Source organism: Clarias gariepinus, chromosome 11, assembly GCF_024256425.1.
Source record: "Clarias gariepinus isolate MV-2021 ecotype Netherlands chromosome 11, CGAR_prim_01v2, whole genome shotgun sequence".
Classification (NCBI taxonomy): domain Eukaryota; kingdom Metazoa; phylum Chordata; class Actinopteri; order Siluriformes; family Clariidae; genus Clarias; species Clarias gariepinus.
Window position 1 is genome coordinate 8,496,331 of NC_071110.1, and position 121,896 is coordinate 8,618,226.

The 121,896-nt window shown below is 36.8% G+C and overlaps 4 protein-coding genes across 7 annotated transcripts; 1 reads left to right on the top strand and 3 right to left on the bottom strand.

Annotated features, from left to right (window-relative positions):
* Positions 1-909: 909 nt before the first annotated feature.
* On the bottom strand, positions 910-1,875 carry LOC128533291 (olfactory receptor 52B2-like). Its single transcript, XM_053507532.1, has one exon. The coding sequence runs from the start codon at positions 1,873-1,875 to the stop codon at positions 910-912; it is 966 nt and encodes a 321-aa protein (XP_053363507.1).
* Positions 1,876-20,127: 18,252 nt separating this feature from the next.
* Positions 20,128-46,080, bottom strand: zbtb32 (zinc finger and BTB domain containing 32). 3 transcript variants are annotated; one of them, XM_053506738.1, is made up of 6 exons: positions 45,966-46,074; positions 38,152-38,240; positions 32,017-33,048; positions 28,744-28,841; positions 22,335-22,508; positions 20,128-21,373 (listed from the first exon to the last, which is right to left on the bottom strand). In XM_053506738.1, the coding sequence occupies exons 3-6, from the start codon at positions 32,949-32,951 to the stop codon at positions 21,144-21,146; spliced, it is 1,437 nt and encodes a 478-aa protein (XP_053362713.1). In that variant the 5' UTR covers positions 32,952-33,048; positions 38,152-38,240; positions 45,966-46,074; the 3' UTR covers positions 20,128-21,143. The 3 variants fall into 3 exon arrangements, with proteins under 3 accessions (XP_053362713.1, XP_053362714.1, XP_053362715.1); XM_053506739.1 differs by lacking the exon at positions 45,966-46,074 and adding an exon at positions 37,671-38,025 and having other exon boundaries at positions 38,152-38,259; XM_053506740.1 differs by lacking the exon at positions 38,152-38,240 and having other exon boundaries at positions 45,966-46,080.
* Positions 46,081-64,928: 18,848 nt separating this feature from the next.
* si:dkey-262k9.2 (uncharacterized) lies at positions 64,929-88,593 on the top strand. 2 transcript variants are annotated; one of them, XM_053507442.1, is made up of 8 exons: positions 64,929-65,125; positions 77,920-77,971; positions 79,418-79,465; positions 79,687-79,713; positions 81,001-81,072; positions 81,266-81,334; positions 83,428-83,470; positions 87,045-88,593. In XM_053507442.1, exons 1-8 carry the CDS (start codon positions 64,967-64,969, stop codon positions 87,085-87,087), a joined length of 513 nt encoding a protein of 170 aa, XP_053363417.1. In that variant the 5' UTR covers positions 64,929-64,966; the 3' UTR covers positions 87,088-88,593. The 2 variants fall into 2 exon arrangements, with proteins under 2 accessions (XP_053363417.1, XP_053363418.1); XM_053507443.1 differs by lacking the exon at positions 64,929-65,125 and adding an exon at positions 68,065-68,199.
* Positions 88,594-90,556: 1,963 nt separating this feature from the next.
* Positions 90,557-116,239, bottom strand: fxyd5 (FXYD domain containing ion transport regulator 5). Its single transcript, XM_053508048.1, has 11 exons — positions 116,102-116,239; positions 109,012-109,060; positions 107,051-107,140; positions 105,994-106,032; positions 105,287-105,349; positions 104,900-104,962; positions 103,055-103,141; positions 102,438-102,464; positions 101,429-101,503; positions 94,363-94,408; positions 90,557-91,229 (listed from the first exon to the last, which is right to left on the bottom strand). Exons 1-11 carry the CDS (start codon positions 116,129-116,131, stop codon positions 91,205-91,207), a joined length of 594 nt encoding a protein of 197 aa, XP_053364023.1. The 5' UTR covers positions 116,132-116,239; the 3' UTR covers positions 90,557-91,204.
* Between the last annotated feature and the right edge of the window lie 5,657 nt (positions 116,240-121,896).

The following is a 121,896-nucleotide window of genomic DNA, read 5'->3' on the forward strand; positions in this document are numbered from 1 at the left end:
ATATCATTTTAAACAGTTCTACAGAAGTTAAAGTTATTGGGATGCGTAGCCACCTTTTCAAGGTCTGGAAGAACAGACTGGCACCCATTAGCTGAAAGAAAATTGGAACAGCCTAGGAACCACTAAGGCAGAGGCATGAAATGGCCTGGAAGCAGCTACAGTACAATGTCGAGAAAGTCAAATGAATTTTACATTGCTAAGACTAATTAGCTAAAATAAAAAAAGAGTTCTTGCTCTAAAATCAATACCTTTAATCTTGACTAAAGTTTTCAGCTGATCACATAAACAAAGGAAAACAGTTCTGAACATTTATCCTAAATAGGACTGTAAAATTTGTTAAGCATGCTGGTAGTAACATGCCTTGCGGATGATTTGCTGCCAGTGGTGCATAGCAAACTACATTAGAATTCCTGAGCAAGACCTCAAATCATCACATAGTTGGTTGATAATGTAAGATTGTGAAATAAACAAAGCAAGCCAACTTCAAGCTTTAGGAGACTATTATTAATAATAATAGCAGTGATAATTATAATTATAATAGTAATAATAAAACTAATAATAATAATAATAATAATAATAATAATAATAATTACAAACTCAATAATGACATCCCATTCATGTTTATGATTAATGTATGATACCTTCTAAATGCAACAGTGTAACTTTACATACATAACCCATATGATAATTACAATTGTGTATAATAATACAATTTTAAGATAAATTAAAAAAAAAAAAATTTTAAGAGGCCTCTTTTGCTAGAGCATACTAACCCATGCTAAACTGCAATTCTTGATGGTTCAAGAAAAGCAAAATGTATATTTAATGTAACAAATTGTGTATTTAACAAACAAAATAACAGGATATTAAAGTTTTGACTGTTTGTAAATTGTTGTACATATTCATACATTATATGCGTGATAGTTGTGTTACAACCTCATGTTTTTTATTTATCAGTGAGAAAAATGCTTTTCTTATGTCTCTTGTTTTAATTCCATAGATTATTGGATTAACAACTGGAAGAACTGTGAAAGTCAACATACCACATATTTTTTGTGTATTAGATGGTACATTTTGAAAACGATATGAAAGTATTGTAACATTAGAAACTATTTCATAAAGGCCAAATGTAATTAACTGTGCTAAACATGTGTTTACAGCCTTACTTCTAGCATCAGTTTGTGTGTGGGAAATGCAGACTTTAAGAATTTGTACATAGGAGAATAATTGAACAGTCACACTTATTCCCTGCATGACTCCAGTTATGGATAATCCATAGATGTTGTTCACAATAAAATCACCACCACATGACAGTTGGAGCAAAGAAATATTATCACAATACACATTAGAAATAAAAGTCTTGCATTTTACAAATCTTGCTTGAAGGGCAAATAATACAACAACCATAGCTATATCAAGTCCCCAAGCCAGAGCTATGACACCACCAACCATGTATGGACCCATTATAGAGTTATATCTGAGTGGCTGGCATATAGCTATATAACGATCAAATGACATTGCAGCAAGAATAAAAAGTACACCACCTCCATACAAATGAAGCAAAAAGCCCTGCAGAACACATGTTGGATAGTAGACCATATTTTTTTCAGTTAGAATATCAACAAGCACTCTGGGAAGAGCACAGGTGATTCCTATTAAATCTGCCAGAGGAAGGCTGAACAAAATGTAAAACATTGGTTTGTGAAGACTTTGCTGGGTAACAATTAATGCTAAAATTGTTACGTTAAAGAAAACTGCACACAAATAACACAAAGTCCCAGCGATAAAAACAGGATAAACAGCTTCTGGCAAGACATCAAATCTTGCAATTTGGAGGTTGAAGGTAAATGTGTTGTTTGTGAACTGAAGTGCCATTTAAAACCTGTGTAAGAAATGGATATAGGATAGGCAGATACAGATATGTTAGTGTGTGTTTTCAATTTTGTAGGACAATTGAATGATTATAATTCCTGATTTAAATAATAAAAAAAAAACATTAAGCAATTTATCATTTACTTATGACACACTTACATGACAAAAGATGCAGGCATTTCAGTTAGGTCAAAAGAAGACCATGGAATTGGAAATTTATATTTGATTGGTATGTCCTCCAAAGACCATGTTAATGATGCATATGTGCCACTAGAGTATGGCAGGAACCTATAATTAAAACACATTCAAAGGTAATTCCATTAGCATCATATATAACACTGAAAGCTGAATATGACCCACAGTAATATTGAAAATAAATATATATTTTCTTTCAATTATTAGAAAAAAGAAACCTACAATTACATATAGGCCTACAAATTTGTGCAATCAATAAAAATACATTGATTACCTTTGTGTGTGTGTGTGTGTGTGTGTGTGTGTGTGTACTCATGCTTCTAGTGTGCTTTGTTCAATTCAACTGCTTATAGGTCATTATTATTATATATACTATTATGTGTTTGGTGTTTACATTCATGCATTTGGCAGACGCTCTTATCCAGAGTGACTTACAAAAAGTGCTTTAAAGTCACTGGATAGATACCTACTCTTATTAGTCTTCACTAAGACTCTACTGAACGAACATCTAGAGGAAGTCCACCACCTAGGTGCCAGAACAGAAAAGAGTCTGAGCCTGATAGATGGTGGGATGAGGCGAGCAGTGCTGGAGGATCGTAGAAAACGTGGTGCAGTGCGTGGTGTGATTAGAGCAGAGAGGTAAGTGGGTGCTGGGCCAGTTTTAGCTTTGTAGGCAAGCAAAAGGTTTTTGAATTTGATGTGGGCAGCTACAGGAAGCCAATGGAAGAAGTGGAGAAGTGGGGTGGTATGTGCGAACTTGGGACGGTTGAAAACGAAACATACTGCTCCATCCTTGCAGAGGATGAATCGTGGATAGGGGCAGACGTGCCAGGAGTGAGTTGCAGTAGTCCAGTCTTTAAATTACAAGGGACTGAACAAGCACCTGAGTAGTCTGTGAAGAAAGAAATGGGTGGATTCTTCTGATGTTGTAAAGAAGAAATCGACAAGAGCGAGTAAGGCTAGCGATGTGTGGGCAAAATGACAGATGATTGTCCATGGCTACCCCAAGATTGCAGGCAGTGGCTGAAGGAGTAATCTGATTGTTGTCCAGAGATATCACAAGGTCTAGACCTGGGGATAAGTCACCAGGGATGAACATCAGTTCGGTTTTACTCAGCTTAAGCTTCAGCTGATGAGCTGCCATCCAGGTGTCTTTATATTAGAGCCTTTTTATGCCCAGTTGATCTGCTACAAGATGAATAAAATACAACTGGAAATAGCGACGCAGAGGATTTTGTACAGGGAGCAGGTACAGTACATGTGTCTCCCAATAAGAAACCTTCCAATGAGACATGAGGTCCAACTGTTGATTAGAGCCAGGGATGTAGCATTTAAATCCAGGGACCGGACAGCATCTACAATAGAACTGCCAGGACTGCACTTAGGATGGGCATAAAATCGGCCAAAACACAATATAAACGGTGAATTGAGGCTAATTTTAACAAGTCCACCAACTTCCGGCAGGTGTGGGAGGGAATTAGAGTCTTAACAAACTTTAAGAGAACAACACCTCTCTGGCATTTATGTGCCACCATTGTGACTGTGAAGGTTGAAATATTGTATACTTTGTGGCCCAACCTATTTCTAAATTCTTTGCGAGCCAGGGAAGAGACCAAAGAGATGGTGGCAGACACAGGACCAGAAGATTATTAAAAATAAACACAAATAAAAAAATCCCTGGGATACGTTTTCATAAAATATGGTTATTAATGTGTGTACGGGCATGTTATTCAACAAGTTCTGACACGTATCTTTCTTATTGAACTGAATTACTTACGACTCGGACGTCCATGAATTCTTTGTCTCATCGTTTAACCTCAAACGTTCAACATTTCTTACAGTTTTCTTGCATAAATCCACTATGGTTACAACAACTTATTTGCTGTATCTTATTACGGTTTTTTGATTACGGTCTTAGATTACGGTCAAAAGCTTGTGTTCTCCACTTCCGTATCCTAACTAACTTTTACCGTGCGTAATAGACATGGGCAACTGCGCAATTATGGAATGGCGTCACAGAACAACTTACGATTATCATAAATGAATGCTTAACTAATAAACTTTAAATGAACACAACAACAGAATCCTAAAAAGGAAATATGGTTCTTACATTTCCAGCCTCTAATTGACAGGCAGGGAGACTGACAATTACATTTTTTTTTGTATACTATTTGCCTTAGAGTGTTCATACGTTTGCGTACCAAAGAAAAAGTCATAACTAATTATGACATAACTAACAGTCCGTTTCACATATGAGGCACAACTTGTCAATGGGTCTTTCCAGTGTATTGGTCTTAGTCTTAATCAGGACACGTCTCACAACTCCCTTTTTATCAGGGAACACTTTCGTGATTCGTCCGATGACCCATGAATTTCTTGGAGAAGACTCATCAATTATTAGAACTACATCTCCAATCGAAAGGTTTTTTTCTTGCTTGAAACCATTTTTGATGCTCCTGAAGCAAGGGCAAATATTCATGCACCCATCGCTTCCAGAATAATTCAGCAAGGTACTGAATTTGCTTCCACTTGCAATATGCATAAATGTCCTCTTTTTTGAAAAGACCGGGAGGCAGGTTTGGCTGTCTTTTCATCAACAGCAGGTGGTTGGGTGTCAGGGGGGTTCCAGATCTGTGGGATAGTCCGTAACAGTGGTAAGGGGTAGGTCATTCATTATTGCTTCCACCTCTCACAGGAATGAATGCAAGCTCTCATTATTTATTCTGTCACATGGAAGTTCTGACATCTTTTGTTCACCAGTCTTTGCACAAGGGAGTTAGCAGTCGTAATCCAGTATTTCTGCTGCAATTTTGAGAGCATATAATTCCTTCCACAATGTCCAACCTTTTCATGAATGTCTCTTAAGATTAAAGTTGTGATATGTGAATCTTTAGGTATAATGTCTGGGTGCTTTATGTGCTCAGGCATTGCAGACCTACCAAGACGTCCTCCAACTCTCAGCACTCCATCCTGCAGTACTGGATCTAGTTTGGAGAGGCAACTGTTCCTTTTTACAGATGCATCACCCCTTCGCAACTTGGAAATTTCTTCTTTGAATTTTTGGTTTTGAATTGACTTGATGACTTCGTTTTCTGCTCTTGTTAGGTCCTGAATTGTCAGAGACTTGTGGTTTTCTGTCATTGGGTCATCCACACGTCTTTTAACCTTTTTTTGTTCTCTGTGTAAGCATGTCCTTGATATAAAGAATCCAGGCAACGGATCTTTTCAACTTGTACCAGTCAGAGTGTTAATTGATCAGTTTGCTCACGGCCTCTGTGCTCTTTGGAGTACTCACGAGATTTACTGAAGCTGAATGTTTGATCTCGTTATCGTCCTCCTTTATCGTGAATGTTCTCAGCCCATCCACACTCTGGTTCTTTGAGAAAAGAGGGACCATGGATCCAATTGACATTTTTCATGAATTTTTCACTCCCCTGGATGCAGAATCAGCTGGGTTTTTTAAAATATTAACTTACCTCCACTGCTGTGGCTTGGTTGACTCTCTTATAATGGCAATTCTTTTAGCAACAAAAGTTTTGAAACTAAGTTTTTCGTTGTCAATACTGTATATCTCAAAACAGTTGTACTGTCAGTTCAAAATATAGAGTCCACTGAACTCAGACAATTGATGCAACTTTTGTAGCCAGGCCTTCCATCTTTTTGCAAAATGTTCAGGAATGTTGTCATAACATGGGAGTTTTTCTTTGCACGACTGCTGCATTAAGATCTTGGCTGGCAGTATGACAGGTGCAAGGAAGCCCAAGGGGTCGTAAATTGAACTAGTAATTGACAAGATTTCTCTTCTGTTCACAGGCTGCTCTTTTAAACTAATCTTAAACTTGAACGTGTCTGAATTGATGCACCACAACACCCCTAGAGCTCTCTCGACGGGAAGTGCATCTTTACTTAAATCCAAGTCCCCCATGTCTTTGATTCTTTCACTCTCAGGAATAGAAGTCAGTAAGGCACGACTATTACTACCCACTTGGTGAGGTGGAACCCTCCACTTGCACAAAGGTTGGTGAGATATATAGTTAAATAACGCAACTGCTTGACCATTGCTGGAAACAGACTTCAAACAGTCGTCTACATAAAAGTTTCTAAGTACTGTGTTGACTGCCTCAGCAGATGCAGTGCTGCAGTTTTCTTCTGCTGTTTTCCTAAGGGAGAAGTTAGCAACACTTGAAGATGATTTTGCACCAAACAGATGAACGATGAAACAGATGATCTTGTACTCGACCAAATCTTGATTTACATCTCCATTCGGCCACCATAGGAAGCACAGCAAATCTGTGTCTTTTTTTTCCCCGGAACTCTCACCTGATAATACATGGCTTCCACATCTGCCATTATGGCAACTTTCTCTTGTCTAAAGCATGTAAGCACTCCAATGAGTGAATTTGTCATGTCTGGTCCCTGTAGGAGCGCTTTATTCAATGATACTCCCTGGTAGCTGGCAGCACAGTCAAAGACCACCCTTAGCTTTTTCCTTAAATGGAAGACCAATATAGAAGTGATTGTCGGTAAACTGCAGAGAGTTAGACACAGAGTCTAAAAACTGATAATCCTCTTGTGACAACTCGTCCCTATCATCACAATTCTGTTTAGGAAAATCATGGTTGTACTGTTGTATCAGCATTTGTTCCACGCTTTCGATGGAAATTCTGTTGGCTGTAACACTCGCCACATGCTTTCCTCTACCGAATCTCGAAGAGGTCCATTTAGAGTCCATCCAAGAGCAGTCTTTACTGCATATGGCCCTTTGTGCTTGGTTCTAGGAGCTTATACTATTTGTTGCCTATGAGAATTTCAACTCCAGCATCAATCTAAGGCAATTTCACTTCACTTAGGTATGGCCACTTCTTCTTGTGCAGTCTTTGCTTAAATATCCTTTTACTAAACATGCAAAGCAAAATCCATTCTTTCTCAAAAAGGCCAATTTGTCTTTATATGTCCTAGTGTGGAACTGGTAGCATTCATCTAAGGTATGACTTTTTTCACAGAATATGAAATATGAGCCATGAAGGGATAATGTTCAATGTTGTTAGTGGTTATGCCCCACAGGTAGGATGTGAGTTAAAAGAGAAGGAGAAATTCTGGAGTGAGTTAGATGAAGTGATGCAGAGCATACCCAGAGGTGAGAGAGTGGTGATTGGTGCAGACTTCAATGGACATGTTGGGGAAGGGAACAGAGGTGATGAAAATGTGATGGGCAGGTTTGGTTTTCAGGACAGGAATGTAGAAGGACAGATGGTGGTGGACTTTGCAAAGAGGATGGAAATGGCAGTGGTAAATACTTTCTTCCAGAAGAGGCAGGAACATAGGGTGACATATAAGAGTGGAGGCAGAAGCACTCAGGTCGACTACATCTTGTGTCGACGTTGTAACCTGAAAGAGATCAGTGACTGCAAAGTGTTGGTAGGGGAGAGTGTAGCCAGACAACACAGAATGGTTGTGTGTAAAATAACCCTGGTGGTGAGGAAGGCGAAGAGGACAAAGGCAGAGCAGAGGACAAAGTGGTGGAAGCTGAGAAAGGAAGAATGTTGTGTAGTCTTCAGGGAGGAGTTGAGACAGGCCATGGGTGGTCAGGAGGTGCTTTCAGTTGACTGGACAACTACAGCCAATGTGATCAGGGAGACAGGTAGGAGGGTACTTGGTGTATCATCAGGTAAGGGGAAAGTGGACAAGGAGACTTGGTGGTGGAATGAGGAAGTCCAGGAGTGTATACAGGGAAAGAGGCTAGCTAAGAAGAAGTGGGACACTGAGAGGACTGAAGAGAGTAGACAGGAGTACAGGGAGATGCAGAGTAAGGTGAAGGTAGAGGTGGCAAAGGCCAAACAAAGAGCATATGAGGACTTGTATGCTAGGCTAGACAGTAAGGAGGGAGAGGGGGATCTGTACAGGTTGGCAAGGCAGAGAGATAGAGATGGGAAGGATGTGCAGCAGGTTAGAGTGATTAAAGATAGAGATGGAAATGTACTGACAGATGCCAGGAGGGTGATGGGAAGATGGAAGGAGTATTTTAAGGAGTTGATGAATGAGGAAAACGAAAGAGAACAGAGAGTAGAAGAGGTGACTGTTGTGGAACAGGAAGTAGCAAATATTGGTAGAAGTGAGGTGAGAAGGGCGTTGAAGAGGATGAAGAGTGGAAAGGCTGTTGGTCCTGATGACATACCTGTGGAGGTATGGAAGTGCTTAGGAGAGGTGGCAGTAGAGTTTTTGACAAGTTTGTTTAACAAGATCTTGGAGAGTGAGAGGATTCCAGAGGAATGGAGGAGAAGTGTATTAGTGCCAATTTTTAAGAACAAGGGAGATGTGCAAAGCTGTGGCAATTATAGAGGTATAAAGCTAATGAGCCAGACAATGAAGCTGTGGGAAAGAGTAGTGGAAGCTAGGTTAAGGGCAGAGGTGAACATTTGTGAGCAGCAATATGGTTTTATGCCTAGAAAGAGTACATCAGATGCAGTATTTGCTTTGAGGATGCTGGCGGAGAAGTACAGAGAAGGTAACAGGGAGTTGCATTGTGTCTTTTTAGATTTAGAGAAAGCGTATGACAGGGTGCCAAGAGAGGAGCTGTGGTATTGTATGAGGAAGTCTGGAGTGGCAGAGAAGTATGTTAGAGTGGTGCAGGACATGTATGAGAGCTGTAAGACAGTGGTAAGATGTGCTGTAGGTGTGACAGAAGAGTTTAAGGTGGAGGTGGGTCTGCATCAAGGATCAGCTCTAAGCCCCTGTTTGTTTGCTCTGGTGATGGACAGGATGACAGATGAGGTAAGACAGGAGTCCCCATGGACTATGATGTTTGCAGATGACATTGTGCTCTGTAGCGAGAGCAGGGAACAGGTGGAGGAAAATTTGGAGAGGTGGAGGTATGCTCTGGAAAGCAGAGGAATGAAGGTTAGCCGCAGCAAGACAGAATACATGTGTGTAAATGAGAGGGACTCAGGAGGATCGGTGAGGCTACAGGGAGCAGAGGTAAAGAAGGTGCAGGATTTTAAGTACTTGGGGTCAACGGTCCAGAGCAACGGAGAGTGTGGAAAGGAGGTGAAGAGGCGGGTACAGGCAGGTTGGAATGGGTGGAGAAAAGTGTCAGGTGTGTTGTGCGATAAAAGAGTATCAGCGAGAATGAAAGGAAAGGTGTACAGGACAGTGGTGAGACCAGCGATGCTCTACGGCTTAGAGACAGTGGCACTGAAGAAAAGACAGCAGGAAGAGTTGGAGGTAGCAGAGCTGAAGATGTTGAGGTTCTCTTTGGGAGTGACAAGGATGGATAGGATTAAGAATGAGTTTATCAGAGGGACAACCCACGTTAGATGTTTTGGAGATAAAGTCAGAGAGGCCAGATTGAGGTGGTTTGGGCATGTTCAGAGGAGAGATGGTGAATATATCGGTAGAAGGATGCTGAGGTTGGAACTGCCAGGCAGGAGGTCTAGAGGAAGACCAAAGAGGAGATTTATGGATGCAGTAAGAGAGGACATGAAGTTAGTTGGTGTGAGAGAAGAGGATGCAGAGGATAGGGTTAGATGGAGGCAGATGATTCGCTGTGGCGACCCCTGAAAGGGAACAGCCGAAAGACAAAGAAGAAGATGAAATATGAGCCATATGTGGAGCATTGTTACATGATGTTATCCAACGTATGTAACACAACATTTTTTTTAATTTATTTTAAACCATAACCATTTAGATTTTATAGATAATTTATAGTTCATATTATGTTGCTGGACTCTAAGGGAACAGTTAGTAACTCACTTAGATAGTCCTCAGTATACCAGAATGTCTCTTTTCAGGTTGTCTGATTGTCTTTTTTGTCAATATTGTAGTGTTTCATATAAGGAGACAAGATGAGAATTCATGAGTAAAAAGATATTTAACTGCAAGGAATCAGTGACTCATAATTAACATTCTTTTTTATATCTTGAATACATTTAAAGTAGCCACTTCACCTGATTGTATGTTTTTTTGACAATGAAGGGAAACTAAAGAACAGAGAGAAATTTACAATGACATGGAAAGAATGTGTTTTACTGGACAAACAGTAACCTGAGCTTAGAAGCCCTGGAGCTGTGAGGCCCAAATATTACTGTATGCATCATTCTCCAGCACTAATTCAGATTTACTAATTTTTAATAACTAATTTATCCTGGTAGAGTTATTGTTTACGGTACATGGAGCCTATCCAGGGTAACACTGAGCCTGAGGCCGAAAATATTATGCATGAGATGCCAGTCCATAACAGGTCACCCTGCACATTCATCCACTTAAACAATAAAAAATACAAATATATTTTAAATACTTAAACATAATCATGTCAATTTGATGCACCAGATATCAAAAACACCTATTTACATTTCAAAATACCAAAGTTGTCTCCAACAACGTAATGTCACAAATGTTGCTTTTCTTGTCTTCTGGGACATTTTAGGAAGATTTTACATTATCATAATAACACAAGCTTTCCATTAATGAGACAAATTGGGAATTCTGTTAATTAGGTCCTAATAACATGGGTAAATAGTAATTGACCTTTCGGGACTTGTTCCGAGTCTCCTAGGTTGTATTTTGTACATGGATTTTCCACTAAAAAACAATGTTGCTAATAATTCCATTGGGATGCTGTACCTTGAGATTGAGTTTACACAAGTTGTTTTATAATTTGAGATGCGTTTATTAATCGATAAGGTGTAAATTGCAGGTTAAGTGTGTTTTTTATTGTAATACTTTCTGCAAATATATGAAATTAATGTACAATATTATGAAATGAAAATTAATATGTGAACTTTTTATGGGGCCCTTGTAGGTTGTTTTTTTAATTAACAGTTTGGATAACTAGTTGTTTAAAAATCGTTAAAAGGTATAACATGTAATGGGGTCACTGCATTACACAAGTAAGCAAAGGTCGTTTGTTTCATCTAATTGTAATTATAAAATTTGAACTTCATATCTATTTTTATTTATTTATTATTATTATTTATTCAGTGACAGCTAAATTATGCTCAGGGTTGTGATGAATCCAAAGTTTATCACAGTAACACAGTTCAAGGCCACAGAAGTCACCCTAGATGTGACAAAAACCATTACAATGCACTATCTGCATACAGTACATTCATATATTTATTTACATCGAGATGCAATTTTTACTTTTGACAATCACTCTAGTTGTACTTTAAAGTCAAGACAGCGAATAATGTAATAAAAAATAATTAGATTAAACTTTGTGAATGATTGTTTACACTTCAACTTTAAATTCCAGTCACCTTTGACTTGACATATTAAATTTCAAGCATTAAAATATCGATTTGAGAAAGCATGTTATAGATTGGAATCTAGCAAATAGTTTTGGGAGGCATGTGTTACTTAGTAAAAAGTCTTTTTTACTTTCTTTCTTTTTTTCCTGCAGTTGTTGGCATTTACATCACATTGGCCTTCTGGGATTAAGGGGGCAATGTTTCTTTAATTAGTTAGCAGTGACTTGGTCAATAATTACCGGAGAGGATTATTTAATTATGGTTATTTAATTATGCTATGGTCACTTCTATATGCACAGAGCATAGGGTATTAAACTTTAGCCACATGTGAATAGAAAGGATCTAATAAAATGTGTCTTTTGAAAATTACCATGATTTTCCCTGAGGCCCTTCAACCAAATGTTTAAAGTGGTCTACAAACATACTGATCATCGGCATTGGCAAACCATACTCTAACAAGTATATTAGGCTGTTTGTTTTGTAAATATTTTTCTTTTGGTCAGTTTACTTATAGTTGTGTCGAATGTACACCCATTTGTGCTACAGTAATTCAGGAAACATTTCAGGGCTGTAAAAAAACCCAAAAACAATTCTAAAACCATTTTACATACTTTTTAAACCTTAACCAATATCAACTGATGTATAATCAACACAAATTAATACCCATAATGTTTATTTACTTGTTCTCACTGGGTTGATCTGATTTGCAGCATTTGAACTTAGCTGAGTGACTCACAGTTTATTTCATTATACATTGCTCAGGGTTTTCAGGAGTGGCAACTTTACGCTGCTGGGATTTAACCCTAGATCCTTTAGATTATTAGGCCATTGCCTTAACCACTAAGGTACTTCTGTCCCCACATGACCCTTATTGTGTTTTGTTGATGTTTCTAAACATGTTGTTACTAGAGCAGCAGCAAGAGTAATGCAGTTAATTTTAAAACTGTTATTACTATTAAAAATAGCATTAATAGGTAAAACAATATATATTTTAAAGATTATTAGTATCATGTTTATATGAAAAAAGTGCAGAAAATGTTACATTTCTGTCAGAGACAAAAAGTTGCATATGCAATTACAAGTAAAACAGAACTTTGAAAGTTTAGAAATAATAATAAAAAAATAACCTGGTTATGGTTAAGCAATTATTCTGCCACTCTTTCTTTATATTTAACTGTAAGCAATTTATCATCTGGATTCTTTGGACCACATTACCTTTTTACATCGCTCCACAGTCCAGCTTTATGCTGCCTTAAAAAAAAGCCTTTTTCACGATTAGCTATACAGTACTAACATGTGGTGTTCTTATGGCCAGATAGCTCTTTAGTCCCAAGAGTTCATGTACAAATGCACTTACTTACACCATTAAGCATAGCTGTGAAATTCACTATTGAGATTTGTTTGTGATTTTATATTAAAGCCATTTATTACTGTATGGAATTAGTAATTAGATAAACTTGTAAGCTAAGAATTGAAGCCCATTGCAGTCATATGTGTAGGCAGCATTGTGTTTTATTAGTAGGAGCCTAAAGTGTAGAACTGATGATTGTATTACTTTTAAAGTGATTGTTGCTTTCCTGCATTTATTAATATGTATCCAAAATACTATATACTATACTCTATATAAAGTATGTATCTATGCTACTATACTGCATAAAACTGGCATAGAATTGCCTTTATAAATTGTCCAATCTAATCAATTTCGAACATTTACATTTAGGCATTTGGCAGACGCTCTTATCCAGAGCGACTTACAAAAAGTGCTTTAACGTTTACATAATTGGATACATACTTACACTGGGTTAACTAGGTTAATAACTAAGTGCCATTAGTCCAACACAACTAAGAAGAGTTTTTTTTTTTTAGTTTAGTCCAAGTACTGGAGAAACAGATGAGTCTTGAGTCGTCGTTTAAAGATAGTCAAAGTATCTGATGTACGGACATCTAGAGGAAGTTCATTCCACCACCTAGGTGCCAGAACAGAAAAGAGCCTGGATGAATGCCGCCCTCGATCCCTGAGAGATGGTGGAATGAGGCGAGCAGTGCTGGAGGATCGGAGGGAACGTGGTGCAGTGCATGTTGTGTAATTAGCGCAGAGAGGTAAGTGGGTGCTGGGCCATTTTTAGCTTTGTAGGCAAGCATCAGTGTTTTGAATTTGATGCGGGCAGCTACAGGAAGCCAGTGCAGGGAGCGGAGGAGTGGGGTGGTGTGGGAGAATTTGGGGAGGTTAAAAACAAGACGTGCTGCTGCATTCTGGATCAGTTGCAGAGGACGAATCGTGGACAGAGGCAGGCCTGCCAGGAGTGAGTTGCAGTAGTCCAGTCTTGAAATAACAAGGGACTGAACAAGCACCTGAGTAGCCTGTGAAGAAAGAAATGGGCGAATTCTTCTGATATTGTAAAGAAGAAATCGACAAGAGCGAGTAAGGTTAGCGATGTGTGGGGAAAATGACAAATGATTGTCCACGGTTACCCCAAGATTGCGGGCGGTGGCTGAAGGAGTGATTTGGTTGTTGTCCATGGATATCACAAGGTCTTGACCTGGAGATGAGTCACAAGGGATAAACAACAGTTCTGTATTACTGAGGTTGAGCTTCAGCTGATGAGCAGCCATCCAAAATGAGATGTCTGCCAGACATGCTGAGATCCGGGTGGAAACCTGAGTGTCAGAGGGAGGAAAGGAGAGAACAAGTTGGGTGTCGTCTGCATAACAGTGGTATGAGAATCCATGCGATGATATGACCTTACCAAGAGACCGGGTATAGAGGGAGAACAGAAGAGGACCAAGTACTGAGCCCTGCGGGACACCAGTAGAGAGTCTACGTGGGGCAGATGTAGATCCCCTCCATGTTACCTTATATGACCTATCTTTTAGGTAAGAAGCAAACCATTGCCACGCTGTTCCACCAATTCCAAGGCTTGTAAGAATAGATAATAGAATCTTGTGGTTCACCGTGTCAAATGCAGCTGACAGGTCCAGGAGGATGAGGACAGATGACAGTTTAGCAGATCTAGCAGCATGGAGCTTCTCAGTGACTGACAGAAGGGCAGTCTCTGTGGAATGTGCCACTTTAAATCCAGATTGGTTTGGGTCATTAAGGTTGTTCTGTGAGAGATAAAGAGACATTTGATTATAAATGGCTCTTTCAAGAATTTTGGAAATAAAAGAGAGTAGTGATACCGGGCGATAGTTGTTAACTTCTGATGGGTCCAGGCAGGGTTTCTTGAGGATGGGAATAACCCTCGCCTTCTTAAAAGCGGCAGGAACATGACCAGATGATATGGATTGGTTGATGATGGCTGTGGTGAAGGGAAGGAGGTCCCGTGAGATGGCCTGGAGCATTGTGGAAGGGATTGGGTCTAATGAACAGGTGGTGGGGTTAGATGACGAGATGATCTGTTGAATCTCATCAGATGACAGGTTGGAAAATTCTGCTAAAGGAGGGAAGGAAAGGTCCTGAGGTTCTGCCGTAGGAGCTTGGTTGAGAGCGAAGGACTGGCGGATTGCTGCAATCTTCCCATCGTAGAATGTGGCAAAATCGTCAGCAGTCAGAGAGGAAGGGGCAGGAGGAGTCGGTGGGTTGAGTAGTGAGGAGAAGATGTTGTGGAGTTGGCCAGGATCATGTGCAGAGGCTTCCAACTTTTGTCTGAAGAAGGTAGTTTTGGCAGAAGTCACATCACATGAGAATTTGGAAAGAAGAGTCTGGTAAGAGATGAGATCTGCATCAAGTTGCGATTTCTTCCATCTTCTCTCCGCAGTTCTTAATTCTCTCCTGTTGTTGCGCAGTACATCAGATAGCCAAGGAGCAGGACAAGACGTCTTCCTTGGTTTAGATGACAGCGGGCAAAGGAGATCTATGGATGAGGAGAGAGAGGAGAGGAAAGTTTCAGTCGCAGTCTCTAGTGGTAAAGAGGAGAAGGAGTCTGGGTCTGGGAGGAATGATAGGGTATATGAAGACACAGAGGAAGGCGAGACAGAGTGAAGGTTTTTGCGGGTAAAAGAGACATTTTGGTGGTTAGGTTTAAATAGAATGGGAAGGGTTATGGTGAAGGATACCAGGTAATGATCAGATTTATGAAGAGGAATAGTAGTGATATCTGTGACTGGGGAAGGGCGGCAGAAAACAAGGTCGAGAGAATTTCCTGCCTTGTGTGTAGAAGGGCAGCTGTTTAGAGTTAAAGAGAAGGAGTTAAGGAGAGGGAGAAGGAAAGAGGATTGGAGTTTATCAGATGGAAGGTTGAAATCTCCTAGAACAGTGAGAGGAGTGTTAGCAGAAGGAAAAAGACTAAGAAGTATGTCTATTTCATCTAGAAAGTTTCCAAGAGAGCCAGGAGGATGGTAAATAACTAAGATGTGGAGGTTAATTGGAGTGGTTACCTTAACTGCATGCAATTCAAATGATGAAAAACTGAGATGAGACAGGGTGATAGGCGAGAAGGACCATCTCTTGGACAACAGGAGACCCGTACCACCACCTCTGCCAGTTTCTCGTGGAGTGTGAGAGAATACATAGGCAGAGGATAGGGCAGCCGGTGTAGCTGAGTTCTCAGGAGATATCCAGGTCTCAGTTAGTGCTAGAAAGTCAAAAGAGTAATGGGTAGCTAGAGCTGAGATAAAGTCTGCTTTCTTTACAGCAGATTGGCAGTTCCAGAGCCCACCTACCACCAGTGCAGGACAATGAGACAGTACTGGAGGGTAGATGAGGTTTCTGGGAGATCTGCCTCTGCTGTGTGAGTAAAAGCATCTTGGTCTGTGAGAACTGACAGAGATAGGTTGAAGACACATGCTAGACTGAGGTAACTGTCTATAAAAACTTGTAACTTCTTGGTAAACAAGAGTTTGAGTCAATTTTCTGTGCACTACCTTTGTTGCAGGATATTCTTATTAACCTTCAATATATGTAGCTAAGCCCTGCCCACAATTCACACCTTAAGGAAGCCTGAAACTACTCTTGATTAATTACCTGAGAACAAATTGCTTTAGATCTATTTCAATCACACTGCAATCAACACTACCAAACAGCAAAAACTAGGTACAGTATACAGTATGAACTAATTGTGTTTTCAAAAACAGTACAAAAGTTAAAAACCTACCTTACCAGTGGAGAAGAATCCAATTTAGAAAACTAAAGCACACTTTAGAACGTCTAATCAATGTACCATCTAGTCAATACAGTACATAAAAATGATATCATTATCACACTATTAACATAGCAGATAATATATACTGATCAGCCATAACCTTAAAACCCAAAATATTAAGCCCATTATTGTGTAGGTTTCCCTTTTTTCCAAGAGGCCAAGTCTAGCCCATTGGGGAATTACTACACAAGGCCTCTGGGGGTGTGCTGTGAGATCAGACCAGACTCAGACAAGACAAGAGTAGCCTTGGGGACCCATGATCCTGTCATCTCTTTACTGGTATATTATTGATAACAATATTATTTGGTTAATCTATAAGTGATATTGATGTTGTGGCTGATCAGCGTATATATATAAATAATTCTTTTAAAATGCTCCGAATAGCAATCAAGATCATCAAACAAGTGTGATTGACTTATTAAGCCTCATTAATCTACTCCTCAAAGTACATGTTCATTGACCATCCAGCTTGTCATCACTTCCTCATAATGCTAGAGAGGCCGAACTAAACACAGAGCTGGTCTGGGAGCAGTTACAAGTGTTGATATTGTTTATGCTTAGACTGTGACAGAATTGTGTTAATACTTCCTACGGTTTGTCGTCTTGGGATTCTCTAGGTCAAGTGAGGGTCAAGCGCTCATGCTCTTTCATTTAGTAACAGATGGACGTGAAACGTATAGTTTGTATAATGTACACTCAGGAAATGGCTTAATACGTATATACTTCTTGACATGGAAATGGAAACATGTCATAGCTCACAAAAAAGCTATGCATAGTGTATATATATTTGGCACGGTGGCTTAGTGGTCAGCACTGTTGAGTTACCCATCCAGGGTTAATATTTGTCCTGGGTTCAATTCCTGTTTTAGGTCTGTGTGCATGAGCTTGCACATTTTCTTTGTTCTTGGTGGGTTTCCTTTGGTGTCTTGTGTTTTCTCTCACAGTCCAAAGTCATGTTGAGTAGGTTAATTGGCATTCCCAAATTGCCTGTAATGTAAATGTGCAGGTAAACATTGACCAAAGGTCCATCAGTGATCCACCAACCATTTCACTTGCTTAAACAGTCTCTCATGCACACTTCAAAATTAACAAAATCATCCCTTGCTGTGTTAAATTCCACTTTCATAAAACGAGGCCAAAAAAGATCTGTACAAGAATTTATCCTGTAACCCAATTATTCACACACTGTTTTCTTAAAATTACCCTACACTTTTATTACCAAGATAATAATAATAATAATAATAATAATAATAATAACCCCAATTACTATTATTTTGTTTACTATGGTTCAAAAAAGGTATTTTTTCTTTAAATGGTCGAAGGAAAAAAAAGCCAGTGACCACAACATCAAGAAAGCAAAGCAAAAAAGCAATGCCTCACATTGAAGTTAAATATAACATTTAATCATTAAATAATAATAATTATTTATTTTTTTTTTAAACAAGGGACAACAATTTAAGACTATGGTCCTTGCTTTAAGTAATATTTAAGTTCTATAAGTAATACATTTAAATATAAATTATTTTTGCCGTACTTTTCTTAACTGATCCTAAAAAAAAAAAATAACCTATGGCTAAAAACCCAATCAAATCTGATGATAGAATCTAAACCATACATTTTGGGAAAATATCTTAGTAAATATCTTTGAGCTGCAGATTGTCTGGTCAAGACAAAGTGCGTAACCATACCATAGCTTGTTCACTGTGTAAACTAACTGGATTGAGATTGAACTTTCTATCATTATTTTAACATTTCTTGACTGTTTCATCTAATATTTATAACATGGAGTTTGCACGACATCCAAGTCACATAATGTCATATTTTCTGTCATAAATGTCAGAATTAATGAAGAATTTTAGTCAGGTTTCAGGCCCCATCATAGTACAGAAACTGCACTAGTTAAGATTGCAAACGACTTGTTTTTAGCATCTCAATACTAGTCTTACTTGATCTTAGTGCAGCATTCGACACTATAGATCATAATATTCTCATAGATTGCCTACAAAATCATATAGGTATTCAGGGGCAGGCATTAAAATGGTTTAGATGATACCTGTCTGATCAATACCATTTTGTAGATCTAAATGGAAATCCGTCTGGTGTAATATGGGGTCCCACAAGGGTCAGTTTTAGGACCTCTGCTGTTCTCAATATACATGGTTCCCTTGGGTAACATCATTAGAAGACATGGGAATAGTTTCCATTGTTATGCTGATTGTACCCAATTATATGTCTCAACAAAACCAGACGAAATACCCAAATTGTCTAGATTAACTGAGTGCGTCCAGGACATAAAAGATTAGATGACCAATAACTTTCTTTTACTAAATTCAGATAAGACGGAGATATTACTTATCGGCTCAAAAACCAGCACGCAACAGATTTCACAACAAAGCCTGCGTTTAGAAGGATGTACTGTTACTACTAGCTCAACAGTAAAAGACCTGGGCGTAATATTAGACAGTAACTTGTCCATTGAAAATCATGTTTCCAATATCACAAAAACAGCCTTTTTCCATCTTAGAAATATTGCCAAACTTAGGAGCATCTTATCCGTATCTGATGCAGAAAAGCTAGTTCATGCATTCATGACCTCCAGACTGGACTATTGTAATGCATTACTACAGTAGGTGGTTGTCCTGCATCCTCAATAAACAAGCTTCAGTTAGTCCAAAATGCAGCTGCCAGGGTTCTCACTAGATCCACCATGCTCCTTAAGATTACAAAACCCCGGACTTCTGGTAGTTCCCAAAATTTTAAAATCCACAAAAGGGGGGACGACATTTATATTTAGCTCCAAAGCTTTGGAATAGCCTTCCAGACAGTGTTCGGGGAGCAGACACGGTTTCCCAATTCAAAAGTAGACTCAAGACGCATCTCTTTAATCTGGCATACACGTAACTCATCCCATAACCTCATACTCCAGTACACCTATCCTGAATGGCAACTACGCTAATTCTCTCCATCTGTTCTGTATTTTTCTACCCATCCTGAGGCATCGGGAGATTGTGCCAGCTTCACTAGACAAAGGCCAGTCCTGAGAGGTTTCTGAAGCATCCAGAGCAGGACCAGTTCTAGCTGGATTCTGCTTTATGATGGTTGGAGCTACTGTACGCATCCTGTGCTTCCAGTGATCCAGACCCCATCTGCCCTCTGCACCTACTGACTCCCTGTGCTGAACTGGACTTTATATTAATTTAAATAACTTCTGTTATATTGAATCTTTACCTGCACAACACACTTGATGTTATTTCTATCTGTTATCACCCAGATGAGGATGGGTTCCCTGATTAAGTCTGGTTCCTCTCAAGGTTTCTTTCTATTGCCATTTCAGGGAGTTTTTCCTTGCCACTGTCGCCATCACTCTTGGCTTGCTCATCAGAGACATTTCATTCATCATTTATTCATCTCATTATTATCTAGACACATTTTTCTCACACATACACACTTCCAAATATTTTCTTTTCTAAATTTTTTTTAAATTTTTGTGAAGCTGCTTTGAGACAATGACCATTGTTAAAAGTGCTACAGTATATAAATAAAATTGAATTGAATTGAATAGAATGTCATTGATTTTTAATCATAAACTGTATATGGCTATTTAATCTCAAATTCTCATTCACATAATTGAAAGAAAGTTTTTTAAAAAGTAAGTTTTACTTTTTGTAAGTCGCTTTGGATAAGAGCATCTGCCAAAAGTAAATGTAAAGTACAATAGAGGACAATACTTAAATACTTAAATAAATTACATAATGATTTACTAATGATGTCTTCTTAATGACACATCCAGTATAACTTAGTATTTAACACATTATACATACAGTATTTCTACCTAATTTTGTATTGATGAACATAAAGATGAACTTAATTGTGAACCAGATTTAACACAAATACAAGTTTAGTTAAGAATTATAATGCTTTAATTTGGTAATTATAAAAGCCATGAATATGTTTCATGCATGACCTGAGTGCTAAGAAAAAGCAACAGTTGGATAGAGAAAAATCTTTCTGTCGCTGCTGTGAAATGTAAAGAAATAAAGGAAATTTGTCTCATGAAGACTAATAATCTAACCTGATGGTTTTGAGCTACTGCATATAAATTGCATGAGAAAAATTTTAAAGCAGCAAAATTGATAACATACATTTCATAAAGAATGTAACTATTCAATACAGTTACTATATATAGCTTTCAAAAGTGCTTTGTCTGCACAGCTGCAGCCGATGAAGAACTCTTATCCACAAATCCACAATGTTTAATTTCTTAAGAAACTTTGTGTGATACTATGTGAAAAATTGCAACAGTCTTTCTTTTTCTGTCTTTCTTATTTTGCTGTATATACAGTGTATTTATATTGATGTTTTTTATTTAATTTATCAAATAATGTCATACATAGACTGTACTAAGATACTTCAGCAAATACTTATGTTAGATAAAGCCATTCACTTTATGTACATATAAACTGAGAACAGTGAACTCATTTAACATAGCATTCTATGTACATTTTTTTTCTTGAAGTCCTGCAATTTACTACCGTGAAATGTTTATATTTGTTATGGGTAGTTCATTCATAATGTTGGTAGTAATATTTGCTGAATAAAACTACTACATTGGTTGTATGTTCTTATTTGTCTAACCCGGTATCTATGATCCTGAACACAGAGAGTTTGGCTGGTCAGTATACATTGGCTCTTATGCATGGCAGCTGTAGAGGTAGGTGCTGCTCAGGCTCCAGTTAGGGGGAAAGTCCTGACTTGGATGACCCTTTAGGTGCTTCTGCATGGTCACCAGGCTACTGCAGAACTCCAAACACAATGTGCACTGATATGGTGTGGCGCCCCCATGAGTACGCAGGTGCTTGATCATAGCAGAGTAATCACGTGACCGTTGACCACAAAGACGACACTCAAATGGCTTTTCACCTGAAAAAGAAATTACTGCAATTCATTACCTTTGTGAGAAAGGAAAAAAAGTGACTGGTGTGAATGACGGTTTATAGTTTCAAAATGTGTGTGAAAACAGGAACTTTTTTTTCCTCTTTAAATGGATACACCATTCTTTTTTAAATAGATTGTTCTTTGGGATATAGTCTTATAGGAAAGCATTCAACTGTTTTTTTTTTTTTTTTTTGGGGGGGAGTCTTTCAAATGATGTTAAATCATAGTTTACAGCAGCACAGTTGACATATACAACACATGCCATTGTATATGTTTAAATCTGCACCTTAATGGTACACTACACATCTTACTGTTACTTCTCCCTCACTCTCTCTCTCTCTCTATATATATATATATATATATATATATATGTATATAATTTAATTGATTGACTGGGTTACCTTTAATTATTTTTGTGCCCACTAGAGGAGGCCAAAACACATACTTCTTTCTTTTAAGAAACTTGAATTAATTGTATGACAGAGCATCTGATCACGGTAAATGTTCTGTTGCAGGGGCTCTCAAGCATTTTGTACCCACTGAATAAATTTACCAGAGGTTTATCTCAGGAAATAAATTTTAAAAGGTACAATGATATTTTGTCTATTGATTAGAGCCATAGTGCAATTTGTCCTGAAATTGTTCATAAGTAGAATATATATATATTCATTAAATGCTACTTGTTTTTTATCTTAAAGTTATTTAGAATTTGCTAAAACCTGTTAATTAATCAACTAAGCTACACATTACATTAACCAAATAATAAACATGACATCTGTGTTTTTTTTTTTTTTTTTTTTACAAATGTCAATAATAATAATAATAATAATAATAATAATAATAATAATATGTTTAGCTAAACATCAGGTTAATGAGAGAAGTGAAATAAATTTTGGGGACATACAGTAACTAGAACAATGAAGTAATTTCTGCCCACTTGTTGTACCTGTATGAACCCTAAGGTGTGTATCTAGCTGGTGCTTTAGACTGAATCTCTTGTTGCAGTTTTTGCACTGGTAGGGTTTCTCTCCTCCATGGCCCCTTCTTAGTGAGCGCAGTGAACGCTTCTCTCTCATACTCCTTTGACAGAATTTACATTCTGGAAGAAGCTCTTCTAAATCTGAGAATAAGGGGGAGAGATCATGATCAGTGAAGAGACACAATCATGCTTGTAAAAACTTTTTTTTTTTCTTTATAATAGAAACTTTTGAACTTTTCCTTTTGAAGGCATGTTTTCTAGTTTCAAGAACAGACTGCAATGTAAAGTGACAAGAAAAAAATAATAAAGTAGAAAATAATATGTGTGTAGCCATTAATTATTAGGACTGATTGAATGTATGTGATAAATAGTGCAACTTGAGTCTGAATTTAATAAATTGTGGGAGCATCAAACTTAAATCTTTCATGCATGGTAGTATCACTGCAATAATAAGATTTATTTTTCTATGCATAGTCAAATAGGTGCACTGTGGAATGTGTGCAGAAGTAGTTTTGTAGATTGTAGTTGTGCATGAGAATTTAAAAAGTATGTGTTTATAAGTCATTTCCAAATTTAGGGTGTAATGATGAGTGAAAGTGTAATAATAATCTATCATCATGCTTAGGTATTATGCATTTTTCTAATTTGTCTGCTCACTCATATTAACATATAAGATTATTATTATTATTTTTTTTTTTTGTGAAGCTGCTTTGAGACAATGACCATTGTTAAAATCGCTATATACATAAAATTTAATTTAATTCAAAAAGATTTGACAAGAAGCTTGTGATTTAAGTAATTAATGTGTGACAATATCTTAACCTCTTTTACCCATATTAATTGCTTATATATCCTTTGGTATATTTTTTTAGACATTGATTACATCCATACTTATGAGGTGCTATACACATAATAGTAGAGTTTAGGTTTCAGGATTTAAAAATATAAGTACATTTAAAAAAAATAGAAAAAAAAAACGTGGATCGATACTGAACTATGTACTCACTAGCCTTAATATTGTCATTTGTGTATACACTCCTTATAGGGCAAATATTAATATGCAGTCAAATTATATATGATTAAAATAACTGCACTATAAATGCACCATAAGTGCCTGTGGGTTAAAAGTCTTGTCTAAATTTGCGTGACATCATGTTACAACTTGTATATAGTCTGTTTCTACGCACTAAAAGCTACACAGGTACAAAAAATAATATTCCCCGAAAAACAGGTATGTACCTTTTCAATAAATGTACCCTGAATGGCACGGAAAAGAACTCTAATGATACAATTATTACCTTTCAAGTACCACCTGTATTGTAGGTACATTTTTTTTCTTCAAAAAACATGTACATTTTTTACTAATTAGCTTAAATATTAGTACAGTAACCTGACCTGACCTGATAGATTACTCCCTTTGTATTACATGTGTAGATAGCATACACTCTATAAACAAAACATAGATTTTCACATCAAAATATGAAGCAACATTCACATTTCTAATAATTAGATTAAATATTAACAGTTAAATAAAAACCCACTGCAAAAAATATTATGTAAAACTAAAACATTGTGATATTTGTAAAAACAAATAAATAGCTTTTTAATAAATGTTTTCGTATGATAATAAATGCATTAGGTCAACTACCTATAGGTTGTAGCTATCCATGCAATATGAAATAATACTCTACACTATTGCATAAGGCCAACCAAAATTACTGTTTCATGAATGATTGGTTGCTGTGTTATTTATTAGGCATAGCAACAAAGCACTGATTGGTCGAAATAGCCGCAGGAATTTTCAGTCAGAACGTAGTGGGAACGAGAGTGGGAAGCAGGCCACAAATTACTAAGTACGGCTTGGATTTTATTGTCAGGATATAACTTGACATTAAAATTTGTATTATCAAACTAGAAGACTGCATAATTTTAATGTGAGTTTTATAAGTTTTTGATTATTTATGGCTATATTCAGTTTGCAAGTCAAAAATAAAAGAATCGTTTTATCTACACATCCTGAAAAAAGCAAATATAAGACTTTTAGCCACCCAGTCTAAAAATTATCTTATTTAGCTTTGCGTTCAATTATGTTGGCCCTTTGCACACGTTTAAATCTATTTAAAAGCAATTAACTAATATAATAAATATAGTGTGCATGTAGCGTTTACTATCCGCAGTCCATGCTACCCTTTAGCTAGGAGCAGCCACAGCTGTGGTTTGCCGACTTCACTGAAGTTGTTAAAAAGTTTTCTGTCAGAATAGAGAGCGGGAAGCAGATTGAGACCACAACAACCACCATGACTTTATCCTTGTTGTCATCTAAGGAACTGCTAATACCATTAACAGGCTGTACTGGAATTATCTGATTAAGAGAAGGGGAGATTCAAAGTCACTGGGTTTGTGGACATCATGTTTAAAGTGATTTTGATGCTTTTCATTTCATTTTTTGATCTGAAATAGTGATGGGTAATGCAATGGTATTATGTGAAAAGTGTGTAAAAATGAATTAAAAAGTTTAAAGTGTATTGTGAACAGTTTGCGAAAGTTACATTGTAGATAAGAAATTATTTTATATACTGTTCTATTTTATTGTGATTTTGTATTTTGCAAAAAGTGTTTTAAAATATTTGTTTATTGTATATCTGAAAGCATAGTGTACTGTAATCTAAGTCAGTTTTCAAACATATGCATTTAATATATTTTTCATTTTCATATTTTCCTATGTTGCTGATAATAAATTGATTGAATTTCTTATCCAATAGGAAAATGACTTTTTTTTTTTTTTTTTTAGTTTTTGGTTGCCTGTGGTACAAATAATATCCTAAATGGTTCAAACAGAAGTGGTACAATTATTTCATTTATATTAAGGTACAAGTCTGTGCACTTGAAGTGTACTGCCCCAGTGAAAATGGTTTAATTCTTAATTAGTACAAAACAGTACCTTTATTTCCGAGAGTGTAGTTTGCAAACTACCACACCACAAAACTGCTCTACTTATTCAACGCCTTGATGTGCAATAAGAAAATGACATTATAAGTATTTGCAACCAATACTTATTTGATCAGCCTCTCATGGCTAGTTTGATAACCACAAGCCCAACACGCCCAAACAGAGGTGAGTGTTTAAACACGTACTGGTCACCTCATGACTATAGCTTGCCATTTCCCCTACAAACACGAGCCTGTTAATGTTTCCAAGCCCAACGAGCTGCCTTGGTGCTTTGATGTGGAAATAACATCATTCCTGTGAGCTGGCCGCATATGAGATAAAGGTGTGTATGTGTGTGTGCATGTGTAAATGTGTATATCTCAGGTCAAAACTGCAGTTGTTATGATAATAGATCTTGAAATGAAATAACCTCTCCATCAAGTGATAAAACTTATTTACAGAAACCAATAAAATGTTGTGCTCTGCTTATAGCAGAATATTGTCCTATGCACTGTGCATGCATACTATTATTTTCCAGTGTAATTTCAGACCATGAAAATACTCTTTTTTGCATGTACATGCGAAAAGATAAGCAGGTCATTGTGGTCAATTCACTGACAGACACAAATGACAACAATTTCCACCCTGAAACAACCTATTTCTTTATTCGAAACAGGTTAGGTCTGTTTGTCTATCTGTCTATCCATCTATCTATTGGTCCATTTACTCATCCATCTGTATATTTTGCTATCCCTATCTGTATATCAGTCTACAGGTATATACCTTTACAATTAGTTTTTTTATTGTTAAAGGTAGAGCCTGCGGCCCTAGCAGTTTCTCATGTAAGCAAAGTTTTTAAGAATTCATTAACAATAGAATGTCAAATATGCTTAACCATTGTAGTTACAAATTTACAGTATGTGAACCTGTAACGTAACTGACCTATTGCGTTAGTACCTTCTAGGTGATAAACATCTATATTTCAACCGAAGTTTCTTTGCTTTTTAAATTTAACATGAGCTATAATACTACTGTACTGCTAAACCAAGACAACTTTCTTTTTCATTAAAACGTCACATCTGACCACTCCCTCACATCTACAAGCTGCATAACTGACCGCTTGTTTGCTTAAACCTCCAGCTAAAATAACCTTTTTGTTGCAGTTATTGCACCTTTTTGCACACCTCTATTCTCGCCCAGACACCCTGTGAGGCGCAGCGCTTATTTGTTTTGTATTTGTATCAGTTTACAGCACATTGAACATATTGATTATATAATCAACATACAGAATTTTCACGACATAAAACATATGTATCTTGTATGTATAGATAAAAGTATAGGTAATATTGTAAGTATAGGTAAAAGTACACATTGTACTGTATGAATTATTTTTTGTTGTGTCTGTAGGTTACGCATTATAGACTGTACAAGAATTATAGTAAAGTTAGACTTTAAATGTTAACAGTAGATCTGAGTATGTACAAAAGCGAGTTCACCTTAGTTCTCATTTGCTTGTTCTTACAGATTAGCAAAATATCATGATGATGGTGATTTCTAGGTCACTCTAGTATATAAGGTTAAATATGAGATGTGATCAAAACTAGGAAGTGACATTCCTAAGTTGCCAAACTGTTCTAAGGGGCCCATTTTTAGATAAGCACATCCTGTGGCAGCTTTCAGTTTGCAACCTTGTGTACTGCTCCATGTGTCCACACACACATGCGCGCACACACACACACACACACACCACATCCTCTCTCATACAAGTCAAATGATGAAGAAAAAAAGGTGGTTAACACTTTTGTCTTTGTTTAGTCACCAAGACATTTTCTGAGAACTAAGAACATATGGATGAATGCGGTGTAAGTTTGTACTATGGCAAGAATGACATAAAACATTTTAGTGGCTTATCACCTATTTTTAAACTCTCCTCCTTTTTTTCTTGTATGCACAAGAACACGCACACACGCTCATACACTCATGCACACACGAACACACGCACATACACAGGATGTTGTACAGAGAAAGAAAAAAAAGAAAGAAAGAAAGGAAGCGATGAAAGCAAAAACATTAAAGTTCCCCGAGCGTGAAAGTACCATTGCACTTCGAATGTTTGTTGCAAACATAAAAGTTTATATACTGTACAGTTTAATTTATACGTTCATACACGCACAGAGCTGAGAGTAAGTTGAGGGTGAAAGGTGATGTCTGTGATGTTTCCATGCAGTGTGCATTGCGTGTATGTGGAAAGTATCGTACAGTGTCTACAGTCAGACAACCGCAGCAGTGCACCAACGTACCACAAGAGAGAGCCACAACATTTTATCTTTCTCTCTCTTTCTATCTCTCTATCTATCTATTTATCTATCTATCTTAGTCTTCCTGTTTTCCTGAATTCTCCTTAAATAAGGAATATGTTGGGTGTGGTGTTGTTATAAAATAATCAGGGCCATGGTGGTGTGATGCATGAAGCGTAGCTCCTGCTACCACCCTAATGTTTATTCTGTTCCTAATACAAAAAAACTTTAAAGTATTTATTCATTTATACATTTTTCATATATCCACAGCAATTTGCCGACAATTTTATTCATTCGAATTTAAGAACACACCATACTTCTTATTCCATCATACTTATGTTTAACGCTGTGGAACTTCCACACAAGTTATCACTTGTGTAATAGCACCTAAAAACATGCATTCTCTCACTATCACCCATGCCCATCCCACCTTCGCTTAAGTATGATTAAAAAAAAAAATTCAGCTGGTCACGTCAGAAAGCACTAAAAATAGAGACCCCATCCAAAAACGCTCAACATCTCCTTGCAGAAATCTTATCTATATAAAGATTATGTAGATAGTATGCAGCAATAGGTCTTTTTGTGATTTGTTACTACCGAAACATTAACATACATAAATAAATAGTATTCATGAATAAATAGTATCCATTTATTATAAAACTTTATTGTGGTTTGTAGCTGCACTACCATCCAAACTGCTGTTATAAAACAATCAAAACCTTCTGAACAAACATAATATTGAATTCAACAGTGTTGTGGTATGATGTAGAATAATATTAAGCTTTTACTACTGTTTCAAAGCGTTGTGTCTAGAGTTAGCTGCATATCAGAGTATGAGCATATACTGCTAATATCTTGTTCAGTTTCAACTTTCAATATTCTTCATACAACTATCATATACTTCTATCTTACATTTCTAATCTGGTAATGAAACTCGGAGGAGCCGTATTTTTAGCTCCACTAACTCCTTTGCGTTTTAATTGTAATAAGCCATTTTAGATAAAAACTCAGATTAAAAAAAGTTGCACTATGTATTTGCACTTAAACACTTTAGTATACAATAAGTTGCCTTCAATATTGCCCCATGTGTTTATCTATTTGCCTGAGAAATCCATGTGTGAATTCAATGTGCACATGTGTGTATCATGTACCTGCTGATGCTGACCTCATGCTCTGTCTCCAGGAGTTTTCGATCGGCCTTCTACAGTGTTTACAATGGGTCTCCTTATCTGACTGCACCTTTGACTTCCTGTGTAGAGTGGAAAAAAAAAAAAAAAAACCTTTGTAGAGACTTCTATAATTTGTAGAAAATGTAATTGTACAGAACACAGTCATGCCGAAAAGTAGTAGGATAATTAGCCATAGTCATATAAATACAATTATAAATCTTGTTGAAGTAGATGTGTGCTTCTCTGAATCATGTTTAGTTTGTCATTATTGTTATCAATATTACATTTAGGCATTTGGCAGGTGTTCTTATAAAGAGAGACTTACAAAAGTGCTTAAGTTTCCGTCATTGGATAGATCCTTACATTAGGTTACTAGGTTAGTAACTACGTACCATCAGTACTATTTCCTCTGTCACAGAAAAAAAAAAAAAATCCATAATGACTCAACACACAAAGAGTTAAATTAATACTATACAATGTTTATATGGGTGCAGTTGGACTCGTGTTAACTCTAAAAGTGTTAAATCGACACTGGATATTTTACAGAAGAGTTCTGAAAACTCCAGTTTCCCTAAGGTATAATAGATTTTTTCTTATGCATGCCAGAAGTAAAGTTTTAATATATGTAATGGATTTTGACTTAATCAATTAGACTTATGCCAAAGTTGCTATGACACAGCGCTCTAACGCTTTAGGCACATCATGGTGGTATTAATTACTTCCTTACATGATGCACCGCTTCCCGGGAAAACACCCTTGACAAAATTAAAAATAAGTTCTGTGAAAAATATAATTATGGTTTACATTGGTATATATGGTACATATGGTATACATAAGTTTTAAATTTTTCATATTTTGAAAACCAGAACCTGAACTTCAGTTACATATTTAGATTCACTTTAAGGGAGGCCTGGAGTCTATCTCAGGGGACTCGAGGGATGAGGCAGGGTATACGCTGGATGAGGTGTCAATCCATTGCAGGACACATACAGTAAGCACATTCTCACTCACTCATACACTCTCACACAACGGGCAATTTAGAAACGTAAAAACCAAGTAGCCTACCCTGTATGTATTTGCCATTTTGATTTATAATATTTCAAATATAGTGTTGGGGACATTACTTTTTAAAGTAACTAATTGCATTACAAAATTACTGTCTTTAAAAGTAGTCAGTTCCTGTACATTACAGCGTTACTTTTTGATGAAAGTAACTAGAGTACTTTTCCATTGCAGAAAATAAAAACTCCCTTGTGATTCCTTGTCCATGTTGTTTTTAGTCAAGACCTTTATAATTATTTTACCATCATCACTCAGCGAAGTCTGTTTACTAATACCCCATCTACGCAGTTTCGCATGGTGGCTGTAAGTACGGTTCATCATGATTCACCGTGAGTTTTGGCGCTGTGATTAGGTTTCCATCTTTTCACGCATCGGTACTCGCATAGGCACACCACATAGGTGAGATAATGGTATAACAGCAGGAATAACAGAGGGGGCTGGTTATCAGGGGCTGGGAATCACTGCTGTCTGGCTCACAGATTACATAAATTGTCTGTATAACGGATTAAATTTTTGAAAAAATTACTAAATAACTGAGTACTTGAATTGCGGACCTAACGCGTTACATCAAAAAAGGAATCCAAGTACTCTAACACGTTACTTTGTAATGCGTTACGCCAAACATACGTCAAATATCTCATTACCAAATTGTTTGATTGATTGATTGTTCCTGGTGACACAAGACACTAACTTTTAAATTATTTATATAAATAAATTGCATAAACAAATAAATCAGAACTTGCTCAACACTAATAGCTTAATTGCCAAGCTATTTATAGACATTTAAATTTTGACTTACTATCTCATTTCACAACACAGGCGCTGTAGTCCATTTTCTGTGTTTGTTTCAGGTAGTGTGTGTTTATTTGGTCTGATCATGAATTGATATGAAAGAAAACAAATTTATGAATGTGGGCATGTAAGAAACAAACAATGGCTAAAAATGAGACTGAAACAGTACATAGTGCTGTGATGGAGATGAAAGGAGACTTTCATATTTGCCATTTGGGTAATCGGGGGGAATAAAGGGATCTCCCCTCAGTTTCTCCATCTTGATAGTAATAACACTTTTTGCTCCATAACACTTCACACAAAGGAACTGAGTGGGCAGTACAGTGCAAGGGTTCACACACTGACGTACAGTGTCTGTATGAGGTTTGGGCAAGTAGTGTGTAGGAGAGCTGCTTTGCATACATTTTGCAGATGTTTAGAATCAAGTAATCACATAATATGTTCATGATCAAAGTAATAATCCAGTGTTATAATGTATGAGAGAACCATTGCTGTCTATAATTATAGCGGCATTTGAGATTAACTGTGTGTAGGTGGCAGGGTAGTTAAGGAAAATGTGTCTATTGGAAAGACAGTGTCAGTAAATTCATATTCATACGTTAAAATAAGTTGTGGTGAATTGTCACCCACAACTTTAAAAAAATATCACATTAGCATATTTTTTTTTTTGCTTGATAAATTTTTATATGGCACACACATATTAATTATATTAATAATTGTATAATATATCAATATTAAATAATATTAATAATATTATAAGGCATCATTATTGATAAGGCATCAATAATAAAGTGTTACCTTTTAAATATTACCTTTTTATAATTACAACTAGTCTAATTAACTGCTAACTACTAAAAATTATTTACTATTCAGTATTAGTTACAAAGCTCATACAGTGCAGCGCTTGAACTTAACAAAGACAGAGACATTTATTACAATTGCAGAGCTACTGTAGAATATGCAATTTCATAATTAATTTTAAAAATGTAATTAAAATTTAAAAAATTTGAATTTAAAAAAGTTACATATTCCAGCTCATCAATTATTAGCCTTTATGGTTGAAACAAGATGGTTGTTTCAACCATAAAGAGAAATGGTTAAAAACAAGGAATCATTACCAAATTATAAAGTTACCAAATTAATATAATATATATTTTTTATTATTTATTCATTTAAGTATTCAGTCTAGATTTATTTATATAAAGCAATGATCATTGTCGCAAAACATACATATATATATATATATATATATATATATATATATATATATATATATATATATATATATAGATTGTTAAATGTACTAACTTTATTTTATTTACTCAAAAAAATCACATTTTCCATTTTTACTTATGTAAGTAGGTACTATACAGACTTATTCTTTTCTTTCTTTGACAATACCTTTCTCTTTCCTGTGTTGCTGCCCCTGGCGCAACTGCACTGATGAGGTCAGTCTTTTGTTTGATCTCCTGGGCAAATGGACCATCAAGAGTTAGAGGCTTAGGACGCAGAATGTGTTGATGGGGATGAAGCAGGCCTGTGTAGCCCACTAGAGATGAAGGCATCTGGAGCTGGAGAGAGCGCTGTAAGAACGGGTACATTGTTGTGGGATATGAACATGCCACCATGTGCTGGAATGCCATGAAGTCAGTATAAGTAAGGACCATATGACGTGATGGGTTAACTGGGGGCCAGTGAAGTGAAGGGCTCTGGGCCAGTGAGGGAGAGGAGGAAATAGGTTCCCTGGAGTGTGTGGGAGAGGCTATGCTAATGGACAAGGGGGGTTTCTGTGGTGGGGTTGATAGATTAGTGACATGCTGTGACTTTTCATGGTCAAAGTGTGTCAGAGAAGGAGATTCTAAAGAAGAACTGAGAGACACTTCATCAGAAGAGGGGATTTTTTTTCTTGAATCACATTCTCCTACGTCAATGTCGGGGGAGGACCTCTCTTCTTCTCTACCATTAACACTGCCTTGGATCCCCAATTGCAACTCACACTGCTCCATAAGTGACTGCATCTCCAGATGTTGAGCACCCCTAAGCAAATCTGGAAGGTCCCCTTTTGGAACTTCTACGTAAGCACTGTACACGTAGTCAAGGATTTGCTTAACAGTTTGTGGGGAAACACCATCAACAGTGCAGCAGTAGCCTTTAGCTGGATTCTGGTTGATCAGCTGACGTTCAAGGGTCTTGCTGGCCCAGGATAGTACCAATGCATGGGCTTTGAAAGTGTAACCCTCCACAGTGAGGATGGTGTCACACAGTGTACCTGCCCTCAGAAACATTTCAGTCTGATGCAAAAAAGGCAGAGGGTGGGGGTTGTGGATTCGAATCATCTTAGCACAAGCAGACAAGTGGATTTCTTGAGAATGGAAGAAGATTGCTGGGAAAAGTAATTACAGGGTATGATGAGCTGGGTAATCTCCATTCAACCTAATGAAAACAAACAAAAACAAGAAGAGACAAAAAACATTTATGTATTATAACACACACTTACAATTTACATATATTTTCGATATGTACACCCATTATTTACTTCGTTGTCTTTTCATAATTTGTATTGTACAGCTTGTATAGTGCTTGTTCTGTATATCGACAGAATCTATACATGCCACATCACAGTGGATATAAAATTAAACGATTATGATGTGTAAACTTTCACTTTAAGGGGTATAACAAGAATGTTGCATGAACCATTTAGGAATAAATGCAATTTTTTCATAGTTCCTCTATTTTTTTAAATTAATATTACAATTATCTTACCTGGACACAAAAACATTGCAGTTGAGGTCAATGACTGCCAGATGTCTGAAATCTATGGGCATTACCAAATGTTAAGTTTCCTCAATTGAGCTGTCTTGCCAGGCCTGTACTGCAGCTGCCTTCAGTTGCTTCTTATTACTTGTTTTTTATGACTTTAGTTTTGTTTTTAGTAAGTGAAAAGCATGTTCAGTTAGGTTAATGACTGACAAATGACTGACACCTTTTTAAGAACCTTTCATTTCTATGCTTGAGTTGTTTTTACAGTAGGTTTTGGGCTATTTTCCATCTATAATGTGAAGCAATTCCCTACAAGTTTTGCAGCATTTTATCAAATATGACTAAAAAGTATAGTTTTATACAATTTAGGATTCCTCCTGCTCCTTTTATTTCACATTATCAAAAACCACCAGTCACCCAGTTCTAGTGGCCCACACTATACAGTGCTTTGACCATCTTTGACAAATGATGTGGTTTGCTTACAAACATGGGCCCTTCCTTTTTTTTGTCCTTATTATTCCTTCTCCAAGTTATTCTTGTAAGAGAAGTGGGCATGCTTTTATTTATTTATTAATTTTTGATGTAATTTTATTTTAAGCAAAGTCTAATTTAGCCTTTCTTTTATGATGTTTGCAACGTGACATAAACCAGCTGACGTAAAACTCACATTAAAGCTACCAAGTGAATGATGTGCAAATTAACAGCTGCAAAATTAATAATTAACTCCAGTCTCCATTTATTTGTTATAAACCACAACTAGCCACAAAACTGCCCATCAGTCAGTTGTTGCATTATTTTGGAGGGAGGAACTATGCAAAAATGGCTGTAATTCCTAAACAATTTTAGTAATTTTGTTTGACTGAACACCCAAACTTTAATCACATCTTGACTGGTTCAATTAAAATTGATTTTGCTGATGTACAGAGGGAATATTGTGAAAATTGTTTTAAATTTAAACTGGATACAAATAAATTCACGGCTGTTTGTTATATAGTTTGCAATGACGTTGCCTGGTGGTGGCATTGTGTTGCCAGGTTGCCCATGCGTTCATCTATAATCAATAATCTGATCACTGAGATTCTTGCTAGCACAATATTCTGAGAATAAGTAATTAAATCTTTGTCAGATTTAAATGGAATTATTATTGCAACCAACAGATTAATCCGATAAGGTTTTAAAATTGATCAGAACAGGATCAAAGCTACAGCAATGACAATTATCTGAAAATTTCATCTGTACGTTCTTTCTTTTTGGGGTGTAATCAAAGAGTATTTAAGCCGTACAAATTAGTACAGACTAGACTTGTCGGAGATGATTTGATGAAAACTTCTTACTAACAATATTTTACAATAATCATTTAGGTAGTGTGTTTATTATATCTAGTGGTATAATAGAGGAAATAATGTAGAAAAGGATTGTTAGGTCTTAGGTTCTTGGCTAAAACTTATCTAACACTATTCTCTTGAATCATATGATCCAAAGACAGAAAATGACAGATTCTATTTTACGACTCCTAAAATTTTATTAAATGTTTGTTAGGTGGTATATTTTATCTGGTACCCAAACAGGTGCTGATTTTTTTTTTTTTTTAAGGATCTTAAACGTTTATGCAGATAGGATTGGCTTAGCTACAGATAGACATAGTTCTACAGCTTTACACAAAAGAGTTGTCCAGGAACAATAATGACAGCATGACAGTTTGTTAGTCTTGCCTTTGTTTAAATGTAACTCACACCCAACATTCTGACACATCATCAGATTAAAACAGACTGTAGGTGGTGTTTGTCTATAAGTCTAGCCATGTCACAGTCGGAGAACACCACTCACATTTTGCATCATCTTTGAAATTTCACTCTAAAACTCGGACGAAAGCCACAGACCTCCTCAGAATGTGAAACTGTGACTAATGCCTGTACGCAGCTTCTCATAAAACAAAGCGATGAGTTTTGTTTGATCAACAAAAATGGTGGTACAGTACAGTTGGTTAAGATATACATCTACTGTAGTATCAGCGTAATGAGGCAAGTAATACATAGTTTTAACTAGCATTCTGCTAATGCAAACCTGGAGCAGTATAAGATCAACTCAAGTCAAGTTCATGGTTTAATTAAAGTTATATATAATGCACTGGGAAGGACCAGGAAATAAATAACGCATATGTATTTTAACAACTATAATGATAAAAATTAAACTATTGGACACAATGTTATCAAAACATTTGACAACGGCAATCGGCCATGTATGCGCTAAAGATTTGTAAAAAAAAATCAAACAAAGTAACAATACTTTGTTGCTGATGCCTGTCAGGAAATATCCAATTGATTTACCAAAATTTATATTTAACATTGAATTTCTATTGTCTTACCGAAAATATTCTATATCAACTGACTACCACCGTGTTCAGTATATTCAAGACATTGCTAAACATGCGTGCAAAAACATATGCAAGAGATACAATCACTCCCCCTCAGTTTGTTCTTGATGATGATAATGGATTAGGTGGAAAGTAGATGTGGTAACGAGATACCTTATTTTCCAGATAATTTTAATACTAAGCTCTCCTTTTATTTTATGTATATACTGACAGTTTGCACATATTGTTAGAAACCTTAATTAGATAAACATGGGCAAACAAAGATGATGACAGCTTAAACAACAATCATGGTCAAAAAACAAATGGGTTGCTGTGACTCCATGGTTGCGCACGGTGGTACTGTATTAGTGTTGTGGTCATTATTTTGTTCTGAAAAAGTTTTACAACAATTAATGTCTCAAAATTTTTGTAATAAAAGATTCACTGTTTGTTTTGTTTTTTTGTATTTTGTAAGCATTGTCGCTCCATTTTGACCAATTATATCTGCGGGATATGTCAAAATAGCAAAATAGAGGTTGAAGTAACAAAAATACCTAATAACTGATAATAAATGAATAAGGTGAATATGGGAAATTATTATGTGGACAGACCAAAAAGCTTGTTTAAATTATATAGATAACAACAATGACGCAACAAAATGGTATAATTATTCACTAATGGTATCTGAAATGAACGGTAGAGCAGATTGGTGCTTCTTTTTCGCCATTTTGAAATTGACACCAATTTTTGTTTATGACGTCCTGAAGTATTTTAATATTCATAGTTATTTATATTGTTTTATTTAGGTATGTTAAAGAACATTATTATTATTATTATTATTATTATTATTATTATTATTATTATTATTATTATTATTATCATTATAGTATGCCTGGACATTTTCTGATTCCATTGAGTCCTAGGTGCTTTCTAGAAAATAGATTTCATGCAAATAGGCCAGCATCTTTGGTGCATTCAAATGAATGAAATAAAGCATGAAAAGATTCACGCTAGGAAAAATGCTAGGAAAACTAACTGCTGACTGAAACTCTGTTGCAGTAATATTTGTGCCGTGATGCAATGTTTTTTTTTTGTTTTTTTTTTACTCTAAAAAGCATTGACATTCTTGGCTACGTAGACCGACTGAAAAATTATGATTTTTTTTTTAACCCCAGAAACAAAAGGAATTCAAATGTATGTACTTAACTGTAGCAAAGACATACAGTATCATAGAAATACATATTATAATACACATCGATTACTTTCTGAATACAACATTCCACCAGATATGGATAGTGAAAAAATGTATGTGCTTTCATTTTATATACATTCACATTTTGAAAATATACTGTACAATCTATAAACAGGATGCTGAAGAAAAAACAATGCCTGATTCTTCAGAAATATATTATGCAGACCTGGAATTTACAAAAGTAGTATATACTAATAAGACATTTATTAAACAAACATGCCTTTAATATATGCTTGAAAGACAAAAACGTGAATTCTCTTCACTAATAACATGAACTGTCTGCAGAAAATGAAATTAGATTGTGAAATTGCACTGCATCATAATGGTTTCAAAAAGAAAAAACATTACTATAAAAACTAGTCATAATAATAAAAACCATGAAGATGTATAATTATGCATATCTCAGATCTTCTTTGCAATCATACTGAAGCTGTATGAACAAAATTGTATGTGTTTATCTGTATGCTAAAATACATACATGCTTTCTACAATAACAAGTAATTCTACAGGTATTTGCTAAGTCAAATCTGTATGCTTAGTTTACGTTTAGTTTATATTAGAAACAATAGGTAAAAAATACATTGGTTTGTATCGCTTGTAAAAAAAAAAGCAAACAGTTGTTACGAATAGATTTGCTACGTTTGATAGCTACAAATAAAAATACTATTTAGAAACTGGTTGACAACTTACCTGTTATGTATTTCCTACTGTATGTAACAACAAGGCTACTACAAAAATAAAATAGTCCAATGCTGACTACGGACATATAATTATCACTAAACATATACCGATGTTCATAATGATAACCGCTACATAGACTATAGTGCATGCTTGCCATCCTACAATGACTAACAAAGTCTACACACTGTGTTCTTATTAGAAGTCATGGCAAGTTGACGAATTTTTACAGAAAACCAAACTTGCAATAAGTTTAGGTCCAGACAGTAAGATATAGATAAATAGAGAGAGACAGACAGAGAGAGAGGCCCACAAGTTAAAAGGGGAAAACCTCTGAGCAATGACACATCCTCTCCAGGCCTGCAAACTAACTCCACACACACACACACACACATACACACACATATTTACAATCAGAGTGACACTTCTGCGGAAGCTTTTAAGCTGGTGTTTTTCATTTAACAAGTAAATGATAGAGAGAAGAGAGACCTACCCATGCATTCGAGGTTCAGACTACGTCCTGAAGTGGGTGACAATACAGATACACACCAACACGCGTTGTGGCTTTACCCAGAAATTAGCCTGGTGGAGGATTAAATGTAGGTGAGTTACAGCATAGCCACCTCTGGCCAACCCCTCCCCTCACTCATCAGCTGCCTCTGATTGGCCCATTTGATGCACATCTGTATAAACTTGAACAATTAATTTCCTAGCTAAAGATAGAGTGTGGAGGCAGTGTTAATGTTGCTAAAGGAAGTAAACCTTATCTGCAAACACATACGGTAGTTATAGTGGTTATTAAAACAAACAGAACAGGAAGCAATTTAGATATTGTATGATGAATAATAATTAATTGTACTGTATTAGAATGAACAATGGATGCTTGAGTCATACGAGCTTGACACAAAAGTGTTTTCTGTTATAAAAAGTAAAAGTGAAATGTAGTTGATCTTCCAAATAGTTACGTAGGAAGTAAAAATATTGTTAAATAAAAAAGGTAGATAAAAAAGTAAATAGCAAGAGTTTTTTTGGGGTTTTTTTTTTAGACAAAAACTGCATAGTAATTTTTTATTTCATTGACTTATCTCTTGTTGATCTGCTTTTGTTATTTTTTTTGTATCGTCATAGGATTTGATTATTTACCATGAGTCATGTTGTATTAACTGTGACATTTTTATAAATTCCAAGTTATTAATTTCTTGTCATGAGACATTTTTGTTACTTTCAATTTATCATTTGCTATAGGTTTATCATTTGAAAATAAAAATAAATAAATTAAATTAATGAAAGCACGTGTGCTGACTTGTCTTGACCAACCTTGACCGTGCTATAAAGTTAGAAGTAAAATAAAAAGTATTTACATCACTCAGAATTTATGTTTTTTGTCAACCTTCCCTTAAATACCAATCATTAAATTATTCCTTACACCTTTTTTTTTCTTTACTTTTTTCAGCTGCCCACTTAAGCTCGATGAACAATCCACAATTTGAAAATGTCAAGAGATGGAAAATAGTCAATAAAAGGAAAACTGTGAAACGACTTACTGCTGAGGCTCAAATGAAACCTACTGAGATTCTCAAACAGTCCACACTCTGTCACAGAGGCATCTAAAATCCCCCTGTTCATCTAAAAACAGCCCAGTCCTGAAGTGTGTAAGATCTTATCAGCTAGTTCTATATGTGCAAGCACAACAGGATATACAACATATCCTCTACATCTAGATCCAGTTCAATGATTAAGATCTAAAATTGATACATTAGGCTAAACTTTTAACTAGCAGCAGAAGAAAAAAATGTGCGTTTGATAGCACACTTAATATTTATGTTGCATTAGTAATAAAATGATCAGAGAGGTGGGTTTTAACTTAAATGATAAAGTGGACTAAAGTTATGTAAAGAATAATATTTGTAAAAAAAAAAAAAAGGGCAGCCTGGCATGTACTATATACCCCTGCAGTACATATACACATGAAATACATGTTTGTGTAAAGTGTGTATTGCATGTGTATTATGTATGCATATTGCAGCTAGACATAATGAATATTTAAATCTGAGAATAGTCTTCCCGCAAAATTGCCCCCTCTCTTTCTTTAGAATTATGACTTTTTTTTTTGTTCACACCTCCAGTCTAATCAGCAACAGTAACTGCAGAGCATGCATTGCATTGTCCTGATTAAGTGTTAAAAAATGGTTTTATCGAACCGATTATTACTCAGTTGTTCCTCAATTATTACTTATTCTGTAACTTTATTAATAAATATAGTACTGATATAAAATTGTTTTATACTACTACTACTACTACTACTACTACTACTAATAATAATAATAATAATAATAATAAGGCATTTGTAGCTTCAGAAAACATAAAATGTTATTTCCCCTTAGGTTACTTTCTTGTTTTTGCATGTGTCTAAAGCTTTGCTAGCTATGGGAATTGTGTGAAATGCTTACACAGTGAGTTGTTTATAAGTTACTGTATTTGTCACAGTGAAATGGATATAAACCTGTTCAATTCAGTTTGAAATCTGATGACTGCCTAAGATGCCCCTGCACAATCATGCCAGCATTAAAACTCCGAATGGCGCTAATAACATTCCTACAGATGACAATGAATATCATTAAAAAAAAAAAAAAAAAGACTTAAATGACCTAATAAAAGTAGAATACATGCAAGACTGAATTAATCAGATATTATCTTTCTCAGACAAGTGAAATATTAAATAAAATGATAAGGTTCAGTTTTAAATGCCATGAGTGACCAAAAGATGCTGACGCTGAGACTGATGTGGATTATGCTAATAATCTAAATGAGAACACATTTCTCATTGGTAAGAAGAACATCAGCATTTGCACTACTGTGTTTTATTCCAGTGGCGTCATCGTCTTCATTCACAGATTTCTCCTGGTCCTTCTGGGAACATTGGGTGCAAGTTAGCAATACATGCTTGAAGGGCCACTTTATTGTGCACACATGCATGCACACATGCACTCACAAATATGCGTGCACACACACACAAACACACAGAGGTAGTACTCTGAAATACTTTTGAAATATATATTTTTTTTATTAAATGTATAAAAAAAAGGAAAACTACATATATTTAAATAAATTGCAAAAATGACTCATTTCTCAGAAATGCAAACTTGTCCAAACAGCCTATTTTATAAAGGTGAGATATCTTATGTGACCACTTTCCATTTGTTCATCAGCTGTTTGTACACATGTGGTGTGTGATAGTGTGATGGTGAGAAAGACCTGATAAGGCTGTAGCTTACAGGAAATGGCATCTTTTAGACTATGACCATCAAATACCAGTTTCCTTTACTCTTTAAAAGAAGGCGGGAACTATTTTAACTTCTTACGTATTAAAATAGACTACTACAATTTAACAAGATATGACCTTGCACTTACGTATACAGATAAGATAAAAGATAATCAGAACAGGAACAGCTTTTGAAAACATCTCTATCATCTCTATTTTATACAGTCTATTAGAGTATGTTGATTCAACTGACTCTAACTATGGTTGTTCACAACCGTTCTGTTTACAGATCAGTTAGTCTCTTTAAATTTAAGTAGGAGTTGTCATAATTTGTAGAAGTGAGATGCATTACAATCGACCACATGATTTGTAAAATGTTTCCTGATTTGAATGCTCCAGCGATTTTTCAGACTACTCCCCTCACCCCAAATCCCCCCCCCCCCAAATCCCCCCCCTTAGCATTTTAGAGGAAAGGCTTTGCATACTGTACTCAACGGCTTTTGTGGCCACATGATAAACTGTGAAACTGTACTATCAGTACCAGTGGCAAACTGAGAGATTCTGGGCCCTGTTAGAAAATTTGCACTCACACTGAATGAAATGAATCACAACTTTCCTAATTTATCCCTATGGCATACTCTTCTATACAGTAGGTAGGACTTTTGATAAGGTCTTCTATTAAGTACAACAAAAAGGAGGAAAGGTCATCACTGAAAACAGCAACTGTATAAATTGTTATGAATAATACTGAAGAGGACATATAGACTGAAATGTCACATAAAAAGCAACAGACCACCAGCATGGGTTTGAGGTCATGGGTTTCACACTAATCTCAAAAGCCATGCTTTACAACCTCATTTGCAGTATAAACTGCAACCTACTGGCAGTTTAGCATTTACGGCTCTGTAACCCAACCTGTAGTTGAGTCACTGTGAGAACCCTAAGAGAATTATGCTGAAACAGTGACTCCATATGTGTGTGCTGGTTTAGACAGAAGTACATATACATAGATATAAACAATGTGACCTTCAATATCCTTTTTACCGGACACATTTCACCTGGAAACATCTTAAACTGAAATGCAGTCTTTATTTAAGAAACAAAGTTTCTATTTGAGTCTGCATACCCCCAAAAGTAAAAGGTGAGAATGTTGCAACTAAAACTCTAATTGCTGTTTTTTTTTAACAGGATCTCCAGCTTCTTTTATATCTATAACCTGATCTGATTATGAATAAACCACATTGCTATTCAAATTTACATTTTACTGTGTGAAATGAGCTCTCACTTCAGCTTTTTAGCATAAAATTCATCAACCTCAAGTGAAGAAAAGTCACTTATAGTTTTTCACATTTTATGTTTCACACTCATCTTAAAACTGATTCAAATCATTTTATTCCCCTCATCATTCTACACACAATGTTTGAAGTGTTTTGTTAATTTATAAAGAAATAAAGAGTGAAATATTCAATTTCCATATGTATTGAGAGATATCATTAGTAATTGTTTAAAACATCTTTGGCAGCAATGCAAACCTCATGTCAGTATCATGAATTTGAATGATGCTACAAGCTTGGCAAATCTTCTTTTTTGGAAATTTCTTGTATGATTCTTGGCAGAATTGTTAAAGATCAACCAGGTTGGATGGGCACAGCAATTTTAACTTCTCTTCACAGATGCTGTACTGGATTCAGGCCAGATCTCTGGCTGAGCCAGAACCTTTACTAAGTTGTTCTGAAGCCACTTAGTTTTCTTGATGGTATCCTTTAAGTTGTTGTCCTGTTGTTTTTATTTATATTATATTTCTGCACCTATTCTTTCATCTATGCTGAGTATTATCCCCTTTCTAGTTGCAGAAACACATCCTTACAGCATGATGCCCTCCCCATTGCATTTTACTGTAGGAACGTATAATGATGCATAAGCATTGCCTGATTTCCCGATTCGAAAAAATTCAATCTTGAATCAGACCATAAGATCTTGTTTATTATGGACTGAGAGTACTTTAGGGGCTTTTTAGCAACCACCCAGCAGGCTGGAATGTGCCTTTTGGAAATGTCATTTGTCTGGCTACTTTATCATAGATACCTGATTGGTGAAGTGCTACAGTAATGAGTATCCTTCTTTTAAGTTCTCCTATTTCCAGAAGGGAACTCTGGAGACATACATCCAAAAGTCGGTGTACAGTTAGAGACGGGTATAATGGACAACTTGGGGTCTTAGTGAGAGTTGTGGAGAAATAATCCAGGTGATCATTTGGTACAATTTTGCCATTAAAAGAAGTTTTGACTTATAAAAAACATAATTCAAGGTTCATACATATTTCAATACATATCTTTCCTGTATACTTAGACTTCACCAAATGGACTGTACTACAATCAAATTGATTAGATCCTATGCAGCCATTAATGGACTAGTGTTGGTGGCTAAGGTCAGAATAAAATTTTACAATATCAAACAGACAGCACAAGCACTTTTCTTCAAATGAGCAAAAATGTTTGAATTATTGAACACTGATGACAAGATGTATGAATAACTATGGCAAGAAATTTAATCAACCATCATGGAAACAGCAGTTAAACATTTACCATACAATTCATCAGGGAAGAAAGCCATGTGACTCTCAAAGCTAGATTAAATTTGCAAGGTAAAGTACCTAAAGAGACAAGGAGACTAAATGCAGACTTCCAAGGAGCAGCAAGGAAGGACACTGATCAAAGGACAAATAATGCAACCCAAGACTAAAGGGAGAGTGACAGCAAGAATATATTTACATGAATAAAAAAAATATTCCATAAAGGCATCATCAGAGATATCATGGAAAGGAACTGTCCAACAAGCAAGGCGTTATGAATGGATGGCATGAATGGACATAAGAACTTTATAGATTAGATTAAACTTGTCATTGCACATAGTTACAAGGCAACGAAATGCAGTTAGCATCTAACCAGAAATGTAAGTTAGCAGTGGGATATAAACATATATATATATATATATATATATATATATATATATATATATATATATATATATATATACTATACATAAATAATTAAATAACTTAATAAAAATAAAGGCTATGTATGAATTGGATTTACAGAAGAATATACAGTATGTATATATTTAAATGAATATACAGTGTAGAGTAGGCAGAGATGGATGAATTAATTGACTGAATAAGTGTAGATATACACTTATTATTAGATATATTAGATATATTGGATATATAAGATATATTAGATATATACTTATGCCAACAACAGTAAACCCAAGGAAGGAAGCAGGACAATTTTTTCCAAAGAATGTGGCTATTACATGGCCACATTCTATAGCCAGAAATGAGCAACCCAAAAAATTGCTCCAACTAATGTATAATTGCCATCATCCTTCACGCTCAAGATAATTTACCATTGGCATCAATCACTGAATTATTCAGATGTTCATAATGGTTTTTCATTGGGTCATGGTACATGTGACCAAAAACCTGCATAGGATCATGGAAAAATAATTTGAATGTCAAAAGTACGCTTCACCAGTAAATATGCTCGTAAGAAAGCCTTTGATTGCATTAATCACTGGAAGCTATGAAAAACCCTACAAGACCTGGGCATCCCAAAACATCTTATCAATTTGGTGTAGTATTTCTTAATTCGTAATATGGTGAAACTCTGGATTACGAGTATAATTTGTTCCAGAAGCGGGCTCATATTCCAAAAAACTTGTAGACCAAATCAAAGTTTCCCATAAGAAATAATGGAAAAACTCAAATGATTCATTCCACAGCCCCCTACCCCCCCCCCCAACAAAAAAACTACATAAAAATAATAAACACAAAATTTAAAGTAAAAATAAAACAAATTAACCTGCTCTTAACTTTTTACAAAAAAGTAAAAATAAATCCTGACAGATAAGTGTTTCCGTGTGTATGTGTGTGAGTGAAGCTAAAGTACGGAGCCCCTTCCCCTCTCCCTCTTCTCGTCTTACACACCCTTTCCCCACTCTTTTCACACACATGTGCACGCACAACGGAAACACTGTTTTATCAGAAAAATAAACAAGAAATCTCTCCAATGACACTCGATTAAGCAACACACTAAATGAATCACTTCTGTAAAGTAAAAATAAAACAAATTAACCTGCACTTTATCTTTGAAAAAATCGCGACAGAGTAGTGTTTCTGTGTAGAGCAGAGAAAAGTGTGTGTGTGTGTGTGTCTGTGAAGGCGCTGTGGCACGTTGGATGGCACGTTGGCCAATGATGTGCGTGCACAAAGACACAAAGAGCGGCCTTGAGCAGAAAGAGAAAATGGATTTTTAACCTCTCTGATGGGACTTGCATCAAAAAGATGGGACTTTATTCATTAGAGTAATGAGTTACTTTATTTAAAGTAAACAGTACATGCGTGCACGGATGTTGATTATACCAGTGAGAGACGCGCACTAAGACCCAGCAGGGAAGCCGATTACCACAGCGCGAAAGAGAGAAAATCCGTTGGCTCAGTTGTGATCACGTGACGCTCGGAATCAAAACAAGAAGTGCATGCGTGATACATGATACTCGATACGTAAACCAAGACTTGTTTGCTTTCCGAGTCAAATTTTAATAAAAATCTTTGCTCATCTTGAAGAACACTTGTAAACCGCGTTACTCGTAATCCGAGGTTTCACTGTACTATATTGCAATATAATGTGGTAATATGGTAATACTAACTGGTTTAAGATAGAGAAAGAAGTGTGGCAAGTTTCTTCTGTCTGTTATGAATCTTACTAATTGTGTATCCTGAAGTGATCATGAAAAAGATAAACCTTTAAGAATCAGAAAACAAGTTAAAGTCTAGAGGAAGTAACATTAATAATCCACATTATAATGATACAACCCTCTCTTCAGAAACAGGAGAAGTATTAAGATTAGAAATGTCAAAGAAGAAAAATTTGGCCTCTCTCTAACCATTTAAAAGACCACGATCATGACCACAGTGAAAATATAAACTTTAAAATAAATAAATAAAAAAATAACTGGAAGGCAAAAACCACAAAACATCGACTCACTTATTGCATCCATGTTATGTCTTCAAGTTCATTAGAGAAATCGATTATTTAAACAGTTATCTGCAAAACAAAACAAAAAAAGGTTGCCAAAGAACACAGTGGCTAGATACAGCCGAAATGGTCCAAAGCCGAAATAGTCCAAAGCTTTAAGCAACTAAAAGAAGTCTTAAAAGATTGAAAAGCAGAAACTGAAAACTGAAAGGAAAACTGGTTCATAGAATCACCAAAAATAAAACTTGATGCTCACTGTATTTAAATATTTCTTTAACAATCTGGCTGTGTGATTTTAATTTTTTTGCGAAAACTGTTTTTCCATAATAGGAAATGATCAGCATGATTTATTTGACTATATGTTATAACCAAGGCTGAACTGAATACACTTTTCAAAGAGTGACAGCTGTAATAGCACCAAGGGAGGACTAAATATTTCCATCAAACACGTATGGGTAGGAATGAGGGGTTTTAACATACCATGTGTCTATAGCAATTATAAAAATATAATCGGGGCCCCGTCTATCATAATTGTGTATGCATTTTTTTTTTTTTTTTGATAAACTTTGTATATGCTTTTTTATGCATTAAATGTGATTTAGTTTTGAGGATGTGCATTTTTTATGCATATTCCAGTCCATGCTTATCCCTAAATGCACACATATATTTATAATTAGACAAACTTGTACAGTTTCCAAATAAGCCATCTTCATCATCTCTGAAGTTTATCTTCTAGACCTTTGCCATGTACTGTGACATTTCAAATATTAATGCAGTGAGCATCCTATTGTGCTTGGAAAGCAAAGTTGTTCACCATATACAGCAATATGAGGGTTTCACTTTATGGATATAAATGTGGTTCATTCCTTATCAGCGTCATATGTGTGTGGTTTATCAATGGCCATTGCACACAGCTTTTATATTCATGTTGTTTAAATTAAAAATTTTCTTTTTGTGTAAAGGAGTGTACATGTTTTTCACATTCATTCAAAAAAGATATGAATATATTTATTTAATATAAAACGCTCTAGTTTCAACTCTTGCCCATTATAACTTAAGATCACTTCTCATAGGGCACAACAGGAATCTGATGTGGTTTTTGCTTCTGTAGCTTAACACCTTAAGGTTTGAAGTGTTGCCTATTCTGAGATGCCTTTCCTGCTTACTAAAGGTATACCAACTTTTATTCTATAGCCTTCATTTCAGCTTTAACCAAACTGACATTCTTCTCTTATGTCTCTTATTAAAGTGTACATGTATTTCTAGTAAAAAGAATGGGTGAATGTACTGGACAGCATACTGTATATTAATCCAGTGACAGATATCTTTCCGGTGGGAAGAGTTAGGATGGTTCCATATGGTAAAAAAAAAAAATATTGCAACTAAACAGATAAGATAATTGTTCACAGATAATTGTTAGCATTTAAATGAACTTCCTTGATACCTTGTGCCCTTTTATTTAAGTTTTTTCCAAAAGTACAAGAAAATTATTTCTGCAATATTGTCCAGCTGGTGACATAATTCCAGTCTTTCTGTGTCATCAGTGTCCTACCTGACAAGTTATCTTGTTAGTGACAACTGTGCAGCATCGAGTTGCTATTTCACTGAGCTGTACCAAAACACACACACACATCCATGCATATTAAAATACATTTTATTGCCTAAATAAGCACTTTATGTGTTACTTCTAATAGATTATACCAGGTATTATGGTAGGACAGCAGGTAGCATTGCCAAATGACTGATCCAGAGTTCCCAGTTTGACCCTAAGTTTGGGCTCATGTCTGTGTAGAGTTTTGTATACTGTGTGCCTCATGCGATTCCTTTACATTCTTCTTTTTTCTCCAATTTCCCCAAAACATCCCGGTAGATGGATTGGTTGTGCCTTATATGTATGCTATCCAATCCAGGGTGGATTCTTACCACATGACTAGTGTTTTGGGGACGAATTATAATGATGATGATGATGATGATGATGATGATGTTAGAATTGCATCACTGTTTTTAAAGAATTGTCAGTAAAAAAGAAAATCGGAACTATTCTTTTGGTGTATAAAAATTCCCTGGCACAACACTGCCTACTGTAGCATGCATTGTCTAAAAATGACAAAAGTGTTGGAAATCCCTATAGCAATCAATAAATAATTCCTTAAAAGAGTGTATGTTTTAGACACTACTATATTCCCCAGAAGCAGTTAGGTATCAATGGTTATGTTGGGGTTTTGTCTCTTTAAAAATCATATTGCATTTTTAGGAAGATTTTTGGCTGGATTTTAGGAGGCTCAGGGTTCCCCCTTCAGGAATGACTCCAAGTAGAACTTCTTTAAAAAGCTTAAACAATTGACCACCGAAAAGACCCATTGTTAAACCCCTGTTCTACAAGTATAGTAGTGTTTCTACATTCCATTTTACCCATGCTATACATAAAAATTTTAAGTATTTTCCACATTGAATAATATAGCTATAGATGGGGTTAAATATTACTCTGTGGTTTACTCTCCAAGTCTTACAAGATGAACCATAAATAAATGACTAGGTTGCACACAAATTGCATGAATGACAAAACCTAAACGTAAGTAACCACAATAATGCTGGCAAGACAAACACACATTGCTGAGAATTTTGGTTGCATGATCTGCAATGTAAGTGTGAGATGTAAAGGCAAAAAAAGAGAGTCAGAGAAGTAGAATGAATAGTGGAGTAATCTATGTGAAATTCTTTGTAATGTGTGGGTGTGAAGACACAGAGAGAGAGAGAGAGAGAGAGCGAGAGAGAATGAATCTGACTGTCAACCATTTACTAGTCAATAAAACCACAGAATGGGAAATATGACATTTTTCCAGTTCACAAGAAAATGAAGCACACTTTTTGCAAGTTTATTCTCAGGGATTTTTTATCCGTGAACTCCTCACCAGGTAAAAGGAGGTAAAGAAAGTAGAAAATCAAATTTAAAACCACACATTTGAAAAACAACATTTACTTAGAATCGCTACACTCACCTGTTTTCATTATTTATCTCAGGATAACCAAACAACAAATCTCAAATATATTTTAAATGTTAAAACCTTTACCGTACTGAATAAATATAACTAAACTGTCAATTAATTGACCTTAAGTCAACTGATTAAGTGAATTCAACTAAAGCAACATCTGACCTGCATGTTGTGTGTAAAAAACTGCAAGCTAATATTGAGTAACGTTAAGAAAATGAGTAAATTGAGTATCTTACTGTGAAATGTATAGTATATAGAAGTTGAAATAACCGGATTATGTAAAAATTTTGAAATATGTACATTTTAAATCAAATAATGACTGAGCACTTAAGCAAATACATACATACACAACATTTTAAACAAAAAAAACTAAACTATATAACTGCTATCATTTTATAACTTTATAGTTTTACAAATGTGCAATTCCTGGCATTCAGAGGTTTTAGTGTATCTTTGAAAAGTTACGCCTTTCTGCTTATGTATTTGTTTGTTTGTGTGTTTGTTTGTTTAGTTGCATTGTCCATCTTGCTACAATTCAGTCATCTACTGTACTGTGCACTAGATGCTAAGTAACAGCAATGGCCAAATTAATCCAAGCAGTTTCTAACAATACTTTAACACATAATAATAATAATAATAATAATAATAATAATAATAAAAAGGAGAAGAATTATTTTTATTAGTCATCTTCTATACTGCCTATCTCGGGAGACATTGGGCATGAGGCAGTGTACACTATAGACACAATGCCAACCCATGGCAGGGCACAAACACACATGCACACACATACATGCGCACACACACACACACATACACACACACACACACACACACACACACACACACACACACACACACACTTATTATTATTATTATTATTATTATTATTGTTGTTGTTGTTGTTATTATTATTGGTATTATTATTTTTATTATTATTATTATTATTATTATTAAATCGGAACATGAGGTGTGATCAGAAGGTGCAAGGCCACTATTCCGATTTGATATTATTATTATTATTATAAAATCGGCACAGTGGTGTAGTGGTTAGCACTGTGGCCTCGCACCTCCAGGGTCAACAGTTAAATCCCCGCCACGGGTCTGTGAGAATGAAGTTTACATGTCTTGAGATTAGGCTAATTGACATTCCCAAATTTCCTGCAGTGTGGGGGTGTGCGTGTTCATTTGTGTGTGCTTGTGCTCTGCCATGGATTGGCAGTGTCCAGGTCCAGGCCAGTGTCATGCCCAAAGTCTCCTGGGATAGGCTCCAGGCCCCCTAAGAAAATAATAATAATAATAATAAGCAGTATAAATGTTTTATACATTTTGTAGTAAACTATGACCTATAACACTGTGATCAAAAATAAATCTCTGATTGCCATTTGCTATATTCACTACATTCTGCGGTATTATTATTATTATTATTATTATTATTATTATTATTATTATTATTGATACCTACTTATATGTAAAGTTCCCATATCTATCACAAGAGATACCTTTGCAAGGCCCTTTACAAGCTATGTGAAGTCTGTTAGAGTGCAATAAGGGAAGTGTAAAACACTATATATATTTCATTTCAACACCTCACTGTGCATTTTATTTAAGCAGCTAGTTGCAGTACACTTCCAGTTATGACTGCACTACAGTTACATTTGCATGGTGATTCATATGATAGCAGCTTTCCGAAGTTTGAGGTCAGTGTTTTAACGATACAGAGTGAAGATTAGCCCTATCATTATGAGTGTTGGAGACATGGCAAGTCATGCATGCACCTCTAAAACCGAGTGAATCACAACAGAGATGATTATGTCTATGATAAGTTGGTAAATAATTTTACCATCAACGGGCCTACATTTGCTTGAGACTGAGAGAAGAGGGGTCTCAGTAAGTGTTATGATGGTTTTGTTCTATACTGTATGAGAAACATTAATTATTTGGTAAGCACATACAAAGAGAGTGTATGGTGGATTGATATGTACACTATACAGAAAACCAAGTCACACACAGCACAACTATCCAGATTGAATAATATTCTACAACACAGGGTTTAAAATGTGTTGTGGACATAGTACGCATTTTAAACTCTGTGCCGCAGAACTTCATTCACTGTGGATAATTGTATGTTGAATTGGACTAGGTTTTCTGTATGTTGTATTTACCGTACACTCTCTTTGAATTTTTACCAATGTAATTGTGTGGAAAAAAAATCTGAGCTCTCTTACGGTGTAACGGAAACGTGTTTTGCTCAACCATCTGAGATTGTGAACTGGTGCTAAAGTTCCGGCACTGGGAGTATTGAGAGTGCAAACTGTGCTGCAAGTAGGAGGAATGGCATATTCTCACTCCCGCAACAATCATAGTGACACTAGCCGATTATGGACATCTGTGAGCTCACTCAAGCAGAAACAGGCAGGTAGTGCTTAAATCATACAAATAAAAAGATGCAAGAGTAGCTAAGCCCCAATCAGTTATTTTCTGGTTTGAGTGCATGGGTAAGGAAATAGGGAGAGTACACATTTTTTTGTTTACATATTAGTATTTGATAAATTACATTATTACAAATGTAATAAAATATAAAAATTATTTGTCATAGATACTGTAATACTTTGTGTTATATTTTTCAACTTATCTATCTTATACATCATGAAATTTATAGAATAATTAATGGACATTTTAATTTTGGTTACTGATAGAACTTTAGCTCATTTTTAATATCATGACCACCTGTCTTTAGAAAGATGCATATAATTTGCAAGGTCACGATGTACCCCACAGATCGTGGGTGGGATGAACAACTTATGAACTGAGTAATGCTATCCAGTCATGCACGCCTCTATATGTCACACAACCCCATAAACTAACCATGAGTGTTAAACGGAAAAAAACAGCAATGATATAAAATAATATTTTTTAATGGTTAAGGATTGTTGTTTATATGAAGTCTCACAATTCATAGCAGAATGTGTAAAAATATATACTGTATAGTAGTTGGGTATATGTACAGTGCGTTTAGTAAAAGAGTAAATAAGGGTCATGAATGAAATAGAAAAAAACTGTGTGTGTGTGTGTGTGTGTGTGTGTGTGTGTGTGTGTGTGTGTGTAAAGCCTTAAGTTTCTGAATCCTTAGAAGCGTTGCTTAATACCTGCTCAATAAGTGTATCTTGGTCCCAGGGGTTCTGCTCCACCTCTTACTGGTGGGGTTAGTTTGAGTCACAGGGGTTCCCCCCACATGTTCACTCAAAATTATGCAATCTGTACATGTACGTATCATTCATTTACGATATGAAATTATTAAGCCTAGTTGAAGAAAGTGCTGACCTAGACTAAAAGCCCAAGATTTGGAAACTATGTTGTTTATACACCTTTAAGATTTATTGTATTCAGTTATTTATGATTGCTTGTAACCTCAGAAAATCCTGTAAAACATCCTGATGATTGCTTTCTCTCAAACCAAATTACACATTGGTTATACTAGGTATTAAATCAGCCACTTTATTAAACATCTTCTTATACACACTATCACCAAGTTATAATAGTAATATATTAAATTGTAAATGATAACATTTTACATTACATTTCCTTTAACTAGAATAGCATAGTTAACAAATAATGAACTCCAGCATACCAGTGGAGGTATGGTATAATAATAATAATAATAATAATAATAATAATAATAATAATAATAATAATAATAAAGTGTATGTCTTAAAATATATTTTTTTAAAATATTGTGTATATATACAGTACACAGTGTGCATGGAATTTGCATGTTCTGTTGCATGTTCCCTGTGCTTGGTGGGTTTACTCTGGGTACTCCGGTTTCCTCCCACAGTCCAGAGATATGTAGGTTAGGTTGATTGGCGTCCCCAAATTGCCTGTAGTGTGTGAGTGTATGTGTGTGTGCCCTGCGATGAATTGGCACTCTGTCCAGGGTGTACCCGGCATGTGCCCTAAGCCTCCTGGGATAGGCTCCAGGCCCGACCTTGAATAAAACATAAAGCGGTTTAGAAGATGAGTATGAGATAACTTACTGAACTCTTGTGTTCGGGTGTATTATACTTTTTTATAGGTAACATTTCAAAAAATTAAAGAAAGAAATAAGAAAAGAATATGTGTCAGATGACACAACTCTACCCTCTGGTGGTTAAAATTAACATTTTCAATTTTAGTTGTTTCTTGATCGACAGCCTTGATTGTGGCCACATTAATGTACAAAGGTAAAATTAAATATCAGTAACAACAAGCCTATATTTATGTTTTAACTAGCTCCATAACTAAACATGAAATTTTAATGCAGAATTTTACCCAGATGTCCTTAAAAAAAAACAGACACATACTGTAGCTTTTTGCTTTAAAAGTTCTCAGCTATAATAATAATAATAATAATAATAATAATAATGTTAAAACCCTCGTCATTGGAGCCTGAATAAAATATATCATTACACTCAACATAATATGCACTTAACTAAATTAAATCATGTAAGCCCCAGCCTGCATTTCTTTTTAATGGTCACTAGATGAAGACATTTTGCAGCATTTTTGGTCTTCAATTCCTTGCTTTGCTTTTGGTTTCTGCATCTTTTGATACATTTTTGTCAGTGTTTCCTTTTATGTGCCATAGATTTGCCTATATTTCTTTGGAATGTAACCTTTTAAAACAGGGTAGGAATATTTTTATGAAAGAAACTTTTATAATTCACTCTGGATAAGGGCATCTCCCAAATACTATAAACATAAATGTAATGTTATCTTTACCCCTGCATGTACTGTATGTTTTGTTTCTCTTTTTGTTTCATGGGTACATTTGTCTGATTCCTGTGTGTGTGTGTGTGTGTTTTTTTTTTTTGTTTGTTTTTTTTTGCTTTCCAGTCATTTTAATGCAATCTGTATTTAAGTCCAAACCTATCATTCCTGAACCATAGTATGTAAACCTAATTCTTACTTGGGAGCCCTTTCATGCAAAACTGGGCCAGGGCCAGCAAAGCTTGATCAGCCAGATTTATCACATGCTGAATCACTGTGTCTCCTCAATGAGCCACTATAAAGCAGCATAAACAAGCGGTTGTGAACAGACACAATCAAATATTTTTAAAAATAATACATTATCACAAAATACATTAGCATCTCCAAGGACCCCAGCGGCATCAATAATACTCATTAATTTATTAATTAATTGCTGTCGGATATGTATGTTAGTACACACGCAGCCATATCATTTATGTGTATAAGTAACTGAAAAGTGATCCACTTTAGCACACAAAAGTATACTTAATACACTTAAAATTGTGCTTTTGTACAATTTTATCATGCACTTGGTACAAAATTAGTTGTTTAAATAGCAAACTTAAAATTAGTTAGTCTGCAAGTATACTTAAGTATGTTTTCACATGCCAGAATTTAATACTGTGTACTAAGCATACTTTTTTGACTTGAGTTCTACTGGGCTTTCTGCTCCAGTTTTCAAGTTTGCTATCCTGCTTGTCTTCATTGTTTATTATGTTCAGTTGTACCTGGGAGAAAAAGTACATCTGTGGCAAGATAAATATTTTTGTAAATCTGACTGTATTGCAAAAGAAGTGCTGCTATTGCAGTTTGCGGTGTCATGTCTAATTAAACAGATAAAACCAGTCTTTCCTGTATGATCTGGAACCTGGAAAAGCACTTCTCATAAAGGCCAGAGTGGGCAGCACATATGCTGCATTATAAAACACTGGCTATGTGATGTAACATATTGAGAGGGACAAAGAACAGGAGATCCTTTTAAGACACTTTCATTTATTAAATAAAATACTATTGTAGCGTTTTTACGCCGGGAAGAATGCTGGAGAGACGAGTGAGCTTATTTGCTACCCAATGCAATGGCTGGGAGTACTTTATTAAGCACACAGCATGTAAGGCATGAGCAGCACCTTCACTCAGGAGCCTACATCCAATTCAGCACTAGCTTGAACTGGAGCACATTTCACACGTCACACACCCCTCACACAAACAGGGCCGAAGCCACCAACCCAAACACCTTTCCCCAACATGGTGAACACACACCGACATCCCCGCAAGGCATGCTGGTCGTCAGCCGCCGCCCCGCCCACGCCACACTGCCCCCACCCGAGCTGTGACCGTCCCTGGTCACCATGACGAACTCCGTTTCGGAGGCGTGGAGGCGGTCGGCGCTGGCGGTGGGAACGCCGGCGTCCTTTGGCAGGTGAGGGGTGAACGCGAATGTAGTCCTGAGGCGGTCCGGCCTCCAGAGTTCGATGGTTCCCCGGCGTGCGGCTGTGGAGGCGCAAGACGGTCCCGGTGGGGCAAAACTTGGCCCGCCCTGCCAACCGCACCCGGTAGATGACATCGGAGAGCCGAGCTGGCTGTGAGTGTCCACGCCCATTCGCCCCATAGGTGCCCCCACCCAAAAGTCTTGCAGCGGTGCCCGCGAGCGCTGGGTGGGGTCCTTCTGCCTGGCGATGAGCGGTTCACAGTTCCACAACCCGTGGAAAACAGTGGAGCCGGTGTCCACGAGCGCCCGCAGTAAGACGCCGTCCGGCACACAATCGATGTAAAGCCCCGCGGGGCTCCCCAACCGTCCACCCGGCGCTAGTTTAGCGGCTGCTGGTGTACGCTGTCCCTCAGGCCTGAGAACCTTGCAGCGGTAGTCCGGCGGTCCCTGGCCTCGGCGTCGTCGCGGAATCTCGGAAGCGGTGTCGAGGCCTAGCCGCGACGGGTAGCCCTGTCCCCGGCTAGGTTCACCTACCAAGCGCCACTGAGCTGCGGGTGGTCGCTCGGCTCTTTCGCCGTGATGTGCCGCCGATATGGGCTCAGCGCGCTCGGCCTCGCGCAGCGGCAGTTCGCTTTGCCGGCTAACAGCGCACGGAGCTGTATCTTGCTCCGGCTCTTGCGCAGCGCCAGCCTCCGCCCCGAGATCCAGCGCCGGGATTTTCTGCTTCCCGCTCCGCGTTGGTTGACGTGGTGTGCTCGCGCTAGCTCCGCCAGGAAAACGCTTCTTCTGCGCGTGTAGTCGCTCCGCTACTCGGCGGCCCGCTTGGATTTTTAGAAGGTCCTCCTTTGTGCGCTCAAACCCGTTATTCTCCATCCCACTTCTGACACCAATGTAGCGTTTTTACGCCGGGAAGAATGCTGGAGAGACGAGTGAGCTTATTTGTTACCCAATGCAATGGCTGGGAGTACTTTATTAAGCACACAGCATGTAAGGCATGAGCAGCACCTTCACTCAAGAGCCTACATCCAATTCAGCACTAGCTTGATATGGAGGACATTTCACACCCCTCACACAAACAGGGCCGAAGCCACCAACCCAAACACCTTTCCCCAACATGGTGAACACACACCGACATCCCCGCAAGGCATGCTGGTCGTCAGCCGCCCCCCGCCCACGCCACACTATGATTCTTTTTGCACCATTCAATTTAAAATATTGAGAGACAAGACCTTTGATTTCCTTTAAAATGCTACTTCACATAAGTCTTTTCAAAGGTTGACATTTTTCAAAAGGTCTCATAAAGGCTTGATGAAATGAAGCTTGAGCAAGCAATGGCTTGATTAATAAATGCTCTTAGGAGTAACTCAGACTAAACCATTCCTTCATAATTGATTTTCTTAGGAAGAGATTCAGGAGAGGTGACATTTGCCATCACAAAAAGGGGATGGATGGATGGATGGATGGAAGCTATAACCAGATTTGGGCAAACATCAATATGAGAACCTATATGGTAACCCAAAACAGGACATCACTTAAGATGTCAATTCAGATGTAAAAAATCTATTTGTCCAGGGAAAACCCCACAAAATTCTTTGCTAAGTCTTCTGACACTGCGGTCTTCTGACACTGTGGTGTGTGTCCTTTGGACTTAGCAGGGGCTGGGTATGGAGATGGGACAATGACTTGACATTCTTGGATAGCAAAACAAACACAATGTGTTTAAATTTAAACAGCAGAGCAAGAACAATGTCCTCAAACTCGACCGTCAGAGCAAATACCTTCAATCCAGGTGGCGGATTTATATGAAATCCTTTAACCCAGGAAATAAAACAAGTCTTGAAGCCAAGAGGAGGACCCAATATGACCCAATATCCACTCAGGAGGCACAGCCAATATGATATCCTCAAAACTGGAGGCAGAGCGAGTATGATGCTTTGAAGCAGCGCACCTTTCTCCAATCTTGCCAACCATAGTAGAAGCCTATCCTATATTTCCTGCTAGAATGCTGCTATACTATGCAGAGTGAGTACGCTATCTGGCTTAAACCGGGCCAGGCAGAACTCAAGATGCTCTGGCAGTGCAGGGCATATTTTAGGTGACGCAGGGTGTGGCTTAGGTGATGCTGGGTTTGTCAGGTTGTCTAGAAAAAAAAAAAGAACTGCTATACTGTAACTGTCAAAGTACTCAAAACATTCCTGGTTTCCTAAGCAGACTGGGATTTCAAAGCAGAGAAGGTCTTCCGCATGGCCAATAGAGCAAACAGGACCCTCAACAGGGTTATCAGAGCAAACAGGGCCCTGAACAGGGTGTTCAGAGCAAACATATCGAACAGGACTATTCGCAGTAACTGCACTAAAAGGGCTAACAAAGTTAAGAGGTTCTTCAGAGAAAACATATCTAACATATAGTCTAACATATCATCCTAACAAAACTGTGAACCTTATAAATGATAATGTGGTGTTTTACATTAGGAAAATTGTAATGCGCAAAAAAGAAAATCTGGATAGATTTGTAATGAAAATGGCTGCTATGTAAAAAACTGATGCAGGTACATATTAACCGTGCAGCTTAAATGTGATGTTACAATCTAGTTGCTACACGAAATTCGTCTATTAGATGGCAGTACAATGAGCCCATAGATTCAAAAGAACGAACGACTCCGACTAGAAGAATCATGAGAACAACCGTTCAATTTTGTTTCCTGTGTAATGCACTGCATAGCGTTTATGAGAGTCACGTGTCAAAAGAATGAAAGATTCGGACCAGAAGATATGAGAGGTGAGCTGTTCATTCTGTTTATCATAATATGTCCTTATCTGCATTGTAATGTTTTCATTACTGGAACTATAGCCAAAATTTGGTGGGGGTCTGCTTATTGAAAAGATAACATTTTATTTTATTTCTGATTAAAAAATTAAATGAACTAAATGACTCAAAAAAAGATTTATTCATTTTGATGAATGAGATTCAAAGAACCGAGTCATTAAATGATCCAAACCTCCCATAACTATAAACCATAGATTGCTAATGGTAAAATTGTTAATCTGGAAACAATGATCACTTGTGTCAAAATAAAAGTCCCAGAAGCATACAGTACAAAAACCCCAAGAGTCCCAGAGCCCTCCAGGGAGCAATAAAGGTTTTTATTTGCAATGTAGTGTTATCATGTTAGCAATGAAAATAAACACACCACTTAAATGTTTATATCAATACTATATTGTTGTTGTTGTTGTTGTTGTTGTTTTATGTTTTCACTGTTTTACTCTGTCATACAATTCTCCATGTAAAACAGGGAGAACAGACTGACTAAAGGACAAAAGGATCATCTACAGCATTTACCACCTACCACATTATGTTTAAACTTAATTGTCAGTTATTTCAATATTTCCTCTAATTTTCTTTACTTATTTAATTTAATTTTATATTTTTTTAATGAGATGTCAGCTGGAGCACTTAAATTTGCAAACGCTTCAAATTTTTTTCTGTAATTTATTCAGGTGCCAGAATCTCAGAAAATCTACCTGCAATGTCAAGACTTTGACAGGACACAAAACATGACCTGTTCTTCAACTCTTCAACAAGCCTAACCATGATGTTACAGCTTCGTGTTGGATCATGTTATTATTGCATAGAAACCCTTTTGTCATGGAATCAACTATTGATTGCACAACCTGTGCTATTTAAACAATGACATAACTACTAAACCAACATTTCAAAGGTTTCCAAAATCACTGGTATTCTGATGTGTGAGGGGACAGTCAGGCAGTCAGTAGTTGTTTCAATCGAGTGTTCTGTTTATTCGTTGCATTCATTTACCAGATGCATACAAGGATATTGTTCCAGCAGATGGAGCTATTGAACAATAGCAGATCTGAAAGTTTTCATGCATAATCCTGATAGCAGTGTACAGTACAGCACAATTATTTAGAACCTTTCCTCACCTTCCTTATATTTTACAAAAGCACACAATTTCCAAAGATAATTACTAGCACATTACTGCCTTTTCTGACATAATGGACTGATAAAGGGGACCAAGGGTAATGACTTTTACGAGAGGGCTTCAGGATTAACAACTCTTGCTTTCTGCTTTCTTGAGAACCTGAGCTGTTTTGACCGTCAGATGACTCACATCAAACATACAGTAAAACTCCAGTATTTTTTTTTTCTCTACTGGGAAATAGTAATTCCCTTTCATAATAACAAACCACCAAACATTTCTAAGCAAGTCTATTCACCTTTGTATATAGGAGTTAGCTGACATCCAGCCTAACCAGTATACTTGCTTTTGCTGATGTAGCTGAACAGATTGTTTTTGAGGAGACAGTCTGGGGCCTCAGGGCAGGGAGCAGTTTTGGCAGAGTCTCTTGCCAGGAGTCATGCTGCCACACCTCCACCTGCAGTTTAACTGTTGAAGAAACATCTGAATCAGCAGGTTACTCAACCAGATTATCGAATAAAACTAAAAATCATACGTCCATGACAATTTATTATAGGGAAACACTACATACTGTATGACTTTCATATCAGCCCAGTCCATGCCATTGCACTTCTTACATTTTGGCATATACACACAAGATTGTGTAAACCTGACAATCGAGCCCATATGCCTTTCCTATTTTAAGATCCTATTCCATAATTATTCCCTGCTCGGCTATAACAATATCCGTCAATCATTTTTAAAGGATTATCACAAGATTTTGATGCATGGATGCGGGCATTTGTCCACTCACACACAGGAGCGTTACTAGGTCATGCACCAGTGTTGAGTCAAGCCTGGGGTTTTTGTGGCAAAAGGACTACCTACAGTATATATATATATATTAGTTTTTACAGATGTCCACAAACCTTTGGCCCCATAATGTATTATGATCATGTGAGCATAATGAGCATAATAATCAGGCACAAGTTGTACAAACTCTGCAAAGTCTGGTCAGAATATATGTCATGGTTATGCATGTTGATCAAAATTAAATGTGTGGTGTGTTTTTGCAATGTACATGAAAACACTCATTATATAAACAGGTAGCTTATCCTGTGCGAAGCTAATGTAATTCCTTTCTTTGACACAATTACTTAAGAGACATACAGTATGTCTGGAAATATATGGGCATCCAAATAGTTTTTAAGAATGTATTTAAGGTTTAGTACTTATGACAGGTGTAATTTCAAGAACACATCAATCTCCTGCTAATCACTTTTCTCAAAAGAAGTAGTTCAGTTTGACAATGTTGCTATTGAGTAGTAGCAAGTTGACAAAAAAGAAGAGATACTTTAATAAATCATACTAACTAGAGGTTATTATATTTTATTTATTGTTTGTTAAGCTTGTGCCCTGTTTATGCAGGCATCCTGGATTAACTAATAGCAGCTTAGACAACTTAAGCCTCTGTGCAGAGCTGTAGGATATGATGAGCGGTGAGGTGGCTGGGCATGCCAGGGCTGAAGGGAAAATAAGCAGGGTAACATATGGATTAAACTGATACAAAACCACTTCTCTAATAGTCATATATTTGTTAGTAAAACAAGTTTTCCATGAAGCATTATTGAGATTGTTCTTTATCTTCTTGTTTGCTGAATTTTTTTTTTTTAATGGATAGGACAGTTCTAAATTGTGCTGCACAAGTAAAAGCATAAGAATTGCAATAAGGACCTTTGCAATTATTTAATAACAAAAGGCAGAAATTTAAAGATGTCCAACTAGCCTTTATAAACACAGTAGATTAGTTTTTCCGTGGTGTTGTGTGGACAGGGGAAACAGAGATTTTGGCTTGTTGTAACGTCCCCTTGTGCCGATGATGTAATTGTCTGTGTGCGAGTCTCTTTGATTTGACGTCAGCTTTGTTTATGGGGATTTTTTGTGCAATTGTGGACGTACATACAGTAAACTAGTGACTGTGTTACTGTTGTGTACTGGAATTTTTGCATTCATGCACATACACGCGCAGTTACTCACACATTATGTTAATGAACAGAGGTGCCTGAATGTGCTACATACTAAGCTCACTGCTGCTACATACTGTAAAAAACTCCGACGACACAGACCCCGCAGACAGTTTTTTTTTTTTAGGCTTCTGATTGGCCCCCTGTTGATTAAGGGGGCTCCTAAAAGCTCTTAACAGGGCATTTTGCATTTTCATATGAACAAATCTCTGTTTTTTCAATACCCGGCTATGTGTGGACATGGCCTCAGAGTTTAAACGAGGACAAATTGTTGGTGCGCGTCTCACTGGCACATCTGTGACCAAGACAACAAGTCTTTGGGATGTATCAAGAGCCACGGTATCCAGGGTAATGTCAGAATTCAACCAAGAAGGACAAACCACATCCAACAAGAGTAACTGTGGACGCAAGATGAAGCTGTCTAAAAGGGCTGGGGTGCGAACTCGGATTGTATTAAAAAAACATAAAACCACAGCTGCCCAACTCACCTCAACTTGTCGGGAGCTCCACAGGGTCAATGTACATGGCCGGGCAGCTATAACCAAACCTTTACTGGTGCCAATGCCAAACGTCAATTTCAATGGTGCCAGCAGTAAAAATCTTGGGCTGTGAACAATGTAAAACATGTATTGTTCTCTGATGAGTCCACCTTCACTGTCTTTTCCACATCCAGGAGAGTAACGGTGTGTAGAAGCCTCAAAGAAGTGTACCACCCAGACTGTTACATGCCCAGCATGGGGGTAGATCAATGATGGATTGGGCTGCAGTATCATAGCATTCCCTAGGCCCAATACTTGTGCTAGATGGGCGCCTCACTGCCAAAGACTACCAAACCATTCAGGAGGACCATGTGCACCCAACATTGACGGTTGTGTCATGTTTTAGGATGCTAATGCACCAATACACACAGCAAGACTGGTGACAAAGTAAGTTGAATATCTCCCATAGCCAGCACAGTCACCAGATCTATATATTATTGAGCCATTTTGGGGTGATTTGGAGAAGCGAGTCAGGAAACATTTTCCTCCACCATCATCACGTAGTGACCAGGCCACTATTTTGCAAAAAGAATGGCTCAAAATCCCTCTGGCCACCTGTTATATTACAGTACTCAACCTTTTTATGTTTTTTTATGCCATGTTGGTGAATAGACCTGACCAAGTGAAGCAACCCCAGATCCTTACACTTCCTCCAGAAGCAGAGGCAGTGGCAGTGTGTATTTGATACAGTTTTCGTGATACAAACCTTTTTGGGTTTACAATGCATTTAAGTTTTCAATGCATTATTGATTTAAAATATAATATTAACAGTTGCCATCTGTACCAATGGGGCAAACCATATTTTTATGTTTCCCCTTATTAATTATTCCATTTGCTTACATGCCCACCCTAATATTTTGTTCGTTTGTGCACCAGAATTAATTGCTTAGTTTCATTAAATGTACGAGTAGGATGACAGTAGATTTTTTTTAAACCAGTTATGGGATAGAGTTGTGATCAGCGGTAAGTAAACTGTTAAAAAGTAAAACTTTGCTTGAAGGTTACAAGGTTATGGGGTCAACACTGTCCTAGAACTAACACCTAGAGTAGGTCTTAATCTAAGTCATACTGTACAAACACATAGTACAACAAATCAATTTACATTGTTCCAGCTGCAGGGTGCCAAGACATGTGATGTAAATAATCAGCTAGATTGCAAGCTTATAACAGCACATTAAAAAAAAAAAATCCTCACGATATCTAGAACTGTTTTCCTGTAGTTGGTTGTTTAAAGTCTCTTTAAGCTAATCCTTAAATACCATGCATTTTGCTGAATGGTTCTTTCTGTCTGATGTTACACATTTAGTGGTTTACCTCACAGAAGAAGAGTAAATGTAGCCAATGTGGCAACTTCCCGCATTTTAATTTGATGTATGAGTTTCTGAGTAATGACAAAACTCTAGAGTTTCTGAGCAAATATGTTATTGCTGAGAATAGGTCAGTTTCTCATTTTGTGGTTACACACTTTACTGAGTTGAAAGGGGAGGTGGAATGATCTACAGTCTAAGCTTGAGACTAATAAATAATGATTATGCAAATATTCTTAGTTAATAAAACTATTCCTCAATTAAACTGCCATTTAAGAGAAAAAGCCTCAATACTTGTTCTTGGCTGACAACAGCGGAAACTGATGTTGCCTTTTGCTGTAGTAGTCCATCCCCCTCAAGATTTGATTGTATTTTGAGATGATTTCTGCTCACCATCACTTTGAAGTGTGCCTGAGTTACCAACTTCCTGTCAGCTGCGACCAATCTAGTCATTCTCTTCTGATCTCTTACAACAACAAGGTCTGCAGAACACCACATACACACAACGCCCCCTCTAGAGACTAATGTGTGTATTATAGAGGTCACCAGTTTTCGAAAAACCTAAACCAGCCCATACTGAATGCCTCCAACAAACATGCCAAAGTCACACAGATCACATCTTTCCCATATTGATGGTTGATGCGAACAGCAACTAAAGTTTTTGAGCTGTAGCTGCATAATTTTTATGCTAAATTTACAGCAATTTTTCCATTTATTAGAGTGGACAATGAGGGAAAAAGTCTAGTCTCTGTAACTTAAACTATGTACACTAAACATCTATAACATTACAATGCAAAACATCAAGTCCAGTATTATGCATATTCCTATTATATTCCCCTCATACATCAGAATACCAGTGATTTTGGCACTGCCAGGGCAGCTCTGTCCCCTTGACTCCACAAGACCTCTGGAAATATGCTTTGGTGAGTTTTTATTTTAGCAGGATGTTAGCAGTGGATCCTTTGGGTGCTGTTGGTTTCAGGTTTGGGGCTCCCTTACACTTGTTTGTCTGGTGCATACCATGAATTCTTGTTCAGGTTGAAATCTGAGGTATTTGGAGGCCAGATCAACAACCTTGAACTCTGTGCGTGCTAAGCCCCAATATGCAGCATCCTGTAATGAACCAGGCATTCTATTTGCTTTCTTTGATGGCCAGAATTGACTTTGTTTCAGCGGTTTGAGCTGTGTTTGCTTTTTTGTGGCATTGGACTGAACATGCTGGCCTTTGCTCCCCCTGGCAAGTGTGTCATGTGTGCCCATGATCCTGTCACCAGTTTGCTGGTGTGTAGTTGGTTGTCATTGTTATTACTGTGCATTGTACACAAATTATAATTCCATAGTCATTTCTGATTTTTATTTCTGTCAAAGACATTCAAAATGTACAGATCCAAAATGTGCTTTGAACAGTTTATATTAAGAAATGTCTACTGCTTATGCTATGTAAGCCTTCATAATGGCTCTAATCAGAGGTGCTGTAAATTGGTGATTGCGGAAGCTGGTAATTGTAAATAAAATTCTTCTCTACAGCAGATGTAAGTTTTGGTCTTACTTTCCTGGGATGGCCTTCATGACGACCAGTTTCATCATGGTGCTGAATGGGTTCTGCAAATCCACTTGAGAATATTGTTTTAGCAGAAATAGTTACAGAACACCGGACTGTAAATAAACACTGACTAATGTTTTTGTTTGTTGTTGTTACTTAATTACTAAATGCTATATGTGTTGTTTCATATTTAAAAAAAATCCAGTATTGGTTAAGAATGTAAAAAATAAACTTTTAAAATTTTTATATGTACTGTATATGCCTTATACAGCACTTTAATCATGAGATCAACTACTGTAGGAGTTTGTTGGAGTCTTATGCAATGCTTCATTTAAGATATACAAACCTACCACAAACAATGTTTACAATGGCAGCATGCCAGTTGCAGTGAAATATGTTTATAATACAGATCCTAGTCGGCATAATACATGTAAAACTTAGGCAGGTGTTAAATTTCATGAGGCATGTCAGCCAATGAGATTTCCACACCTCCCCGTGTGCAGATCCTGTCAGAACAGTGAAGACATTAAGACGGCCAGGAAGTATTTGAATTGCCAGTTTCACAAAGGATTCCAGAAAGAAAAACATACTGCAATAGCACACAGCTCCAACCTGCTGAAACTGAATATATTGGTAAGTGGACATTATTACAACATTTAAAAAAATTACAACAAACTTTTGTACACATTTAAATAATAATTATGCAAATATTCTGAGGAATAAAAAAAGGAAATTGATTCAGATTTAAACTTAAAGTTCAAATGTTTCAGTTCTGTTTTGTATAATGAGTTGTATAGAATTGAAATGTGTTGTAAATGTGCTTCAGTGTGTTTGAAATGTGTTTAAATAGGTTGTATGAGCATTGAAATGTCAGGAACATAGACTTTACAAAATTGCATATTATCTGCAGAAAGTACTATAGGGATTGCTTAAACATTTCATGGTATATAACTGGAATAATATTTTGGGAATCACTGTCAAAGTGAAATGTGCATAAATAAGTACATCTACTGGTAAAACTTTGAGTTGAGTTGAATTGATAAGTTGTTATACAGAGACTCAGATGCTATTAGATCAACATCCTGGACATGTGGGTTAAGTTTTAACAAGGACAGGTAGCTAACAAGCGGTTGCCACTCCTGTGACAGCAGAAGTCTGTTGCAACAGATGAAGCCGCAGGGAGTTTGAGAAGCCTGAGTTATTTCTAGACGTGTTTAAGGAAAATGAGTTCGTATGAGTTCATCAGCACTTGGCTGTCAAGCAAGCAGCCTGACCCATAAAACATGCTGTGAACTGGAAACAACCCTAAAGCATTCCTGAAATATTAGAAGAGAAAAAACTGCTAAGTACTGTATTGAATCACAAAGCATTGCCCTCAAAAGGTAAATTATAAATGGCTTAAAATGATCTTTTAATCTTGCAATAAAGCAAGCACAGAATTGTACTAACTTAAGCCAGACTCCAAAGCTGTATAGCAAGGCATAGGAAACATAGCACTCTTAAGGCACTGCCTTCACCTTTAATTATTAAGGTTTATTAAGCTGCTAGATTTACAGCATTGTCTGACACATACATGTCCACAACAATTTGTAAAAAAAAAAAAAAAAAAAAAAAAGTTATGGATGAGTCATTTATTTATTTATTTATTTATTTATTTACCTATTCATTCATTTATTCATTTTACATTTTTTAGATTACTAAATTGGCCTATATAAATATGTATATAGCGAAATAGTGATTCTGGTGTTTTGCTTGTCTTTCTAGATGCCCATCCAAAATTATTTTTTTTTTACCTAGTGGTCAAAAATATGAACTACAAAAGCACAAACAAAGGCCCAGTGAGGCAGGACTTACTCAGCCCTGTGCTCACTCTATGAATACATTGATTGGAGAAGTAACTGCAGACCTGACAATTACAGTGTTGTCAGGTTTCCATGAGAAATCGGGCTAATAAAATAATAATAATAATAATAATAATAATAATAATATAATAAACTCTTATTTCATAGCATATCAATAGAATTCAGTCTAAAAGTTAAAAAGTGCACATGCAAATAGTGTGCATGTACATTGTGCATATTGCAAAGAATGATAAAGGGGAGATGGATTATAGAGAGTACAGTATGATGTGTGTAGTTTTATAGCAGGTGTTTCTTTGTTTTGGGATTGTTAGTTAGTTAGTTAGTTAGTTAGTTAGACTTTGTAACTTGTCTGTAACCTGGAAACTCTGTTGAATGATACTAGCTCTACTGTGTGCACCTCACCAGCAACAGGAAACACACCTGCTGTTTCAAAGATAAAAAAACACTCAAAAGACGCTGCTTCACTTTATAAGCTGCAATATGATGTCAAGTTTCGAGTGCCTCATACAGGCTTACTGTAAAAAAAAATCTTTAGACAGCAGCTCATAGCATTAGCTGCTCTGTGATAGCACCTTTACTTAATTTTGTTTGAGGTTATGTCATTATTAATGTCATCCTGCCACATCAAAGGATATGATTGGGAGCTGCTGCTACCTGCATGAAATGTGTGGTGTCTATAATTTGCTTCCTTCAACATTTGTACCGACATTGAGAACCTAATAGATCAAATAGTAAGAAACACTAATAAGTACTGACAAAACACTGTGCCATGTGGCTATGTTCCATGTTTAAATCAACTGCTCAGTGTTTATTTAGTAAATAAACAAAATAAAAATAACTGGCTAAATAAAGCGTATGACTAGAGGTTGCTTTCGGAGGTAGTAGTAGTATTTAAAGTGAAATTTGATTTGACAATTGAAATCTCCATATTCAGTTTTTGATACAGATTTATTGTGCATTTGTACATATAAATTGCATTGTATGTACAAATGCTACTATTGACCTCCAAAACTATATTTTGATTCAGGTTAGTACAATGAGCTTATGAGCTAAAAATCTCTTAGAGAAACTTTTAGTTCCATTAAAAATATAAAAAACTAACAAACAACGAACTTCTCAATATGAAATGATCTCAAATCTATGCTTATGGGAAATTGGTGTATGTTTAGGTTCATAAGTTAATATTTGCATTCCTTATATCTGTATAATATACATTTATATAATTTATAGAATATACATTCATTTTCATGAATAATTTTTATTAACTCAGGTCCTAATCTGCCAAAACATTGATAGAGCACAAGTTTTGGCTATGGACATAATTTTATGAGGCTACTGTAGCAAGAAAAAAAAAAAAAAAAAAAACACTTTCACCTCAACCCACAAAAAGCTGTGAAGTATTATATTAGATTATAATATCTGTCACTGTATGCACTTGTTTTAATTATAAATATTAATTGAAACCATGAGCATACTTTTTATTGGTACTATTTCTTTCCTGTTTGCAAAAAATCGATTTAAAGGTGGGAGGATCCAAATCAGGGAAGGTAATACCAAGGGTGCCAACACTTATCAGTGTGTGTGAGTGTTTCACCTCTGCACTTTGGCTAAAGTCCTTTAAGACCATCTTCTCTGTTTTAAAAGCACAATAGCAGCTCATTTTATAAAAATTGGGGCCACTGGGTTAGGTAATTTCCAGAGAAAAGTGCACATCTACAAAACATATAAAAGTACATGAGTGCATATCTTCTTAATGCTTATGTGAATCCCCCACTTGCTACTATCAACGAGTCAAAACTGTGTGTGTATTTCCTGTTCTCGCTCTGTGCATGTTCTGCGGCTAACGTAAGTCTTTATTACAATATTCCTGTTTCTCATTCTCAGCTGTTTTGTCATATTTTCTAACAAATCAATATAAAGTTATTATGTGTTTAGCAGATGTCACAAGTCTTTTAGTACTTTTAAGCTCAGACACGAATGGGATGTATTTAAAATATGATTATGAAAGATACTGTTTATAGGTTTTACAGCAAGGCATTTGTGTTTATTTCTCAGTACTGTGTGCTCATGACTGAAGGTGTCTGCTCTAAACCGCTCTGTTAGAATTCTTAGTGTTCTTTATTGTGGCATAAATATAAAGCAGATGCATAGCACGTTATTCTGAGTGTTTGGAATGTAGACTTTTGAAATGACAAGTTCAGTGTCAGAGAGCAGCATTTATTGACTAGTAAATGCTAATACTCAATGAGCAAGTAGTAAAAAAACAAAGATACTAAAATGGAAATAATGAAAATACAGATGTCGAGGAAGAACTTTATTCATTATACCACAAAGTTTAGATCAAATTAAAAAAATAAAACACCATCATGGAACCACAAAAAAGTGAATTATTTTACTTATAACAGCATGGACATATTTGTTTTATTCCACAAAATTTTTCCAATTTTTTAAAATATAATATGGATGAAGCACTCACTCACTCATCATCTACTGTATACCACGTTATCCTGCATGGATAAAGCAGTGGCTTTTTAAATTAATAGTTTAGCTATAAGTAAGTTAATTCATTGTGTAATTAACTAAACTTTTAATTTGTTAATAGTTACATTTATTGTTACAGAATATTCTGTCATCACTTACACTGTCGTAGCTGTAGCTCCATGATTCGCCTATCTTTTTTTTTTTTTGCCAAAAAGTGGTGCTGAATTAGTCTTAGGAACCCTTGTCAATGTGTATTTTTAATAAATAAGTACTTCTGTATTCAATAGTTATAAGCCAATAAAAAACCCTATTATAAAGGGACAGCATGTTGAATATGGGTTAAGATTTTATTGGTACAGGTACTGTAGCGTACAGTGTTACCTGGAAAGTGCAAACATCAATCCCTGAAGACTTTCCCACAATGGGAACCTTCTTGGCATTTACAAAGCAAGGACGTCCCTTTTTTCCTTACAGAAAACCTTGCCAAATCAATAATTATGTTTTTTTTTTAAACCTTTTTTTCAAATAATCTGCTTGTTATTAGTGTTACATTACAATAAATATGATATACATATAAACAAAAACATATTAAAACAAGCAAAAACAACAGAATTAGTAAAATAATATGATTATTTTACTCATTATGAAATTGTGATAACGAACTGAAAATGGTCATATTAAAGTGGAAGTAGAAAAACAAAGTTTTTACATTTTAAAACTAATTTTTTTAATTTGTTGAGGTGTGTTTACTAAGATAACTAGAAGAAGACGCAGAAGAAGAAGAAATACCCCAAGTTAATAAAAAATTATAATCATTATTATTGGATGAACAGATATCATGTTGGCTTAGTTGTTAGCTCTGTCATCTCACACAATTACAGTAGGTTGTGGGGTCGAATCTTGTGTATGTGTGTGGCGTTCTCTCAATGCTTGGCAAGGTTCTCCCCACAGTCACTTATTATAGACTGATTGGCATGTCCAAGCTGCCCATAGTGTATAAACAGATGTATGAGTGCGTAGGTGCATTGCGGTTGCTCGTGTTGATGGTTTAAGATAAATAGACAGTGGGAGAACAAGTTTTTAACATTATTACAGTACATGCATATTGTACAAGCCCCTGGAGGCATTGTTATGATCTGTTGTGGCTCCACTGGACAGGTCTAGGCTCAGCAACATTATGTGGCAATAAAATTAAGTCAATAAAATGATGACCTGAATTCAATGAATGACCAGGTCATCACATAAATTTTTTCCCTAACGGTGTGGTTATATTCCAAGACACAAGTTGTATCCGTGTGTTCTAGGAATATTTTGATTTAGACTCCACATTGTGCATCTATATTAAATATATTTGTATATAGTAAAAACATAAATACATTTGAAAAAACGTTGTCAAAGCTTTTAAAACAATTTGTGACCCAAGCTTCATTTGGGAATTTCCGTTCAGTGATGCATAACTTTAGCAATGTGTGGCTGGGTAAGGTGTGAGACACTATGGGGAAGTTCCTCTGCTTCACAGGGTACACATTATACTGCTGCTACCTCATTCCTCTACATGCTGCTTAAATCTTTTAGTCATCTGTGTATTTTCTACATTGCGTTATTTTTATCTTGTCTTTCCCAACAGAAAATTTATCTCTTTATATTGATTAGTTGTGTACTGGCATTCAGGACATTTTAGAGTCTGCACGTGAAAAGCTACAGTGCACATTTTAGTAGAACCCAACTAACCAAAATCTTAATGATAAGCTAATATTATATAAGTATTATTCACCATGTGCTGGAAACCGCGTGATGTTGTTCTGCACTAAAAGCTTTACTTCCCCAAAAACAAAAATCAAATACATGTTTTTTTTTTACTTGTTTTTGGTTAAAGCATGCTTCTTGGTTCTGTGGTTGCTGGCTACTCAATAGGTTAACATCTTCTTTCTCTCACTTCTCTAGAACAGTTTCTGTGCTCCATGTGTGATGTGATGTCTCATTTGTGTGTTGGTTAGTGTCAGCAGAATTTCTCGTTAGCAGGAAGTTCTTTATTTGGCAACATGATATGAAAATGTCACTTATCTTTACATTTTCATATCCTCTCTGACATGTGTCATATGAGATGTGGTTAAGTTCTGTGGCAATTCTGCTCATGTAAAATGTTTAATGCATGAACATCCTGAAATTATAAAGCTGAGTTTTTACATAAATGGTTCTTATTTTGCATCATTACAGTATGATGACAGCACTGATTGAATTCACCACAATATGCCAAAACACATATATATATATATATATATATATATATATATATATATATATATATATATATATATATATATATATATACGTATATATAAACTAATTTCACTTTCACAGAGGTTCTATGACTGAAATACGGGCTACTTTAGAAAAACCTTCCAAAAATGTACATATGGTTAAAAGAAACTACAAACTGCTGAAGTTTGCTTTGTTGTGAAGCTTTTTTTTTCTCAGTCAAGGTACAATTTAGTTGGTAGGCAAGGTCTTGGTATATAAATGGTACACATGACTCTTTAACACCAATACCTACCACTGGAGCATGTGATTAATCATGAACCATTGTAGCCATTGTACATTGTTGTCATACTGAAGCCAGTTAGTGTCCATTCAGAAGTCCATTCGGTTCCAGCACACAACCACTGCTGTTCTACATGTTATACATTTTTGTAGTCTACTGGAACTCGAAGTCTAAAAAAAATAAGCTTAGCAGTATAGACACACTATCATTGGCCATCATGTTACAGTAAATTATCATTATGATGATCAGGTTCTTAAGCCGCTACGAATTTTTGCAAATTACAGCTGGTTGAAAGGTGGCATGGTTGGATTGGGCTTAGCACTGTGGCCTCACTCCCGCAATTTACGTTTTTCCTCTAGGTGTTCTGGTTTCGGCGGTATGGTGGTGTAGTGGTTACCACTATCGCCTTGCACCTCCAGGTTTCGGGTTTGATTCCCGGCCAGACTCAATTCCCGTCTCTGTGTGCCTGGAGTTTGAATGTTCTTCCCATGCTTGGTGGGTTAAGTCTTCTGGGATAGGCTTCAGACCCCCCGTGACCCTGAATACAGGATAAAGCAGTATACTGTAAATGATGAGTGAGTGAGCGTTCTGGTTCCCTGCCACAGTCCAGACATGCAGATTAGGCTAACTGGCATTTCTAAATTGCTTGTGGTGATTGCCGCCCCATCCAGTGTGTAGCGCACCTAGTGCCCAGAGTCCCCAGGATAGGCTCTAGGCTTTCTCTGACCCTGTACAATCGAGGAATACAGGATAATCAGTCTATATACTGTATAATGAGTAAGAGAGTGAGTAGTGCTAGTTTTAAATTGCATAAAAAAATGGAGAAACTATTTTTTTTTTTTAGTTAAAAACTGATTTTTCCAAAATGCTACTGGAGGAGAAACTAGATATAATTGACAGGAGGATACATTTTGTGGGGTTTAAACAAAAGAGGACCTTTTCTGCATACTGAATTTTGTCAAAGTCTCAGGATGATTACAGTGAATTTAACACTTTAAACACTTGTTTTAAAAATATCGATCACAAATAGGTTTATGCCTGAGCTTAGAGCCCATGCTATAAGGCTTAGTGATAATGGTTTTATATTAGAAATGTTTCATATATATAGTCAGGTTACTGACAGCTAGTAGAACTAGTAGACCTAGTAATAAAACTTCAAAACACTATAATTATTAGAATTTATTTTTTAATCATAAAAAAATTAATTCATTGCTTTTCGACAATGACAATTGTTAAAAGTTCTATACAAATAAAATTGAATTAAATCAAATAAAATTAACCAACAAAGACCTAAAACAAATATCCCTATTAATAAATGAACATTACATGTTTTAAATGGGTTGAATGCAATAGTTCAATGTGTTCAGCATGTACAATAAGCACAATATCATTTTTGGACACATTATTTACTGTGTGAGCCATGGTCACTCACAACTGACTCATACAGTACTGTACATGGTCGACGGACATACAGGACTCATTTCCTTCTTCCATGCATCAGTACACCTTGAATGAATAAACATATCAATAGCTTTTCCACCCTCTCACTATGCTCTCTTTGTTCTTTCTGTTTCCATTTTGTTTGCCTTCATTTTAATGTGGCTTTTTATGTCTGAAGATTTTGAATAGCATTGTTGCATATCCAGTGTTTATTTTTGTAAGCCCTCTGTGTCTTCATGTTAAATATCCTACCACAGATTCTTATCAGTCCCAGCTACATTATAATGTCTTTGTATATGTGGACAACTGTGTGTGTGTGCGTGTGTGTGTGTGTGTGTGTGTGTGTGTGTGTGGCAGGAAACAGTTGGACAGTATGCTGAACTGACATTTCAGCCACTAAAGATTTTAGCCATAAAATCAACATATATATTTTAATTTACTAAAATAGTGATATGATTAATAAGTATTTGTTGCATGTTTTAGAACATTTTAAAGGTCATCTGATTTAACCTAGAGCTGTGCACTGGGATAGATATCTGAAGGACACAACAGAAACGTCCCACATGCGGAAGGTTTTTACTTTCACGCAAGCTTAACCAAGCATCAATACATGAAATTCCTGAAACAAACAAGGACCAGGAGATGAGCTATTCATTTATCCACTTATAGTTACTGCCTGGTCAAGATTATAGTGGTTCAATTCAATTCATATGGATATGAATTTAATTAATGTAAATATAAATATAGGCCATTATTATCCATTTTGAAAAGTGAATTTTACTTCCTTGTTGAGCCATTTTGATGTTTTATAGTTTTTACATACACAATCAAGTTCAAGAGACATCCAGCTCTGTTGGACTAAACTGCACTTGTTTACAATAAGGAAGATATTAGGCCTGAAGGCAAACAAGTGTGTAAACCAAAGAATAAGGCTAATTCAATTAGAATTCACATCTACAAGAAGATATTAGCCAATTTATACAGTGGCTCCAGCTTCAGGAGACTCTGTAATCGCAGGCATTGAGTTGTGCTGATAAATATTCCTAAATTGGTTCGGCTTATTATTTGAACCAGAGCAGCCCAGCACACTAAATTGGATGCACGGGGATTTTATTTGGCCTGCCGAGGTTATTGCTAGTGGAAAAATTCACCCCAGCAGTCTATGATCAGGAGTTGTATTTTTGCTAAAGCGAGCTCTGCATTGTCTGATTAGTGAAGTAAATGAGCGTCTCTCGCTCGCTGTGATGACCTGAAGTAAGCATGGAAATTCTCAATTAGACCATAAGTAAGCCCCAGCTTTCTCATATGTTATTTTCCTCCACACAAAACACCAAAGGGTGCTTTAGTTTTCTTTTGTTTTTCTTTCAACACACTCACAGATAAAGAATGTCTCCGTCTAGACATTATATTAGATGCCATGCCTCAGCCAAAGACAGTTACTTAGATAAAACTAACACAACTGCTTAATGAAACTGCTTCATGTCAAAATGCAACAAACAAATAACAAACATGATATTATATTCAGTTTATTTTCCATATTTGACTTGCATTTTTACAATTTAAATCAGCTATAACATTAGGACCGCTGACCGGTGAACTACACAACATTGATCAACAACTATAAACTAGCAAATAAGTGACTGGAATTGCATGACTGTTATTTAAATCAAACACATTTTTTTTTCTTACTTAAAAACTGGTTATGTGAAATTACTGCTAAACAGACATTGGACCTGAAATGCCACATTCCTTATTTTTGTGGATTTAAAAGAGTTTGTATTCCATGGATGTGGTTATGTTTATATTAATATCTTGATAATGTCTTTAGCTAGCTATTAGCTAGCTATTTAGTAATTAAATCACTTTATTTGTTTGTTTATTTGTTCCTTTCTTCCTTCATTTATTAAGCCATTTGTCTTTACTAAGCATTATCCTGCTCAGGTTTGTTTCGAATATGGCGAGTATCCTAGAGCACCCAGTGGGAATTGTAATAATAATAAAAAAATCTGCATTTTAATTCTGTATTAATTGTGCGGTGTGCCACTGAATGATAAAGGTTAAGCATCTGTTCTGAGACAGATAGGAAAACTAACTCTTTGTATGTGAGAACACGATGTACAGGGCATAGATTCTGTTGGCAGTAAAGTTTGTGTTTAAAATGAAATGGCTAGGAAAAAGAAATCACCTTACTTCCATGCTACAACTGTTCATGTCTTAATAGTTTTCAGGATTTCCACCACATAATGCACATTAGATGGGACACCAAACCTCTTTGTTGGTTTGTTTTTTTTAGTTTTGCTCAATATACAGTTCAAAAGACAGTACCCCACTTTTTTAAATAATATATAAAATAATATCTGATCATGGCAGATCTCATTATTAGGCAACTTCTTTTTTTTTATTTTATTTTTTTTACCATAACACTATTTATTTAAGAAAAATAAAGACAAGGAAAGTACCCCTTTACGGTTTTCACGGGATTTGAGAGTGTAAGTTGCAGTCAGGTGCTGCTAATCATTAGCCATTAATTTATTGATCATCAGCAGATGGGCAGACCTCTCATGCAACACTTACTCAAGTGTGTGTTAACATAATGCCAAGACGGAAAGACGTAAGCAGTGGTCTTGGAGAAGCAATTGTTGCTGCATATCAATCTGGAAAGGGTGCTAAAAGCCTTTCCAAACAATTTACTCATTGTTCGACAATGAGAAAGATTATTCACAAGTGGAAAACATTAAAGACAGTAACCAATCTTCCCAGGAGTGTACGCCCCAGCACGGTTTATTTGGAAGGGTGCCAAGTACACGGATGCAAGACTAAGGTTCACGCAGCTGCATCTTAATAAACCATAAGAGTTCTGAAACAATGTCCTATAGACCAAAGGGGAGTTGCTTGGCAGTAATGCTCAGCAACATGTTTGGTGAAAAGCAATCAGCTTTTCAATAAACAAAACAGAATAAAGGTTTTGGAATGGCCTAGTCAGGTCAAGTTCAGACCTCTATCCGATAAAATGCTGTGGTGGGATCTTAAGATTGCTGTACAAAAGCTAATAGTGGACAAACATGGTCCACATTGACTTAGACCTGGATAAAAGTTATTGATGAGCCCTGAACAAATATAATTACTTTAATATGTTGGTGTTATATAGCGGTACTACAACAAGTTACTTGTAATTAGATTAGCACAACATAATACAATCATGTATACATAAAGTAAATTCCAATAATTCAATTCAGTTTTATTTATGTACTGCTTTTAACAATAAACATTCAAAGAAACAATGGTTCCAAGGAAGAGACCCTGAGAGGAATCTGACTTCAAAGGGAATACCATCCCTATTTATTAGTAGTACATATACTATACATACACTTGTGCTTTTTCTAATAAGCTTACTTCAGGTCAGTACTAAGAGCCGTAATAGTTTGTATGTTGCAGGTGCAGTATGCCTCTGGCATCATTTCCTTGCATACCGTAGTGTTGTGTAATGCTACAGTACTTAACAAAGCCAATTGACATAAAAGTCCACTCTTATCAGTTAGCACAAGGAAGTTCGGTCTGATACAATGGACAACAAGAACAATAAACACAATAAAGGAAGTAGTTTATAATTTGGAAATGACGAGCCCTCCGTCCAGTGGAAGGAAGCACCATTCTAAAATAAGCAGCCATCTGAGGGTATGGTGTACCTCTGTTATATTTTTAAACATTTCCATGGAAAAATATCGGAAGAGGCAATTCCCAAACATCTGTTTAAGTAAGTAAGAGAGAGAGAGGGAGAGAGACAAGAGGCAGTTTAACTGTAGTTGAAATGAAAGCTCAATCCAGGCAGCTGTAAGCCTCATACATAACCGTGTGGTGTGTGTGAGAGTAGTAGAAAAGTAATGTGTGTGTGTGCGTGCGTGTGTGTGTGTGTGTGTGTGTGTGGGTGTTTGTGTGTGTGTGTTTAGGGGGGTGTTTGTGTGTGTGTGTGTGTGTGTAGGGGGGTGTTTGTGTGTCTAAGTGTGTAGGGGAGAGTTCAGTTAAATGAAACTGTCATAAGCTCAAGGTCATCAACACATTTGGGCTGGGAAAAAGGGTTGTTTGTCTTTACAAAAGAGCTGTTTTGAGTCATCAAGCCCTTGTTAATGAATCACTAACTGAATCATTTGGCTATGCATGAATCAGAAATCAAGATCAAGATTTTAAAAGACGTGATTTTTTTGGTAAGATTCCACATACAAGCTTCCTGTTTAAAAGATTATAATAATTATCCTTTTAGCATGTATTCAAAACATGTTGGCTGCCTGTAAGAGGTAAAAAAAAAAAATAACATAGGGTTGTTACAGTTCAGTGTCACTTACCTTATCTCTTATCTATGGTTTCTGTGCAGCTGAGCATGCTCATGTACGATGAATGATTTTTTTTTTTTTTTTTTTAAAGATGCGGTTATAATAATGTTCACAGTTTGATATAAATAGTAGAGGGATTATGATACGCAAAGAAGCACATGCTATGCCACATCATACAGTATCTTCATCAAAATTGGGTTTATATCACCTCCATAGACATCTTCATGCCTGATTGACCAAAGGAAAGAAAACACACATTTACACACATCCCAATTCTTGCTGAGCTTTTGTGAAAATTACAAATCAGCATGTCTGCATAAAGCCAGCATGCACAATGCCCAAGAGTGTCATGTATCCTAAGTTTCCAATGGAATCTGCAATGGAAAGGTCACTGGCTGGTTCCTGAAATGATTTAATAGAAAGCAAGGCCTGTTTTTTAAACCCAGAGCTGCCATTTGCACAAATCACTTTGTTTTATAAAAATAAAATAATGATATTATGATATGTTCCAGGTTGTTCAGTGAAGACTTTATCTTATTGTATATTATGTTATGGCATTCGGTAAACACCCTTATCCAGAGTGACTTACATATTTTTCCTCTTTGTACTCATCAACTCATCTGAGGAGTTAATTGTTAAGAGCCTTGCTAAAGGGCCCAAAAGTCGCAATTTGGGGGTGGTTGGGTTTGAAACCGGGACCTTCTGATCAGTAGTACAATGCTCTAACCAATGTGATACACCATCTAAAACCTAAAATGTATATTTTCTCTGCAGATTATGACGATGTTGCGGCTACTCCTTCTGACATTGCTTCTGACAGTCAAGGGTAGGGTCAACCTGTCTTTATAAAAAAACACTGTGATATAATAATCATTTGGTGTATAACTAAAATGCAACTACATTATTATTATTATTACTATTATTATTATTATTATTATTATTATTATTATTATTTAGCCTAACTCACATGAGCTACTTTGCTCAAGGACCCAGCATTAGACTGTGTAGGTTCCAGACATACCTTCAATAAAAAAAAATAAAAATGCAATTTTAATGCCCTTTGTGTCCAATTATTCATGTTAAAGCATATTATTTAAAAGATACTATGAGCTATTTATTTACTACAGTGCAACTAATTGCTTGATAGGATTGATCCTGAAGGTGTAATGGGTATCAAATAAAAAAGTCCCCTGTGAATTTGAATGAAGTATAGTATTAAAAATAATGCAGGTTACATAAATGAACTTAAATTTGTTTGATTAAACCTTATACATCTTTCTAGAGGTATACTGATAGTGTACTAGAATGCAAATTTAAAGAATATACTATACTGTAGATTTACATCCTGATGAAATCTGTTAACACTGTAGGGCAGTATCCTTCCAAGTGGGTAAAACAGGTTTTCTGGTTTCTTTCAAACTCTCAAAACATGTTTAAAATCATATATGATTATGTTTAAAATTATATAAATGCAACCAGATAAGATTGATTCAGCAATATGCAATCAGTTTGTTTATTTCAGAAAAAAAAAAAAAGACATTTTTTTACATTTGACTAAATCTGAGAATACAAACAGATACCCTTATACTGAATTCTTGTAAGCCGGTTCACTTGCAGTCAACTAGCTACAGTAGTTTGAATAGAGTACAGTACAGTACAGTTCTACAATGTCAGTAAATGCAAGACTATAACTGATACTTCTGTTATAATATAATTACAGTCACTTAGTGGTCGTGGACAAATGTCCCTTCCCATAGTCAGTCTGTTAAACATACAGGATCTTATTTCCTAAGTGTATCTTTTTTCCTTTTTGTAATATCAGTACATCATTGCTGATAGCATAGTATAACCAAGGTAGTGGAAGGAGGTAATACGGTATTCATATCCTTTGTGAGTTACTGTAATTGGCACCTTTTACTAGGAATCAGATTTTCAGGATCTTTATTACACCCCAGTGTCAACCAACTTTTCTGAAAATGGAGAGCTTAGTTTTTAGTGCAGTTATCCTGAATTAGGACTGATAAAAAAGAGAAAATAAAAGAAATGTTTAAAATAAGGTGTTCTATTGTATTCTATATTTTTACAAATAATTGTTACCTAGTAAATTAAGTTAATATGTGTGAAAGCTGTCAAATCAAAATAATGAAGTTTTTCCCCCATCCTTCGGAATTGCATGTTTATAAATATTTATAATGCATGCATTATTATTAAGGGTGAAAATTAATATGGTTATACGAAAATCTTATTTATTACCCCCCCTTCATGTTCTCAGCTGATAAATCAGATCATGAGGCCTCGGGAGGTGAATACGACACAGACGGTAAATTTATTTTTAAAAGTCTTCTTGTTTTATAAACTGTCTGATTTAGTCTTTTAATAAATTCTCTAAATGTCTTTATAAATTAAAGGTTAGTTCATTTTTATTTAAAATGACAAAGAAACATCTACATACCTTAAAAGATAAATAAAGAAGTACATGTAGCAGCAAGTTTCCAGCTATGTTTCTTATCACACCTTCTCTTGTTCTCTTTCCACCCACAGATGAAGAACAAGAAGATGGACAAGAAAGTAAGCATTCTTTAGTGCCAGAAGCAGATGAAGCATGAAGGCAGGTCGTTGCTTTAAGGTCAGCCATCGTGTTAATTTCTGAAAGTAATCAGTTAGCCACTCCCTGATGAACCCAACTTTTTGAAAGCTGCCGTCTTTCTGCTCAACACGGACTGTCACTCGTGATTAGCCTGATGATTGCCTTGTAATAGAATCACTGAGCTGGTAAAACAAGGACTGCTCATTTCTGTCAAAAACAAAGACTTATCATGAGCTAAATAAGGGGGAAAAAAAGGATATTTCATGAACCATATATAGGATAAGCTAATTTATACTACAGCTCTGTTGAATGTTCGATTTTTGATATGCCAGAATGTTCTGATGGATACAGAGGGGATCATAGTTAAATTAGTGACAAGGGGTCCAGGTCTTGTGGCTGCAAAACAAACCCAAATAATCACCCCTAAACTTCGCCATGCTTGACAGTGGATATGAGATGCTTCCATGTTCCTTTTAGAGAGAAGGGCCTTTCTCCTGGCAATTCTTCTAAGCAAACCATACTTGTTCAGTATTCTTCTATTTGTGCTGATCATGGACTTTAACATTTGACTTACTTCATTGAGGCATGTAGGGTCTAAGATATAGCTCTTGATTTTTTTTTTTTTTCTGAATTTGGTGTGAATGTGGAACATGCACTCATGGGAAGATTGTCAACTGTCTTGAATGCCCCCCACTTGTGAATATTTTTTTCTCACATTAGAACATTGAACTTCAAATCCTTTTCATCCTTGTGCAGCAACAATTGCTTGTCTAAGGCCATTACTTATGTCTTTTCCCTTTGGAATTGGGAACACCTGAATACTCCAGACCAGCAAACTGCCAAACCTTTGCTTTTATAGAGATCTGCACACCTGCTGGTGATTAATGAATTAAGGGCTGATGATTTGCAGCACTCTTAAATCCTGTGGATGCCGTAAGGGGTTACTTTTTATGCATTTTATTTTCATTTATTATTATATAAATAATGGCACTGTGAGAAAAAAAAAATATATGTTGTTATTTATCTGAGGTTATACTTGCCTAATACTACAACCTCAGATGATTTTTATCATGTTTTTACAAAAACAGATAGAATTAAAAGCGTGAGTACTAACTTTTAAACGTGACTGAGTTACTACAGCCATTTATTTTTTTTTATATTATTACATATTATAGCAACTATACTGTAGAATTGTAAAGACTTGACAGTAAAATATATTTCACTTAAAAAAAAATAAATAAATATGTGTTTCTGAATGTGTGGTGCAGGAATTACAACATTTGAAAATTCTCTGCTTGCTGCAGAAGTGAAAAATGTACCAGATGATGCTGAAACTGAAGGTGACCATAATTTCTGCTTTTATATTTGTTTGATGTGGCATATAAAGTCAAGTATCACATTATGCTACAATATCGAAATAATTAGTACTTATTACAAATCTCTTAATTCTGTTTTGCTCCAATCCAGGGTCCATTGACTCTGAAGTAGATATCAGATGTTTACATGGTCGTATATGCTTGTTTGTGTTTGTAGATGGACACACGATGGTCATTATAATAGCAGCAGTTTGTGTGGTTGCCCTAGCCATCGTGACTGTAATAGGTAAGAGGCGCAGAAAGTCAAACCAGATCATCATTTATGATCATAAGCACATGTGGGTATTTCTAATGTGTATGTGGTATGGCTTGTGGTCAAAATACCCAGGAACTGTGGAAACTAAAATTATCACTATAAATAAGTTTGAAATGTAGTGTAAACCACAGATCTTTTTAATGAATTTTAAAAAGAGAAGAATGTTTGTGATGGATTTGCACCCCGTCCAGTGTGTACCCTGTCTCTTGGTATAGGCTCCAGGCTAATCATGACCTAGTATACAGGATAAACGGGTATAGATGATCAGTGAGAGAGAGTAAAAGAAGGTTATTGATTTTGGCATGTTTATTTATTTATTTATTTATTTAAAACATTTAAATATGTCTCCGAGTGGCGCAGTGGTAAAGTGCTCGCCCTATTATCCGGAGATCGCTGGTTCGAACCTTGGGTGATGCTGTTTTCCTCTCACAGCACAGAGAGAGCTGATTGGCCGAGCTCTCTCAGGGGGGAGGGATGAGAGGTACTTGCGCTCCCACATTAATCACGGCTCTACAGCCAATCGGGGGCGTCTGTGAGCTCGCGCACGCGGAAGGAGCGGCTAGCGCTTTCCTCCGAGTGTGTTATTCCGCCCCTAACGGTGCGTGAGCGAGCAGTTCGAAAAGATGCGGTCGGCTGACGTCACGCGGTTTGGAGGAAACCTGTGATAGTCTTCGGCCCTCCCGGCTGAATGGTAGTAGTAGCCTTAATGCGGGAGCCCCCTAGTGACGGGGAGGAATTGGCCACGACTAAATTAGGGAGAAAATTGGAAAAAACCCAAAAAGATATATATATATATATATATATATATATATATATATATATATATATATATATATATATATATATATAATTTTAAATATTACAAAATAGGCTGCTTTTCCAAAAGCCCTTAATGGCAACTCACATACAACTATAAAAATGTACAGTTTCCGTCTGCTACCCTTAAGGCTTATTTTGTTAATTTTGATGTCAAGTACTGTAGATTGTGTTGACATAAAGTTGTGTTACAGTATAACACTTTTTGGCCTGATTGACATTACATCATGATAACTGACTTTCTAAGTTCAGAAAATATATAATTGCTGAAATTGCATCAAAATTACACCTACTTTAGTTTTTTAAATGTCTAATTATAAAGGCATTATGGTGTCCAAATAGATTTACAGATGTAGACACAGGGTGGGACAACTGGTAAATTGGTAACAGTGTCCTGGGCCACCAAGGTTCACTGATGATGATCAGTGACAGGTTCATTGATGCATGTGCAGTAAAAAGGCAAATACATCTGGTCTAATGCCACAGAAGAGCTACTGTATAATTGTCAGACCACACAAACAAACAGTAAATCACAGCTTTCGCTTTTTAAGCTATGAAGCTGTTGACCCCTGTCCACCACCAAAATTATTGTCTTGCTTATAATGGCCATGTGGGCATCATAACTTTACCATGAAGCAATGAATAAAGGTACCTGGTCTGATGTCAACCCGTGTGCATGTGTCACTTATCTGGGAAAAAGTTGGCACCAGGATACACAATTTCAGAAAAAAAGCCTGTTGAGGCAGTGTCATGCTCTGTTAATGTTGCATTGGCAACATTATGAAATGTTCAGGCCGGTAGTACGTGTCAAAGTACCATACACATGAATGCCAGAACTCATGGTTTCCCAGCAGAACATTGCCCAGAGCATGAGAATGCCTCAACAGGCTTGTATCCATAGTGTATCCCTAATATTTCTTTGGCAACATTATTCTCTAAAAGCAGTGGCCTCTTTAATTTAAAACCACCTTAACTCTGACCAGGAAATCCATGATCTAATAAACGAACAGATATTGTAAATGCGTGTCTAATTACCATGGTCAATGTTTGTTCCACAAGCTTTAAAATAATATTTACATATATGTATTTAGAACATTATTTCATTTGTAACTTAATAATTACAATACATCAACATGTGATTAACTCACAGAAAAACAAAACAAAGACAGTAGACTGGAGTTGACGGTTTAATGTTAAATGTGCAATCATGACCTTCAAGTTTAACTGCTATTCTTTTCCACCCACAGCTGTAGTTCTCTTTAAACTACATTTGCAGAGACGGGAACAAGGGTGAGATCCATTTTCCTCTATTTTTACCTATTTTTTCACATATATCACAGATCAGTTGAGACACCTCCACCCATTGAGGGTGCTGCGAACAAAACCTGTCATTATTGAAGGGTAGTGAATGATTAGCTCAAACTGTGCAAGAGAAGCTATAACGAGAGCTATACTACAAAAAAAGAGATCAACCTGATTACCTGAAACTCATACGTGTATTTAATTTTGCAATGGTAATCACCAAATGTTGTCCCTGCACTGATTATAAGCATATGGTAATATTTCACCATTAAACAACACACCTTTTTTTTTTTAAGTTTCCACATTTTAGTTCTAAACCCTTTTTTTAGTTCGTATCTGAAACGCTGTCTCATTGAGCTGTGCCCCTGTGTATCAGAGTGCACAAGTACACGTATTAGATGACACATTGCTGGCCAGGTTTTGTGAGAACGGGGCAGGATCAGACAGACAAAAACAAGACGAGACCTGCATGGCTGCGAAAACGTGCCTCCCTATGCAGCATGTCAAAATGTACAAAGAAAACAGCGGGACACACTGAGCTGCAAATCAGCAGTGTAAATCATATCTGACAGATATGTACTGAGTTGAGACTGCCCAAACCAGTTACCCTGGGACTGAAAGAATAACAGTGCACCAGGAAAATAGGAAATATGGGTAGAAGAACAATATACATTAGAGCACAATATTTACTGTAGATATATTATTTAAGCTGATGAAAATTATAAAAATTTAATTTGTGCAATTATTGCAGTGATGTTTTATAACATGATAGGATCGAAAGTTGCACCCTATTTAAAACTACAGGTCTAACACTGTTCAAACTGCAGATTTAAATCATCACACACTTACCTGAAAATATAGGCTTATTCACTTCTGTATACAGTTTCCTTTGGTGGTACACCAAACTAAAGAATTATTCTTGTGGTCTGTTGCATACCACAGATAAATCTTTTTATGAGCTGTTTTCTGACAACAACAGATAGAGCATTCATAGTGAAATAAAATAGTGCATGCTGGATCAAGTGCTATTTTATAGGCTTGCATACTGTACTGTAGGTACAGTGCATATAAATAAATAAAAAATGCAGTTCATATGTACATTTTTGTCTTGCTTTTATTATGCATGGTATTGCAAATAAGACCAACAAGCTATCCAACAAGGGACAGTAAAGGCTAGTGGTGACTATTGTATTTGTTTCCATTTTCACTTCCAACTGTGGAAGGACCTCAGCCAGTCAACATTCACATGCACATTTACACACCATAGGCAATTCAGGAATAGAAATTAGCCTAACCTGCATGTCTTTGGATTTTGGGAGGGACCAGAGTAGCTGGAGGAAACCCAAGCGTGGGGAGGACATGCAAATTTTATGCACACAGACCCCAAGTCAGAAATCGAACCCAGACCCTGGAGGTGCAAGGAGACAGTGCTAACCACTAAGCCACAATGCCACCATATACTGTACAGTATCTACAGTATGCAAGTATCTAAATCATGCTCTAGGCTTACTATTAGCCATAGCCTTTGTAGCTGCACTGTAACATAAAATAAGCGCATGTTTCATGTGAGCTCAGAGATTTCTATACATTAAGACAATAAAGGTATTGAGGCAAATGTGAAATTCACTGTTTTACTGTCTTTTTATTTTAAAATAATGATAATCAAGATAAGAGAAAGAATGCATTTTTTATGCACTGAAATTGCTATATAATAATCGAAATGGAATATAAAGTCTTTTATTCTTCAAAACCTTCTAGAGTACAGAGTCAAAAAGACATATGCAATACTCATTTATATGTGTCATTTGAACATTCCCTAGTCTAAACCATTTTTGTAAAGGGGTAGACACCCGGCTTTAGAATGTTAAAATTCCTGCCACACATTTGTTCCACTCATGAACTACCAGATGACTCTAACACAACTCTCTAGACAAATAGGTGAGAAATAATTAGTGACGTCACCTGTTTTGTACACAGGGAAAACTGTAAAACATGGCATATGCTGTCCTAATACTTTTGACCATCACTGTACCTGTGCAGTGGGAAACATTAAAGTGTAATGTTTGGTTAACTATATTTAGGTACAAAAAGGTAAATGTTTACATGCAAGTTTTCCCCAACATTCATTGATTTATCTAATGTTTAACCCAATTATAATTAAAGTTGAAAACTTTTTAGGCGCATGCTATATTGCCATTGTGTTGTTGTCTGAGGTAATGCCTTTGCTTCAAGTTCCTGAATTGCATGGAGATCAGTTTCACTTTGTCAGCTGTTAGCGGGGCTTTGTGACCTTTGCAAATGTCCTAGATTTATATATATACAGTATATATCCGCACACATTTTGCTTCTCACTTTGCTCCTTTATTAAGACTAAAATCTTTTGTGCAATTATAGATCACCTCTAGGGAATGTTGTTCTCTCTCTTTCTCTCTCTCTCTCTCTCTCCCTCTCTCTCTCTCTCTCTCTGTCTCTTAGTCTTTCGTTGTTGAGAGATAAGAAAGCTGAAAAGTGGCTTAATCTCACAGCAACCCAAGGCTCTGTGGATTAACACTGAACCTGCCAGGACATGGCGGTGTTTCCAAGCACACTAAGCTAATACAGACACAAGAAAAGACAAATAAAAGTAAAGAAAGAGGTTTACCACTATACCGTACTTTGTATGTATTACGGACAAGTTGTGAACACAACGTACCAATGATTGTATACATGACCCACACCTGCTGAGGTTGAGTTTGACAGATGGGTAAAATAATCACACTTTTACATGGTGTGAGGGAGAACAACTTTGTGTACTGAGGTTGTTAAAACAGCATGAGTATGTGATTGGCTTTACAAAGAGGTCTATTCAGTCGAATGTTTTCGGAGCAATGATTAAATACGGTCCTCTATTCAAATGTCAAAAATGGAGCTGCCAGCATATATAATGCACTGTGTGTGTAACCTGAGCCGCATAATACGATTGCAAGATAATTCACACACTGTGGTCAAAAGGTTTATAGGGATATGGGTTTGGAAATCATCAAATTACCACAAGTTAGATGTTGTTAATATACTTTCGGTTATCATCGCTGTACAAGAAAAACGTGAAGGTACACTTTGTATGTGAAAAGCATGTTTAGGGGCCTGTCCAGAGTTTTTTATTTATTTATTTATTTTCTTTTATTTCCCTTTAAACAAATCTTAACTCATACAATGATTGGCATAAACACATAAATAAAAATGAATATTGATTCATACTCTTTGCTGAGTTGGTGTTTATAAGAATTGATAAAACTAAATAGTAAGGAAGGACTATAGACAGGTCCAGAATACTTTAGTTTCATTAAGCACACAGGCTCCCAGTGGCTTGTGTGTTTAAGATCAAATCAATCCAGCAAAATGTAGAGAACTGCCTTCGTGCACAAAGTGCCTTCCCAGGTTCCTAAAATTCACTGTATCTGTTGGGGTATGTAAGACAGACTCACTGTGATGAAGGTCTCCATGACAGACTATTAGGTGTTGAGGATTTGTTTTAGACTCAGGTGTCTAACAAAAACTGTTTTCTTTCTCTGTCTCTCTTTAGTGTGTACAGTGTACCAGTGGAGCAGGGCCAGAAAGGTGTCTAAACTTGCAGTTCCCCACTTCTGCTTCTGGGATCTCATCAGGGACACCTCGACACACACATACAAAAAAAACAACACTCTGTCATCTCTGGCCGTCTCTTCCGTCCCACTTGTCCTACTATAAAACCCCGCCATTACTCGACTTGCCATTAACCTAAGGCATGAAATGATTTTTAAAGAATGCACTCTTTTGTCGTAATGCCATGGATCGAAGAATGATTTATGCACCACTGATACTATTTGTTTCTATAAGTGAATACATTTTATATCTTTTTGATATGGTTGTTGTTTAAGACCCATAATCATCTTTTACATGCCATTTGCTGCAGTTTAGCCCTCATGATTCTTTATCTAGTCCAAATCATATGCACTTTAAACACATGGGGTTTGTGAGAGCAATCAGATAAACTTCCTGCAACTTTTTCCATTTATGGTAAGCCAGTTTTCTGCATATTTTCCAACTGCCCTCATTCTCAACCTCTAAGGCATTCAAGGGTGTAGGAAAAAAAAAAAAAAAAAAAAAACAGAAGCTGGTTTCATATGCAGGGTTAGACTGGCTTTAGCAAAAATGTAACCAGATGGTGACTGGAAAACGATGGTCATGACACTTTAATTTTACACAAGAACTAGCTGTATCTCTGTCATTTGTTTTTGCTTTACTTTCACTGGAGTGCTGATCACCACATGTAGCTGGTGTTCTTTAGCAGGAATAAATCATCTGAAATCCCCCTATGTGGAGGGGGCAAGTGGGCACTATTTCTAACCAGGTCATTACTGTGGCAAAGAATCTCTTACAGGAATAGTTTTTTGCATATGTGTTAGAGTGACAAAGCCAAATCACCTGTGTGTGGGGTGAAAAGGAGGGGTGAAACACACCTACACAGGTGTTGTGCATTCATCCATGCTTTTACTCGATTTTCTCGCTTCAGGTCTTTCTTTCAAATAAAAAAGGTGCTCTAATTGCATAAGCCTCTAGGTGTTTGAGCTCGACAGTTAAGTGTGTGTGTGTGTGTGTGTGTGTGTGTGGAGCAGCGCTCATCTAAAAGTTAATCAATGTAGCCTACAGTAGTACTATCCTGTAAAGTCTCTCACTGAATGAGTTCTTGCACTGATGCCATTTTAGATAACAAAAACATTTCAAACAAATGTAGCAATCTCTAATTTAATTGGATTTGAAGACACAAATTTATCTTGCTAGGAAAACTTGTAGTAAGTATTGCTATTATTATTTTTAGTACAAAGCTTTGTCTAAAATCCATTTTCCTGTTAAATGTTTCCTATCTGCTTTGCACCGAGTATTGATTTTACTCAAGATGACAGATTTCTTTAGAGTGCCTGGTCTTTGTCCTGCTAAAACAGTTTTCATAAAAGAAGAGAAATGAACATAAACTTAGCCATTTTATAGCATCCATGGCTTGCTTATAATGATGCAATTTATTACAACACTTATGGTGACAAAACAACCAAAAATGTGTTGAATGGAATGTTGGGGTAAATAAAGCAAATAAATAAATAAATAAATACATAAATACATAATCTAAATGAGGAATCCTCAAAATTTATATTAATATTTATGATGAACCATAATAAGATCAAATGAAAGACCTTTATTATAAAATGGTGTCATGTCATTTCCGTTTAGGCGTGTCGTGCTTTTTTAAAAGAGTTTAAAAGTTAGCATGTTTATTCATTTGTCAGTTATGAGACACCACTTTTATTTTCACACTTTATTAGCACCCATAATTTTTATTGCTTTGTCTGTAAAAAAGTGTTGAGAGTCTGTGTTGTAACTGCTTTGGTAATGTATTCTGTCCAAGATAGGATATGACTTTGGATATTTTTATAAGGCATTGTTTATACTGCTTTGTTTATCAGCAAGTTTGCTCTCAAATCATGTGAAATTATATTACAGTTTACCATTAAAATTCTAATTAAATATAATATGAAATTTCAAAATTTGAGTTCACGTTCTTCAGAAGAAGATAAATAAAAACAGTCACACTTGTCAAAGACTCTTTTTTTTGTAGTTGTTAATGAGTTGTTGTTTTTTTCTTTTTTTTCCATTTATTCATCTTCTATGCTGCTTATCCTGTACAGGGTTCCATGGGCCTGAAGCCTATCCATGCAGAATCTGACTCGAACACCCCCTATCAATGTACAACTGCAGTGTGCTACAAGCCACCTCTGATGCAATTGTACTCTTGTTCAAATGTTTTACTGTGGCTGAGAGTCTCATCATCATGCTGACCTTAAAGTCTTCTGTAAATGTCAATCAACCTTTATTCATGAAAAATTGCATCACACGTCCAGTTTTGACTTGGACTGTACTCTGCAAAAGTTTTGAGTTCCCCCTCATTTTAAAATATTTTGCTTAAAAAGACCCAAATTCTATTGAATTTTTAATCTAGTAGTTATGAGAAATAATTCTCGAGGCTTCCTAAGAGTGTTTTTACTCTTATTTTACTCTTTCTTTTCAGTCTAGTCCCTAAACCTGAACAGTTTCAGAGAATTTTTTTTTTGGTTGTTACAGTAAGACACATAGTGACCTATAAATTATTCAAGTTAAAAAAATAAAATAAATAAATAAAATAAAGGCATGGACCAGTCAGAAACAGGAGCAGATCAAAAGGCTAGTGATTAGTATACTGGAGATGCTGAATGGTTGGAACAAATGAGAGGGGAAATGAGGCCGCTTCTGAGGATGATAAATAAACAACCAATTTTTTAATTTTATCTTTAGACACTTTACATTATTACTATTATTATTATTATTATTATTATTAATAATAATAATAATAATAATAATAATAATAATAATAATAATAAAATGGAAAAATTTATAATGACTCAAGACTTTTGCACAGTACTGTAAAAATATGCTAATTAATTACTTAAAGCCATGTGTGTAATTTGATAGTTTTGAAAAAAAAAATCCAGTATTTGAAAGAATTGGTGTGTCCAACCATTTGACTGTGTGTGTGTGTGTGTGTGTGTGTGTGTCTTTAGAATATAAGTGGATTTGAAGATTTGTTTTGTCAGAAAATATTGTTCTCATGATGTACTTTTTTTTTCCCTTTAATCCTCATTTAGCCCTTATTTGTACTTTTCTGGATCAAGAGAAAGATCTCAATCACAAACAATTGCTTAAATGCAGGCATGATTTCAAGCCTCCGAACAAGTTAGCAGTGTGTTTTGGACATGTTTGTACCTTTTCAACGTGTTTTCTTTTTTAGTCATGGAAATATTCCAGGACTAAGATTACCACAATGATAGCTGTTGTCTGCCGTCAGCATGTTCCTGTTTTCCATTGTTTACAGTTGTCCTTTGTGCCCCGGTGAAGTTTCGTAACCTGTTAAAAATACTCTTCTTTTCTGTGAGCTCTGACTTAAGGCACAGAATAACTAAACAAGTATTGACAAGTCTTTAATAAGCTTGAGAGACCAGTCATGTGATTCAAGACACAAGGAACAACTTATGACCTCATCCATAGAAAATAGCTTTATTTCCTTCTTCTACACTTCAAAATTGTTGGTTTTGTGCTCAAACTGATTTTAGGCCTCTTGATGGCACTTTTGAGCTACAATAGCCCCCTTTTACCCATTCCTATCTCTCCATTCTATTAAATGAAATAAAGTCAGTGTGTTATGGAAGGCAACACAGTCATGGAGCAGTGTAAAAAAAAGTGTGAAAACAGGGAGCAGTCAGAGTCAGACATTTAGAGATGTGTGTCAGATGTGTTAGTCAGAGGTGTGTGTGGTTTGTCTGGAAGGGAGATGCCCTTTGGTACAGCATGACAGGACAGGACATGTCCTTATTCCTCTCCACTTCTTTTGTTACAAACAAGGAGGTCGTGTTTACTTTGTGCAAATATACAAATATATGCATAGGTACACACGGAAAAGCTTGAGCACTGGGGAAAACCTCTCCATCGTATCATATTATTATTATCATTATTATTATAAAAAAAAAAAAAAAAAAACACACCCACACACATACAGGTATGCACACACACACACACACACACACACACACACACACACACGCAAACACACACAAACACACACACACAGGTCTGACTGGATGGGTGTTCCATTCTGCTGCTTGGCTTTTTTGGTCTGATTTACATTCTGGTCAAGTCATATGATCTGGAAATAAAAGAAAAACACCATACAGGTTACACCCATGAAAACAAACATTAACTGAATTTTAAGGCTATTTTCCATAAACAGAGAAATGTTTGCACAAAATTAGCTTAATTTTTAAAACTGTGCTGGTGTATATTTTATTTACAATCTTTCTCCTAACAGAGTGTTAAATTGTAATACTTTTGATTTACTGTATTAAAGAATATGAAATCTGGTTTGAAAATAATTACATATTTATTTTATAGCTTAGGAAGTGCTGTATTATGGACCAAACCAGCTGAGCCTTGGACTGCCAGCGACCTTAGAAACATTCAGGTCACACCACCTTTAGATTCATAACTTGTTAAAAACATCAACTTTGATGCACTAGTAAATGATTTTGCAAGGAGAAAGGCAGGAAAGATACCCCTCTAGGCTAGAATATCTGCGATCTTGAATTGTATGGTAAAAGGTTATGAAGTGTTGGGCGATCATCTGACTTGAAATGCCCTAGGGCCTTTCAGGATCCTAATCCGGCTCTGAGCCTAGCAAATGTATTCTCACAAATTCACATGGTTCTTCTATGATTCTGAAAACTTCTGAAAAAGATTTTCCTAAAATGTAATACAGTACACTACATGGACAAAAGTATGTGAACACATGACCAATCACATCAATATGTTTTTGTTGAACCTCTCATTCCAGATTTAGTACCCTCTTTCTGGTAAAAGTTCGGGAAGGTGTTCCACTAGACCTTGGAGCATGTCTGACAGGATTTAGTGAGGTCATTTAGCATTAGTGAGGTCAGGTTTTGAGCTCACTGGGTGGAAGAGGAGAGCTGAGGTCCAGTTCATCCTAAAGGTGTTGGGAGGAGTTGGGGACTGTGCAGTAAACTTGAATTTCTTGACACCCGCCATGATAAAGCATGTCTTCATGGAAAATGCTTTGTTCAAAGAAGCATTGTCATGCTGGAACAGATTCTAGCCCCTACACTAGCTAACTCTTCTAGTAAAGAAAAATGATAAAGCTATAGCATATAGAATTTGGGAGAAGAACATGGGTGCAATGTTTAGGTGTTCATACACTTTTGGTTGCATAGTGGATATGTATAGTTTCTTAAACCTGACAAAGTACAACTCCTGGCAAAAAATATAAGGAATTACGACATTTTGGAGGAAGCTGGAATCTAATTAAATAAAACATACCATTATGACTCAATGATCTAATCAGTAATTCATTATGGATTCTCAAATAAGGTGATGTTTTAGTAGAATTTGTTCTGACATGTATTGGTGACACAAAGTGCTGCTTATGAATCTATCAGTTCACTTAAGTGCAAAATCTGAGTTGGTTTCCGCCAACAAAATACAGGGTTGTATATACTTAAGTAGGATTTGTAACAAATAGACTACATATTAGGTGACATGTGATACAGTATGATAGTATATGTTTCCAGTCAATGTTTCAGTTGATGTTTTCACAGAGGGAAACCCCCAGGTACCTCATGAAAGAATTTTTAGTATTTATAATAGCCCAAAGTATAGCAATTATTTGTTCACAACTTAATAGTGGAGGCAGATTCGGGAATTATGCAAGTGACCGTATAATGTAGTTTAGCAGGTACCCTGCAGCACAGAAAGGACAGAGCAGCATTCACATTACTACAATGATAAATGCTGATTTGGTTTTTTAACACCTTTTCAATCGCTCAAACTCTGTGAAAAGGTTGTAGAACATATTATTATCTCTGCCTCACACTGTTCAAATTACATAATTGGTTCTTTTTACTTGGATGGCCTGATATGCTCCTGTCATGGCTGCCTGTGTCAACTTGACATATTGTGAACACTGGTAAACTGTCAACATAGATTTTTAATTATATTTAACTGCTCTGAAAAGCTGTGGTTTAGTGTCATAAATATCACTAAGATTCAGACAGAGACATAATGTTCTCAAAGAAAGGCTTGTTCACTGACTTTTAAGCTATATAGCAATCACGTTATCTCCCAAGTCACATTATAGAATTTCTATTTTTACTATAATCAGTCTAATTGACAAAAATAACCAGCTAAACATAAAAGATGGGTTATGACTCATGTCATAAACTTTTACAAATTTGAATAAGAGATGTAAAATTTTGTAAATCAGTAGCAAAATCACAAAAACATAGAGTATCCCTAATACAACTTAAACACACACACACACACACACACACACACACACACACACACACACACACACATATATATATATATATATATATATATATATATATATATATATATATTTATATAGTGTTGTAATAATATTGTCATTCATTCATTTATTACTACTATAATTATATTTTACTGGCAGTGTTCACGCGTGTCCTTTGTTAAAAAAAATATTGCATGAACAGCTGGAGGACAAAAGGATTTGTATGCAGAATTTCTGTAAATCAGATAGAAATCAAGATCAGTGCGAACAATGGTTACCATTGTTAGCACTTTTACTTAGGGTCTTTATTGGTAGCAGTCTCTTACATTGACCAGCTTGTTGTCACTTTTTCTTTCTAAATTTGACAAACCATTTTAATAAATCATATCCAATATTTATAACAAATTCTTTGAACATGTCGTAGGCATAGGCTAATAACCTGCTACATTCATGCCACAAACATATTAAGCAATAGAAGAATGTAGTATGAACCTAATGTTGTCTGTGGCATGGACCTTCCATGGTCATAGCCAATCCTGAAGAGGTTTGAAAAAAAAGTGCCATATGAGCAACACAGTGACATCCCAGTCCAGTCTTTCTGAATAAAAATGTCATGTTCACTTATTTTATTTTATTCTTGTCCGCTTTGTCTATTTTTTTGTTAACAGTATTTCTACATGCTGATATATAACAAACTCTGTTTCTTGACTGGTTCAGTAGTTCCTTGAATGCTGCAACATTCGATAGAAAAGACTGGAGCCTAGTGGAGACTTTAATCACTACAATTACTTAAAATTTAGATTAGTCTGACTTTAGAATAACACACAGTCTTAAAAAATTCTCATGAGGACCACCAGCCAGTTTTCTTCAAAACTGTCAAACATTCCTTGCATGTAGGGCCATTTGTTTCCCACAATAATATACGATAAAATATGCTCACACACATGGTCACACTTACCTTCCTTTGCTCATTTGACAACGGCGGCTACATCTGATTTTGCCACCTTGGTTTAAGAAATAAAAAAAATGGAAGAAATAGGCAGAATATTAAAATATTGTGGTAGAAATAACAGCAAACATTCCACAAGTATTCATATATTAATTTTGCATCACTTTTGGCCTATACACCTAATTTGTGAGGCAAAGTTAGCTAATTTACTTAAGTCAGATTTCTTTTTTTTATATAAAAACACAACCTTTCTATTCAAGCCACCTTTTCTCTCTAATTTGATCATTTGCCAATTTCCCACTCACTAGCTCTTCTTTATAACAGAATAGCTACCATCTGGAAAGGGTAAAGGCTAACACATGCTTCATCTGAGCCTGTGCATCTTCTGAACACACTCAGAGCAAAGCACCAACTGTTCTATTCTGCATACAGGAGCGCACAAATGCCCACGATTAGCTAATTGTCCCTGTGATTGACAGAAGAAACTAATTCTGTCACTCACACACAGACAACACAGGCAATGTCGCTGTCTTGAATTACATCTACTCTCTATCTCCAAATGACAGAGACAACACTTTTCTGTTGTCCCACTTAGGAGATCTCTAGCATTAACTTTGCTATAATGACAGACATATTCATTTTCTTTATTAATTTAGTTATTTGTTTTTATTTTAGGTTGTTAAAAGATTATCGATTTATAACACTAAAATGCTAATAATGGAATAAAACACTTGAGGCTGTGTTTTCATTGAAAAGTAATCTGGTACAGGGCAATGTGCCGCAGCCCCATGTAATGCAGAGTCACTGTTACCATCTAAAAATGGATTATTTTTCAATGCAAAATGTTTTACTTCTTCCCAAAATAACTGATACTTCTAAACATAACAAGACTTCTTTTGAAATGGGTAAATAAATGTTTCACAAAAAAAGCCTTTACAAAAAGAAAGAGAGAGAGAGAGAGAGAGAGAGAGAGAGAGACCTCATTTATCAAGTGTGATAGAAATAGATTTATCTGGTTGAGGGGGACTTTTTGTTTTGCTATTGTTTACAAATGAGCAATAGTATTAATTAAATAATATAAATAACAAATGTAAATAAAATCAATCACTGAATATTGTTAAGAATTTATAATTATTATATATTATTAAATACACTGCCTGGCAAAAAAAAAAAAAATTCAGTAAAGTATTTCCAGGAAAATCCAGCAAAGAAAACAACTGAAAATGCTGAAAGAAAAGAACTGCCCCAACACATTATTAAAACCTGAAAAGAAGGTACTAAGCCTTAGGGAATAAATGTGGTCAAAACATAATAACGAATGACTGTAATTGGAGATCACTTAAATGCTTGGTAAAGTTGCATCATAATAACATATTGTGGCGTGGGTGGGGTTTGACAGACGACCATCATGCTTTGCGGGAGGGGTTATGATGTGTTCACCGTGTTGGGGAAAGGTGTTTGGGGTAGTGGCTTCGGCCAGGTTGTGTGTGTGTGTGGGTAGATGTCTGTTTAGTGACTGTGGAATGTGCTGTTGCTCAATAAAGTACTCCCAGCCATTTGCATTGGGCAGCCAGGAAGCTCACTTGTCTCTCCAAGTTCTGCTTAGCGGTAAAAACGCTACATTTGGTGTCAGAAGTGGGATGGAGAGTAACGGCTTAGAGCGCACCCCAGAGCAAGCTACAGCTCCGTGTGCCGTCAGCCGGCGAGGCGACCTACAGCTGCACCTGCCGTCCTACAACGGCGCTGTCGAGCCCCACGCATTCACCGCCCAGGTGGAGCTAGTCGCTGACTTCGCGGGCTGGTCCCCGGCGGAAACAGCCGTCCGGGTGGCCCTCTCGCTGGAGGGCGAAGCTCTCCGGGCGTTGGAAGACCTCCGGCCGGATGAGCGGAAGGACTGGGCGAAGTTGCGGGAGTCGCTACACTTCCGGTTCGGCGCGAATGACCGTAACGAGGCCGCGTGCGAGGTGCTGGCAACCCGTGTGCGGAGCGCCTCCGAGCCACTAGGGGCGTTCGCCATGGACCTGAGATCTCTCGCACGCCGGGGCTACCCGGAATTCGGGCCCGTCCAGCAGGAAGAGCTAGCACGGCGTGCGTTCCTGCGGGGAATTCGGCCGTCGCGGCTTCGCGAGCACATCCTGTTGGCGGCACCAGCTTCACAAGGCGGTTTTGTGTGGACTTCACAAGGCGAGCGCGGTTGTATGCTGCCGGACCCGGCTTTGAGCATTCGCACCGTATCGGGAAGTTATTTGAAGATACGGGCCTGTCGCACGGTGCTAATACAAGTAGGTGCAATCATTCTTTCCCATCCGTTCTTTGTGGCAGACATCGAGGATGATTGTATCTTGGGTTTAGACATTTTGTAAAGGTGGGGTGCGGTACTGAATCTCGTGGACGGAACTCTGCGCGGTAAGTTCGGGTTAGCCAGGTTGCTAGTGCCCAAAGCGCAGCCGGACGGGTTAGAAGCACGCACCAGGGGGGGCGGAACTTCCGGTGGACGCGCCATGTAAACATCCGGTAGCCGACTGAGCTAGGATAATGGCCGAGCTAATGCAGCGTAGCAGTGTAGGGCTTAGCCAGTCACAGGCCGACACCGTGAAGTCCCTTTTGCACGAGTTCGCGGATATTTTCGCGGTAGATGAGTGCGAGTGCACACATACCAATCTGGTGCAGCACACGATTGATACGGGTAATGCAGCGCCTGTTCGGCTACATCCGAGATGCCTCCCACTAGCTAAACGAGCTATCGCCGAGCAGAAGCTGCGCGAGATGGCCGACTCGGGCGTCATAGAGCCAGCGTCCGGACCGTGGTCTTCACCCGTTGTGCTCGTGCGTAAAAAGGACGAATCGTGGCGGTTTTGTGTGGACTACCGGCGGTTAAACGAGGTAACGCGTAAAGATTCTTATCCGTTACCGCGGATAGATGACGCGCTGGAGCACATTGCGAGCTCGTCGTGGTTTAGCTCGTTGGATTTGCGTAGCGGGTATTGGCAAGTAGAGCTCGCCCCGAAAGCACGACCAAAAACCGCGTTCTCGATCGGCCAAGGGCTATGGCAATTTCGGCGCATGCCGTTCGGCCTCTGTAACGCGCCAGCGACGTTCGAACGGTTGATGGAGAAAGTGTTGACGGATATTCCTCGCAACCGTTGTGTCGTTTACCTGGACGATTTATTGGTGCACGGCAAGGAGTTTGAGGTCGCGCTAGCTAACTTGCGTGAAGTATTTTCGGCTATCCGGCGGGCGAATTTGCGGCTCAACCCCAAAAAGTGCCAGCTGTTGCGGCGGGAGACGGGTTTTCTAGGACACGTAATTAGTGCTAGAGGTATTGCCACCGATCCAGCAAAAATTGCGGCAGTGCAGAATTGGCCTGAACCGCTAAATGTGTCACAACTGCGCACCTTTCTCGGGTTAGCCTCTTACTATCGCCGGTTTGTGAAGGATTTTGCCACGATCGCCAGTCCGCTGCACGGGCTCACAAGAAAGAATCAGCCGTTTCGCTGGGACAGGGTGCACGCGCGTACTTTTACTCGGTTACGGAAAGCTTTGGTCACGTCGCCCGTTCTCGGATATCCTGATACATCTCGTATGTTTATCCTCGACACGGACGCAAGCGATGTAGGGCTGGGGGCCGTCCTGTCTCAGGTTTCCGAGGGTAAAGAGCATGCTATAGCTTACTTCAGCCGTGCGTTGTCAGGACCGGAGAGAAACTACTGTGTCACCCGGCGCGAGCTGCTAGCGGTCGTCGCGGCCCTGAAACATTTTAGGCCGTATTTATACGGGCAATCCTTCCTGCTGCGAACCGATCACACTTCGCTGATGTGGCTGCTTAGTTTTAAAGAGGCCGAGGGGCAGTTAGCACGATGGCTCGAGCGGTTGCAGGACTACCATTTTACCGTTCAGCACCGAGCGGGAAAACTGCATGCCAACGCCGATGCTTTATCCCGCCGGCCGTGCAGCAAAGAGCGTTGTCGGCACTGCGAGCGGGTGGAGGAGCGCGTGGGTGATCGCGACATCGAACACTCTCTGACCCCCGTGAAGCCCAATGTTCTCCCTGCGCAGTCCTCCGGAGCCCCCGTCGGTAATCAGCCGTCCGATCCGGTGTGCAGCCGAGTTATCGCATCACGTAAACCATCGCCGTTTCGCCTGTGCTCCAGATGGACTGTGATCAGCTAACTGCCGAGCAGGAGAAGGATCCGGCGCTGCAGCGGGTGCTGGGGTGGGTTAACGCGGGCCAGAGACCGGATTATGCCGCAGTTGCTCACCTGGGGCCCGAGGAAAAAGCTCTCCACTCGCAGTTCAACCGACTAGTGTTGCGGGGAGGTTTACTCTACCGTCACTGGGAACGACCGTGTGGCGCTGGCGAATCTTTTCAGCTGCTGGTGCCGCAAAATCTGCGGTCACGAGTGTTGGGAATGGTACACGGGCATGCGGGTGCGGGACACTTCGGAGTCACTAAAACGCTGCGGCGGTTGCGCGCTCGCTTCTACTGGCCGGGCTGCCACACGGATAGTGAACTCTTTGTGCACAGATGCGACATCTGCACGGCAAAGAAGGGACCTACCCAGCGCTCGCTGGCACCCCTGCAAGACTTTCGGGTGGGGGCACCTATGAAGCGTATGGGCGTGGACATTCTTGGGCCGTTTCCTATCTCCGATCGCGGGAACCGGTATGTGCTGGTGGCCATGGATTATTTCACCAAGTGGCCGGAGGCGTTTGCTGTCCCTGACCAGAGCGCTTCCACCACGGCTCGAGTGCTGGTGGATGAGGTGTTCTGCCGATTCGGCGCCCCGGAGCAGTTGCACAGCGATCAGGGGCGTAACTTCGAGGTGGAGGTGTTTGCGGCGGTGTGCGAGCGCCTCGGGGTGAAAAAGACCCGCACCACGCCCCTTCATCCGCAGAGTGACGGCCTCGTGGAACGCTTCAATCGCACGCTCACCACCCAACTCTTCGTGCTTACCAGCGACCGTCAAAAGGATTGGGATGAACATTTGCCTCTCGTGCTTTGGGCTTATCGCACAGCAGTGCAGGAGTCCTCACAGCTGACGCCAGCTGCGTTAATGTTCGGTCGCGAGTTGCGCACGCCCGTGGACCTTGTGTTTGGGTCCCCCCCACAAGTGGATTTACCCACGAAGCCGGGGTTGGATTATTTTTTTGTACTGAAAGACAAACTGTTCCGTGTCCACGAGTTGGCACGTAGACACTTGGCGGACGCCGGTGTTAAACGGCGCCGCGTGTATGACACTCACAGCCAGGGGCGAGACTTTGCTGCTGGGGAGCAGGTGTGGGTGTATTCCCCTGGAAGGAAAAGGGGGCTCTCGCCTAAGCTTATGTCTCACTGGGTGGGCCCCTGCACGGTCATTGCCCAGCTCTCCGATGTAGTCTACCGGGTGCGGTAGTGGGTCGCGAGTGGTCGCGAGTGGTCGCGAGTGGTCGTGCTCCACCGAGACCGTCTCGCTCCCTATCGGCCCAACGCCAGTGAAACATTGAACTCTGTGGAGGCCGGTCCGCCTCGGGAGGGGGGCTGCACCCCTCCTTCCCCCGCGGAAAGACTTCGGCGTTCACAACGCCAGCGCCGGCCACCGTCACGCCTCCAGGACTGAGTTCGCCATGGTGACCGGGGACGGTCACAGCTCGGGTGGGGGCAGTGTGGCGTGGGTGGGGTTTGACAGACGACCATCATGCTTTGCGGGAGGGGTTATGATGTGTTCACCGTGTTGGGGAAAGGTGTTTGGGGTAGTGGCTTCGGCCAGGTTGTGTGTGTGTGTGGGTAGATGTCTGTTTAGTGACTGTGGAATGTGCTGTTGCTCAATAAAGTACTCCCAGCCATTTGCATTGGGCAGCCAGGAAGCTCACTTGTCTCTCCAAGTTCTGCTTAGCGGTAAAAACGCTACAATATATATATATATATATATATATATATATATATATATATAATAGAAAGCAGACGCACAGTGCAATGAGAACTGGGACTAAACAGCTGTGTGGCCATAAGAAAAAAACTGGTTAGTAAGACTCATCAGAAAAAAAGGCTTCAGTTTTCTGGCAAGCATAAAGAGTGGACAATGGAAAAATGCTGTGTGGTCTGATAAGGGGGTCACCCAATTTCAGATCAACTAACTGGTGCATCAGTGTAATACAGGAAGCACGGACTTGAAACGATGCACGCATGCATGATGGCCATTGTACAAGTACAAGCCACTGAAGGCAGTGCTATAATCTTGGGTTTCTTCATTTAGTCAAATCTGGTCTACCTTAATATACATAATGGTAATCAATGGTGTTTTAGGCATGGTGGTGTAGTGGTTAGCACTGTCGCCTTGCATCTCCAGGGTCCAGGTTTGATTCCCGGCCAGGCTTGATTTCCATCTCTGTGTGCATGGAGTTTGCATGTTATCCCCGTGCTTGGTGGGTTTCTCCCACAGTCCAAAGATATGTAGGTTAGGCTAATTGGCATTCCATAAATGTCTGTGAGTGTGTGTATGTATGTGTGCCCTGCTATGGATTGGCACTCTGTTCAGGGTGTACCCCGCTTCGTGCTCTAAGCCTCCTGGAATAGGCTCCAGGTCCCCGTGACCCTGAATACAGGATAAAGCGGTATAGAAGATGAGTGAGTAAAAGTGAGTGGTTTCGGGAAAGTTAGGAATAATCTTCATTTATAAATTGGCCTCCCTACTGTATGCAGTAAGGAAAAAATAAAGGCGGTCAAACAAACTTTTAGTGTGTGGAACGTTTTTTGGCGAGGCAGTATAATTTTATTGCCACATAATTGCAGACATAATTTCATTTCTTCATGCCTTTTTGCTCTCAGTGTTTTTTTTTTTTTTTTTACTTTCTTTGGCAGGTGCCATTTCCCTTGTATGAACTTTGTGTGTGTTATATTGGAGTTTTATTGATGATTTCTATATGCAAATGTGGCTAGATTTCAGGGTTAGAAGGTTAGAGTTTACAAATCTGTGCACAAAAAGTGGCAAAAAAAAGGGTAAATGATGCCCCTGTTCACAAGTGTAATTTGCTAATGTCTTATAATACACTGTCACAATTATATTCCAGGTTTATATCGTCGGCTCACTAAACTCACATGAAATCACCATGATCCCCAACAGGAAAAGCACAGCAGCTATAGTCAGCCCTGCCTGCCTTAAAGAGGTATAGTCTGTGAAGAAAACAAACCAAAAAAGCATAAATAATTATATTAGATGACATAAAGAATTCAAGTGCACTTTTTACTAAACACAACATACAAAACATTTACTGAGAGTGTTTTATTCATTATGAGCTTTGAATATTATTAAAATTTTTGAATATTGTTTTGTGCGATTAACATTAAGATAACTTTTACATTTATTAAAAGTATATATATATATATATATATATATATATATATATATATATATATATATATATATATAATTTATTTATTTATTTTTTTTTAATTAATTACTTTTTTTTTTTTTTATTTTATTTTAAAAGACTTTTATTACCACACAAAAAATATAGCCCTCATGGGTTTTTTTTTTTTCTTATAAAATATATAAAACAATTATCTATATGGAAATGTATATGTATGTAAGCATAAAGAACATTCTGTGACATAGAACAGGAATCAAGCATTCAAAAAATGTAATGCCATATGTAATAACAGTGTAAATTTTTTAATTGCTTTTCACTATGTTTCAATGTGCTTGGTGGGTCCTTCAGATATTCTTATCTTCCCCACAGCCCAATTGCATGCACTCTATTGTAATCACTGCCATTTCTACAATTGCCCATAGTGTGTTTGTAGGTTGCCAGAAGGTTGGGGTCCTCGGCAATGCATCTTCCCATTACAGCAGTACCCAATAATGTGACATCAAAGGGCAACCATCTCTCAGTGATGAGGGCTTTAATAAATTAATTATTAAATTAAAAGTTGAATAAGTAAATAAATGATATCACATATCAAAAGTATTATGTTAATTACTTTTAATGTAATAAGTAATTATTCATATTATATTAACCATGAATTGCTTTTTAATGCACAGTGTTCGCCACAGAAGGTTCTAGTAAGGAGAAATATTTAAAAATATGAATAAAAAAGACATTTATACCATATTTGAAGGACTCATCATGTTTTTCTGTGGGGAAAATACCACACAAGGATTGGAACAACTTTAGAGAACTTGTAATTACAGCCAACTTAAAATAACATCAAATATTTCATCCCAGTTGAGGTATTTAAATGTTTAAACATAAAACAAAAAAAGAGTAAAGTACTTTTATTTTTATCACTTTTTACATACAATTCTGCATCCAGAATAAAATAGACATACTATTGACCCAAGTTTGGCTTGCATTTTTGATGACTTAGACATGAATTTAATAAATTATGCTCGTAGCTTTGATACGGAACTAAAAAAGTAACTACAGACATCAAAGTTGTCTTGGATTTGTGTGTGCCTGCTTATGACTATGTGTGTGTTTAGTTTTGTCATGTGTGTCTGTATGATTAACAGAGGATATGAGAAATATATACTCATCTGTCTAAGAAATGAAGTTTTCTATGAATCTATTTATCTGATCCTGAAATAGCCAGGGACTGGACATGCTACTGCTCTAGCAGAGTGCATTGCTCAATAAACAGGAAGCTAGTAATGTACAGTACACTGTCCAGAGAGAGGGAGAGAGAGAGAGAGAGAGAGGGAAGGCTATGTTTGATTTTTTTTACCCCATTCACTGTCCGTTAAATTAGGTTTGTTAGAATTGTGGTGTTTTGAATCGAGGCTGGTCATCTTAGACTTGTTGGTCAGCGGAGCTGCAATGTTAGAAAAGTAAAATAACAAAGCATGAGAAAGTGCTTAATGCTGAGTATACAATAAAAAAAATATATATATTATATATATATATATAATATATATATATATATATATATTTCATTATATTTTGCATATGCGGCAAACAATTTCATCCATAAAAAAGAGAACAATGTTCATAATGCACAGAGATATCCAGCTGTTAACCACTTTGCCTGAGAGTTGGAGTCCTCTTATCGCGCTCATATGGATCCTTCCATAATTAATTCTAATTAATTTTCAGGTGCACTCATTTTCTCTCTGACCTGTCTTTCAAATTGATTTTTTATATATTTCAATAATGTGCCTCTCTAAGGGTATGCGCTCAGTTTAATGGCATGCCATAATGCAAACTAGCGGAAATCCTACATATCTTTAAGCCTCTCAACATGCAATGAGGGTTGAACACTTTTCTAATTACCTGCTAATTAGTTTTGGAGTTACGAGTGCCCTTGGTATGCACTGCAGAATGACAGTCACCCTACATTATTTTCCTTGAGGCACTCATAGCCTTTTAAACACTAAATGAAAAAACATAATTTTATTATCAGTTTTTATTAAAAATAACTTTATTAGGTCAGGTTTACATGACAAATGTTGTTAATTTCTTTTTTTTTACAGGTTTATAATATTATTATTATTATTATTATTATTATTATTATTATTATTATTATTATTATATAATTACCCTCCTTTAATTAATTAACAGTTGTAATTGTAATGAATGGATTTTGGACACCAAAGAAAGTTTTCACTTTTAAATACTATCACAAGACAAAAGTATGTTTAAAAGGAGTCAGAGCTGCCGTTTGCTACAAAAAGTATTTTAAACAAAGGGCTTAGAAATCTGCATGTTACTACTATCTAGTTTTGCAATGATAACACTTAATACTAAATAAAATCATATTTCTGTTGATAAAATGTTTTTAAATATTAATAAAAGAACACACTGTTTTAGGGTTAAAGATAGCATCAGGTCACATCACATCGCCCCTTAATTGATTATTTTTTCTAGAACAGTAAACCTCCAAGTGATTTTCTGCTTACTTATTTCTGTGGTTAATGTTTTTGTATTGCAGCCACAAGGTGGATTAACTTTTAAGAAATTGTTCTTTTGGTGTTCCTTTATTTACAATTATGAAGAATACCATACGCTAAGTAGTTTACTATTTTTTTCTCTTTACTTTCATTTTAATTGAAACAAAGACAATGTGCAATCCTTGATATGTACTGTATCTGTGGTCAAAGAGAGATCACCCTTTACTTCTGTCATCTGGATTATTGTAGGTGATGTAAAAGTTGACCTACTTTATATGCTATAACATTTTCCCCTACAACCTCTAGACCAATTGGAGGCTGGGGATTGCAAAGTGGGACCTCCCACTCAAACTTGTTTGTCAGTAACATTTAATGGATGCTTGGTCAGATTAAGATATAAGGAATTTGGTGGCTGAGTGTTCCGATACCTTTACATCATAGCCAGGGTTAACTTTTTACGCCTTCTGCTTCATTAGCTATTTTGTGGTATAGTATCAGACAGGACAGACTGGACTTTCGTCCCTACAGACATAGGTGAGCCTTGTGTGCCCATGATCCCGCTACCAGTTTACTGATATAAAATGAATAATTAATTTTATTCAAATCACCTTGTGGTGGTGTAAGTGATGTGACTGATTGATGTTTATTCAATTTGCAAATGCTGCATTAAAAACAGGCATTACCTTGTGTTGTATTCATACTGCCATTGATCTTGTTTTCATGGTTGTCCAAGTCAGTTGTCATCTCTAGGAATGTGCAAAAGAATCATCGTTATTATTGCACACAGATAAAATTTTATTAAGACATAAAACACCAATATTGGACACATTCAGCATTAGGCAGTGAGAAGTCAGTTGCATGATTGTATCAGGACAGACAGGTCTTTGGTCAACACATAATTGTAGGTTAGGGGTGCGTTCCCGTTATCCTGCTGCGAGTTTACTGGCATGAAATTGATCATTAATGTTATTTAAATCACCTTGTGATGATGTTAGTGTTGTGACTGAAGTTTGACTGGTGTTTATTCAGTTTTTTAAATGCTGCATTAAAAACAGGACTAATGGCATTACCTTGTGTTGTTTCCAGACTACCATTGAACTCGCTTTCATGGTTGCTCAAGTCAGTTGTCATTTCTGAGAATGTGCAAAAGAATCATGTTTATTATTGCACACAGATTCAATTCTATTAAGACATAGAACATGTGGGACATATTTCACAATAAGCAGTGAGAAGTCAGTCCCAAAATTGTGCCAATCGAGCATCCATTGCTAAATTCTATCATATTATCCAAAACATACTGTATGCACCACCTTCCGCCATTTTTGCTGTATCGCAATTTCAGTATGGGATTTTTTAAAAGTAATTCTCTGAATAACAAAGCATTTTAAATTCTTTGAATCTAACAAAAGCTGGGGAAAAATCATTATCATAATTAATGTGAATGGAAACAGTGTAATTTTGGAGTTGAAAAATCTCCCAATCACATACATGTGCACATAGGCACACACACACATATACTGTAATAATAATACAAATAAGAATTAAAATAAAATTGATAATTATGCCTGGTGCACTGTGTGCCCTAATACCTTTATCTGATACCTTCATAGCCAACACTGCCTTTTTTTTTTGTTGCAGTTTTTCTTTTACAGAACAGACTGGCCAGTTTGATAATCAATGTTATTTAAATCACTTTGTGGTTGTGTTAGAGCTGTGACTGACCAGTGTATATTCATTCTTTTTTAATGCTGCATAAAAACAGAACTGATGACATTACCTTGTGTTGTTTCGACACTGACATTGGTCATTGACTCTTCTGGAAATGGACAAAAGGATCATCTTTATTATTGCACATATTCCATTTTATTCAGATAAAGAACATTCAGTCAGTCATTTAGAATGGGATTCTTCTTAAGTAGCTACTTAAATAAATATTTAGATTTAATAAACACCATAATTCTATTATGATTATGTACTTTCAAATATCAAAATGACACTATGACCTGATTGAACTTTTTTATATTTCTGCAGTCACGTTAAAATGTTGTTGTTATAGCAGTATAATAATAAAAATAAAAATCCATGGGGTGTACAATAAATACATTTGAGTATTGCATATTAACTTTTAAATTAACATTGGGAGTTATTTATTTTTGATAGCATAGTTGTTTACTTACAAAAATTGCCACTTTCTCATTTGTTAATGCATTCTTTAAGTTTGTGTGTCACTTTATTTTATGCTGCATCAAATTGCCTTTTTTCCTGTCTGACTATTAACATAAATTTACATGGCTAGTGCTTTGCAACTGATCCCACAGACAAGCCAAGACAGCACAAGTCACTTAAAGGAGCAAATGGTAGTCATAGTAGAAAGGCACCAGAACACTTAGTTCACCCTCTCCCGCCTCTTACGGGCTATAAGCATCTCCAAATGCCCCAGATCCCAGTTTAATCAAGTAGCCATAGGATGCATCAGTCAAACAGGTCTGATCCCCAGAGGACCCACCCCTGCAACCCACAGTGCACAGGGATTTGCTGCCAAAATCCTGATGACAGACACCACAGCACACTCCCTTGTGTATATCTTGTGAAGTCATGCCCTAAGGAGTCAAAATTGGCCAGGTGGCACAAACAGAACCTACACAATGCTGAGCATGATATTTTGCTTTGTAATGTTATGGCTGACATTGAATGTGATATGCTAACCCTGAATATCATTCTATATTAATACAGGAAAGTGTGCAGTAAATCAGAAAGTTAGTATATAAATGAAGTTAATGAAACAAATGAAAAAAAAATTAAGCCATAGAACAATAAGAAAAGAGAAGGTTTACCTGTTTCATTTAAATTCGGCCTTGTGGTGACTGAAGGTGGTGAAGAATACTGAACATTCGGCGTGAATGAATCATTTCCACCAGCATATGCTTTGGAATGATGGAATAAACATATAAGAAGCTTCAACATATGAGCGCATAAATGTGCATTTTAGGTGCATTAAATCTCACAAGGCTGGTGGAAGCCTACTAGCAACAACAACAACAAAAATAAAAGAAATAACAAAGAAGAAAAAAAAAACATTACATTTTTTATGACAATTAATGAAAATGGGTAAAGGGCGAGTATGGATTTAAAGATCGTTCATGCGTGCACACACATAAATGTATTTAAGGATACCACCAACAACAACAATAATAATAATAATAATAATAATAATAATAATAATAATACCATCAATAAGTGTGCCACTGTAATGCATCAGAAGAAAAAAAAAGCTTCTTAATGCTTTTTAAAAAAAAGTTTAAAACTTATGAGGTCAAACACAGAGACTGAGGAGAAGCTTCTTCCCACTGAGGATACAGACTCTTAATCAAACCACCACACAGGACTAAACACTCTGATCTGATCCTACACCACCCAGTACATTACACATTAATGGACACTTGCACAGTTAACACTCATTTGCACATGCGTTGCACACTGTTACTGTATGCTGTTATGCTCATGACTGGACATGAGCAATTCCATTTCGATTCTATTTTATAACTTGTATATAGTGTAAATTTTACTGCTGAAAGTATTTAGGATCGCGGGGACCTGGAGCCTATCCCAGGAGGCCTAGGGCAGGAGGCAGGCTACACCCTGGACAGGGTGCCAATTCATCGCAGGGCACACACACATACAGTACTGTACACTTACTCACACACTCATTCACACACTATGGGCAATTTGGTAACGCCAATCAGCTTAATCTGCAAGTCTTTGGACTGTGGTAGGAAACCGGAGTAGCTGGAGGAAACCCACCAAGCACAAGAGAACATGCAAACTACATGCACACAGAGATGGAAATCAAGCTTGGCCAGGAATCGACCCCAGACCCTGGATGTGCAAAGCTGAAAGTTGTCTATACTTTCGATATTGTAAATTTTTTATTATTATATTTTTCTTTCATATTTTATATTTTTTAAATGAATATTTTCTTTTTTATATTCTATTTTCTTATTATTTTTTATATTATTATTTTCTTATATTCTTTTTTTTATTACTATATTCCTATTTTATAATCTTTATTTGTATAATCTATGTTCTTTTTAATTTTCAGGTCATGGGCGGTTAAAAAAACAATAATGTCACTGCATAGTATACTGTGTATGACGATGTATGTGACAAATTAAATTTAAATTTAAATTATCCTGGCTATTTGCAGAGGAGAGAAAATTGTACAATACTGTGGACACAATAGTGATGTCATGTAGAAATTTTGTTCCCACCTTATAAAAGCATTTTTCTTTGAATGAAAGAAGTCAAATAAAGAATGTTGTGGTGAACAAGCCTGTGGTTCAACACTTTTACTAAAATTCCCATATCCTTTTTTGAGCAGAGAGTGAGCACATGCTAATTATACAACAGTTACTTCAGATTAAGCAATCTGATATAATGAGATGCATCACACCAGTGGTGATAATGGGCAGTAACAGCACTGAAAGGTTTAACTTTATGTATCTTTCTACCTCACAAGTGTTTAAATAATCGTTAATTACACTGTCAATTGCAGAAAGTAGGCCGGTATGGTCTGCAGTGCTGACAAGCACTTTCAGCATTACTGATTCAATTAAACAGCATTATAATGGTATAATTCATTATTGCTTAATTACAACATTTCTGATCTATGTACAGTAAAAGTAAGAAGAAGAAAGAAAACTAAATGTGTGGGAGACATTCTCAGGAATTAGCAAGAGAGAGCGACAAGTCAAGATACAGAGTGAAATTTCTGAGGTGGGGCATTTTGGTGACTCACCTCTGAAGGAGAAGAGGACCAGTAATATTGCACTTCCTGCACAAACTCTCTGTAAAACAAAGCACACCCACAGTCACGCAAACACGCATACACTAACAGAACTAAGTGTGCTTTTCACAAATCCGTAAGACTCCGTTTTAATGACTGATTAAAGTTTTAAAGGATTTCTGGCTCTTTTATTAATTATACAACAACGCTGTTTGTATTCTCAAAATTGACTGTTCATAGAGCATGCAAGCTGTAATCCAAAATACAACTTAATATTAATGTTTTTGTTTCTATGGTAACACAACAAGAAGTGATGGAAGGAAACTCCAATGTAAGTTCTTACAACTGAGGTTTTAAGAACAGATAAGTTTGTGCTTTCTCTATAACATGAAAAAAAATAATTGCTTGAGTGATTGATTGTCTTTGTTTAAGACATTTGCTTGAGTTAAATAGAGAACAACTTTTTACAGCTATTATAATATATTAACAATAAAATAACATGTCTAGTATGTACTTAAAGACAAAAATATGCATACTAGGCTAGGCTAAAGAACCCACACATTTTATGTTATTTTATTACTTTTTATTTCCTTTGCCAGTTATGGCACCTATTTTTAAAAATAAACCTTAGCTTGCTGCATACAGTATTTGGGGGAAACACTTTTTGGTGAAGTGTGGCAAAGAGTCCAAGGCTGCCGAACTACTCTCCAAACTTCCCATCCCAATCCAACTAGGCACCCACAAACAAGTCCGATCCATGGCGGTCCGACTCCGCAACCCACAGCACCCAAAGTAATAGTCACTTACATCCTGGCACTAGACACTACAAGTACACACCCAGAGGTTCTGTGAAGTCATGCCCCAAGGGGTTAAAACTGCCCAGGTGGCATGAGGGAAACCCAAAACCTACAATAGGTGATTTTCATGTTATGGCTGATCGGTTTACATGATGTCTGCAGTACAATAACTGACAAATTCACAACTGAGTGACCTAAAAATATTTAACTCTACCTATTTTATTGGACAATATTTAATAAAAACTTTTTTTTTTCCAATTGCAAATTGTATATAATTCCACATTTATTTATGCAGCTTAAAAAAGTCTGTCATGTCACTGCTTCTCATTAAATCATTTGACACATGGGAATCCACCACTAATCTGCGAGCTTCCACAAATCCACAGTCCAATCTTGTCCAGACATTAGCTCGCTCTCAGTCCCCTGCCTATCCTGTTAAGCCTCATTTACTTGGGGATGTATACCAGTCCATGCCCCATCTGCAAGGTTGTTGCTGTTTCAGTAGGTTTCTGACCATTGCCAGCTTTTCTTGTTAGGCTTTATTATTTTTAAACATGCACAGATGGAAACAAAAAACTAAATATAAAATAAAATATAATTTAGCATTATAATGATACGGTGGATACAGTATGGCGGTAAGCCATACAATCTGGTAACTTTCTAAGGCTAATAGGGTTGTAAAAGCTAAAAAAAAAATGTGTTGGTGGAAAATAGTCATTGCTAATTTGGCTCAATTATAGCTGATTTGGTACTTCCACTTCCCAGATAAGTTTTCTTAATGGGTAAATAACTAAGACATAATGGCTGTATAATGTCACGCTGCCATATGATTTTAGAAATCAGTCATAATTGGACTACAGAGTGCAGAGGAACATGTACAGTATAACATTATACTGTTAATGCACATTTGCTCTTTTACATTTATACTCCATTAATTTTAAACAACAAAAATTAATACTAAAAATAATTTTTAAAAAATCTACTGTGTGATAAAAAAAAAAAAATCAGAATAAAAACATTGTAAAATATGTTAAATCAATTATTTAGTCCTATTAAACACTAAAATATGCAAATGTTAATTTTATGGCTTTTGTATTTTTGTGCAACTAAAATTTGTACAATTTATCTAAACATGTATTTCAGTTTTCTTTATTTGTTCACCTACACATCGGCATGATGTATAACTTCCTATCCACCAGAGGCAGCAAATTCAAGACAAGCAATTACAATTAGCATGTGAACACTTCCCTTGAATTTCCCTTTACTTATCATGTGCAAATGATGTTAATTAACTGTGGGTATTTAAATTTCTCTAGTTTTGTGTCTAATTACTTTTAAGATTTAAGGCCAGATATCAGGCTTTTTTAATTGAAAAATATATGTAGAAATGTGTGACAATCTCTACAATAGAAAGATTTACTAGTACACACACAGACATATTGTAACATACCTAGCATAACTATATACATGTGCCTGACAAAGCCAAGTCAACATCTTGAAATAACTTGCCCAATCCCATGATGTTGAAAGAATAAGTGATTCATCAGAACAGGCCGCATTCTTCCATTGTGCCATAGAGCAGTTCTGATGTTCACATGCCTATTGTTGGTGCTTTCAGTGATGTACAGTGGTCAAGAAAGGCATTCTGACTGCTTTACAGCTACTGTATGCAGCCCCATACAAAGCAATCTAGGATGCACTGTGTGTTCTGACACCTTGCTATAAATGAAGCACTTACTTTTTCAGCAATCACTTTCACATTCTTGCTATTTTTCAAAACCTGGCATTAAATTATGTTGAAAACACATCAGGCACTATTCACACTCTTCATCTTTCTTTTTAGCTACTAGGTAGTCAGGACTTGCTGACAAACTTTGTGGTTATTCATGTTCGCTTATTTATTTTATAAAAATCAGCATGATTATTTAATAGCTATAGTCTCAGGCAAGAGCATACACTGTACAGACAAAATTATTTGTCCAAACCTGTAATGACATGTCTCCAAATACATATACTTCAATATGGAATTGGTCTCTCTTTTGCAGCTATAACAGCCTCCACACTTCTTGGAAAGCTGTCCACAAGATTTATTTTGTGGAGCATTTATGAGGTCAGGCACTGTTGTGGGACGAGAGGGCCTGGCTTACAATTGGTCATTCCAAAGGTGCTTAATGGGGTTGAGGTCAGTACTCTGTTCGAGCCAGTCTCATAAAACCATATCTTTATAGTCCTTGTTTTATGAACTTGGGCACAGTCTTGTTGGAACAGAAAAGAGGCCTTCGCCAAAGAGTAGCATTGTCAAAGATGTTTTGTATGCTGACGCAATAAGATGCCCTTCACTGGGGATAAAGGATCTAATTGAAACACATGAATTCAATCATTAACAGATTTGACCAAATACTTTTGTCCATATAGTGTACAGTATATGCATATACCCATGCTTTATCCAGCCACCAACAGCTATCATCACCCAACTGCTCCATCAGCTTGGCTTGTGTTTTGGCAGCTTTCAGCTTTTAACATCTATCTGGATTTCTCTTTCAGCCGTGAATCATTTCTTTTTGTATTCATTGCTATTTATACTTATCTGGAATACTGGAATTTGTAAAATCCTTGTTGGAGTGTTTCCTTAGAAACTTATTAATTATACAATTAATACTAAATTAACATCTGAAAATAAATAATAAACTAGAAGTAGGACAGGAAATGATTTTCTATATAGGAAGCACTACCACAAGCATTGGCAGTGGTTTGCTTTGATTACAGATGGTTAAATTGATCAAACTGATTAAACACTGAGAGCACCAAAAGTATTTTATAAGGGGGGTAAATAATTGCCTACAAATCAGGAATCAATGGCTTGTGGATTTTCAATGAAATGTAGCAGCAATAACTAAATAAAAATGTTGCAAGCTGTAGATTATTTTTTTTGTTTATATATATATATATATATATATATATATATATATATATATATATATATATATATATATATACAACTTTGTTCTATTTAGGGCACCTTACTAAATTAAATTATATTGCTTTCACAACCTTTTATCTCTTTTCTTGAGTAAAACATTGCCTAGAGGACCAGCTTGTTGCTTTTATTAAGTTCTTTGATAGCAGGCAAGTTTTATTTTTAAGGGAAAAATTGCTCCTCTTAAGAACGTAAGGATCACATTCACATGTGTTGGATTTGTTTATGCTGTACCTTCCTTTTATTTTTATCCATTCCTCTTTAATACCACTTATACTTTACAGGGTTACAGGGGGCCTGGAGCCTATCCCAGAAGACTTTGGGAGCAAGGCAGGGTACGTGCTGGACAGGGTGCCAATACATTAAAGGGCCAGCACACAAATTATGAGCAATTTGGGAACACGAGTTAGACAATTAGGAAGCACAACAAGTATAGGGAGAACATGCAAACACTACACACATAGGCCAGAAATTAAACCTTTGACCCTGAAGGTGCAAGACCACAGTGCTAGCCACTATACCATCATGCTGCCCTTTCTCATGATGCTGTCTAAACTTTCCTCCATCTTCTTCAGTCAGCTTTTTGCTTCTTTTCCATCATCTGAATTTTGTTCATTATAATAGTCATGTATAAAAAAAAACCCACAAGCCATTACTATGTTTCATAGTCTAAACTGTTGAACAAACCCTCAGTGATTTCCTCTAGCTACCTCACTATGCATTAATCCCTGTCACAATTCTAAATGCTGACTCAAATGATTGCTTCATCCAGTCTGTTGCAAAGTGAAATGATTGACATCTGGTTCGAGCCCCTCAATAAGAAATACAACATGAACATTGTTTATGATTTAAATTTTTTAAACAGGAACTGGAGGAAAAATTAAAACCCACTGTGTCCACACTAAACAGTCAAGTTCCTCTAGACAATGCTGAAGTTTACCAAAATGTATTTTAAAATCAGGCATGATGAAGGCAAAATGAAAGCTTTAGAAGAGGAAGTATTACAAAGCATTATACTGTATATCACCATGTGTATCCTGTCTATTTAGAACACTAGCAGCAATAGTGTATGATGTGTCCACATTGCGCAATGCCAGCTTTAACAGAAGTTGCAATCTGTTGTAAGACAAGTGAAATACAGTACACTGCATTGCCAAAAGTTACACACAAAAAAATTTCCTTTGACCCTCTTTAGCTTCGGCTATGACATGCAATGTAGTGGCAATGAAAATCATGTGTAAAAATGATTCCTCATGCTCCCTGTATCACTCTTTCACAATTCGAGTCCTGCGCTGTTATTTTAATGCCATAACAATCCATCTACTTTAGCATTGCTGTAGGACAATAAAACACTTCTTGTGAGCCAATGTGCCCTGTGGAGGCAGTAGAGTTGTCTTGAAATAGACCGCTCCCATCAGGATACTGTACATCATGGTACTTTTGTATTGAGTTGAAGTGACAAATGAACCCAATACTGTATGTGCCATGCCTTATTGTTGGGTGTAAGCATTCAGTCCTGTTCCTTAGTACTTTACCCTTGTACTAATCATTATATAATGATTATTATTAGCCTATTTGATATCACCTGGAAGACAGTGGGTTCACTTTTGATTCTGCTTCTTCTTCAGCTTTAATCATGTCATCCGCTGAAGTTTTTCCTCACCACTGAATTTTCTGCTTTGCACAATGATCTAAACCGACAACTGCATTTCTGTAAAGCTGCTTTTCCATGACATCCTTTGTTAAACAGTCTTATGTAAATAAAATGAATTAAATTAGCCTCAGCAGTTTTTGCTGCAAGCAGCCACGCCGATAATGCAAGTGATCTTGAAAGTTGACAAGACCATTAATCGAAGTGTTGTATCATTTGCTGTTACTGCAGTTGCTGTCTCCCGAGGCTTTGCCTGCATGAAGTACATTATACATTTAACATCTACAATCTAACTGTGCGATGGCCTAATTATCCAAGTGTTTTATGAACAAATACATTCATACAAATAAAATAGGTGTCTAATAGTCACAGTCTGAGAATGGTTCTCTCTATCAAAACATGTCATCCATCAGTCTGCATCTCATCCTTGTCCCTGCATTTTAAAATAGAGTAGCATCATCTGTAGACAGTAGGCAGTCAACAGTATAAATGACAGTACAAGCATGATTAGGTGCAATTATCATGCAGCAAACAGAAAGGAAAATAACAAACACTACATTTAGATGACTGCTACTATGTATGTTGCATAAATTGATAAAATATTATTAAACAAAGCAAATGTTTATATACATATACACTGTACGTACAGTAGTTATACAGATGGGGTTCTTTGGATATCCAGTGATTGTTTGCTTCATTTGCTTGGTGGCGTAGTACTGTAATTAGCACTGTGGTCTCACAACTCCAGGTTCGAGGTTCGAGTGTGTTGTGGTTGCATGTCTTCACTTTGTATGATGCGTTTCCTCCAGGTACTCTGGTTTCCTCCCACAACTAACTGTCATTTCCAAATTGCCCCTGGCATGTAAGTGAGCGTGTGCTTGTGTGCCCTGCAATAGACTGGCACCCTATCCAGATTGTACTTTACCTCATGCATAAAGATCAAAGCTACAGTACAGGCCTTCCGTGACTCTAAACAGGGCAAGTAGTATAGCGAATGTGTGAGCGATTGACAGAAGGAGTAAGTAATTAAATGTATCTAATAAAATACAATGTTTAGGCATAATATCGTATGTTAGTTAATTCATAGGTGACAATGTGTGTCCCCACAGTTATGGATGCAAAAATGTCCAAAAATACTTGCTAACATAATCATTAGTACTTTCTTTTGAAAACAATTTATAGAGGATGAAATAATCACTTTGTATTGTACTCTGAATAAAAATCATATGTAATATGCCACTGCATGCCTGACTTAATAGTATAAACTAAAAGAATCAAAAGTATAATTAATTAAAATAAACAAAATAAGCTTTCTATTGGAATCTACTCTTTTAAAATTATTTTTGTTTAAATGCGACTAAGCCTATCTTCCAGAAAAATCATTCCACTTTTCAATAAATTTGAATATTGATGTGTACTGATCTGTGTATTTTACCCATGACATGAAATACATTAAAAGGTTTCTTTATTGCTAACAGGATCAAAACCGACATTTCTTAGCACTGTGATCATCACATGGTTAGAAACAGGCAGAAACGACCTTAAGACAGTGAGCCGCATGTGTTTCAGTCTCTGTAGCTATGATGCTCATTTAGCTTAGAATTCTTATCACATTCACTCTTGATCGAATGAAATTAGCTTCCTTGCTGCTCAAAACCAAAAACTTTAACAGCTTACCTTAGTTGCCATGCTGAAAATGTTATGCATCAGTCTTAGGTCTCAGCGTTCAACTTCCTAATGTTGTAAAAGCAAACCGTTGGTTGGCCACACCCTTTTTTTCTACTTCCTTTTTGTCACCTCGTGGCTTATTATATTCTCTCTTTCTGCATTCATGACATACATTCTGTTCTGCCCACCAGCTCTAGCCTTTGCCTACCAGTCAGTGCCCATGTCACACGCTCTCTCTGACATCGCTAATGTGTTTCTGTGTTTGTAAATGAGAGACCCTGACTATTGTACGTGGATATGTGTTCTACACATAGTTCAGCTCGTTCTGAAGGTTTTTTTCCTTTTTTTTTCCTGTATTAAACCAGGTCAACTACCTATCTATTTAGCATACTGTATACTTTGACACATTAATCTTTAGAAACCATAAATATATATATCACCAGTATATACTGTAGTATACTTGCCCCTAGCATGTAAGTGAGTGTGTGCTTGTGTGCCCTGCAATAGACTGGCACCCTATCTAGATTGTACTTTACCTCATGCCCAAAGATCAAAGCTACAGTACAGGCCTTCCTATACTAGTATAGTATAGTATAGAGTACAGAATATTATAGTATAGTATAGTGTAGTATAGTACAGCATAGTATAGTATAGTATAGTATAGTATAGTGTAGTATAGTGCAGTATAGTATAGTATAGTGCAGTATAGTATAGTATAGTATAGTATAGTATAGTATAGTATAGTATAGACACCAGAATTTCTACCTAGGCTGTTTTTCTACAAAGAGTGTATTGTTTAAGGAGCCAGGTTAACATATTCAGTGGTGTAGCATATAAGAACCACATGTCCTGTAAATGTTCTGAAACAGCTTTAGACTTGACTTTAACTCATGAAGTCCTTGTATGACATCTAATAAACATTCTGGTGCAGTCATGTGACAATGTGTGAATAATATCATTTCCTGGGTGTCAAATGTGACTAGGTAGCTTCTTAAAGATATAGTTTTTTTGTTTCTCAAAGTAAGTTTCATCCCGTTTAACAATTCAAATGATTTACCAACATCTTATATTTTTATACTTAATGTTTACGTTCTACTGTAAATGCATTTCGTGAACAAACAGGTATAAAACTAATTTTAAAAAATATCACTGTTACATATTTTACATAGGGCTATGTTAGTCCGTGTTATATTCCTCAAAATTAAAGAAAAAGAAGCTATGTTTTTGGCATGGTGGTTGGTGGTATGGCCTTGCACCTCCAGGGTTGTGGGTTCAATTCCCACCTTGGGTCTGTGTGGATGTTCTCCCCATGCATTCCATGCAGTTCTCACAATGATCCTTTCTTCTGTTCAGCCTATGGAGTCTCATTTGGTCCCCAAACATCATTTTTCCATCTTGAGGTACAATATCTTTAATTCTATGTGTGGGTGTGTGTTTATGGTAACTGGTTGATTAACTGGCCATGAAACACACACACACATACACAGCAGCTAATGAAAGTAGGACAGTGGTTTTCCATTGAATATGCAATTTTTTCAATTTTTTTCCGTGTACAGTTAGTACAACGTTATCCTATCTATTCAACATATTTACAGTAAAGCATACTTACAGTATATACCGGGCATAGCGCATCATCCTGAAGCCTTTTTCAACCCCCGCTTTTTGCTGAAACAGTTATGTCTCGGGTCATCTTGACCCAGCAGACACTAACATGGGGTTTTTCTTTAACTCACTTACAAACCAAAATGATGAAGAATCGGTTCAATATTTTAAATGCACCTCTAGATTACATAAAAAAAATTATAAATAAAAAAATTATTGTGAAAGATAAATGGGTGGAAAAGTTTTTAAACTATTGAGAACTATTATGTTTGACTGTTGCTTTTAATCTCTGTCTTTTTATATTGAAAGTAATATTGGCTATGACAGAACAAATGCCAGTTATTTAATAAAACCCACACACAGTTAAATCAGCATTTTTGTTATTTATACATACACACAAAGGGAGAAAAATCTTTTTATAAAGTAACACTGGGAGAAAAATATGAGTTCGTATGTGTGTAGATAAACTAGAATAAAGAATTTGAGTGAGTAACGTAAAAACAAACACAATTCAGAGGCACATGACTGTCTAGACAGCACATGATGAAAAAAATGTGTGTGTAAATATGACAAATACGCTTGCTGCATCTAGAAAGTGTTTGTGTCTTTTGTTGGTACCCAGCCCTGGCAACTCTGCCTTCTCTAGCCAACAGCTGCACCACACAATAGTGCAAGTTCTTTTAGTCTTTTTAGACATGTAATTCTCTGTTTACACACACAGGCACACACACACACACACAGAGAGAGAGAGAGAGAGAGAGAGAGAGAGAGAAATTAATTATGGCAAAGAAAGTGGCTGTCTGGGCATGCATGCAGTTTGACAGTATGACAGAAGCCTCTGACATAACTTTCACATAATTTTAAGTTTTAATGTCATATTTGCTAAAACTATTCTATTTCCAAAAACTCATTTCAACAACTTAAAACTCCTGAGTCTCACTGAAGGGCAGCACGGTGGTGTAGTGGTTAGCACTGTCGCCTTGGACTGCCACGGTCCAGGTTCGATTCCCATCTCTGTGTGCATGGAGTTCGCAGGTCCCCCCAGTGCTTCCTTTGAGGTTTTCCTCCCACAGTACTCTGGTTTCCCCCCATAGGAGGGGAGGAAGCTCCTGGTTTCCTCCCCTCATATTTTACCCTCATACATTATACACATGGGTGCTACAGTTTCATTTTAACACTATGGCAGTTGGTGGATTATATACAGCCAATTGCCCCTAGCCGCTTAATAATGAGTGTGACTTTGTGTGCCCATGGTGGTTCAATGGTCTAGCATCTCATTTAGTGTGTAGTACCCATTATGGCTTTGAATCCCCCATGACTATGCTTTTTAAATGTATGTGAAATCATCACAATCCCTCAAATGAATGGAGTAAAGATGGCACAACTATAGTCTATAGTGTTTTTTAGTAGCTGTTTTAATTTTATTTGTAGATATCCTGCTTGACTCTGATTTTTTTCTAAACAGATCTATACATGTACAATGTTTTTTTGTTTTTTTTTTCCTCTTGTGACATTTTGCCCCACCCATAGCATTTCAATTGCAGAGTGGCTTGACTTTACAATTGGCCTGGTATAAATATTCATAAGGAAATTAATCTCATAATTGTTTACAGACCTGGTTTGTCTATCTTGCTTTATAGCTGTCTTGTATAGTATCCAAATACATCCACTCCAATATGCAGTTCGTCCCTATTTTGCAGCTATAACAGCTTCCACGCTTGTGGAAGGATGTCCACAAGTTTCTAGGGCAATTCATGCCCATTCATTCTGCATTTATGAGGTCAGGCACTGATGTTGGATGAGAAGGCCTGGCTCACAAACCCCATCAAGCACCTATGGGATAAACTGAAATGTTTCAGTTCATCCCAAAGGTGCTCGATGAAGGTAAGGTCAGGGCTCTGTTTGAACCAGTACCAGTTTATTCTGAAGCATTAAGATTTTCCTTCGCTGGGGATAAGGGGTCTGATTAAAGCACCTGAATTTAATAATTAACAGGTTTGGCCAAATATGTTTGTCCATATAGTGTTTAAAATGTAAAAATGCACTAACTGATTGGTGGGTTAAACTGGTTTCAGACTCATTTCAGAAGTAGCTTCCAGCAAAAATAGATTACTCTAGGTTCATAGCTTTAGCAAAAGTGGCATGGAGATCTACCTTTCAGATGCATTGGAAAGCACGATGGTGAATCACAGCTATTGGCTCGAGTAGGAGCAATCAAGTCCGTTGACCGCAATGCACCGCCTCTGCTCCCATTGGAAATCCGAGGTAAGTGCGAATAAATGTGGAGAGCCACTCCTTGGATGCTTTGGAAACGCACTGTGGTGCACCTGGTGGAAGCATAAACACTGATAACCGTGTTGCAGCCAGAATGCACCACTTTCACTTCCCCTGGGGAATAAAGAAATGTCACATAACACTAGAAGTACACAAAGATTTATATATATTTTAATTGCCTTGTCTAAGTAATAAGCACTTGCAGCATCTTACGTGAGTGAAATGAAGGATGGAATGACAGAAGAGACTATGTTGTCTGAGCCCAGCAGGCACCAACACTTCCTACTGACAGGTTGATTGGCTTTATTTAGATTTGTCACAGCTGCAACAGGATACTATTACTCTATGAAATTAACATCAACAGCCTGCACCCGTGCTCATTAAGTAGCACACATGTTGCGTGCAGTCATTCAGAATGGTGAGCATTTACCTGGGTATTAATCCATGCCAGCCAGTCAGCCAGCTAACAAGCACAGTAGTGTGATTACAATCTGCTTTATGCATTAACAACAATAAATCTGAGGGCATTTACTGTGCTGATAATTGAGTATTTGTTATTGCATAACAGCAATTGCAAAAATAAAAAAAATAAATAATCAATCAGTCATGTTGTTGAATGTAAACTAGCAAAAAAAAATAAAAAATCACAAAACCAAGAGTAGTAGAGTAAGTCATATCCATACAAGTATCTGTTGCCTATTTTTTTTTCCTTAATTGCTTTTCTGTGATTAAGTGATGTTAACTGGTATTAATAGTAGTGGTTAATAAATAAAAGGGCAAAATTTATGTCGCGGCAAACTGTACACAAAGAATTATTTGTGCAATTAATTTGTGCAATCAGTTTCCGATTTTGACTCATGAGTAGTTTATAGCTAAAAGCAGATACTTTTAGATGGTATTTACAATCATGCATGCGTGTACTGTTTATTATAACACTGTGACCATGTGTGTGTGCGTAAAACATGTTTTATTTTGTCTGTATGTGTGTGTACAGCGCGTGTGTAATGCAAAAGCAAGTCCCATTAGAGAGGTTAAAAATCCATTTTCTCTCTTTGCTTAAGGCTGAGCCTGCTCTTTGTGTCTGTGTGTGCACGCGTCATTGGACACCACACACACACACACACACACACACACACACACACACAGACACACACACACACACACACACACTTTTTCTTTCTGTTCTGCACAGAAACTCTGCTTTATCGTGATTCTTTTCAAAGGTAAAGTGCAGTTTTTTTTGTTTTTTTTTTACTTCACAGCAGTGATTCCATAAGTGTGCACGCATGTGTGTGAAAAGAGTGGAGAAAGGGAAACAACTTTAGATTCACATACACACACACACACACACACACACACACACACACAGCACCTGCGCACACAAACGGAAACACTTTTTTAATTTTTACTTTTTTTTAAAGGTAAAGTTAATTTAGTTAAAATTTTTACTTTATATTTTGTGTTAATTATTTGTAATTTTTCTGTGGAACGAATAATTTGAGTCCCCATTATTTCTTATAGACAAATTTCATTTGATTAATAAGTATTTTGGAATATGAGCCCACTTCCAGAACAAATTATGCTCATAATCCAAGGTTCCAATGTATGCACAAACCTCTGACTGACACGTGAGACCCTCTTAAAATTGCTAAAGGGTTACATTGCTAAAGAGGTACAATCCAGACAAGGAGTGGCCTGACTTGACTGTATTCCTGGTATGAGTTCATGGGGGAACTGCCACTGGACTAATAGGTTGTTGAATTCAGACTCGTCAAAAGAGCAGCTTTCATCAAACTATACTGTGTTTGTATCTTTAGCAAAGTAGCACAGCAAGCCACTTCTGCAATGCTTCTGAAAACACCAAGCATCCACACCACCTACGGTATAGTGTTTTCTTGCAGGTATAATTTTATTAGTAAGCGTTGACT

Coding starts and splice junctions, on each gene's coding strand:
- LOC128533291 (XM_053507532.1), bottom strand. CDS start 1,875: ATGGCACTTCAGTTCACAAACAACACATTTACCTTCAACCTCCAAATT.
- zbtb32 (XM_053506740.1), bottom strand. CDS start 32,951: ATGATTCGAATCCACAACCCCCACCCTCTGCCTTTTTTGCATCAGACT. Junction 22,509..28,743: donor CATGAGGTCAGCATCAGCAG/GTACATGATACA, acceptor CCTTATTCTCAG/ATTTAGAAGAGCTTCTTCCA. Junction 21,374..22,334: donor ACACCTTAGGGTTCATACAG/GTACAACAAGTG, acceptor TTTCTTTTTCAG/GTGAAAAGCCATTTGAGTGT.
- si:dkey-262k9.2 (XM_053507442.1), top strand. CDS start 64,967: ATGAGATTTCCACACCTCCCCGTGTGCAGATCCTGTCAGAACAGTGAA. Junction 77,972..79,417: donor ATTGCTTCTGACAGTCAAGG/GTAGGGTCAACC, acceptor TCATGTTCTCAG/CTGATAAATCAGATCATGAG. Junction 81,073..81,265: donor AGATGATGCTGAAACTGAAG/GTGACCATAATT, acceptor TTGTGTTTGTAG/ATGGACACACGATGGTCATT.
- fxyd5 (XM_053508048.1), bottom strand. CDS start 116,131: ATGCATAACATTTTCAGCATGGCAACTAAG. Junction 102,465..103,054: donor TTTAACGGACAGTGAATGGG/GTAAAAAAAATC, acceptor TTTTCCCCACAG/AAAAACATGATGAGTCCTTC. Junction 91,230..94,362: donor TGTCAAATGAGCAAAGGAAG/GTAAGTGTGACC, acceptor TTTTATTTCCAG/ATCATATGACTTGACCAGAA.